The sequence below is a fragment of the Asterias rubens genome, chromosome 5, assembly GCF_902459465.1.
Source record: "Asterias rubens chromosome 5, eAstRub1.3, whole genome shotgun sequence".
Lineage (NCBI taxonomy): Eukaryota > Metazoa > Echinodermata > Asteroidea > Forcipulatida > Asteriidae > Asterias > Asterias rubens.
In genome coordinates, this window is record NC_047066.1 from 489,100 (window position 1) to 615,256 (window position 126,157).

At 39.4% G+C, this 126,157-nt stretch overlaps 1 protein-coding gene across 4 annotated transcripts; it reads right to left on the reverse strand.

Moving 5' to 3' along the window:
- Positions 1 to 10,908: 10,908 nt before the first annotated feature.
- LOC117290324 (LIM/homeobox protein Lhx5-like) lies at positions 10,909 to 59,503 on the reverse strand. 4 transcript variants are annotated; one of them, XR_004519036.1, is made up of 6 exons: positions 53,434 to 54,576; positions 50,054 to 50,253; positions 44,583 to 45,004; positions 21,023 to 21,197; positions 12,529 to 13,517; positions 10,909 to 12,320 (listed from the first exon to the last, which is right to left on the reverse strand). XR_004519036.1 is itself a non-coding variant. In XM_033771648.1 (5 exons), the coding sequence occupies exons 2-5, from the start codon at positions 50,148 to 50,150 to the stop codon at positions 13,138 to 13,140; spliced, it is 1,074 nt and encodes a 357-aa protein (XP_033627539.1). In that variant the 5' UTR covers positions 50,151 to 50,253; positions 59,241 to 59,503; the 3' UTR covers positions 10,909 to 13,137. The 4 variants fall into 4 exon arrangements, 2 of the variants coding, with proteins under 2 accessions (XP_033627539.1, XP_033627538.1); XR_004519037.1 differs by having other exon boundaries at positions 10,909 to 12,174; positions 12,227 to 13,517; XM_033771648.1 differs by lacking the exon at positions 53,434 to 54,576 and adding an exon at positions 59,241 to 59,503 and having other exon boundaries at positions 10,909 to 13,517.
- Positions 59,504 to 126,157: the final 66,654 nt, after the last annotated feature.

Sequence of the window (126,157 nt, forward strand, 5' to 3'; positions counted from 1 at the left end):
CAATGGGAGCGCTCGTTTTTAGCTTCCCTGTGTCGACCCCGGTCGGCCATGGTGCGTTCGAATAACTTTGACATCATTCCATGCAGGGGCTCACCCGGGTCAGCCCCAAGTGCCCTGCTTGTGGACCGGGTCACTTTGGGGTGACCCGTGGTGCATGACGTCACCACGAGAGGGTGAGTGTGATCGTTCGGTTAGCTCTTGTCAGGGGCTCGCCCGAGTGAGCACTGCGGGGTCAACCCAGGGAAGCTAATTGAATGCACCCATTATGATATACACAAATAAATTTTACATAAGTATCCACACACCCCAAACCGTGATACACTTGTCCCCAAAACAGGGATACTGTCGTCCCCAAACAGGGTTACACACGTCCCCAAACAAGGGAAACACTCGTCCCCCCAAATAGGGATACACTCGTCCCCAAACAGGAATACACTCGTTCACCCAAATAGGGGTACACTCGTTCCCCCCCCCCCCCCCCCCCCCAGATAGGGGTACACTCGTTCCTCACACAGGGAGCAACCCACAACAAAAACACAGTGTACGAACGTTTTGGATTTTCGTTGTGTCTGGATTCTGCCGTACCATATCTGCAGACAACTCGAAACCTCGGACTCATAGTGGACGCAGGTGGTTGGTTTAATGATTTCTCCTTCGGCCATTGATTCCCGCCGGGGTAGCCAGTTACCGTCTCCCTTTTATATCTCTCTTTATTTCCACAGGCAGAAATGCTGCATCAACCCGGAACATGGTGTGACGGAGCAAGCGTCACACCTGGCACGGGATGTTGCGTGATGTTTGACGACTGTTTAGAAAGTTGACGGCTGTTTGAAATGTCGAGTGTTTTGATGGATCGCGATGTCATTGTAGTTCGTTGTATTCCTTTGTTTTCTTTTTTTTGCCATTAGCTTTCTTCCCATTTAATTTATATAAATACATTAATAATATAAAGCAACATTTCGGTCTATTGTCGGCAGCCAGCTCAATCAATAAACCAGTTTATATTATTATGCAGAAGCAATAAATAATATTTTGTTTAATAATAATTCCAGACAGTTCTACATTTCCCTCAATCTCAAAACAGTCGTGACTTTTCCACAAAGTTGTCAGAACTCCATTAAACCATCCTCGTGCCATGCACCCAGACCCAATGCATGCCGTAATATTTATCGTTCCCACCGCGTGGCACACAGCTCGAGGCGCGGTCCTGCCGCCTGGTTTCTCGGGCTCAGGGCGCGCGGGAATGTAGAAGTCAAATCAAACAGGAAGAGTACGCCGTGCTCACATAGTGGTATTGTTTCCTGTCTAAATGTCAGGTTTGGAAATTGTCAGACTTTGGTTTTATTCCAGGTGCAGGAACGCACGCATCGTATGATGATGTATGTTCACTTAATCGATGTTAGTTGATAAACTTACGGTTTGGTTGGACTGTACTTTCATGGGGTCATATTGAAGTAAGATAGTTATGTCGGGCGGGCAAAATATAACCGGGTGTTGTACGATGGACCCATCGTCTGCAAATAAGTTTCCAGAAACAAAACGCACCTTCAATAATTTGTAGACGCAACTTTGTTGCGCACCGATTTATGTATGTACGCCTATCGGTGCGCAAAGTTGGATACTCAGGGCAGGCAAGGATGGCCACAAGTCTACAACCCATACCCAGAATGGAAGGTGGGTAAAATGGGGGTTGGGTGGAGGCGGCCTGGAGGCTCAGGGCAAGGGTAGTCTACAACCCAACCCCAATTGAAAACTTCTTAGTCAATATCTAATAGTTGTCGGTAACCATTGATTTTTAGAAGGTCGATCAAGCTGAATCATATTTTCTCAATGTGATATAATAGAATCTTGTTCCAGTATCCATAGGCAATGATAGGTGTAGATAATTCAAGCTGTAATGAACACATAGGACTATGCGTGTGAAACATGACGTTTGAAAATGGCGCCCAACCTTCTAAACAGCGCCACCAACAGACGATTTCCCCGTGCAATAATTTGGCTCTGTTTGTTAGCATCACTAATGGTACAGCTTCTATAAAGGTCATTCAGAGTCATCAGACAACATTTACAAAGTTAATACCTTATAAGTTAATACCTTAATAATAATACTTTAATCAGCATGAATAACTTGCCCTATGGCCGTACTGACATCACCACGTGCCCCCTAAAGAAAAGATGCCCGCGCAGTTAGTGCCGATGAAATAATTACGTCTTAGTGTATTAAGGGATAATGTGAGACCACACTTTGCCTGGGAGGGATTTGAAGAACGCTGCAGTTGGCAGATGACCACCCGAGAAGACCATGTGTCTCCTCATTGAAGTCACAAAGAGGTGATCACCCGGGAGGAAATTGTCTGTCATCTTCAAGCAGTAAGATGAGGATGAACCAAGGCCGTATAGACACGCCGCGTCTCAACCCCTCAACCTTCGCATGCTTGTTGTGTCTTACGCGAACACTGTTTAGCTGATGATAGTAGGACTGGACAATAGAAAGGAGATAAGTCACCAAGGTAACCTACGGCCAGGTCGCGTGGCTACTGCATGTATGGGACACCACCCATGCAGTGCCGTCTATTGTCCGCTAGATTACATACCATTCCATACTATATTGGCCGTAGACTTGTATTATCTTCTCCCACGGTGCTTGTCTCTAGCATCCTCCTTCAATGCTGATATTTTCTCATTTGGACAGCAGCATGCAAACCACCAAATCGGCATGGGAAGTTATTAAAAACGGCAGATTGGAGATGGTTAGATTCGAAGGTCCATTAGATGTGCCTTCAGACTCCTCAAAAGAGACAAAAGTGTTCAAGGATTGTGAAGTGGGACTTGAGAATAGCCAGTCATAGGTATTAGTATAGATGACAGACTGTATTCAGAACCCTTTATAACTCCTTCAGAGTTGCTCTGAGCTGAAAACTGGGATAAATAAAAATCTGAAATGATATTACTAAGATGAAAATCCGGTAAGACGACTCTGTCAAACACTTCAGATTTAGTGACATGTCGATTTATTGTAATCAAGTAAAGTAGTCCAGAGTACAGTTGGATTGATGGTTAAAATGACCAGTGAACTATAAATATGCAACAAGAATACACCCCAATTTAGGCAGTGGACTTCAGAATCAAAGAGGGAACAAACCAAATAAAAAACAAAGAAACTAACGCCACAACACCCCAACAAACAAACACAGAAACAAAAAAATTATTATCAAAACAAAACACAACAAACAAACAAACACCCCAACAAACAATAAACTAACGAACACCCCAACCACAACAAAATAGGGTGCCATTTACTAATAATAACATACATTTTATATAGCGCTCTTACACGAAGTACTACGGCGCTTTACACGAAACTGAACAATAAGCCGTTTGACGAAAACAAATCTACACCCCAAATAATTGTTTTGATAACACAAGTTTATTAATGGATATTTTATTGGTAAAGTTTTAATAAAGACATTATCCGCCAAGAGGTACTACACAATTTGAACCAGAGAAGAATTGGAACTCCATTCTTTCAAAGCTGTTCAGGTACGATAGCTGAGTGCCCTATTGACTGATGTCATACACCGGTTAGAAGCCTTGTAGTTTAGAAAATATAAACAACACTTAACAAACGTAAACAGACTTAACAAGTTTACAGCTATTTAATATTTGTCTCAAATAATGGCAAGTATGGAACAAAGCACCCGAGAAGTGATTGATACCACATTAGGTATAGAGTCGGGGGGGGGGGGGGGCGCTCGGCGCTGATTTTTCGATCCCTAACCCAGACCCTTATCAACACCTAAAGGAACACGCTACCTTGGATCGGACGAGTTGGTCTATAAAAAGCGTTTGTAACCGTTTTTTATAAAATGCAAACGGTTGGAAAGATGTTTTAAAAGTAGAATACAATGATCCACACAAGGTTGCCCTTTTCTGTGCGAACTAACACGGTCGGCCATTAATGGGAGTCAAAAATTTGACTCCCATAAATGGCCGACCGTGTTAGTGGACGAGCTAAAAGGAAAACCGTGCAAGTTCGAGGCATGTTTATGTGGATCATTGTATTCTACTTTTACATCTTTTTACCCATACGCAGTTTATAAAAAACGGTTACAAACGCTTTTTATAGACCAACTCGACCGATCTAAGGCAACGTGTTCCTTTAAAGTCAGTGTATGCCCCATTTTGGTTATATTTCTCAGTCACATTTTGCCATCATTTCCTCCTAATACTGTAGTGAATAATAAATTTGTCTTTTGCTGACAGACACTTGCTGCTGTCATTGACATCACAATGACATCTCTTATACAGATGGACATTGTCTAAAACAGAATGTCATTGGTAGACCCAAACACCACCAAGTCAGCCTAACTATGAAAACTTGGCATGTTCTTTTTTTGTTATTGCACAAAGATCTTACTCTCTGATCATTTCTCTATGGTCTATAGGTGAGGTCTCTTTGGTCCCTTCATTATAATTTAATGAAAACATCAACCGATGGTATCGACTTTTACTTCAGTAATGTGTTTAATTTAACAATGCGAATGAAAAATAGAGCGCAAAATACTTACATTGACGTTTCACCACACTACACTTGTGGCTTCATCAGACTGGCAACTAATCACAGCTGGTTTTTCTCCTTTTTTGACGAACTGCCAGTCTATGGTGAAACGTCACTGACAAATGTAAGTATTTTGTGCTCTATTCATAAATTGGAATTGTTGAAATGAACACTTTTACTTAGGTTTTAAAGGCAGTGGACATTATTGGTAGTTACTCAAAATAATTATTAGCATAAAACCTTTCTTGGTAACGAGTACTGGGGAGAGGTTGATAGTATAAAACATTGCGAGAAACGGCTCCCTCTGAAGGATTGTAGTTTTCAAGAAAGCAGTAATTTTCCACGAATTTGATTTCGAGACCTCAAATTTAGAATTTTAGGTCTCGAAATCAAGCATCTGAAAGCACACAACTTCTTGTGACAAGGGTGTTTTTTCTTTCATTATTATCTCGCAACTTCGAGCTCAAATTTTCACAGGTTTGTTATTTGTTTTTATACATAAATATGTTGAAATACACCTACTGTGAATGCTAGTCTTTGACAGTTACCAATAGTGTCCAATGTCTTTAACAGACATTCCTTATGAATCTATTCAAGAGTGTGAAAGACTTCGTTTGCAGCAAATTCATTTATCGGAGTGACATCCTAATATTCTGATTTTTTTGGAAAAGCCTCAGTTTTTCACAATTAAATATGAACATAATTTTTGTCTTATGAACGAATGGTATTTGTCTGAATGAGAAAGGTGTGGCAAAGCACGGAGGATAAAGTTTCTTTTCCTTTTTCTAACCGCAGTCGTTTCCAAAAGTAAACATTGTGATGAGTCATTTATCACAACGCTAGGCGCATGTCAATCAAGATGGTACCCTCTATAACAAGGAGGTGTGTTACGTTTGGTTACCAACGCCATTGACCGTGACGTCGAATGTAAACATGAGCTTATCGAGTAGTATGTAGGTGGCAGACCCTTATGCCTTAGTATTGTTGGATAACTGTATTTGGTAATTAATCACCCGGGACAAAGTGGTCACTTTATTTTACACTGATGTTACACAGACCCTTGTGGTTTATCGTGAAGCGGGAATAGGGCGTGGGCGGGTTGAGGGCTTGGCTTGAGGCATGAGTTGCCTTCATGAAAACTAATCTCACTAACTACTTAATATCTTACAAATGAGCATTTAAACCTTATTATTCAAATTAAATGCTTGAAACTAAAGTAGGAATACTATCATGCTCGATAATAAGGCAGTACGAGGGAAAATTTTAACGGAACTTAGTATTATGGGGAGGTCAGACAAGAAGCCAAAGCTTGTACAAGGCATTCTGGTCTCTAGTCACAAAGAATGTTATATCATGAGTTTTCAAAATATGTTTCTTTTCTAGTATTTTACTCTGTTTTGGGGTCTTAAACAAGTGTTATCACTTTTAGAATGCATTGTTTTGTTGTAATTTTCTTTTGGAATTTGGCCTCCGGCCACAATTGTAGACAAACAAAAGAGTTGAAATGAAATGAGATAAGAACTAATAAATATATGCTACTGTTATCAATAATTTAATTGAACAAATTCATAACCTGATAGATCAATAATTATAGATATGTAATGTTACTATATTGAACTAGAGGGAGTACCATATAAACGGTAGGCCCTGAACATGATTCTTGGTGTAGCTTTGTACCAACAAGTTACCATAGAATGCGTCTTAGACACAACGTATTGGTTAATACAGCTTCAAAGTCATTCACAAAGAAACCATTATGATGTTATTTTCTTTAAAGGCAGTGGACACTATTGGTAATTGTCAAAGACTAGCCTTCACAGTTGGTGTATCTCAACATATGCATAAAATAACAAACATGTGAAAATTTGAGCTCAATCGGTCACCGAACTTATTATCGAGATAATAATGAAAGAAAAACACCCTTGTCACACGAAGTTCTGTGCTTTTATATGGTTGATTTCGAGACCTCAAGTTCTAAACTTGAGGTCTTGAAATCAAATTCGTGGAAAATTACTTCTTTCTCTAAAACTATGGCACTTCAGAGGGAGCTGTTTCTCACAAGGTTTTATACCTTTAACCTCCCCCCATTACTTGTCACCAAGAAAGGTTTTATGCTAATAATTATTTTGAGTAATTACCAATAGTGTCCACTGCCTTTAAGACAAAAGACAGCCTCCCCCTGACCGACTTTTGCTGACGAGTCCTCAAGCCATAAATCGACAAAACTAGGGCTCTGTAAACATGGACGGGGTAAGGAAGTTGCTACAGCTGAAAAATCACAACCAGCATGGATATGTTTAGATTAAATTCTACCTCAGAGACTCCTGATGTTGATTTGTGTGGCCCGGCCGGAGAGAAATGCCTCCATGCAGCAGCAGAGAGAGAGAGAGAGAGAGAGAGACATGTTTGTTTTTTTCTTCTCCGGTGAAGGAAGAAAGACTGCGAGAAAAGCCACATAATCGAGCTAAAATCCTTACAGCCATTCTCAGACTAGTATACAACATAGCGGCATAATGTGTTTCCCAATTTGTGATAAAAAGGAGTATAACCTGATCAATACAACCAATACAGCATGCTACGGCTAGTTGTACCATAGTCCCTATATCGGCATGATGTGTTTCCATGTTTATTTAAAAGCTGCGAATAGTAAACGAGACCGGGTTAAACTATAAATAATTGTTTGTTTTCAATAAATGCATTTGAATTTTCTAGCTTATAATTATCTTTAAACATCAGTGATACGAAGGCCGTTCATGATGTAGCCTACAAAATGGCCACAAAAAACTGTCCTTGAAATAAAACCGAGAGCCCACCATCGAGTATAGCGCCCCCCTTTACTGCTATGGACCATACAAACCTCTGCGGTATGGAGCACTGATTCGATACCGAAATAGTTTCTCATGAAGTTTCTTTGAAGGAATACTATCAGGCCTAAAACGATTTCTGCTTTTATCTTGTTGCTTAAGATAACAAAGTTCTTTTTTTAATACGCCAATGTTTCACTAAAAACATGTTCCGGCTGTGTCATGCCATGTTGAGCAACATGATTGAATTATTCTTGAATCCTACCTCGGTTTCAGTCCCTGATTTCCTTGGTTTCCCCACCATGGACCGCCCCAAACATATATTAAAACTGAACATTTTTCGTCGTCTTCTCTACTAGGCATAGGGTCACAACGCACCATGAAAATATTTAGGAAAAATGCCTGCCACTACTTGAACTTGTTAACTCAATTTTACCAAAATGCAATTCTGATTTTAGTATAACTTGTTTCGTAAAGAATGCAAAAGTGGTAGCGGGATACGGACTGTTTTCCCAACATTAATGTTCAGCACAACCTCGCCATTGATTCCTGTGAGAAGTATATTGAACAGCATGAGCATACGTTTAATGGCTATCCTTTCCACTTACCATATCCTTCAACAAGAGTTTCAACATCAATCCACTGCTTGCTTCTCGAATTGCATTTTACCATGTTGGAAGTTTAGACCTAAAGATCGTCTTTGCTTCGTTATGAAAGTGTGTCTTTATCTGAAGTTACTGAAAGTTTCACAGTTCTCTAATTGTTTCTCTAGTTCAGTGAAGACTGTCCAGATACACAGCGTGTACTAATCTTATAATGGTGATGTTTTGTTACTTTGCTTTGTTCATGAAATTCCATTCCTGGTGTGTCGACCATCAGGGAATTCTTGTGATTGAAGAAATAGTATTAATTAGACAAAGGCTCAGTGTGTTGGTTTGTTCAGTCAAGAAGAACCTGATCAAGAGAACTCTGCTAAGTCGCAATGTTCACCTCTGATGTGAATCAATCATGGACGTACATCCATTCACAATGTGACAGTGCATTCACAGAGCATTCTTTCAAACCATTTAATTGATGCATATTCCTCGAGATAAATTGTTGTTTTTTTTTCAGTTAAAATGGTTTAGGTATATAGGGGCCTACCAATACTGGTAATGGTAAATACATTTTGCATGCTAAAAATTAATAATGTTGGTCTCCCGAGACGGATATCATTTTGGTGACATTGTTTTACTCTTTTCTCAAAGACTATACAGCACCTCAGCAAGTAATAACTTAAGAGAAGCTTTCAACTATCAATATCTTCAAACGGTGTAGTTTAATGTAAATTTGTGGACATTATGCTCTATGACCTACAAAAAGCACCCAAACCCTCTAAAAGGCAACGGTGTTAATGAATTATTCTAATTTCTGAAGATGATCATCCAAGCGGAAAGTGAGTCTAATTTTGTTAGTCTTTATACATGATGTAATTAATTTGAAGTCAGCATATCATGTTGAGATACTGGTACTACTTCAAATATCTCAATTATATACGAGTTACATCAACCGGGACAGAGTTGCCACAGTTAAATTTACAATCCTAAGTGTCACAAACCGGGCTATTGGTACCAGTAGAAAAACCCTGCAACACAACGCGCGATTGAGCCAATTAAATACACTGGTTAGTTCAAAATAACTCTTTGAAACAATGGCCACGTGTCTTTTAGGTAGTTCTTTTTTTCATTTAACTGTATTTAGTCGGATCGTTAAACTATGCGGCCTAAAATGCAACAATTCCCCTTTGATGAAGTCAATGCAAGACGACATCGTTAGAATAACAATTAGGGTCGGGTTGAAACTAGTCGTATAATGTGAGATCGGATACAGTTATTGTGAGTGATATATTTAAAAAACAAATTCCTTGATGAAACTTCCTTATAAAGTTGTTTCCTTTATCTCAATCAATTCGGGCTTGACAGGGTAAATTAAGAGTTAAAAGGCACTGGACACTCGAAATAGTTTTTTTTTAGTTTTTTGAGAAAGAGGTTGTTTTCACGCAAATATTGTTAAAGACATCAGGCCAGGAGCCGTTTAATATGCATCTGAAAGCACACATATGTGCAACAAGTGTGTTTTTATTTCATTATTCTCTTGCAACTTCCATGACCAATTGATTCAAAATGTTAACAGGTTTTTAATTTTATTAATATGTCGGTATACATCAAGTGAGAAAGAAACTGATTCAAGAAAGACACGAGTCATGGTTTACGTTTGGTACGTTTTACTCGACATAAATAATACCTTTATTTTCTTGCACCAATGGCCACAAATATACAGTTATCCTGTCGCCTAGACAGGTTTACATATTCATATTTTACAACTCATTATTATGATCATCCAACTTAAATTGACCTTATGACACACTTGTTATACAACCGACTGTCAACCAATCACATAAATTGCTGCTTACGTCATCCACAATGAATGACCAATCACGTAGCTGCTGCGTTAAAAAGAAATGCATAATTATGCTAATTAGTCAAATGTGATTGGTCAACTCCGATGCTTAAATTACTGTTCCACAGCCAGTTGGTTGACGTTTATCACATGACTGAAATATATTCCACATACACAAAAGATAGCGTTATGTCTTAGTCTTGACTATTTTCTACATAACACTGAATTCTGAACAATGACCATAAAAATAATGTTCTCTCGTACAGTACAGTGTTTACACTTTGTGACATTTGAAATTACAAACGACAATATCCAATCAAAAAGTACTGCAAAATAGAAGAAGAGATGTAGTTTCAAATGTTTGCAAAAAGTGAAAGCAAAATCTAATTGATGAATCAGTTTTTGATGTGATCATCAACTGTTTTAAAAAGAGAAATGTGCAACTAATGTTGTGACATGGCGGTCATTTTGTCATGTTCTCTGGTTTACCAGTAACATTATACAATGTAAATGAATACAGGTCCGTGTTTTTATCTCCATGATGGCTGTTTCATGAATGCCAGTAACATTATACAATGTAAATGAATACAGGTCCGTGTTTTTATCTCCATGATGGCTGTTTCATGAATGTCATGATCGGCGTTCTCCCCATAGTGGTCGGTGCGGGAAATCCTGTTAGGATTCTCCAACAACCACTAGCAGAATGTTCTAAATTTCAAATAAAAATAAATAAATTGAAATTTCCTAGACCAGTAAAACAAAATGGTACCCAACGCCATAAATCTTGGTTAGAGTCTATTTGTATGACCAAGGGAAAACATATTTCCGCCTTTGTATAAATTTTAGGCAGATCATTGTATGGTTAGAAAGAAGGAATGCAATTACACAACTAATTCCGGACAGTTAAGCCTTTACTCATTTCAAAGAAGGGTTCATCTTAATTTAGTAAGTCCTAGGTTTAAAAACAAACTCTTTCTGAGAACTGTTGCCATTGTTCAGGCTAATAACAATTATAAATATAAATAAAAACAGTTAAAAACTAACAATAATAACAACAAATTCGACCCCCCCAAACCCCCGCCCCCCAAAAAAAAAAAAAAAACCCACACAAATAGATCGCTCTCTCAGAGAAATTGTTTGGCAGCGGTCATGCTCGAAAAGCAAGCGCATGATTTTAATATGAATTTTGTTCTTTCTTAAAAAAACAACAAATGACATGTAATGGAAACTATTTTGTGTCTGAAATGCTGTCATATCCGAGACACCTTTCACTGACATTTAGTTCTTACTTTGACCTAGCTGAATTGAAACACTCATCAATCAACACAAAGCCATTGTTGATTCATAAACCATTATTCGCTATTCTTATTTAAACGAATTAAGAATTAGACTGAATGTCTAAAGACCGTTCGTCCGTTGCACTTTTTGGTAATTGAATTGTGACGAGTCAAAAACGGAATACTCATTTGCATATCCTAATTGCCCCTTTTAAAATACACATGGTAATCACTCATTACCTTTTATAAAAATTCAAGTTATTCCCTAAAGACGACATTAGCTCTTTATGTATCGTGCTCTGATACAGAATGGAGTTGCACCTGGTCTAAAATGTTGCAATAAGTCATGTACCAAACAATCGCATCCGTACAATAGAATGAATGGTTCTGAAAACCACATAACAAAAAGGAATGATTGCATATAGACAACGCAAACGATCTGCTGATTCTTAGTAAAATTTGGTCCAAAATTGGTTCACACTGGAATAATTTATAACAACTTTAAAAAGTTACATTCTCAAAGTAGTGGGAGAGGGGAGGGGCTAGGTGGGGGATGCAACAGGGAAATCAGTGGTCTTGTCATTGAGACGGTAGACATCTTGAAGGTTTAGTTTGCCTGTCTTTGCCTCCCTTCTATACAAATGAGTTGCGTGGTATTTCAAAGAGACAAATATATACAATATTTGGACTATTAAAAAAAGTGAAGTGAGCAACAAGAAAACAAGACAAAATATTGAAACGGTTGTTGTAAATATAAAGTGGCACTGTGCTGAGTGAAAATAGAAGGCATAACGTCAATCAAAGTGATTCTCAAAGAAATAAACGCAAGTTTCTTTGAGACCAACACTAAGTTTTGGCGGGAATGTTTGATACACCACCAAATATTCAGATAAGTTAGACGAAAATAAATAATACATTACAACTTCAAAATGCCGCTGATGGCGAAATATGTCACGAAATAACTTAATGGTGCCTCAAAAACCTTATGATGCCTCACCGTGAGTAAACCTTTTGATGCCTCACCGTGAGTCAACCTTATGATACCTCACCGTGAGTAAACCTTTTGATACCTCACCGTGAGTCAACCTTATGATGCCTCACCGTGAGTAAACCTTAAGGTGCCTCACCGTGAGTCAACCTTATGATACCTCACCGTGAGTAAACCTTAAGGTGCCTCACCGTGAGTCAACCTTATGATACCTCACCGTGAGTAAACCTTAAGGTGCCTCACCGTGAGTAAACCTTTTGATGCCTCACCGTGAGTAAACCTTAAGGTGCCTCACCGTGAGTCAACCTTATGATGCCTCACCGTGAGTAAACCTTTTGATGCCTCACCGTGAGTCAACCTTATGATGCCTCACCGTGAGTAAAATTTTTTGTGCCTCATCGTGAGTCAACCTTATGATACCTCACCGTGAGTAAACCTTAAGGTGCCTCACCGTGAGTAAACCAAACCTTAATGTGCCCCATCTCGAGTTAACGTTAAGGTGTCTCACCGTGAGTAAACCAAACCGTATGATGCCTCACCGTGAGTAAACCTTATTGTGCCTCATTGTGAGTCAACCTTAAGGTGCCTTATTGTGAGTGAGGCTTCCCCGGTGGTACCTCAACTTCCCTTCACGGTTCAATTCAAGATTGCTGCATGTCTCTTAAAGTCACTGGTATCATTCCATGGTAGCCTGTGAAGAGATTCCATACATTAATTAAAACCTTTGGTGTCTGGCTGCAAGCGACTGATAGTTAAGTCGAATATACCTCAGTTTGGATTTCCAATGTGTGAATAATTATAGCTGATGTGAAATGGATCATTCCATTATGACATTGAGGTAAGATTCAAGTTGAACGAGGCAGGATATTCGGGGTTAACATGAGGATCACACAGAGTGCCTCCAGTGGAAATGCATTCAGTTTCAGTGCCTCATGTAGTGATGATGTTTCCTTGAGGTCTCCAATACGGGCTTTCATCTTTGGTACGGTGTTTAGTGTAATAACTCACTGAACCACTGGAACCTCTTAGTTCTATATAATGGCAGTCTATTCTCATGACATGAGGCTATCGTCACCATACCTCACCGACAAGTTCTTGTGTCATACCTCTACCGTACCCATTCAAAGGTCCTCCATGAGGCAATCCTGCTCTAGTGACGATGAATCTACCGTCACTATGCCGGTATCCTTCTCCATTGTGTGTCATTGTCATAGGTGGCTCTGGGCTCGGGCTCATATCCTTAGGGTGTGGAATACCAAACTGCTGGGCTCCCTCTGGCGGTAGGCCAGACATGTTCTGATGAAGGGGTTGCTCCAGGCTTGTAAGTGGGTTGTGCTGTGCGACTTGGGTACCCATGTAGGCCAATGGCTCACCTTGGTGATCTGGTGGCGGCTGGTGACCAGGGAAAAAATCATAATAACCTTGTGTGTAATAGTCGCCTGGTGCCCCGTCTGCAAGAAAACAAAGTTTAAAAAAGATGAATTAAAACTTGACTATTATTTATTATTTGCTTCTAAACAACTCCCCTTAAAGTAAAGAACAAACACAAAACTGTGCAAATATTGATCAAGCATCATTGATCAGTATCGCCTTGGCTTTAACATTTACAACATTGCTAGGAGTCGTTCGTAAATTAGCGCATGTTATAACACTGTAGTGAGATGTAATGCGCGTGTCAAAAGGAGGATTTTAAAAATACTTTTTTGTAAAACGGCTTTACTTCTGAAGACGAACAGAGTAAACCGTTCTAAACGTCAAGGTCAAACTGGCTCTTTTCAGAGCCAACACTCCCCCAAAAGAGAATTACTCCATGGTTGTGCCTGCAAGTTTGCTATTTTTTTGTATGGTTCATTCTTATCCTTTATATGGAAAGCTTCAAACATCACTTCGCTTTTGTTCTAATGAATGTCATTAGCACCTAAAACTTGTTGGGCGTTGAGCGACAAACCAGTCATGTCCAGTCCATGCATCTTTCATGAAACTGCCGCTAGTCCATTATACACTTTCGGTACAGAAAAAAAAATATCACAGATTTACAAATAATTTACAGGGTTTACAGAAGATAATGGTGAAAGACTTCTCTTGAAATATTATTCAATGAAATGCTTTACTTTATTAGAAAACATTAAAACAATATCAATTCTCGTTAGCGAGACTTACGGATTTATTTTATACACATGTCATGACACGGTGAAACGCGCGAAAACAAGAGTGGGTTTTCCCGTTATTTTCTCCCGACTCCGATGACCGATTGAGCCTAAATTTTCACAGGTTTGTTATTTTATATATAAGTTGTGATACACGAAGTGTGGGACTTGGACAACACTGTTTACCGAAAGTGTATAATGGCTTTAACCATCATAAACTGCAAACTTGAATCTACTGCCATTTTTAAGGTATATAATTTTGAGAAAATGTAACTATGAAATTGAAATGACGATGATTTTTTAATGTAATCAACCGTTTGTGGGAGACGGAAATGCACCCTAAGTACAGACTCGCCATGAAGCTATGTACATGTAGTGGGTCACAGATGGACTTGCCAGAACGGCTAGCGGCAGCTCAGTGGAGCTTGACGGGCGAGACTTCCCTTACGCACGGCGGCCTTGTCACCCTCTACTCCCCCTGGAACTGACTCTACCCGGAGTTACCATTACCCCCTTTCGAAAGCAAGCCACGCATCGTGGATCGCGTCCACTGGAATAAAAACGCTCGGGTGGACTGACTCTCCTGGGACACCCTTTGCTATGACTCCAACTAACGGAGACCTGAGCACGGACGCAACCACCCATGTCCCATTCTTAGGCAGGCTCCAAGGGGTACCTGAGGGCCTTCATCCGGCCAAGCTTCCTGAGGGAATTGCCAAGCTTTGCACTGACACTCTTTGGAGCACACGGGTAGGCAGATGCTACGATCACGTACGTTGGCCCAGGCGCACTTGGCCGTAACGGGAAAATCCGCCTGGCTACACGCAACGGGAAACTAATGTATTCTTGCCCGTCATCCTAAAAGTATCAATCATAACAGACTGATGGGTAACTCGGACACGAATGATGACAGAACAACCACAACTTGATCTTTCCTCTAAGAGGAGACGCCTGGATTGCTTTAGGAAATCGAGAGGTTTTGGACGCTCCGGTACAAATTGTTTTTTAAGGTCATGCGTACTTGAGATTCAATGGACCTCTGTGGTCACTTGTCCGAACCAATTGGCGGTAACTAAGACAAGTGAACCATGATTTTGCTAGGATTTATGGGAACAATATCGGATTCCTGTGAAGAAAGTCCCTGCCCGAAGTAAAGTGTTTTTTCCTCGTTGTATCATAGTAAGCTGTATGAAGTGACATCCCCTAAGATGATCCCCTGGCTGCCGCTTCCCATGTTGTATCGTAAGCTTGGGTGTGGTCCCTAGCTACAGTAGCTAACGGCGGTATGGCTTCTGACTGGCATCTTTGAACAAAGTTAAGGTAGAGCGCAAGTTATAGGTAGAGCGCAAACATGGGGCTAGATAGTTGGTAGAGCACCGGCAAGTTAATCCGGATGTATTTGGTTCAAATCCCGCTTCAGTAAACTGTTCAAAAAACATACTATTTTACGTTTCACTCCTAAGCTAGGAGCTTCGTTGTACTGGATGAACCTTCATACGGCTTCGGAATACAAACTCTAACTCAAATGAAACCACACAACATGGGTCACCAAACTATTCAACACACGAGACAACTTTCACAGGTAACTAGGCAACCAACTGCATACAGTGCATACACAGTGCCTCAAAATTCCAAAGAAAAATATGTGGACATTACGTAAATGTATTTTCTTGGTGATGACTGCTTGGAATTGGTTGCCTGTAAATTGCCTTGTTTAACATGGGCCTAAGATGTATCGAAGTCGAGAAATGAGAAAGGAGTTCAATACAATGTAACCAACGGTTACCAACCGTAACGATAAGATGAAAAGTCGAGAACTTTCCCGCCAGAAAAACTAACGACCCAAACCACGACTTGCCGCCATTTCTGAGTCACAATGAGAAGGTGAAAAGACATGACTTTGTACTTAGAAGCACGCACGAGTCCCTCACACCATTCGCATCAAATACTGAAGACGGTGTGAGATAGAGGTGTGAAATGCTTAGGATACAAAGTGTGTTGGAATCGCTGAATAGTGAATAAGGAACGGGAAGCATTGGACAGTTTAAAGGTAAATACAGTAAAGAAATGTACACAACATGAACACAGACAAAGATCAATCTCAGAAATCTGCTCATCATAATTTGTTCACAAATCCAGCAACTTAAGAAAAAACATCCACTGATTTTAAACAATGGCTTCAAATCCTAAGCAGACACATGATGCAATCAAGGACGGAAACCGGTGTAGGGGCGGGGGTTAGTGTGCGGAAAACGAATTCACGTATTTTGTTTTCACGTAGTATTTTTCCCCTCGCTTGAGCCATGTACGAGAGTGGATCTACTGAGAAATTCATAAGTAAAAATTAAATAAGTGGTTCCCAATGTAAACTCAAGGTTCGCCTACTACTTGTCCATTTATTACAGTATGGCAATATGACTGCTAAAATTGTGACATAAAACAAAATGTCAATGAAATTCACTTTCTTACGGAGACGGGTCAAACCAAACTAGACCAACTCTTTCATTTGTCCATCTTATTTCAGGTGAGACTTCCCAGAATTCGCCTCGAGAGTTCAAGAGTAAATTAAACATTTCCGAACGTTCCACACAGGGGGTCTTTCCAATGCCGAATTCTAAACAAAACAAGTAAGAAAAAAAGAGCAACTTGTCAGAAATAACTGTTTCTTTTCTTGAAAGAAACCTTATTCGCAACAGGAAACGAGTGAACTGAAAGTTTTAATGAGCACTGTGCGATTTCTCGAGTTACAAATGACATGCCCTTATTCTAGAAACCACTAATTAGGGCTGATCAGTAACGCGGTTCGATGAGCTACGCACCGTTCAGGACTACACCCTGAGGCCATTTCTAAACTGGGCTATTTTTCTTTTGTGCAACCTGTTACAGTGGAGAAGAAAAGAATCAAATTAAAATCAACTGTTTTAGTTTAGCCCTCTGGGGTTTTCGGCCTTGATAAAAAATATCGACTGGTTGCTACACGGGAAAGCTACACACAATGTCAAGCTCATTATTAAATACAGTTCGTATTTACACAATAATGATCTTTTCTATAATTTGATTTCTTCATCTTGTGTCTGGTGATTGTTTATTCACACCTGGAACAAAAACCAACAAAAGCTAAAAACACTCCAATTATTGCGTTAATTGGAAAAACATCTGTATGTCACGGTTTCAATGAAAAAGCATCTATAGTGACTAGAATCGGACAATTTGAGTTTGAAGTCAACATGTGTTGCGCATTATTTTGAATTTCATTTCGACAATTTCAAAAGCACCGAATCACTTATGCTTAGTTTGTGTAATGACTGGAACGGTGTTTAGCCTTTCAACCTCGATTCCCAAAAGTAACATATTGTGAGGGAGGTGTTAATTAAGGAAGGAGGTAAATTTGGACGGAGAGGTGAGGAGGAGGGAGAAGGGAGGGGTGTCGGCAAGGAATAGGTCTAACTTGAACTTGGGAAGGTGTGGTGATCTATCATTCTTGTACCTTTTTTGGTGTAAAATTGTTTTTGTTTTGCAAGTTCGCCCAAACAAGGCTAAAAGCCACTCTTGGTAAATGGGGCTACACGAAGAACAATTCTTCAATGTAAAGTGGAAAGAACTCAGGTTACTGAAGGTAGGAATTGATGTTCCTCTTACAACAGTCTAGATTGTAGGGTGGAGGGAAACATGCACCAGGCAAGGTGTTCCTAAGATGCAGTTGAGTTTGATGCAGTTTGTGGAATAAAGCTGTTGGAATGGCTCATTGTTGTACATCTCAGCAAATCAAGAGTGTATGTGTGATCACCTAGTGATTGTATTCTTTTTTGAAGCCACCCGGCATTGAATAAAGCCTGAAAACCAGGGAAATGAGGCTCGACCTGACAAGGACATTGATTATCATTAACTTTAACAAGTTATAACACACTCATAAATCATATATTATAGGTCATAATCTTAACCCATGTACCAGATGCTTAGTTGCCGTTTCTTAACAAAACCCCTAATAACCTTCATTACGTATCCTAACACTTGACTGTGCTAGAAAGACGGGGCCTATGGCGGGTTGCAGTACCGGCCAACACATGCACCAAGGACCAAAGGGACTACTCAAACTAGCGGACGATCAAAAGATTACAATGTTAGGGGCGAGGTAAACCTACCTAACCCCCACTGGAGAATCAAGAGTCAATGATTCTACCATCAGTTTGCAAGTCCGTTTATTCAACGACTGTTTTATACACAGCGTTATTGAATCCAAGCCGATTCGCTTCACCCGTCCTTGTCGTAAACATTCAAGAGCCGCTTAATCGGTTGAAGATTTTGCCCGCACAGGAACGTGTTCAATGCTTTTAGAAAACGCTTTGGTATTGGTGTTACAACTACAACCCATAGAGTAGAGGGCAGCAAACTACCACTTTAAGGCACAAGCTGACCCAACCACACGGGTCGTGCACTTTTTTGACTGTTGATCGTATATGAAGCTTGAAACAAGTAATACAATCGTTGCATTCATTTTGCTGTCGAGGCCCTAGCCTATACACTCAATGTGTTTTGTTGTATTTTTAATTTCAATACATTGAAAAGCACACCCAGTAAATGTTCCGTTTTGGGCGTTGTAGCCGGTACGCGGCTGAGGTAGCAAACAGTGTGCCATAGGGCCGACCTGTCACGCGGCTAGCTCTATGATTGATGGCAGATTGAGTTTTCACGGCCTACTGCGCAGATTCATCCCTCACCGAGCACAAATCAAAACCTTTTTGTTTTGTTCTTAAAAAAAACTTGTATAAACTTGCCGAGTTCTTCGGTCAAACTAAACTTTAACAACGTGTCGGTATTCCTTTCATGACGTTATTCTCTAGATTGAGTTAAGCCAGAAACTATTCTTGTCAATAGGGGCTACTCCATGGTTCCTCTAACTTCAGGTTTTGTTCACTCTGGTTTCACTTCAGTTCATTTTCCTTCCCTGTAAGACTGACTCAGTTATTTATGCGTGACTGGTAGTGCATGTCTAGTTCTCCCACAGTAAAGTTAAGCAGACTGCCGTTAGTAAAAGCTAGCCAGAGGTATATTCATGAAGCCTATTGCTCGCCAGCTGTCCAGGTTGGAACGTATCTACAATACACCTACCTCTATGCATCACATAACCCTCACGCGATCAAGCACAACTTTTCTGTTAACACATTAGGAAGCAAAAATCGCCAGAAATTTGGTTGCATTACCGGTCACGCAAGGAGGGGAAATCATTGAAAACTGACACATTTCAAATTGAAAAATAGCCCAAGGCCTTGGTTGAAAATCTTGTTCATCAAAATGTAAGCGCAATTTAAAAAGAAAAATGTGGGAACAATATTGTCAAAAGGTCGTAAAGACTTGGTGTGCGATTGAGCGTGGAATACCGGGTAAGAGAAAGAAGTACGTTCTATCACCATCATACACCAATGACCTCAAATAATTGATGGCAAATGTTTGTGGATTAAAGAAGAACAAAGTAGTCTCTATAAATCACAAGTTAAATCAGCCATGGATGCAATGCTGCAATATAAGCACTCCCGTACTTTGTTATGCAGTTAGAACAAATCATTTGGGAAGTGCGCTTCCTTTTTTTATTCGTATTTGTTATTACAATTTCATTGTGTTTTGTTTCAGTGAAGGTATTTATGCCACGACCTCGAGGGTTAACTAGAAATTAATAAAGCGCGCCATAATTGGTAAATCTAAATTGGTAAACCCGACTGAACATTGAAATCAGACCCCCCCCCCCCCGATGTTATAATAAGGAAAACCTTTCAATTTCTAACTCCACATATATTGAATATATGTTCAAACCATGCCATATGAGTAGCATTTTGCCCGAAGCCTCAAATTCAACCGGACTCTGTTTTATTGTCAGACTGCATTTTTAAATAATCGTTACCGACAAAAAGACACACTTTCGTTGTAAACGAGAATTTTAGATATCAGATAATGTACAACATCTGCCATAATTATCTATGCCATTTTGTCATCATTTCCTTACAATTTTGTATTTTTATTCTGGGAGGAGATTGGGGGGGGGGGTGTTCCTACGTAGGTGTGAACACGAAGCAGTCAGTTGTTAACAATGTGCACTCCAATGTGCAACTTGGTGACTTACAGCGAGCAGTTGAAATGGCGTCAACGTGAAATCCCTGGGGTCGAGGTGATTGTGTTAAGGGGCATGCAGCCTTTATGCGGTACGAGGTGGTATGAGGTGTTAAATGAACTTTGTGTGAGATGAAACGTGCGTGTCTCGCTAAACATAACATTACAGCTTCGGAAAGGTTGGCGAGGAGGTTCACGTTTGCTTGCTCCTCACACTCTCAGAGAGGGTAAATAAATATTGACAAAGCTGTTTGTCTCATTACAATGAAACTGTCTTCAATGGATGTCGGTATAATCAACCAACATAAGGTGTACATTGGTCCATTTGGTACCGAATTCATACAAAACACGTCACAGCTAATACAATAGAAGTTCAACTCAATGATAACAGAATCCCACTTTCAAGTCGAGGAGATACAGGGCGGCCATTTTGTACATGTGCTGGAAACGAGAATAGAATGGTACCATTTCGTAAGATAAATACTATGGTTGCAAATGCATTCTGGAAACACGACCAAGATGGCGGCAGGATAGTGAAGGCCTAATATAGGGCCTTTTCGAATCCACGGTTTCGACTCCAGATTCGGTTCAGGCTAGCATTGCGTACGTGCTCTTGGCTTCAGGCAGAGGACGGAGCCTTAAGCCGAATTCAAAGCCGAAGCCGTAGTTTCGAAAAGGGTCATCAAGTGTCTCTCAATAATTCTTACCGTGGTCGTAATTAAATGGCGGACTCCCCATAACATCCGGGTTATTCTCTACGTCATACGGACCTCGAAGTGGGCGCATGCGCCTTGGGTTTCGAAAGAAGTGATGACGTCTTGCACCTAGCGCGCTGAGTTGTTTCATTCTTCTCTCTTTCGATCTCCGATTTTGAAACCAAACCTGGAGGGATAAAAAGAAGAAAAAGAACAATAAGTAAACCGCATAGAGTTATATAACTACAGAGGGAGCCCTCCGGTCTGTTCCACCATGGGCACAACATAACATAAATGTCCACTTAAAAATGTTTGTTGTGTGAACTGGTGCGTGTTAAACGAAGGGTTATAACACTGCCCTTCAAAACCAGTGATACAATTTACCCATTTCTTTTTTGAAAATGCCTCGGTGCCCTAACCCTTTCGAAAACGGAGCACACAGGCCTGGTTTAAGATGTAAGTCATTTTAAAACTAGTTAATTTTTGATGAACATCTACTTAAAGCTAACCACCTTGTTCAAGGTGTTTCGTGTTCGACAATAGATTTTAGCAATTCTTTTCACAAAACAAATTTGTCAAACCGAAAAACAAAAATTCGCATAATGTGTCACGTCTTTTTGCGATAGAGACGACAGCAGATGCAACCCATCTGGGAACGAGTGTGAAGCCATCTGGGAACGAGTGTGAATCCATTGCAGCCATTTTGAAAACACACACCTCGCAGTTCTTAATACTATCAAGCTCAACAACTCTCAACAATTCACACATATCCAAAAGAAAAAGACCGAGATGGTCAATTATTTGCAGGTTTGATTGCTACGTGTTATCAGCCCAGAGGGGTTGACCGTCTCAAGGAACAAAACAACCGCCGGTATTACCAAGGATTGAACGGGGAGTGAAAATGGCAATCACATATGTCTGGATGGCCTTCTTGAACTAGAGGGCTAAGTTGTGCTGTCGCTTTGAGTCGACGATGTAGTAGATCAACCTCCTACCCACACCAAGACCCGAACACTTGGGTCAGTAGTTGCTTTGGTGTCGAGAGATCGAGTAAGTGAGTCGACTTATTATGGCCTTGCTTTGTAGACGGTTCGGTACAAACAAACACAATAATGTAGAAGAATGTGACTTTATGATATTGAATGGTTGTCATTGTTATGTGGTAGTTGTCACGTAGTGACCCCTGGCACCATTGTGATCAATTGAATAAAGGAAACTGGGTTTCGGGGACACATCGCCATTATTTATTTAGAAACGATAAGAGACTTTCATTACCCCTTTCCCCTTTTCAATTTAAAGGTTTCACGATTTACGCATTGTTTAAAATGTTTTTAAAATTAAAATAAAAACTATGATCGTACACAATTTGTACTCGTTATCGGAAGGTGGTACAATGTAAAGGCACTCCACAGTTGAAAAATACCGTGCTGTACGGAGTTTCGTTGTCTAACGTTGTCTAACGTTGTCTAACAGTTTGTGTGTATAAGAAAACAACAAACTTCCTAGGTTTACTTATTACCTGTACAAAGTTCTAATGGAGGTTCTGTGGGCAGCCTTACACCGATTAAATAACTATTACAAAGATTGCTGGACTGAGATATAGTTAGTTCAAAGCCACACCTCCGAGAATACCGAAGGGTTCACAAACACACAGGGTAAGTTTGCTAGGTCACAATCCCCTAGAGCCCCCTCCCCCCCCCCACTCTTACTCCCCGATGGGAGTTGCTTCTCGTGATGACTGAAGGGCGGTCTATGCTCAAAGGCGATACCAACACACACCGTCCGGGGGCACGGTGGTGACGAAACAAACTCAGTCACCTTTGGGAAGGAGGTGAAACTAGCACCACTTGTGAATGAATGATCGTAAAGAAGGTATGATCAATTTGGGTACGGTTCTCTCTGGGAAAGGCATGCGTGACAGTTGGTTTACAGATTTTTATCGGGTTCTTAAATTTCAAAGGTACGCTGTTTATGTTACAGAGTAAGCTTTCTATCAAATCTCACTCAGTTCTAAAAATAGTGGCATTGGCTCCTAAAAATGCTGCTTTTTGACGAACTGAACTAAAGTTTTCTGTACAATTATTTTTCAAACTTGAAATAACAAAAACAAGTCAGACATCATGTAAATCACAATAAACCTGGTTCAAACAGTTCATATCACACCACAAGAAGTAGTCAAACTCAATGGTCGGATTGAAATGCAGTCAATCATTGAAATATAACATCAAAATAGGAACAAAACATCTGTTTCAATCTTTTGTTGAGTTTGGAACATGTCTTCACTCAGCGATTCATCAAACCTCCATCTGTATTCATGCAATGATGACAACAACGTAGTTCTCTCTTTTTTTACTTCGTAAAACAGGATGCTCTGTGCATCAGCCCCAAAATAACTATACCGTCACCTGCGGGTAAGAACCAGTTCAGGGCCCCCATTAACGCCTGCCTCAATGCTTCTTCTTTTCTCTCATGTCTCTAGACCTAAGAGAACTCCGGAAGACATGATCGACGCCATAGTGACGCCACTGAGAGCCAAGGGGTGGTACGGTACGATAGATCAGGCCCTGTGGGCCTCCGGGCCGGCCATTGTACCGTAGCCTAACGCTATTCACCGGTGCAGTGGTACCGGGGAGAGCCTCCTCTCGAAGCGGAGGAATCATTGATTTTTGGTGGGACGAAGCACCTGCTTAGGACGGTCGTGTTTCACGGGAAGGCGAGCAGACATGAGTCTCTGTCCGTTTGTTACATGCAGGAATCCTACACACTTTATTGGCTACATTATGATGCTCAGGCTGAATATTCTACACCGAATTATCATTTATTAATTCGTGATAAAATATCCCAACAGAGTAACAAACTGAATGTCCATGATGAAAGTTGGAATGCACTAATATTGTTTCAAGTATAATCTCAGATAGGAATGTATGTATGTGTTAATACATTTATTGTTTTATGATATGAAGTATTGCTAAAACAAATTAACAATGATATCTGACGTTCTGGCTGAAAATAAGTTGGGCACATTTTCTTTAAAAGTCAAACAGTACAACTTTAATACAAACATTCAGGTTACATTAGTTTGTGAAATACCGGACTGAGAATAAACAAGCAAAGTTTAATTTCCAACTTGCAAGTGGATCACAAATAATTTCCACACTATAGAGACGACACGTCTTTTTGTGTACAGTGTTCCCACTAAGAAATTCCCTTGAAAAAACGATGCTCAAACTGTTTAAGGAAAACTGTGCGAACATTTCTCCGAGTTTTGGTATATGAAACATATTTTAAGAGAGAATACCGACCGTTTTTGCGAATAAAATGCCTAGATTTACTACGGAATTGTTTGGATTGTGGGAGAAACAATTGATACCAATCTTTAGATTATTAATTCTGAATTTGCAAATGATCGACGCTATTGTGTCTTTAAGTATTCTTTATGCAGCTAAGTTGAGTTGAGAAGCCAATGGAGTAGGTCATTGACACGAAGCTAATGAAATCAATATTTCATCTTGTCGTAGTCTTCACCTCCAGCTGAAATACATGCATTAGACCCTGGCCAACAGCGGGTCAGCATAAAGATTGGTGGTTAAATGCACTGATTTACAATCAACCTCACTAGAGAGACATAAACATGTAATCACTGGTCCTAATAACTAAATCAAAGAATCCGATACATGTTAAGATCCACCTACCTAGAGGATAATGACCTAGCTAGACATACTATTCAATTATTCTCTCGACATGAGTGGAAGTAAAGCTACCCTTCCCAACTCCGGGGACTCCCAGGTAACCCGTGCAGAGCGCGGCATAGACCGGTACCGTTTGAACAGCTCTCTTCCCACCGTCGTATATCCGTCGTCTCGCGTCCTTAAGTCCCGGTCGCAATGCTGAATTTATAGCCCGGCTGAGTTACCGCGAAGGTACAAATAACGTACTAATCCCTCCCAACGGGATCGTTACCAGGGGACGGTGTTTTTTTTTTGAAGTAGGTGCCGCGGCCATGCGGGGTCAAGCACTTGGCTATAGGTTCATCGCCAGTCTACAATCGTTTAGCTGTTAAACTTTGGTTTTATTTATAACTTCTAAACTCACAGACTGGTATAAACTTCTAAGTTGTTGTCCCCTTTAGGGAGTCAGGGCCAACACGTTTGAGGTTTGGGGTTGAATGTGGTTGGTTTGGGTGTATGGATACACCATCTGGTCAAAGGATAAAGTGAATTAGTAGACTTTTATTGATCGTGTTTTCACTGATTTGAGCTAAAGTGGAATATAAATGCCTTTATTAGCGATTGTAATTTATGACTGCCTGTTGGCGGAAACAGACTACAAGGGAATGTGTGGTGAACGACGCAAAATCTAGCCACGTTTTTAAAACAGACCTGCTTCGCAAAAGAAACCGAGTCTGACATTATAATGATTTATTTAAAAAACCAAATTGACTCCTGTTGGGGTTATACACTTGTAAGATAATCTCTTACTTCTATCAAAGATTCCTGATCAAACAATACAGCAAAATACTCGCTCGATGCTTGTACCGTGGAGGAAGGAAAGCTTGTACAAACCCGACCAGAAACTCCCTTGGGATCACACATGGTAAAGTATGGTGTTCCATATGTGCCACCTTTATTCCGATTTTTATTTACCGTCGCATTTTTTTTTTCCGTCGCATTTTTTTTTTCCGTCGCATTTTTTTTTTCCGTCGCATTTTTTTTTTCCGTCGCATTTTTTTTGTATTTTTTGTTCCACGTGACTCCCACGTAATGAACTTTGAGCTTTCTAGAACATGTATACGTTGAGATTTCTTAAAGGCCGGTTTATAGTCGGTCGCGCGATGGTTGTGCGATGGAAATCTTGCGCGCGATCCTAAGACTGAGGCCTAAAAACAGTGTCTTTTTATGATCGCGCGTCAAGATTTCCGACCCCCGACCATCGCGCGACCGACTATAACTCGGCCTTAAGTGAGTTCCCCCGACGTTTAGTTTATTCAAGCGTCCATTTTTACCGGTTATAGGGATCTGCAGCTTCATTACTTCATCAGCCAGCGCAAGGCCAGACAATACGACAGATCCCTATAACCGGGAAAGCTCAAAGTTCATCACGTGGGAGTCACGTGGAACAAAAAATACAAAAAAAATGCGACGGAAAAAAAAAATGCGACGGGAAAAAAAAAATGCGACGGAAAAAAAAAATGCGACGGGAAAAAAAAAAATGCGACGGAAAAAAAAATGCGACGGTAAATAAAAATCGGAATAAAGGTGGCACATATGGAACACCATAGTAAAGGGACATAAAAAAACAATCTTGAAAAATGACATGTTTATGATTTATACCAGCCTTAACTAGGCGGTATGTTGATGGCATCCACCACGTTACGATAAATTGAGTATAAACCAATGAGAGAGTTTGAAATAGTACAACATCCAAAACCCAGCCCGGGTCAGAGGGCGATGTTACAACTTGTTTAGAGAGTGTTGATATGTCCACGCTGATGTTTAGGTAAGGATTTATAGAGGTGGTGAAGATCCGTACAGCGCATGCGCAGCACTCTTGGGTTCATTTGTGTTTTGGGAAGCCATTGGCAACAATGTAAAGCGCTATGCAATAATGCAAACCTGCAAGGCAAAAGATAAATAAACAAATAAATAAATAAAATAATTTTGCCCTGGACACAAAGCACTTCACACTGGCTATTCACAGTAGAAAGTTAAAGAAAATCTTAAATATTATCAAGGTAGACATACACCTTGTTCATGTGTCAACATGTACTGTTCATTTATTATATTTTATTATAAGTAGAGATCCCATCAATATCTTAAAAAATAAAAAACACCCAAAAGCACCAAAGGTGGGAACTATGGTAACCTAGAGAGATTATTTCCAAGCTATTCCCTTCCAGCGACCTGACATCGACCCAAACCGGAGGGCGAGAATTACAAAGTTTAGTTCAACTCCAGAAAACTGGAGCCTCGTCTTTTGTTACAACTAGTCCGATTATACACCGATTGTTACTAAACCTGTAACGGGATATTTAAATCTCAAATGCAAACACAACAGACCAATAAATAAACTCCATTTATTATACCAAAAGGTGGAGTTCAACACGGCAAGTTATATGTGATATTGTGTTGTGAATACTTCACATCTATTCTTGGTTTAGGTATGCAATAAGGCAAGGCGCACAATACGGTCTGATGTTAAATACAAGGTGTAGGTATGTCTAATTGGATATAGAGTAGAGCCGTTAATGGGACGCGCAGCTTTTGGATTTTGGCGCTTTGGGCTATTAAAAAAAAGCGTTTCGAAATGAACATTATTGGAAAGACATTGAAAAAATAGAATATGAATCACACATTTATATAGCCCTACCAGTTATCTTTTATTTGTAATTTCTTGACAGAACACCCTCCCCTATTATAGAACTAAAGTTTTTAAACTACTCACTCACTGATTACAAAGCACTATTGATGGGTTTTGTGCATGCATAGCAACACTTAAGGAGCAATTCCAAGCAGCAATATCTAAAAGATTTGGAACAATGTGCCCCTTTAATATCAAAGGTGCACGTCCACCGTGCTCCGAACTGCTTTCTCCGAAATGTCACTTGATACACTAACATAAAAGAGAGTTCGTCTGGTGGTAAATATTCAAACAACAGACGTTTTGCAAACGTTGCCGTCTTGTACACTATCTTGACTCAAAGGAGGCGTATTCATGTACCGGCAGCAGTTGGTAAACGTAAATTCTAGCTCGGTAAAATTACGATTGACGTAATTTACTTTCATTTATAAGAGAATAAACATGGATGAGGGTCAGTAGGTTGACTCTAAAAGTCTAGTATCCAAACTCCAACCAGAAAGCTGCAACAACAGAAGTAAACGGTCACAGTTTTACAACATTACACGCTATCCGCTCTGATTAACACAGGCATACATTCACTTTTTAAGATCTGTCCACAGTTGACTGAACTTTCGGAGAGAATAAAAAGACGACAAGAAAGTTCAATGAGCCATTACTTTCCGATCATGAAGATTCAAGGTTTTATCATGAATACTTGTTCACAAAGTGGGACTGGGATCAACAATTCATGCGTCACACCAGACATCCGGATTAGACTATGACTAGCTGATATTCTGTTGATTCCATGACCTGAATAAACTAGAGACTTGCTGATAGTAGACTAGCTGTACACATCTCTTTGGATTAGCTGACAGATATGCTGTTGCTCCCTTTGATTAGACAAAGTCTAGCTGATACACACTTTGTAGACTAGCTGATACACACTCTGCAGATTAGCTGATATATATTCTGTTAATCCACCGGACTAGACTAAAGACTAGCTGATACACACTCGGTAGACTAGCTGATTAATGGAGTACGTTAAAGACTAGCTGATACACACTCTGTAGACTAGCTAATAATTATCCTGCTGATTCCCGGATTAGACAAGAGACTAGCTGATATACACACTCTGTGCACTAGCTGATATTAATACGCTGTCGTTTCCCAGATGGGACTTAAGATATTATGTTATGTATTAGCTGATATTGATAACTGTGTTGTTTGTGACCCGGATTGTTAGAGTGAGAGATTAGCTGATGTTGTTGATAATTAGCTGATACGTGATCTGCTTTTAAGTCGTTGGAGCTTGGACATTCCTATAACACCATCTACTCGTTTCGTACTCAGACCTGCCATTGATGTTTTTCTCAACGATTTTCTGACCAGTTTCGTTGACCTGCAGGCGCGATGCTTCAGGCACTCTCGAGAATCCTCCGTCACAAGAAGACAAAACGGTATTCCTACAAATATTGCCAACTATTTCATATGCAATGTCACAAAGTCTGGAACTAACGCAAAAACCTGGAGATTTTGTGGCATAAAACAAGTATCATAAGAATTTGAGTGCGGATACTATTTGAAATAATTCACATACTAATTACCACTCTTATGCATTATTAATAACATGTGGGTTACATGCGAGTCGGCAAGCTTTGATTTATGTATATCAGACGACTGTTTCATGTCCACCAAAAAAGAAACTCTGCTCACGAGGTCCTGTATTGGTAAATCCGTGGTAAATCAGTGTTCAAGTAATTTAAGTGAAATTGACCGACCAATCATATACAGAAAGATATCTTAATTATGTCATCTGAACCAACGAAACCAAACCGGGTGGTATGTAAACAGTCAGGTACCCCACGAGTGAAGATCACAGGAGTTTATTATTGTGACATGAGATAGCAACCATACCACTGGAAGGAGGATCTCGTAGAACCACGTGTATATTTGAACAAAAAAGCAAAGTTTGAAATGTACCACGTGATCAAAGTGAATCCAGGACGCAAAGCCACAATGCAAAGACTGCTCTCACTCAATACAATGCACCAGTACAAACAAACGATGAAAGCATCTTAGTTGCTGACGCTCAGCTCATCTGTTAAGTAATTCATTGAATCCAAATTCATCCAGCAAAACAAAAAATCACATAAAATATCCAAATGGTTATAACGGGAGACAATTTTGGCTTTATTGCGAAATCTAGAGACACGAAACAGAAGTCACGACTTGGTGGCATTTTGCCGCCCGTGGTGGCCGTGGTCACGAGGCGCTAGACCCATATCCGTGACTACACCGACACGGTACGAATCCCCGGAGACCGGTCCAGCCCGCTCAATGTACAAATAAATATAACTCCGTTAAATCTCTGCAGCTGAGTAGCATGGAAAATTATATGCACAATGAATATCATGCATATTATAAGGCATAGATCTTAATCCAACTCGCTTGTCGCGCTCCACTCTTTCTTTGTGTACAGTATTGATTCTAGACTTGACACAATGGAGGAACCACACTATTTCCACTTATAGACTCGACCTGGTCGTGTGGATTATATTAATACGCAAAATCCAAGATGGCGGCCAATGAAAAGGTTAACGCTCTACAGTACTTGACAGAAGTGAAAGTTTTTATCAGATTCAGTTAGACATTGCACGAAAACTTAAGCCAACTGAGAAAATATGTCAAAAAAATGAACAGTCATTTAAAGGTTTTTACAATACCAAGGCATGTGCCATTTTGTGCCCTTAATTTTGTATCCACTTTTAAAGTACGGTGCAACCATGAAGAAGGCAACAGTAAATCAACCAAAGTACAGACCACAAAATGGCACAAATCATTGACACCATAGACTTGTTACAGGTCGAATTTGTTTCGTTGTCGGTGGATGTTTGAGCAATGTCATATCATCTTTACAACGTCAACTTGACAGAAGAACTGATTTCCATCTCTATGTTATAAATGTTGTATACCACCCAAAGGCCAGGGACCTATCTTCACATTTGACCATAGTTATGCTATTCAGTGAAACGAGTCAAATCTAGCTATAGAGCCATGCAGCTAGCTAGGCATACATTCATGGACCGGCGGTGTCGCCTGTACTTTTAGCGGGCCAGCACCAGGTGTGTTTACGGGGCTAAGATTCGATGTGACAGGCCCGGGTGCCGATCGCAGCTTGCTCACCATGGCTGGCACTAGACCAAGGGCGGCAGGGGGAGGGGTCGTGTAGAGGTCGCACCCCACGAAGCCCAAAAGGAAAGCCAGAAAAACTTCCAAGTTAGAAATCAAACATTCGTCTGGATTGGAGATTATGTTTACAGACACAGGGTCAAGTTTAACTATCTACTATCCACACAGAGTCCACAAAAATACAAGACTCTCGATATACGCTAAAAGTGCAAGGAAGCTGAAGGGACGGGACATATTTTGGTGCAACTTCGCCGCATGCCGATCGCTATGTTTGTTTGCTTTATATACAACGACAGTCATTAGTCAATGTCAAGAACGCCTCTTAAATTGGTCTCTTTGTTTAAGCGATGACGTGAAAATAAATATACCTGAAAACACCTTCAAAGACTTTTGCAGTGAATGACAGTGAAATATTTGGGTCTGTTCTCACAGGTAACGGAGAGGCCACCTGGGTTTACGCATTTAAAATACTTGAGGAGGGTTTGACTAAAACAATGTTTCGTCAGAACATGACAAGGGTCATTCTGAATATGAACAACAAAAAATCAAAACATCAATATACTTGACAATAATACATAGAATAAATATACATGTGCGAACCTTAATTTTGATAAGTTAGTGTGGCATAATCAAAATGATAGGTGGTCCATCCATTCTTTGTACCGTTCTTGAACTATGATTCACTTCATTAAACCTTTACGAAGTAAAAAGTTTGCTAAATTTCATCTCATTACAAAATATTCCCTTGATCTTAAAGGTATATTCGAAGTGGCTTCTGAGGAAGCCTTACAGATCATCGTCAAAGAAGACAAGGGTATGTTTGTTGATCAGTGAAAGCATTGAAGTATTTCCAAAAATAACCGCTTCGTTGTGACTCCAGGCGTTTGTCTTGCTCAATTACAGAATCATAAGATTTATTCAAAGACGGTAATAATTATAATACAACACCGTGAATGCATCCAAAGAAACGTCATTTCATGTTAACTTTAATTGGCATTGTTAACAAATTACCCGGCCCATTATATCGCAATGACGTAATTGATTCGCTATAATCATTTCATCTAGGACCTACAAAATATCGAATTATATTAATCATCAATATTGTTTGTTCTCAAACTAATTCACGATGAACATGAGCATGATATTTAAAGAAATTGTAAAGCAAATAAATGATTCGTGAAAAAGAAAAATGTTGATGTTAGTCTCAATCATTATGACGAGGAAACTTCAACATTTTTAAAGCTGTTATGTCCAAAGCTAAATATTTGTGTGGCCAATTTGTCAGGTTACCGATAGGTGTTTTGTTTTTATAGCTTTATAATCTAACCCATATGGCGCACATTTATATTCCAAAAACACACACCTTTCATTTCAAACCCTTGGTGGTTCTAGAACGTGAAAGGGGCGGCAAGCTTTCTTTTATCTACGACTTGGATTGCGACCACAGAGGTTTTTTCTTTCTTGCAAGCTCACATAAGATCACAGCGAGGAATCCCAGCGAGGTTTCCCAACGAGGTATTTTAGGTATCGCAGCGAGGTAGTACTCTTGGATCATGACCGGATCAAAGGGCTCGAAAGACCCGGTACACCATGGGGTGTCTGGACCTCCGAAATAAAGAGGGAAACTTGTTGAATAATATGTGACTTGACATGATGAACCTGTTTTCAATATACACTTAACAAAGTGTTAAAGTTTTCCCGGATCTTTGTTGATTTGACAACTTTAGTCCGTTATTTGAAGTAAGGGCCTACAACAAACTTAACTGGCATAAAAATAACATGTTTAAATAAGGTTTTTATCACATTCCAAAATGGGCGTCATGTCGGCCATCTTGTTTTGCTCTTATTCAAATCTACGTATTAAATCGAGGCTTGAAAGCAAACTTGCGGCTGTATAGCGTGGTTCCGAACTGTTGTTATTGTACACCAATGGTGGAATGATAGTTGATTCATGTCACCATGACGATGTTTGGGATGATTTATGACGTCACCAGCTCTACAGTTTGTGTATTTGTCATGATGTTTTGAAGAGACACGATTGATGACGTCACACGAACCACCAGTGGGTGTGTTTACTTGCAACACATAACCTCTTAATTACATATAAGGTGAATGTAAAACGACACTATTTCAGAGAAAGAAACATCTGAAAAATCTCATAACTGGATATATTGGTATCTTCGTGATTTACTAGATGTATTTATTTTCATATATCATTCATACATCAACACAATCATTAATGGTTATGAATGGGTTGCTTTTGGTGGTGTGATAACTATCCCCGCCCAATGATAACAACAATATTTGTGACTAATGCAAATGATGAGGTCTGATCAACAGACATTCCTCAAAATGACAATAATATGAAATGGTTTCAGATCTCTAGAATCGGTAAGTGTGGTTATAAACCTATAACCTTGGCCCAGGATTTAGCTCTGACAAGTTGGCATGATTGTTACACGACCAGTGAATATTTTCACAATACCATATGAGTTCCAATTTCCATATCGCTGGCGTTAAAATGAAATATGGTAGTCTTTGTATTGGACTTAAACGGATTAAACCGAAGTGATAGAGTATCGTATTGGAATCAATCAAAGAACGAGTCGCTTGCTGGGCTTTTTGTGATCACAGGACGAGTGAAATGACCGGAAACTAATTTTCTTTTCAGAAAAACTTGTTGGAGGGATCAGTGATTTATGAGCGTCCATAAAAACAAAGTGTTTTTGAAGTGAATGAATATTCCGCGTCAACTCCTGTGCAGTGTCGTCCAACAATAGAAAGCCTTGGACTAAGGGCAGTTTGTTGTATGGTTCCCTTTGCTGCTTAAATGTTTGAATAGAGTTGCTTTAAGTCACTATTTATGCAGACTCAATTTCAATAGATTGTGTTGACGGTGCTGTATTTGGGTATGGGACCCTGCTGTGGGTACTTTAACAAAACATACATCAATTCCCACAAAATACTAAGTAAGTGTTATCCATCATTTGGTTGAAAAGGGCGGGGTGTAAATATTACAGCAAATGTATTTATCTAGACCTTACATGAAGTTGTTGATGCACATGAAAAAGTCATTTAGCAAACAAAGCTACAGTAATGTACCCTGTAACCCCGTGACTATTCCATCATCTTTATTCAGAAGCAGTTGGGTTATAGTGAAACAGGGACCAGTCTTTTTCGATTGGGTAGAATTCTACTGAGGCAACAGTAACATGTGTTAACACATGACGTCATCATTGATTTTGCCTATCACGTCATTCACACGTGATTATTTTCCACCAGGCACTTATGATATCAACCTTATTAATTGTGTTGTACGCAAACGCATTATTTGGACGTGTATGGCATACTGTTAAGAAAAAAAGGCCTTAATACACAACCATAACATTTAAGGTACTCCTTAGCATCTTCATTTTATAACATCAACATCTTTTCCTCAATTATAATTTGGAAAAACACACTGACTATTTCCAATTTGAGATTTTTAAGAGGCTTTTAGGCGGATATTATTGATGAAATCTGGGCGTAAAAGAGTTGGTATACAGAAAACAAATAAGTTTCACTGAAAAAGAATGTTATTAAGTGCTTAATGAGCAGAACACAGTCTCACGCTGTTTTATTGAGAAACATACGATGCCACTTTTTACAAGAAAAACTCGACCATTTCGGACAGGGGTTGTCAGAACTGATTTGTAGGCCGGGTACCAACAACTACGGGGCATGGTGTATTGTTTTAACGCCCCTGGCATTACTTCCTATCAGTGTGGCTTTAGAATTGTCCTGATGGGTACCAGTCATGACGGGAACGCCACACGGGGCCCCAGAACGCCCTGAAAGTTTAGCCCGGGAAAACTTCACGTCGACCCCCGTAGATTTGGGGCCTTTGTAGACCCCCGAGCCGATGTTTTTGTTTCAATTCTCGCAAATTTAGCTGAAAAGTGTTGGTTTTTAAAATAATATGAGCGGCACCGGAGTTCAACAGTGTACAGGTTGAAACATTTATACCCGCGGCCACCTGACTTGTTAAGACAGTTCAAGCTATATGAAGTTAATGATTTATACTATAGTTATCTTCAGATTTCATGTATCCGTTTAAATCAGCAAACTTGGAAGATTTCAGGAGTTGCTATGGCTTTTACAATAAGTACCAATGCGCATGTGGCAACCTTCATTCACCTTTGTTTTTGTATTTGCAAAATCTTTTTCTTCATCTACAGAAGACAACCAATAGTACACTTTCAAATGCACTCAACTGAAGTGTGTTTGACTTTTTTTCACGAACGATTAGCCAATTTCAAAACCGATAAAAAAACCTCTCGCCACCAGAAAGTGAACAGAAAGTTTTCCCAACAAATTTGGCCTCAGCGGGGATGGTATTATGGTACGTGTGACCTTACAAACAAAGAGTTACTCGTGTACTTAGTACGTGGCTTAGGCTTCACGCCGCAACACAAAGCACTCGGTGCGTGATGCCAGGCATGTCTAGCTTTATCACCCGTTGGGTTTCTCCTCAAGCACTGCAGAGTCTGAGACATAGACGGGGAAAAAGTGCAAGTGCACCAGGAGGAAAGAGACACAGAGTGCCCCGCTGGTGACGCAGTAGCCACAAGGAGTTAAGATATAAAGCTGCTCTTGCTTGGGGCGTTTACACAACAACACGTTGAAATGAAGAAGAGTTGTTCAATAGAGGAGTTTTGTTGGATATTGAGTTTTTGTCGTGATTCCTGGCGGCGGCCTTGCTCTGCTCTTTAGCCTAAAGCAATCCAAGACACCCTTGCTAATTTATTGTACTGAAAACTGGTAACTCTGCTCACGGCATCGAAAACTTTATGTTTTCGTTGTATCATGGTTGTACTGTGTTGTGTTGCGTTACAGGCGAACAAAGTCCAACTTCATCATTTCCCTCGCAAAAGCACAGAGAGTTATGTTGTTTTATTATCTAATGACATTAAGTTATACTTCAATCAGTGTGTTTGATGTTCCCAACCCATCATTATATTATTCTATCGTCTATTTTTGTCCGAGGTAATTACTGAGCAAGCGACGTTAGGATGAAATGTAATTCGCCAGATCCAAAGTTGCTTTGCCTCCGGGCAAGTCGCTGCGAGCTATTTTCAACGTAACGTCCGCAGCTAAACAATCAGTAGGGATGAAAACGCACCTTGTCGTAGCTGGTATTTCTTGTGGACGATTCAAGCTTTTTGAGTCCTGACAATCATAATAATTTCCCCCAATTTCCTGCGAGAACAGACACTACCATCAAAAAGGATAATTATTAATCACTAACTGAATGCCGACTGTCAAAAATGAAGAGTCAAAAATAAATCATCTAAAAAAAAAAACAATGGTGTTAAAATCTCGCAATAATAAGACATGCATTCTGAATAAATTACAATTCGTCATTAATTATCTCAGTTTAAATGTATACAAATGACTAATAGAAATAAATCTCGATCTTAATTAGAAATCAGACATGTTGATATGTTAAAGAAAACGATGTAATTGTACCATTGGGTCTAAAGTGTAATTAGGCCACGAGTTTTGTCTCAAGTCGCATAAAAGTATACGGCTCTTTGCTGTCAGAGCAGTACATCGCAAAGTGTCCTTTCGCAGTTACAGTTGTGTAATACACACATGTTTCATGTCTGGCATTTCCTGTTCCTCTTTTTGGGTCATGAAACAGCCGTTGGTTAATTAAAAATCATAAGGGCCCAAATGGAAACAAAGTAGTCATATGACGTTTTGATATCTCCGAGAGTTACATCTGCCGAGGAAATTAGTAAGTGAAGGCACGCGGTAGATCGATGCGATGCACCGGTGCTCTGTTCATCCGAAACACGCTGTTACAGCTGCTCCTGCCGTGGCGCACACGACCCGTAATTTCCCCCAATTTCTCCTCTGTTTTCTGCCGATCTTGTCATATCCTGGTCAAAAAGAAGACCTAAATATAAACATTCGGTCTTATCTCAATGATTCCATCCCACATTTGGGTCTACTTTGCGCAAAGTGTCTCAGAGATGGAGAAGTTCGAAGTTGATTTGTTGCGATGCATGTAACCAGAAGAGACATACTTGCATGCATTTCAGAAACTATCTACATCATTTGAATACCATCGATAAAGGACCTTCTTTCTTTTTATGTGATTATACATAACGTAATAGATATCATACACACACTAAAAGTATCGTAAATCACACCAGATAAGGTAATATACACCTTGGGTTTGGCAATTGGTATTACTTGCAATGCAAAGACACGCAATCATACCATCATTCACTAGTGGAAGGTTTGAAACAAACTGTCTCTAATTCTGGCACAAATGACTGACTAATCATTTACAGAAAGATCATAAATAACGTGACAAGTATTCGGCCATCAGTAAGGCTCGAAGCTGCTTCTCGCTTAGTACATCTCTTAGCAATAAGCCATTTTCAAGAACTCTCTTAAAACTTATATGTTATAGCTCCATTGGTTTGCTAACTTCATAGCACTTTGTTCTTGTCCAAATGGTGCAATGCTTTGGTGTATGTTATATCATAATACAGTAATCGTGTTTTTGTAACGTGGCATAGCAGAAGAGCACTACCAACACTAAACATTCCCAATGAAGATTATTAGCAAGATTTTCTTACATAGGTACACATCAAACACGAAATTGTCGTTAGCTTTTTACCTCGCGGGTTGTCTGAAAGCACTCATGCACGGACGATGAAGAAATTAACAAAATACATTCTGGTTTCCGTTCTAACTAGCGAACATGAACATGAATTAGGAATATACAGTACGACATCATGTATGATATAACAACAAGATGAAGTAAATTGGCTACTTCGGAAATACAAAGCAACGTACCGTACAACCATCATTAAATTTAGCTTCAACCCTTGAAACATAATACAATGTATTCTTTATCCCGATCAAAAACTAACATCTTTTAAAACAAAACTATACATTTTTCTCAAAAAGAACCAGACGGTTTCCTTGCAGCCTCGGTTTGGTTGTGTTGGTTGGAATGGAGGTTAGAAAATGGCTGCATCAGGGTGAAGTTGTAGTAGAGGCGTGTATATTTTAGTTCTAACTCCCATCAGGGACACGTCCACTACCGCAGACAAGCTGGCCATGACAACTCGATCTAATTCCCCAAACCAATGGTCAGACAGTATTGTAATCTTTGTTAGCTTTTCACCAATCATACCCTCATTTACCATCTATTAAGACACAACAGGAGACGAAAGCTGACCATTCATACCCCATCATTCATCCAATATGTCTGCCAATCGCCGACCCGCCTAAAATCCAGCCCGAAATAATTGCCCAATTACTTTTAATTTTCTCCGCCATTTTATGAAAATTGCCCGACTGGGACTGAACAATGCCCGGCGGAGTTCGCCAATGATGGGGAGGCATCAATAATTGAGAACCCCTTAAGCTTTGTCGGTCCTCCTCAAAGAGTTTATAAGGCTGGTTTGGAGCTGTGTTTTTGTTGTAAGAAGAAACACCCGTTGAAATGGAGGGGCATACAAAAACAGTCACAGTGTAGCACTTCGATCCAGTGTGCGAGGCTGGTTGAGGCAAGCATGGATCATGGAGGATTATGTCGACCGGAGATAGAGGGTGTTATAAGTATGTAGTATCATTGAGAAGTAGTGGCTGGCAAGTCTTAGTATCAAGACACACTGAGAAACCTACGACAAGGAATCATGAATAGACCCTATAGTCTCCTCTTCTTTTCTTTCCTTGAGGTTTTGACGGTTGTGATGAGGTGAAAGAACCCTAGCTCTGAATAGACTTAGTAAATCTGCCGGGACATGAAAGATACCGGGTATCTATTTAATTAAAGTTTCAAAAGGTCTTTGTGGCCAGTCGGGTCTGTTGTGTAAAAATCGCTAAACTTTTAGGGCTTAAACGGTTTGCCTTCGCTAGCTATCCCTTTCAATTAAGCCTGTTAAATGTGATGTGAGTTGGTAATGATGAGGGACATGCTTTTCAGAGCACTAGGCACGCCCAGTTTTCTTGATGTGGCCTAATACGTTTTGGTTTTTTTAACATGAAGGGTGTTTTGCAAACATTGACTACTTGAAATGTATCTCAACCACGTTGATCAATAGTACTATTATTGAAACTTTACTTTTATAAACCGTACATTATTTCTTGCAAATAACTAACACATTGAATGGAACCATTTTGGCAACTTTTTAGTTTGAGAAACTGCTTCAATAATGTCATTCTTTGTATTATTGATAAAATAAAACACAAGTTGATAACATTGCGAGTTAAAGAAAAGTGAGAGCTATTGAACATCCCACATGAAACAGTTGTAGACCTGCAATAATTTATTGCATTAATCTAAACTGGAAATGGCACATCCATTCCACACATACATAAATTTCAGATTTAAAATAAATCTTCCATCGTGTTGAAAATGATACGTCTGGAATAAAGCTGAGGACATCAACTTATTCCAAAATCCGAGGCAAGATGTGAAAAAGACGGGTTGGTTAGTGTGCCAACTGTGAACAGTATGACAAATTAGCATCAACCAAAACCTATAGTGCTTTATATTGAACAGATGGTAACACCATGGTAATACCGTATGGTTGCACCATGTTAGAAAGTCAAAACATATTGAATATTTAATATACCAAAGCTAAAATATTAACGACTTTAGCTGAACGTGGCATTTACTTGTGCATCTCCTGTTGAAGTTAAATCACTGATCTTTACGTGATCTTCACTTTCAACACAATGAATGTCTTGGTGTATGTTGCGACTGATGCACTTTTATGCAGTATGGATTTTGTATTGAGATGATTGGTAATAATGAGTTCTACATTAGCCCTCAATGTTGATGTGTAATGATTCATTTTACGCTAAGATGCACCCGTAATGTGCCACCCCGTTCTCCTTCTCCGTAATGGGCTTAGTAGGAGCTCCCCAGGGTCATCATGTTAACCGTACAAAGCCCCGTCCAACCCCGGTGTCGATGCCCAGTTGATTAACTCAGTCTCGTTTTAAAGGGATTTAGATGTATACGCCTTTTTATTGATTAAGTAACAGGATGATATGCGGATAAGTAAACTGGAGTGTGATTCTGCAGTTGCTCTGATCATCGTTAACAATAACCCTAACCCTCCATGGACACAGCGAGAGAGTCTAAACCGATTGTTGGTAAAATGTTACAAGGTCGCAAACTAGTGATCGCATATTCAAAATGGCGCCCATCAACGAATACCACGCAATCATGCTACAGTAAACATTTTGTTACCAGTTGTAATATCATGCTTTGAATTTGGTTCTTAAAGAGGGCACAGGAATTTGGTTCTTAAAGAGGGCACAGGAATTTCGTTCTTAAAGAGGGCACAGGAATTTCGTTCTTAAAGAGGGCACAGGAATTTCCATCTGGTCAGGGGCACTTGTATGAGGAAAATTTAATTTGTTATTGAAACTTTGCAGAGGGCACCACAGCAAAAACACAGGGCACCACGGCAAAAACGCAGGGCACCACAGCAAAAACACAGGGTACCACAGCAAAAACACAGGGCACCACGGCAATTGTTGTGAGTGCCATGGTTAATACCAAGGCCTGCAATATGCCGAGTTGCAAAAAAAGTAGTTAGCGGTTTGTTTTCGACTGCTATCAAGCTGCTATAAATTAATTGTGTTGAAAGTTCACGTGTATCTCTACTAAACCAAATACAAATGTAATTCTTCGCATTACTTCGTCCAAGGAAAGTTGCCCACTTAACGATCTTATAAGCCACCGCAAGCTGACCTAGATACAAACAGAATCGCATGATCGCGGTCATTTAAACCCGAACCGGACCAAAATCTCGTGCTAAGCTTTCCAATGCGAGTTCTAAATGCAAATAACCATTAACACGAAGCAAATAAACTTATCCACCAGAAATGGTAACAATATCAAGTCAAAAAGTAATTTTGAATAATCTTTGACAAACCGGAGGACACCAACAAGCTAAGAATATCCATAAATACCGATACCATGTATGTTTTAGTTTGACACAAGACACAATTCCGATGAACAACAAGTCAACGAGTTAAAGGCAATCGAATCATGGGGAAGAAAAGACACACTTGACGGCGCACGGAGGGTTGAAATGCTCGCTGAACCGTTCTCTGTGAGTGGGTGATTGAAATTTCTTCATCTGTTTGTGACATCAAGATATCTTATCATAAACAAGACTTTACCAATTTGTACAAACACTGGTGAAGGTATTTTAGGTTGAACAGTAATCGTTTGTTATAGAAACTGTAAAAGAGTCTTCTATAAATATGTAAACAAGAAAGAAGAAATTTACATGTTGGCAGACTTTGTATAGCGGAGTTAGTCTCGTTACAAGATGTAGCAGATTTGTTAAATTATCTGAAATTTTGTTTAGAACGCATGTTAAAGCAAGATAATAATATAAACATTCTGATACAAGTTTTGTATCCTGTGATTCTGAAACGAAGATGGCACTTGCTTCGCAACAGAAACAAATCAAATCAGATTCCACGCAGATGTATCAGATAAGTTAACAAGTATGGCCATGCATGGATTGGTATACCGAGTGAAGGTGAATATCGCCAACGGTCAACTACCTCTGGCGATTGAAAATGTTGCAAAAAAGTTGCCTGAACTCGGAGAGATCGTTTGCTAAATTAAATTAATGGCAAACATCCACGAAGATCAAGCGGTGACATTGGCTGTGTACGGCGGGTGCAGACACGCGCGATTACAGTTAAATCAAAGGAATTACAATTATGCGTTGATAGCTGACAGTGACTCGAGCTTGCACTAGCCAGGCAACTTTGAGACTACGATGATCAAAGCTCACAGTTTCTGCTTACCAGGGAATAACAACCCTGAAATTGCTAAGCAGGGTTACCCTGCTTAGCAATTTCAGTTGGCTTCACACTGCGGCTACAATGGTGTTTCATGTGTATTTAACCGGATATCGTTTTAAGCGTAAATACGAACAAACGTAACCAGGACTATAATAATTATTGTCACTTGAAACAAAACTAAAATTAATCCTAAAAGACAGAGCATCATCATTCATAGTAGCTGACGTCACGATGACGTAAAGCCCAATTTTTCGTGTGTGGTCTTTCATCAGGTGTAGCTAGAAATCCACACTCGTTGAAACTTATTATACAACAATGTAAGCGCATCACTTCAAGGCCGAAAAGTGTGTATTTACGACAGGGAAAATATTTGCAGTTAGAGCAGCGTGAGTTGTTTTGGCCATGGATGAATTTTTTAGAATTAAAACGTGATATGTGACATCGAACAGCCTTGGTTGCCGAACATTATCTACATTTCATTGACTGATTGTCACTATATGTATCAATACACACATGTGCTGACTATACCACATGGGTGCATTGGTATTCACGTCAGAAATAGCCTGGTTTCGGATACAATTCATATGCAGAATTAATATAGTTGAAATAGTCAGTTTAAATTATGAGGCAAAACCTTACTTAAAAAAACCAGCAACCCCTATAGAAAAATTAAAGTGAGAAACACCATGCAGCTAAACCGTTTTTCAAAAGTACACGTCGGGCTGTTTTACATACAGTATTTATTGCGGTGAGGCCTTTTTATATGAAATCCAAGGGGCGACAAAACACAAAGGTTCGTAAGCCAGCCTGCATGCACAACATTTGCCTTCTTTGTGTCAATAGTAACTCATATCATTATGCAATCAATTATTTTGCTTTTGCAGAGCTTAGTTGTCAATATTGGTCGAGAGTTTTAAATTATCTGTCCACTCAGCAGGGAGTGTCGGAGCCTGGGGTTGATGCTGACTTACTCCCATGTCGACATGGCCTGCTTCCAATTCTACAAAGACAACCTTCCCATCAGCAAACTCAACAAAAACAACAACACAGAAGAAACACATATGGTTCAGTGAGCTTCCACTGTTTTAAATTCGAAAAAGGGAAACTGACAGACAGAAAAAAATAACTTTCCAAAAGCGGGACCGCAGGCTCTTTATTTGTTGCGAACCTCCACAAAAACATCAACACAGAAGAAACACATATGGTTCAGTGAGCTTCCACTGTTTTAACTTCCAAAAGGAAAAACTGACAGACAGAAGTTTCCGAAAGCGGGACCGCAGGCCTTTTTATTTGTTGCAAGAGTACAACTCGACAAGTTTGGTGTGTTCGGCAGCTGGGACCGGGCTGAGCTCAGATGTGAATGCTAGCCGGCGACCCCTACGGGTAGGACGCGCACTACTTGTCAGTCGGAATGTCGAGTCCGTATGGGTAGAACCAAACGCCTTTGATGTTACCGTTACCCTAGGGAGCCTGAACTGAGCTACCTCCGGGGGTTGAAGCATACACAGAGACAAGAGCAACCACAACTTCTCAAGTCTACGCCAATTCCAGGCATCCCTACAATCTTAGGATTAGGCAGTAAGGTCAGATCAGGGCCATACTTAACACAGACACCGGTAGAGATTTGAAAGACTTGGTTGTGGATAAAGAAGCAATAAACTTGGAAATATTCAACATACCTCGATTTGAGGTGATGAGATGTAGTTAATCCAACGGATTGAATATTGTGTATACACATTTTGCCACAGTCTGGAGTATATTTCAAATATTTGGTCGGTGTTGAATGTATTTGATACGAATAAGAAAACAAATGCAAAACGAAATGTTTCCATTGGGGTTCCCGCCTTCAGGCCTTCCGACGTGAATGAAACTCAAAACAAAATATAAACTCAACAATAAACAATAAAGGTCAATCAGCAAATATTTGACCTTCTGAAATGATAAAAAAATTGCAATCAAATGTCGCATCTCGATCCAATGCGCAAAACACCACAATTAAATGTCAAATAATCAAAACACAATTGGTTTCGCATACCATACACGAAGCCGCCATTTTGATTACCCTTCCAAATTGGTGTAACAAAAACGAGCCGCAAGAAAACACAATCTGGTGCATTGTCTTAAACTTTAAGATACCACACTATCCTTTGTATAAGTAAAACCATTACATTAATATGAGCCAGTTTGAAATAAATATCTCAGTTCCTTCCACCATGATTTTACATAACCTCAGTTTTGCAGCATTCATAGAATACTAGATTAGTGAATAGTGCACAAATTGAGGGCAACCAAGGTTGGCATGATGTTCTTTATGTGGCAGTTATCCCTGAAACCAGTACACCTGGCTAGAATGGATTCGGCCCTCTATAGTTATCTCAAGTGGTATCATTGAATGTTTGTCCCGCCCATAAACTTTCCCCTCACCTGAGTAATTAAAACCTAATCCATCCAGGTGACGATAAACGTTTTCATCATGTGGAGTCTAGCGAGACGAGTCCGGGCCTAGACGTAGACCCTCCCGCCGTAGGATCAATGGTAGGAGTGTTATCACAGGCATGAGACCGTTGCAAAAGCTTGCACAAGTTATTGTTTGGATGGTAAGATGCTATATAACAACACCACTAGGCTTCGTTTACACAACCCTAAAATCAAATGTTCATTTTACTTTACTCTCTCCCATTCTAGACACGTGTATGGGTATAAATGCCAGCCTCCACACTGCAACCCAATACACTTCGACATGTGTTGCAAGCATGGCAGTTGATACCCTATAATACCTGATTTGTCAGTGACTTGGATAAATGATTGCTTCGTTATAGTCACAGATTGGTTTTGATTTGAATCTGGGCGAGCTCCTGTTATTATGTTATTGCCAGAGTGTGGTGTGTCGCAAGTGGCTAATAAAGAATCATTCAAATAATAATCAGATGCAGAGTGGACAAATTACTGCCAATCAAAAGTAACAACTGAACATACAACGACATCGTTGAATTACTATGGCGGCAAAATTGTCGGCAAGTTTCGAAAATTGGTTTCCATTTAGGTTCCGTGGGGAGTATTGCTCCATTATACATAAGTATTCATCATTAAGGGCTTAAATTAAAAGATTCTCGCGTCACATTTCCCGTTAAAGTTGTACCTTAAAGTTGATTACCTAACTATTTTAAAAACAATTTCTAAGAAACAAAAGAACGCGTCTTACCTGAATGACTCTCATGTTAAGGCCCGTCTCCTGAGCGAGTTGTTCTCGTATGTGTCTTGTGGGCTTGGGTGTGGCCGCAAAGGCAGCCTTTAAAGTCTCAAGCTGCTTAGCTTTAATGGTGGTCCTTGGACCCCTCCTCTTAGCACCAGACACCCCTCCTGTTGAACCCCCTGTCCCACCTTCACTATCTCGGTCTCTTTCGATCTTAATACCGTCATTATTGTTTGATTCTTTGGTCCTCTCACCATCCTCTGTAGGGGCGTTGGATGGGGCCGGTGAGGGTTCCGGCATGTCGGCATCCATAAGGTCTTCACTACCGGAAATGTCCCCCGTAGAACAATCGTCCTGGCTACCCGTCAAACTGGTGTCACACGGTGTAAGTCCGCCGTATGAATCCATAATATCAGGCACTGGACCTTTACCTACATTTTCAGAAAATAAAAACACATATTTTAAGTAAATAACAGAGTTCGGATATATACATAATTCGGTTTTTAATAATTACTAATCTAATAGCCAACTTGGAATTCAATTGATAATTTTCTTTGACATTCTTGAAATTTGCTGCAACGCAATTTCTCTTTTTCATCTGATAAAATAATTATATTTGCGAGTGAACACAGTTTCAAGAGAGACAATATTTGCACTGTAAAATCAATTAACTGGCCTACTGTAGCCAAGTACATATTGAATTATCCATCAATGTAGCAGTAAACAACTGATATGCAATCTACTTGTAGCTTTACGCATGTTAGCAAACACAAGCCAAGTCATGTGATAAGATATGCAAATTGCTAAGGATTTAATTTACACGTACATTCAGAAGTCTCCACTTACATTATTGGCGCCCTTTTCACAAGACGTATAAATAACAAAACGCTTGGTTAGCGCAAATGACTCAATTGAATCAAACTATTGAGCAGAAGGATTGTTTAAACTCTCAACCAAACTCAAGCAAACTCACTCAAAATCACAAGCCACGTTTTTGATCAAACAGTACTAACTGAGTTTCCATTTTGAAACTAATAGCCCTTTGGCAACGACAACCCGAGGCAAAGGACACGAGTTGTTAGAAAATCAGCAAATCATTCGAATACAACTAAAAAGCAATGGGAAACAGTGTCGATAATAAAAGGCAAATTGCTTTATCCGTCGGACTTAATCTATTTTGAGAGTTCGATTCAATGACAAGGTTTGTTGCCGTAGTTGTGTTTTATAAACGCGGCAAATTCTAGCGCGAATTACTCGCCAAGTCAAACTATCACCGACTGCTAAATCAAAATGTGGAAAAACAACAACCCATGTAGCAAACTACCCCGGGCTGTTTTATATCTGCTTTGTGGATTGCACTTTTCTACGATCACGGGATCTTCAAATAGTACATTGGTCTACCGTTGCAACTTACTGACAAGAAAATCCGAAAATCTTCTCCGCGGTAGTAGAATATAAAACGACAGTTCTCTCAAGAACAAACTCTACCCAGCAAGATAGATACAGACCTGGTGTTGCGCAAACCAAATATATATTGATACCTCACCATGCAATGCCTCCAATCACATTTACTGACAAGACTTGTCGAAATGAAGCAGGGTTCAGAAATGTGCCCAATAATGTCATAAAATACTGCTAAGCAGGACACCGGTGGCAACTAATAACCGTAACCAACACTGCTAAGCAGATTTAACAGCTTATTTATACAAACGACAATCTCATTTGTCACGTTCCAAAATATGAATGAATGGTTTCTTGTTCTGTATTAATCTAGCGGGTGAGAATAGCATCATAATGGCAATGGGAAACAGACATGAACACGGTGCCGAGGAATGTAATATGCTATAACGCCCACTAATGGAAAGATAACATATTGTGAAAATTGCCTTCCCGACGTATCTAAAAGTGAAAGGCACAATAAACTAAAAGTCGCTAATGTATGTTTAAATTAAATCAATTTAAAACTGAATGCTTCGTCACTAGTTTCAACGAAGTGTGTACCTTCCTTTAGAGCATTTTTAGTAATCGAAAACAATACAGAGACAACTTGACGTTTTGACACCAACTTTGGGGCAAACAATAATATGTCCAATTGCTGAATTGAAGAACAATGTGACATCCCGGTTTCTTTGACACCAACTTTGGGGCAAACAATATGTCCAATTGAGGAAATTGAAAAACAACGTGATATCCCGGTTTCTTTGCCAAAAAAACTATGATTTTTAAAAGTCACATTTGATAGGTTCAATCAAATTCTAACTTTGGCAACACGAACTTTGGCAACACGATATCAGATGAAGCAAACTTCATTCTTACTGTTGGATACCTATGCAGAATTCACGCCAGGCATCATTGGATACAACAACACATGCTCATTCTAAAGGTCACCAAATTGACTAGTTGTTACGCTCATGAATAATTCATAAATGTAAAAACTCATCTACTCGTGTGCAATTATGCGTCACGCTTGGTTCCCATCGGTAACCCATCCTTGCTTCAAGATACATCAACAGCTACTTGAACTTCAATCTACAGTTTCTAAAGCCATCTCATAGATCTTGGCTCTATGATGAAACGTTGTCCTCTTTATGGTAGTCAGTTTGATAGCATAACTGGTACTGCTGACTTCTGATTATCGCTGGTAATCATGTATCATAACGTGATGCCGTTATAAGAGAAGGGTGACTCGAACGCAAAAATAATAGAACCAACCAACCGTTGTTTTCGTGTTTCAGAATGACGTAACAAACAGTAGTAGGGTGACATTGTGTTAGAAACGCCCTCTATTGGCACAGTCAGAGTCTGATAATACGACAACGCCCAAATACGATGGCGGGAATAATCACGTACCTTTTGATTTAAAGTCTCACAAAAGACAAATATTTCTTTATTTTATAAGTATGCAGTCACAGTGTGGTAGGCCAACTGATATTCTTACGATGTCATATAACAGTCGTTGTATGACGGGTACCCCGTTCAGATTCCTTGCTAAGTCATTAAAGTTGGTGTAAATGCGCTATAAAGATACATCGGCAACAAACCGACAAACGATACAAAGGTGTGTTCGACCATGAGTCGAACAACGTGTCGACAGACGAACAAGGTGATAATTGCATTGACCAAAACAGGGCACACACGTGATCTCAAAATATTCGTGCACTTTAACCCCGTTCGCATCTGACTTGGGCCCAACTTCATAGAGCTGCTTAAGTAGATAATATTGCTTGACACTTTCTGTTATTACCGAAAAGTAGCAGGATACCAGTGGCAAATTATACACGTGGCACGGTAGTTTTTGCTGGTAACCTCATTTTGGTAAGCATGGTTTTGTCGTGCTTAGCTGTTTTTTGCGCAGCATTGAATCCTGGACGTAAGAAGAAAGTTACCGGTTCGATCGAATTTTCAGTTTTACTCATACAATAGGACAATTCATTAAGATGGTTCTGAAAATATAATGACCTTTTAGTGAAATGTCCGCAATATTGCAATCACAGAAAGTGCCATACGGCCATTTAAACATAGCAAACGGCCGTAGGATTCGTTACAAATGGTTGTAAACAATTTAAACAAAATAATTAAAATATCCAACAAAATTAATCATTGTAAAATCCTCTTCAGGACAGTGTCTCCTAAATAATCTATGCAAAGGTTATCCTGGAAACGTTTTGCCCTTCCTGAATTTAGCTGCCAGAAGAAAATATAAAACCCGGGTTTGTCCATAAAAACACAGAGTTCCACCCGCTACCGTATTTAGTTGCTCACCAATCTGACACAGAAATATCTCTACCCCCACAAATAAAACAATAAATTTAGTAATTAAAATTCATAATTAACTTTCGTTCAGACAGCATTTAAGCCTAGACGAAAATTGATTTTACGATTTAAATTTAGTTGTATATACGGGTAGAACTTTGTCTTCATTGGTTTAACCACGTCTTTAAAATTGATTAACTCCTAATTATTGATTGAGTTACCGAGCCCAAACTACCAGGAGAAATTTACATGACAAGGCCACGCCACAGTAGGACGGGGGAAAACAAAGGAAACCATTCAGTGAACCTTTGTTTCTGATGTCGTTTTTAAAATTATGGTTTCCATTATGGGGCCCTTGGAAAACAGGTCGGATAATCTCTACTGAGTTTAAGAGCTGGCCTGAAATTCCGTATTGTAAAGGCTTTATAGACTATGCATACTTTTTATTAAAAAAGTTTGCTGATTTTGCTGAGTGACCCCCCCCCCCCCACAAAACACCAACATAAACAATATTAATGCATCTGCCAACGCACACCCTCGTCAAAATGAATTGTCCTCGTCCAAAAACCGAAAAGAAGCAAAAGTAGCAGATAAATGGTTCCTAAGGCTTTGAAAATGTACTGCATCATAAAGAAACAATAAATATTCAATTCGTCAGTTCCATGACTTTGGTTCCGCCCAACTGGATTAGAAGTGGAAATTTCAAACGTTATTTTCCACGCAATTCTTAGCTTCTCCTGCAATCTACCGACAGTAGGCCTGTCTGAGCTTCTCCTGCAATCTACCGACAGTAGGCCTGTCTGAGCTTCTCCTGCAATATACCGACAGTAGGCCTGTCTGTAGTTAACCTTAAAGTAATGAATTTGTCCTGGAACATATATTTACACACTCCCCAATCCTGGAGCTGTCCTCAGGCTATAGAAACAGACTCTTATGTATAAAGGCGAAAGTACAATTTAAGCAGAAAAGTGGAAATTTATCCGAATGATTTTATCTGCATGTTATTGCACGAATAATTACTCTTTTAGGCACACAGTCCCTTTCCCGAACTATTGAGATTGTCCTAAACATATCGACAGTGGGCCCATCATATAGTTCCTCCAACTGTTTAAGCGTTTCTTGCAACATAAATCTTGACTCTCCTAAAGGAACCCATGCATATTCACCCACGCATCGTTCTATGGTAGCTTTTCAACTCCATCAGAGAAAGAAATAGTTTTTATTTTGTAAAAGCCTACCAGTGCTGGTACCATGGAAGGTGGTCAATAAGAACTCATTTGCATAATAAGGGGTCACACATACACAATGAAATCGACCTACTTTGTTAGTATGCAACTTTTTTGAAACGGCAACAAATAACAAAATCTACACTTTGAATGAGAGTTGGGCGTGATAGTTCGAAAGCTAATTTATTCCAATTCATTTATTTTTATTGACGTCTTTTTTCCGACCGACTGAGGTTTTGCTGCCAATGAAGGTATGCATTTTCCTTATCAACACACTCGGGCTGTTTATTTAAGATTCATCGAAACAGCATCGGTTACAACTTGAAGACGGACAATTGAAGATACCAAAGAAAAGTTATTAAGTCCTTTCATTTTGAAGAATAAATACTAAGACCCCATGCTCCCAAACTGTATCGATTTTAAGCAACGCATGATATTCAGCCAAACCACATAAAAAAACAAATTGATCTTTGAAAAGCAAATAACTGGGGAGTAACTTACCGTATGTTTTATTCATGTAATCTTCTTTACAAATGAACTGGTTTTCGTCGACTACATAAAGTTCTTCACCAGTTGAGAGCTGTTTCCGACAGATCATACATGTGAAGCAGTTAAGATGGAATACTTTATTGCGAGCTCGACGCACCAAATCACTGGGTAGAATTCCTAATGAACACCCCGCACACTTTGTGCCATACGTTCTGGTCAGAAAAAAAGAAAACAAAAAGAGAAAGAATAGTTGCATTGACAAACAAGTTATGTGTGAATTGGTTATTGATATTTGCTCGGTAAAAAGACATGTACACCAAGGTACACGTTGCTTCATACAATTACAAACAACCCACGAATAAATATTAAGCAATCCTTTACTTTACTTGAAAATTAATTTAACAATGATAACATAACAATAACATCAACTTTGATTCTTGATTTATTTTGTTAGAGAAAGTTCAACACATTGCGATTCCGCGCTGGGCAAAACTTCACTCCATACTGTCTCTTCTATGTTATAAGCCGTACTTAGTGTTTACGATTCGACATTCAATGCTTGTCTTATTGAAAGTATGAATGAGAGATGGGTTGGCAACTTATACTCGTTGATGACTTCATTCAACAACCTGTTTCCCATCCGCGCCAAATGAAGATTCTAACAATTTTAAAGACAAGCTCGCATTTTTGTAAGATTGACAACGAATCGATACAACTTAAAAAGAAAGGATCGACACTTTACATTGAGGACTTCATGAACGGACAAAAATTGTTGTTGAAGAGAAAGTTTTGTTGAGAAAGTTTTGTTGAAGGCAGTGGACACTATTGGTAATTACTCAAAATAATTATTCGCATAAATCCTTACTTGGTAACGAGTAATTCAATTCATTCATTAATGGGGAGAGGTTTGTGGTATAAAACATTGTTAGAAACGGCTCCCTTTGAAGTGGAGTAGTTTTCGAGAAAGAAGTAATTTTCCACGAATTTGATTTCGAGACCTCAGATTTAGAATTTGAGATCTCGAAATCAAGCATCTAAAAGCACACAACTCCGTGTGACAAGGGTGTTTTTTATTTCATTATTATCTCGCAATTTCGACGACCGATTGAGCTCAAATTTTCACAGGTTTGTTATTTTATGCATATGTTGAGATACACCAACTGTGAAGACTAGTCTTTGACAATTACCAATAGTGTCCACTGTCTTTAACACAAGTAATTATAGTGTCATGGTTTGCAGTATAAGAAAATTGCAACCTTTTTTCAACGGTTACAATTAGAGGCTTCCAAAGGTTATTAAGCGAACTTCATCATTCTTATTAATCGCAGACTTTATAAACGAATTCGTCCATCTCATCATTAGAAGAAACTTGTTCCTTAAAGTGATTACGTATCACTGACATCATTGACAGCTGAAAATGAGTATAATCTTCTAAGCATCTTAAGATCTTTAATCGTTTAGAGATTAAACCTAGAGTTAGCCTGTAATTAACCTACATGATGCGTTGTTTTAACCAGCTCTATTAGTATTAGTGTTGCTGTTATGCGAACTGGGTATGGGTCGACTAAACTACCTTATGGTTTCATCCGTGTTGTTTTTCTTTCTCTGTTAGCTTTATATAATCGCTGTGTTGATGACGTTAGTCATTTCCCCCCTGGTCATGAACTAGTAAATGGTAATGCAGGTTTGCAAGGACAGTTTATTAACTCTAGTAGTTGTAGTCTCTCTGGATAAAAAACGAACTGTAGAAGCAAATAATTTCTATGTAAATTGTCTTTATTTCTGTACTTTCTCGCATTATCTATTATCTTGTATTACTGTTGTATTATAACTATATTCTTATTATACCGCTTTAGTTATATTCCTAATTGCAAATATCATTGAATACAAATAAAACACTATCAGAGGGTAACAAAACTATTAAAAGGAAGTTTACAGGTTCATTGCATTTTTTTAAAAACGAAGGTTTGGGACAATTTATTTTGGAAATAGGCCCCAATATATGAAATCCAGACCATTATGTTTTCAAATAACCGCAAACTGAGTCCCCAAACTGAACATAAACAATAATAACTCCTGTAGTATTACCGTCTCACTATTTTTGTTCTGAGAGACGAGAAATGTTTTGAAGATGAGGGGCTTCAGATGTTGAGTAACATCACTAATGATGAGCAAAGAACCTCAACGAGAATTCTTACAAGTTTAAAAGATGTTTCACTGATGTATCATTATTTTTTATCAATTACCCCATAAATTAAACAAAATCACGATGTCATGATGACGTAAATACCGTGATATTGTAAACAACAATCGTGGCAACAATTTTCATGAGTAACTTTAACAATAGACTACTTGAATTTCATTATAGCTATATATCATCTACAACGTTAAATGACATTAATGTAAAAGTAGTTTACAAAACATTTGAAAAAAGTAATTAAAGTTACTTGTTGGTCCCGATTCCATTATTTGTTTTCAACTAGTTCTCTGGTTCTCGACTGGCTTTGATTTGATCAATTGTTGTAATTGTTTCTTTTTCTTTCTTTGATTTTTGGTGTTGAACAAAGAATTGACTAGAGTGGGATTCGAACCAACGACCTCCGGAATAATGTCTTTCTATCAAGGAAATGAATATCGAATTGAATTAACTTGTTCCGAGTCCCCAGTTTTAGGACGTTTTTTTTGGCAATGCTTTTCCTGCTTTCCCTTTCTGTTTATGGAAATGTATATTGGAAGTGTGTGCTGGTTCAAGTTACATAACAAATAAATATAAATCAATCTGGAAGTAAGATAAGACGTGACACTGATGATAGCAATTGACCGGTACCCCAATTAACTGGGTTCCAAGTTCAGTCACCCAAGGTTCCCCTCACAGCAGTCAGTACTAAATATATTATCACACGTGTTCATTATTACAGATTTTTGAATACTTTACAATTAACCTGTTGATGTGAATTGGACAATCCTGGAAAAACATGCCAGAATTTGACCACCAATTTCTTATTCAATTTGAATGAATTTAAAACGAGATTACATAAATAGTAAGATTTGTTTTCCGGTCAAAGACTAAAAGAGTGGCAATCGGATTCAGTATACACATTTAATCCAATGGTGAATTTACTAAGACTCAACATATTATTCAATTTTTAAATGCACATAACCAGTGCTTGGATGTTACTGTATACAAGCTTAAAATCAAAATAAAGTTTGCAAAAGATGAATAAAGTTTATGTGTATAGGCCTGTTTTTCACAGCAAATCTCTGGAAACAGGAGCATTTTGATTTAAGATAATATGAAAATAAATATTTCACAATAAATTTATGCTGTTACTCAGGTAAGCTTCCTAACTTTATGATTTGGGGATGGGCCCTATGAAGTTCCGGTAACTTACCTAAAGAAATCAGCTTTACAGAAGAGTTTTCCTTCTCTTGAGAAACATTTCTCCGACAGTCTAGATTTGCATTCACAGCAATGTACGCACTTGACGTGCCATGGTCTGTCCAACACATTGAGGAGAAATCTATCAAGGATAGGACCTTTACAGCCGGCGCACATCTGCACCATGCTGACGGCGACCGTGCTGCGCGTCGTTTGTGCCGGTGGAGCCGTGGTCAAAGCACGGTGGTCTAGCCCGTCCACGGGCACAATAGTACGGTGTACGGTGAGCGTTGATTCACAACACGGCCTGCTGTGGCAGTGAGTGGGTGGTTCTTAATACTGGCGTGGAATACAAACATACAGCAGTCTAAGGATTTGATGAAAGAGTTGCAGATACCACAACTGGGAATGGTTAGAGTTGCAGAGAAGAACGTTGATTCTCGGCAGCTAACTGACAGACATTCCTGTGTAAACAGTTTGCCTTGTACCCCGCGTGGTCTGTGCTTGGTGCGTTTACAGCATACGCAAGTTAGTTGACTCTATCCGTTGAACAATACACATTGTTGTCCAATGATGCTGAGGTAGGCCGTCTATGCACTCTAACTTCGAAATATGATTTCCTCAAAGCACTCCTGTGCTTAGTTTGTCCTGAGAATAGGAGGTCTTAAAGTTATTCTTGCCTCAGCGTAACTTCAAGTCCAAAGTTCTGGGTTGGGACACTAAAAAATATATTGTTTAACAACTTGTAGACACACACGTGACTTTACGAAAGTGCCCGAACTCTCTTCTCCAATAATTTCAGTAATTTCCACCCAAAGTTGTAAATCAGGCAATGATTTGTTTAGACACGTGCGTATGTTTATTTGAGCACACGTTCCAAAGAAATGAAATCTGTGGCTCAGAAAGGAAACTGCTTACGTACTGGTGTCGATAAAAGCTCACTGTGAAATGGACCCGTGTTATTTCACAAGAGCCCGGGAAAATACCACAAAAATGCAGCGGCAGCCAACACTGGTGACTACTGTATCGAGCACCCAAGTGGAAACAAGTACCGTATAGTATCTTGCACCGTGTCAAGTGACTTCCAGACTGCACATACACTACATTACGTCAAAAACCCACTGTGAAGTCAATAGTTTTGTGCAGCTACCATATATCCTCCATTCGCTTGGCTCGCCTATTATTTTACATCACTTGGGTCGCAGCTCAGCGAACTTATGAATGTCAATGTACGTCACGGAGTGTGTGAGAGAGTAGTAGCCAATCAGGGACGGCGTATGACCGTAGTGCGGTTGAGGCCCGTGTTCTACACGCTCTACATGTAGCCAATAAGAGAACACGATGTAGTTGACTCCGCCTTCTTTCGTGAAAGTGCTGTATATTTTGATGCAGTGGGCCTATGTACTGTGTACAGTACAATAACCGCAGTACAAAGTATGGGCCTGTTCGTATACCCATACATTCGAAGCGGTACGGTGTACTGTACATGTACATATCAAGTAAGCCTACATCATGTAGCACTACATGATGTGTTTCTTGGGTGGCTAGTCCAGTGATTTTTGTGGAAATTTGACAGTAAAAAGTTATCAGGATGTCACTGAGTTATTATTTTTAATTTCAGTCAATTAGTTTTTTTGTTAAACCCAAATAAATATTATTTTTCTTACCAATTACATGTATTATATTATCAGTATTCAGTGATTACTTTTGATGCTGTTTGAAAAAGATATGAGTTAAAAAAAGATAGACATTCATGGGCCACCTTAAGTTGTTAATATTTTATGTTTGAAAAATATCGAGTGTGATTGAATAATAATAATTAAAAAAAAACACTAGAAGTATTAAACCCGCATTTTGTTCAACATTATAAGATCTAATGCAGGAAATTGTACATGGTACGAGTAGTACAGTTAGTCTATTACTGGTTGTTACATCTAAAGTCAAAGACGAAAACAGTCAAAACAAATGTCCTTTGATTGGTTGTTTTGATCGTTGGTTTAAAACAAAAAACCTTACTTATTACATCTGACGTAAACGTTCATGTTCATTAGTTATTGTTTTTAAACTGACCAGGACCAACACTAAGCAGAGAACGATTTCTTACAGCCCCCAACAATGTGCACATAGAATGCCAATATTGAGTAGCGAAGGATTATTTTTAATTAGCAACAACTGACTTTGTGTAGCATTTTGCTCTTTACAAGGAAAATCGTTCGCTGCTGAGGTTAGCTGCCCAGTCGATGTATATTCTGTAAAGACTCGTACTATTTTAGAAGCGAGTACCTATGTCACAGATGGGACGAAGCGACTCAAGCTATCAAAGCTTCCGAGTCACAGTTACTCCGTTAACTTTTTAAAATTACAGGCATGTGCCATTGGCTTATTGTCCTTGCTGTTTTGTTGTTGTGCATTTTGTATTGTTCTTTGAGTTATGCCTAAAACAAAGGCATTATGATATTTTTATTCTTTGCCGATTTCCTATTTTGGGGGCATTTTGATGTCTTTGGTGTTGTTTTTAACCTGAAAGATTCATTGAACTCATAAAGACATTAGACCATCTGCCCTTAAATACTAATGTCCTTATTGTTTCCAAGGGCAAACAATCATGCATATTCTACAGAAACTTTCAACGCTAATTATACACATTAAGCATAAATAACCCGCAAATTAGTTCAAGTTCTCCGTGAATTTCTCGTTTTATTGACGCAGTTTTTAATGCAGATCCTGACGCCAAAACTCAAACCCGGATCGAAACCATTTACATAATAATGTATTTATTTTATTGCATTTGAAAACGGAGTCGAAATGCTGGTAACTGAGTCTGCCCATTACAACAATAAACACACATTGTTGAAAGCATACTGCCGAAACAATAAGTTGTCAAACACCGGTTATTGTCAGAACTATACTCAAAAGAGAACTACATATGGTGCTACCGCAAACCTCAACCATCATGACCTCACCACGTTATACACATACCATATACAGTTTTCAAATCCTACTTAAAAAAGACACAACTATCTTTTTTTTTTCTTCTGGCTAACACCGCAGACGATTTTATACAGAAAAGGGCGATAGAAACAATGGACATAAATATGTTTATTGAACGGCGAGTCGAACCAGATGACAATGATGAAACAATGAGGGCGTGTGTCAAGTGCAACCGCTGCATGCTCAGACAAATACATTATGGTTCGACATCTTCATAACAATGCACCACGTGGACCTGAAGATGACGTTATCACATTTACATATTAAAAGTGTTTTGTGGTTAGTTTGTCGATCGTTAAACCAGTTTGAATAATTTGAATCGTAATGTTCATTTAATTTTCTGGTTTAGAATTGCAGTTTATAACAGTGTTTAAAGCCATTGGACCCTTTCGGTAAACAGTGTTGTCCAAGGCCCACACTTTGTGTATCACAACTTATATATAAAATAACAAACCTGTGAAATCTTAGGCTCAATCGGTCGTCGGAACGGGAAAACCCATCCTCGTTTCCACACGTTTCGTCGTGTCATGACATGTGTTTAAAATAAATCCGTAATTCTCGACAACGAGAATTGATAATTGTTTTAATGTTTTCTCAAAAGGTAAAGCATTTCATGGAACAATATTTCAAGAGAAGTCTTTCACCATGACATTCTGTTAACCCTATAAGTCTTTTATTTATTTGTTTGTTCCGAAAGTGTATAATGGCTTTAAAGATTTCTGCCTTCTTTACATTAATTTTTTGTTTGATATCTGCTGATGTCTGATGTCAACTTCAATTGAATTGTTGTCTTCCTATGTTTTCATAATATGATGAACAAATATATTGAATTGAATTAATTTCAAAACAAAGAACAGGCTTGAAATCATGCAGTCGAATATAATATAAACCCACATATAATAATAATGTGCTAAATTTAGCAGGTATCGATCGTTTAATTCCTATTCACTTCAAACACTGGGATCGATGAAAACAAAGAACAGGGCTGGAAATCATGCAGTCGAATATAATATAAACCCACATATAATAAAAATGTGCTATATCTAGCAGGTATCGATCCTTTAATTCCTATTCACTTCAAACACTGGGATCGATGAAAACAAAGAACAGGGCTGGAAATCATGCAGTCGAATATAATATAAACCCACATATAATAAAAATGTGCTATATCTAGCAGGTATCGATCCTTTAATTCCTATTCACTTCAAACACTGGGATCGATGAAAACTCAGAATCTAACTCTAAACCTCGACTTGAAACTATCATTTTTGTAGAATGTATTATAAATAGCAAAACTTGCAATAATACTAATTCAATTGACAGACTACGAAGGGGACGTTTACCCTATAGACAAAACGCCAACGCGATCTTAATGGGTGTATGCTGGGGAGGGCATCCGGGTTGGGGGGGGGGGGGGGTTCTCCTCCTTAGTGAAGGTACCAAACATGGGATAATCTAATCTGATCCCATTAAACAGAGACTTGATGAGTCTATCTAATAATTCAATTAAGCCCCATCAGTGTTTGTGCATTTGCGGTAAAGTGTCGGGTCTTCTATTCACACCTTATCATCGCCACATACAAGGTGGTAAGTGGGTTTAAACATCAGCACTAAAAGACGTGATATGACTCCCAGGTGGTGGGCTTGGTCAAGTTTGCTCTCGGTGTCTTTGATCTACAGGTAACACCCCCCCCCCCCCAATCCCATACCCTCCGAATCAATGCACAGCTTTCAACCCATAGGTGCAACAAGACCTCACTTTCTACTGAATGGGTAGCTGGGGATTGAATCAAGTGGCTTTTTAACGGATTAAGTTGACTGGGATGTTATAGAATTCGGCATCCTGTTTGTGTTGATATCGGCAATACATGCTGGTACGTAGTGCTTGGTACATTCGCCTACCCATGTGATATCATTGCTCTATGAGCTACCCAAGCCCTGGGGGGAAAGAATAGCTCTATTTCTAGGAAGTCAGCGTCTGGTCAATGCCAGGAGCAACAACTACATTTTGTATGTATAAAACATGTTGTAACTCGTGCACTTAGTTTGCATTCCGACAAAATAGTTAGGCGTTTTGGAAACCTAGATAATTCCACTCCCACTTTTCATTCCATAACATACGTTCAAGTAACTTCTTTCATTCAAGCAGTAATCCCAGATCAAAACACTCATAGTTATCAATCTTAATTAATGAATACATACAATTCAGTGTCAAACGGAAAATAAATCACAACTTATCAAAAGTATCATGAATAATCCAAGCTCAGAACGCTGAGTGACAGATCTGTAGCCCAATGTTAGCAATGAAAAGTTGAAAGGTGGTACATGTGTATGTCGATTCGTTGTCAGATATTGATAATGCATATATACCCCACTTCTTACAAGATTGTATAAGGAATTTGACTTAAATTACCCAGAACGGTTTGAACAATATAGGCTTCCCTCTTTGTTTAACCTTTTGGGATTTGACGAAGAAAAGTACACTCACAAATTATCACAAATAATTAACGACCATATTTTGTTCAAGTTAGATTATAATAAATTGGATAAGAGTTGAACGGAGAGACTACAGCAGAACGAAATTGGTATTAATTCTGTTACCATAGAAACGAAATAACAAGCAGTGAGAGAATACATTCCGAACACCCACAAACATATCTCAAATAACTCTCTACCATTTTCCCTGCAATTCAGACCAAGAGACATTTAAGCTCTTCTAGAAAGCAGTTTCAACTCTTCATTATTAAGCCCCAAACCAAGAAACTTCAACAATGCAAAAATCCTCTATGAATGCTCGTCATCATAATGCCATGATAGGATGGGTTGTACCTGAACCAACCCTCCGGAGGGGGATTGCTTTAGATGAGCTGTCTTTCCAAACTTCGACATTTCAGCTAACTTGATTTGGCAGTCTCAAATCCCATGCGTGACACTGCTTTAAATTGCCCAGCACAACACCCTAAACGCTCTCTAATCACACACTAATGATTCCCCATTTTCGAAACTCACTTCTCCTGAAAATAAGGCATTCCCAAGACACCAAAGAGGCAGGAGTTTCCCCAGGTGATCTGAATCCTGCATCTTTTCATCAACTCTACAAAGAATAGAGCGAGTCCAGAGGAATTTCCCCCCGGAGGAAAGCCTTGAAAGAACGGGGTGAGACCGCCGTCCAATAGCCAGAGCAATGGGATCGAAAACACCTTTGTCCCCAAATTGTACATTGAAAGGTCCACTTTGGTGAAGTTATTATATCGATACGGGGTAAAGCGGCTTATCTAGGGGTTGGAGTAGGGGGATGTGTCTTATCTAGTATTCAACTATTGGTTTGAATGGGTGAGTTGAGCCATGGTCTCTTCAAAGCTAACCATCTTTGACTGTTGCTTTCAATGGGGGGGTTTGTGTTGTTGTAAGAGCACAAAGTAGGGTTAAGTAGCTGAACACCCCTATGTAGTGAATTAGTGTTGTTTTAGATGACACAATAGATGGTTCTGGAATGGCTTTACCTCCCAGATGCAGCCCAGTGGGTTTGTGGTTAGAGGAAGTATATAGATGACGATGCGTGGATGCACTCAGAAAGCAGAGACATACATCTATTGTGTAAAGTCTAAACCACTGTGTTCATTGAATAAAGACTACCAATAGAGAACCAACCTTGTTTTGAATGTTGTTTAAAAGAAGACGCTTTCTTGACGAGCAATGAAAGGAATGAAGATGGTCCAAACAGAAAGCCTTGCCATAAAGACCCGCCGTTGTTAAGTGATCACATTACACAAATAGCCCCGTCCAGCCTGCTAGATACGAGTGCAGTAAACATGTTTTTATGCAAACACACCTACGCTTCCCGAATAACGATCTTTTGCAGTTCAGGAAACAGACCAGTCATCATTCAAAAATGAAAATGACAGCAAACTGGTTTACACCAATCACAAAGAAAGGAAATCTTTTAATGATCTAAAATACTCGAATATTTGGAGCGGTTTAAAAGATTGCGTTTATAAATACACTTTTTCCGTAAAAGTGTTTGAAACACAGTTGGTATTGCCTTAAAAGCTATTGTGTCAATATGCAGAACGTAATATATTATTAGTTATATATCCAGTAAGATGTGTTACTTCACTTCGACATGTAAATCTCTTATGATTTGTAGTGGTTCTGAAAATAACCGGTGGTGCAACAACTCTACGTTTCATTCAGTATGCCCTATGGTCTTCAGAAGAACTACGAAAGCAAATACAAAAGTTATAAACGAAGATTTGTGAGAACTTAAGATACTGTTTCCTAATACACTTCAGAAGGTAATCTTTGATCGGTACTCCTGATGTAATCTAGAAATCGCTACAGCTTGCAAAATTAATATTACTCGAGAGGGGGACTACTTATCAATCATGATTGTGCGATCTCAAAGTCTTCCACGTTATTGTGATTCCTTATTGATTTATTACGTTTTTATATTGATATATAATCATAAATCAATTACTGATTTATAGACGATTTGGTTTATGATATATTTCTTTGAGTGACAGCCATCGATATTATTTACGTCTAGGAGAATCGAGTCCCTTCAAAGAAAGAAAATTAATTTGTAAACTTTTAAGGAGACTCTATTATCAGAGATGCAACTCCTAGATGTCACAACCATAACGAATACACTGATATAATAACTTAAAGAAACTTAAAACAAATGGTTTGAACAAACTCGTCTATGATCACAGATTTACATAAAGCTTTCACGGTAATGATGATGTTAGTAAAAAACATCCAATGATATATTTCTGTCTGAAATGTCATACTTAATGGGAAATAAATAAAATTAATTTCCCGTTTGGAGTCTATCGCTCAGTGAGCGTTGTATTACATTTTTTTAATCGACGCCATGCAACATGTGTAATAGTTTTTTTGAGTATTTTCTACCCAGACGTCCGATCGGTCTCAAACTTCTACAGGTTTGTCAGTTTATGTGTATGGTGGATAACATCAAGTGCTTACACTGTCAGCAACTGTGATAGCAAAAACAATTATGTAATGTTCCCTTAAATTCGATAAACACAACTAATGACAACAGACAATCAGAAATGTTTTGTTCAACTTCCCAAACCCGAACTCAGCATCAATGCAATAGAAACCATTTCCTTGGAATAACCAGTACAACATCAATCCTAAGGGATGGAATCATTCCTGGCAAAAACAACTTCCTCGGACACAAACTCAGCCTTCCTGTAAATTTGCGGAAAAAGAAAAAAACCTGGTGCTCGGGGGCTCGGTAACTGGTCGCCAGGGTGCGCCGGACACCTGCCTGCCCATGAGCGCTGTGCACGGTAGCACCGTCTTCCTCCGGAAGGGGCCGGAGAGACCAAGTCCGTAGAATGACGACGTTTGATTCGATGAATCACAATTTGCTTAGAGGTGGAGCTTAAGACAATTCTAGCGAAAGAAGAGCACTAAGAATATAAGGGACTTGGCTACATGGAAATGAAAAATCAATTCTGAACTCACTTCAGTGTAATTCAGCATCTTACACAGAGCAAATAGACGATGACAACTACTAATCGAAACGTTGAGCCAATACCTCATCATACAATAATACTGAATAGTGTACCTTTAACAATACAATATCAAATAAAGAATTGAAACAAGAACTAAACAATCATGTTTAGTCGCAGTTATATTCATTTTATTAATTTTCAGCAAACATCGACGCAATTTTCTAACCTAATCTGTATGCACAGAGGATGGCCATCGGTGTATAGTAAACGAATGGTCGTGTCTTTTCGCTCCTAAACAACAGGCCTCCATCTCACAAAACAACAGTCAAGTTTATTTTGGTTTTACATACACACCGATGTGTGTTAACACTGAATACTCAGTACTTTACATGAGCTCTATGGAAAAAGTCAATTTTGTCCTCCAGTCCGGGAGAGTACTGAGTAAACAGTGCTAATAACACACATCGGTGTGTATGAGTAACCAAAATTAATATAATTTCTTTATTCCCGATGTAAATGTCCGTTAATTAAAACAGTCAATTTACCCCAACCAACTCATATTACTAGCAATGAACCATTCTTTTATTGATAGCTGTATTTGTCTCCCACCTGGTGAAACTATGTCATACCAACTAAACAGGATACCACAGCAAGTGCACTTTTTGGTTGTTCGAAACAATGCTTGTAGCAGACAGTAGGCGCTACTTCTGAACGCGCCCATGCGTGATGAAAACAAGACACCACATTAAACCATAGAGAAAGCTCCATGATTAAACAGACCAATCACCAGTGGTTATTGTTCTCTAATGTACATATTGGGGTTGATAGACCTTATCCTACGTACGGTATAGCTGAGCTTTTATGTTCTTTTATTGAGGGCAAATTGGTTGCGTTTGGTGGCTGTTTTACTCGCTGTTGTTTACACCACGGTGCCACACTTTGCAAACATCTGTAGTTTAACATACCTGCATAATGCTAACTACATTATCATTACATTCTCAGTTTCAAAACAATACACAATGTAGGAGTTCATAGTACCATCAAAATCATCACCATTTATGCTATTCATAGCATCAATTTTGGTCATAAATCTTCAAATTATGTTAAATTTCCAGGAGCACATTTGTAAGTTGATTTGAATGCTAAATGGGGAATGAAGCTGGTATCATACGTTGTCATTGTTTGTAAATCACAAATATGTTTGCAATACGTCTGTTTTCAAATCACACGTATTAAAGGCAGTGGACACTATTGGTAATTGTCAAAGACTAGCCTTCACAGTTGGTGTATCTCAACATATGCATAAAATAACAAACCTGTGAAAATTTGAGCTCAATCGGTCATCGAAGTTGCGAGATAATACTGAAAGAAAAAAACAACCTTGTCACACGAAGTTGTGTGCGTTTAGATGGTTGATTTCGAGACCTCAAGTTCTAAATTTGAGGTACAAAATTTGTACAAAATCAAGTTCAACCATTTATAACGAGTAATTGAACCGGATAACACTTTATCTTGTATTGTAGAATAAAGACAGTGGACACTATTGGTAATTGTCAAAGACCAGTATTCTCACTTGGTGTATCTCAACATATGCATAAAATATCAAACCTGTGAAAATTTTAGCTCAATCGGTCGTCGAGTTTGCGAGATAATAATGAAAGAAAAAACACCCTTGTCGCACGATGTTGTATGCTTTCTGATGCTTGATTTCGAGACCTCACATTCTAAACTTGAGTTCCCGAAATCAAATTAGTGAAAAATTACTTCTTTCTCGAAAACTACGTCACTTCAGAGGGAGCTGTTTCTCACAATGTTTTATACCATCAACACCTCCCCATTACTCGTAATCAAGAAAGGTTTTATGATGATAATTATTATTGATCAGAAACAGAAGTCCCACGAAAGTAAACCACAACGTGCATTAAAAACCAAATAAGTGGGTGTCCGAAACAATGGTATAATTATAAACAATAAAATTAAAACATTGACTAAGCGCCCCCCCCCAAAAAAAAAAAAAATAAAATAAAAAATATTAGAAAATAATAATAATAATAACAACGTCGTGGCGTGTTAACACGCAATTAAGACCTTTATTTCCACTCATTACTCCGTTGTTTATCAAGCCTAAATCTATTTTCGAATGACAAGATTAAACTCAGAGAAGAAAATCAGCCCGAGTTCTACATTATAAAGTGTGGTTCGAATCCTGACTATAGGACAAAGTATTATTCGTTCAAAAATTTCAAACAAGATCTAAACATTGTTTAAGTTTTTTTGTTTTTATCAATGGTTGTTAAAAGTGCAATCCAGATCACTAGGCACGGTAGCTCGACAATTTTTCAAATATAATACCCGCAACATAATCAAAGCATTTAAAAGTCGGAACACCCGGACTGGATCCGGGTTTTGTTGCAAAGTTCTGAACAAACAAAGGGAATGACAACCTACAAATATTCCGGATTTATTCATATTTGAATATGCACAATCGCTGTTCCTGTTTATAGAGCGAGATCAAATTAAAGATATTAAAACTACCGAATAATTCCAGTTTATTTTTATGTTGTAATTTTTGTGAATGTGATTATCATTTATCATAGCTATGATACAATAAGAAATGGGTAGCTTTATTGCAGGAGCAGTTATTTGTCAACAGGCAATCAAACTATTGTGTTGTTAAAATGCATAAATTGTGAAATGTAAGGGCAGGAGTGAAGAACCTGCTGTGAACATTAGCTTCATTAAACAAAAAATTATTAACCAGTCATTAAAGGAAATACAGAATTGGTTTTGCAAACAAAACTGTTGCTGGTAGTGTAACCACTTTATGTATACATGAACTGACAAACCTGTAGAAGTTTGAGGTCGATCGGTTATAATTATGGGTCACAATAGTGAAAAACTGATAACACATTCTTCACGCCATCGAAGCAAAACAAAAAAATCATAAAATGCTCATTGAGCCACAGACTCCAAACGCAAAATTAGATTATTTGTTTCTCATCAAACGTAACATTTCAGAAAGAAATATTTCAAGGGATGTTTAATGTTTTTTTCACGAGTTTTATCTTTTTCGTATTAATTATTTGTAGTTTTGTAATTTTATGTGAACTATGAAATAAATAACAATAATAATCATTATCATTAGACCGTGTAAGTTTTATAAGAGTCTGTCATCTTCACGATTTTGTTCCTGCCGATGTTGTAATGTTCCTTTAAAGTTAATTATGTCATTCTGTTTCTCCTCACATTAAACTAAAAACAAGAATATTGAATATAAAAGCATCGTTCGATAATGCGGGAAGGTAGATAATTTTACGTCAGAAGAACAACAAACATGGACAACTTTCGAACTCGTCGGGCGCGCAGAGTGTTATTGTAGGGAATCGCTTTAAAAAGCCAAACCATTCACTATGTTGCACGTTTTCATCAAATACATTGGGGACTTGGACCGGACGTATCCACTCCCCCCCCCCCCGAAGGCTTTGTTCGAAACCCAGCTAAGTTTAGAGAACAAATAATACATGAACTACCGGGACATATTGAGCAAGACATGTTTTAGTTTGTCATTAAAAAGGAAAGCTTAGCTTCATAAAACAACGGCACTCAGCGACAGCTGTCAAAGAATTCCTTTAAATAAAACTGAGGATATAACAAACAAATAATGTTCATGCAAGATGTTTAGCTGTCGGGTCATGAAATAAACTTGAGAAGTTTAACAAATGGACTCGGTGCGCCTAAGGTTAAATGGAGTCAATCGTGCCAAGAATTCACGGTGACCCTTCGATGTCTGAATCATAAATACCACCGATATTATATTATAGAGCCATGAATGGGAAACAGTGGGGAACTGGGGAGCAGTTAGCCAAAAATTGTTCCAATTTGTGCGAATGCATTATGCTGTCAATGTATGACCCGCCTACTAGCAGCTCCAGGCGGTGTTGTGGCTACAGACTCACCGGGGTAAAGGCGGTCGGCGCCTGGTATCACTAGCCGAGCGTTCCGGCCCGTCAATTTCTCTCATTGCTGGAAGATATTCGCACACTTCACAACAAGTAGTATGTGAAGAAAGGACACGAAAACAAAGAAAAGGAACCGAGTTGAAGCCTCATCAGACCGATTTAATAAATAATTCATCACTTTCTTATTTTGACATACCAGTCAACTTTAAACTCAAAGAGGCGACTGAAAGAGCAAAACAACAACAATAGGACTGCTCCATCACATTTGCTTTTCATATTACAGTAATTTTAAACAGACGCTCTAAATAATTCCATTGACTTTCTATTGAGGAAACCAAAACAAACCTAGACAAAATAGAACTACTCACAAGTTCAACTTGATCTTAATAGTGCTTGATTATTAAGATTGAAATCTGAAACCCCAAACAGACTAATCATTGTGATAATTGAACAACAACATTCTTGCTGATTGTTTAGCAACAGAAAGGCTCGAGTTAAATAGTCCAACTGAACTCCCAAAACACCCTTGACCATTTAGACACAAATCCAATCATTTTAGACCAAGGACGATCAAATTTTGATGTGCATGCCACGGACACCGTCCAAGATTTACATGTCTAATACTGCATGATGTTCATGTTGGTTTGTGACATAACTATTTGACACCTTGTGTGACCTTTATATAGCAAAGTTCCCCCATTATTAATGCTAATCTTTCAGTTTAAACATCCTTATAAACATCAATCCCCCAATCGGAAAAACAATATTCCATATTCTTAAAGCAACAATCATTTTTCAAAGAGCTTGGGATGGTACTGAGTACACAGTGCTAGCACGATGCAAGTGTGAAACCAAAATTAGTATTATTTATCCCCGACGCTATTCCAATATCAAAGCAACCATCTTGTTTTCCATGGACAAAATCCCCAAACCTATTAATTGAGGCTCAAAGTAAAAGTCTTAATAGTTCTTTTTGGTCCCTTTATGCCAAATTCAAAAAGATCAATTGAAACCGTACATCATTTATCCAAAATAGGTCACACAACCAAATATTTCCACCGTGAAGAAGACTCTTTACATGCACTGTAGAAAATCCAGGAATACCTCTAAAGCAACACTTTTGTAATAATATAACAAGACCACCGACACTCATTGGAAGTCGGCGAACTCTTTGATGGTCGTGTTATCGTCTGGTTGCCGACTGTGTTGTTTTTCTTGTATTGGATACCATGAGCCGAAAGGTGGAGGCGTTACAGCAAGCTACACACGGAGAAAAACAAACACCACTGGCGGTAGATAGCTGGATCTCACGTAAACAGTTTCACATAATACATAGTGGGATGAACGACGTCCAACGTGGTGATTTGGGAAATAAAGAAATGAATGGAAAACATAAAACTTTCATTCTTAAGGACAAAATACTGGACAATTAACATTACTGTATGCTAGACTGCCAAAACCACAGCGTTCAAAACATCAGATTTATACCACTTTAACAATGATTATCAACTATTTTAAGTTTAGTATAAGAATTGTATACCTGATGTTGGCAGACAAGCAACTTCCATTGACTTATATAGGAAAACTATAGATTACTCTCTTCCTTCATGAACTAGAGAAAGAATAAGTCACCAACAAAAGCATCTTCTGATGAAGACATGCTGATGATAGTTCATTTACAAAGTCAAACATTCCATAAAAAACAGTTCCTCGGAACGAAGATCTGGAGACACATTTTCCTGAGAGTGGGGCACGAAGAAAGTAATGCCCCGACGTAAAGCAGGACAGTTAGCCGGGGAGCATTAACACAACATGGATTGGAGACGAGGATGATCTCTTAAGAAAGAGCTCATCGACTTCTTTTCATGCTAAGTGGGTTTGCAAAGACTCTGAGAAAAGCTCTCCTCTGGAAATTTAGATTGAAACGCTCTGTTGTGTAGGGGAAGCCATTTTTTAGCCATAGCCGATATACCAAACTCACACCGGTCATAAATACCAAACTCAACCAGCCATTCACGGAGATACCAAACTCACACCAGCCATTCACGGAGATACCAAACTCACACCAGCCATTCACGGAGATACCAAACTCACACCAGCCAGTCACGGAGATACCAGACTCACACCAGCCATTCACGGAGGTACCAAACTCACACCGGCCATTCATGGATATACCAAACTCACACCAGCCATTCACGGAGATACCAAACTCACACCAGCCATTCACGGATATACCAAACTCACACCAGCCATTCACGGAGATACCAAACTTATACCGGCCATTCACGGAGATACCAAACTCACACCAGCCATTTACGGAGGTACCAAACTCACACCAGCCATTCACAGATTTACCAAACTCACACCAGCCATTCACGGATATACCAAACTCACACCAGCCATTCACGGAGATACCAAACTCACACCAGCCATTCACGGAGATACCAAACTCACACCAGCCATTCACGGAGATACCAAACTCACACCAGCCATTCATGGAGATACCAAACTCACATCAGCCATTCACGGAGATACCAAACTCATACGGCGTAATGGAACAATCAACAACTGACTCATTTATTTGTCATTTAATTAGTGTGCAGCCGCTCATTCAAGTCCTGTTAGCTGAAACAGCATCCTAGGCGATATTTAGTTGTGTGCCGTTACTTTTGTAAGCGCGATTTATCAAAGTTGCTTAATGCATGTTAATCTACAAGCCTTCAGGTATTCTAGAATCACAACGTACCGTTGCCGTAATACAATCCACGGCTTAAAAAAAACCCTAAAATCATGGGTGGCAGTCGTTTCTTTCTTTTCTTTCTGGCGAATGACCGACAATTTGGGGTAAATTCCCCTCAGAGCTACGAATCAGACGCCGCGATTTGCCAAAATACGATGTAAATTTGGGGACCTTTATACATCTCAGTAGAGTTGTGGTCGATATGGGGGTACGACGGGGACCAGATGGTTGTAACATTACACCCATTAAATCTTACCTCTAAGTCTAAGATCGTTTTGTTAGCTCTACAATGCCTTGTAGTGAGAGGAGTGTTCGTGATGGTTATTGTATATGCAACGTATAAAGTCCCATAGGCCGTCAGATTTCCCATAATGCGTACACACGACCGCTGCAGGAATTCGTCTGATCATATCGATCGAATCACCGCCGTTGCAAACGGTTATTGTAACACTAGAAATTGGACACTGTGAAAATATAACCACAGACAGAAAAAAGGTTGGAGGAAAAAAGAACGAGAATAGAAAAAGTAACAAGAACTGCTTGCCAGATTGATGGGTGGTTAGTTATTAGAGTTTTGAATTGCTGCTGGGCGCGCAATTAGTGCGAATCGAGGGACTGTGCGAGTTGTCCCCCGACGAATCACTACAGTCAGTCGCAGTGGGGTCGAGCGATCGCTCGCTAGCTAGCGTGTCAACTTTCTCAAGGCCCCGGGGGTTAGAGCTCCGAACAGCCCGGGTGGGGGACTCACATTAAGTGGTCCAGTAGTAGTAGTTCTAGCATAGATTACCTACTCCTTGGTTTTTATCCAGCGCTATGCCGACTTTTCTGACAAATAAACCAAACAGCCCGAAGAGTTGTAGATCAAAATCAAACATGAGAACGACAGAACAATCATTAGCTAGTCAAGGTATCCATTGTAGTCAGTGCACATTGATGGGTGGAAAATGTTTCTAGTTGGATTTAGGGGGACATGTTTGTGACAGCCGAGTTCTGTGAAAGTTTTGTTTTGTTTTGTGCACGAGTAACTAAAAGCAATAGCCCAAGTGTTCACCGCAAGGTCGCCTGTTTTCAAATAGATCTAGGTCAAGCTGGGAGTTGTAAATGAAATCAATCATTTTGACTCATTGAAATATAATCTACATCCAACAATTATTCAATTCAAAAGTTAACTGCCAATTCATTCTCAATATTTCAAAAGGCCTTGGTGATGTGGGCCAATTAATCCATGCAGGATGCACATGTCACGTGATGTCACATTTCAGGCCAGTGCATTGTAGTTTTACTTCTCGATGCAAATGTAAGTTTTCTGCAAAGATTATGTTTTTATTTTCTTAAATAAATTTCACACAAAGTTTGGGACGACTACAGCTGGGATACACCTTGGAAAAATAAAGGCAAAACTTAGAGATAACAAAGAATAAACTCGGTATACTTGCGGGTGTAATCATGTAATACATCTCTTTTGGGGGAGTGCTGGCTCTGAAAAGACCCGGTTTAGTCTCGACGTTTCGAACAGTATTCTCTGCTCGTCTTCAGGAGAGAAGAAAGAAAAGATAACTGTCGTAATCTAGCCTCCCTCTACAAGTCTATTTTTTGAAATGTGAAATCCCCTCACTGGAAAGTTATCATTTGAGGCAATTTTACAGGCAACTTTGAGACAATTATTGCACTGCATGCATAAGGAATATTTTGGTAAACGGAAACATTTTCAGTAATGTCTCAAAACTTTGCTAAGCATAAGGGTTTTTTCTGATCAGCTATATGAAGTGCCCCCAAAGCTGATCCCAAACCACGAACTGGAAACATCTTGAAAATCAGCATCAATTTCTCCCCCACTCGCCCACGAACCACTCAAACAAACAACCGTCATTCACGCAAATAAACACGGCGTAGTTCGCCGATGGGCAGTGGAATTAGACCCGGTCTGCACGGTGGGATACCATCTCAGTATCACGATCTGCAGGAAGCCAAATGACTATCGCAATGTTTCAATGTTTCCGCTTTCTAGCCGTAACTGACACAAGCAAATGATATTCTCTTTATCTTCATTATAAGAAGATACATTGCGTGTTCTTGTTGATAAAAACACCGGAAGAAAGATGACCGTAACTACATTGATACGAATGTTAATTTGATTGAGGAGGAATTGGTGGATGGGTAATTTAGTCATCCCTGTAATATAGAGTAGGTGTTTCTGTGTAAATTATGGGTGTATGGCTTCCACATTGGATACTGGTAACACAAGAGGATACATTGAATAAGTAGAGATGTTGCCAGTCTCTTGTTTTTGTAGTGACGTCACAGTAACTACTTCTTTAAGAAGACGAGAAACAATAACACGTCTGTGTCGTTGCCGCCAAGTATAATATGACGTCATGAGAGGCACTTTGAATGTCAATATGTCGTTTTATAAGAAATGATATACATGAGTTGCTTTGTCCCTGAGTTTGCGACTCAAATCATCCCAGTGACGTCATGAAAGAATAACCAAACTTCGAACATGAAGTGAATATTCTTTTTTCATTATAAAGCGGAATGAATGCGTACAAAGAGAATTAGCCACATGTTTCCAATGATATATATTCTCATTTAAATAATGACGGGTTAAGGAATATTGATATTTATTTATTTATTAAAAAGTGGTTTTATTCTGTTAGATTCACGACCACAATGAAAGGTTTTATTGTATATTGACGATTTAGGATGGCAAACGAGCAGCTATGCCGGGGTAGTTGTAGGGCAATGACGGTAGCTCTATGTTTGGGCCAGTTGTAGGGTCATGACGGTAGAGGTAGAGGTAGAGTCAGGAATGAAGTCTTTGATAAATAAATGTTGCGTGACAGTCACTGATCTTCAACACAATAGAATATATATATAGGAAATCAAAATGACATTAATAATAATAGACATTTCTGAATCCATTTAAAATGATGGATGTGTGCCGGTTAAATATCTGTATACAATGCTTTAAAAGCAACCACCAACCATAAATCGTGGTTAATAGACACCCTTTATACTCCAAGAGATTAGAAAGAGTTTTCTAGATGGTAAAAACATCTTCTTTTGGTTGAGTGACCGTGCGGTCAATGACTTCTCGACACCACCCTGGGTGTTGCTGACACATTGGCCCCGAGAAACACGTCCAGTCCCCCTTCAACTCGCTACATCTAAGATGAAGGAGTAAACCTTTCTTAACACCCCTGTCACACTCTCTTCACAGCCTCGGATCGTGTGCCTGGCTGCTTTTTACCTGCTCTGTCACCTCCTTCGAGTGTGAGATATTTGCCACATTTGACCACGTTTGAGCGCGCCCCCAACCCGCGAAAGCGACCCCGAGCGAGGGGCAAGCGTGTCTCGGTAGACATTCTAGGCGTGTGTCGCCGAGCGTTGGACCGGCGGGGATACTGGTAGCGTATGGTATAGTTGAGGGCTATTGGATCAAAGGTTGAGGGCAAAATTGAAGGCGATGTGAACCGCAGACTTTGGCTGACAGAAGCGGTCAGTTTCAACTGAGTGCGAGGCCAAAGGCAAGAATTTCTGAGAAGTTTTCAAGGCTTTATTTTTGAGTAAACAAAAATTGATTGACACTCTCCTTGATCCCGAAGACAAATTCCAAAATATGTTCCCCCTTTTTTAGAATACTGGAATCAAGCTTTTTTTTTGTTATAATTACGCAAATTCCCATTACAAAATGACCATGTTATTTACAATAAAGTAAAGTGTTCACAGCTGTTAGTCACACTCATACTTCTTGCGTGTTTACACTCTTTGAAACAAGACAACATAAAACATTCGTCACATCATGGAGGAAGTCTTCCTCCATACGGTCACAATCCCATGCACGAAGTTATTGCTACTATGGCATGCTTACATCTCGTCGACAAAAATCACTTCACAACCCAACCTGTGAAAGTAAACAATTTTTTTGAACATGTCATTTTTTGTCTTCTCTTTGATACGATTATATAAGTACAGTATATTAGCCCTGGCGGCCTTACACTTTCGTATTTTATCTGTTTACAGAGGAAGAGTTCTACATAGGGCTAAGTATATATAAACTTGAAAAAGTTTGAACAAACTGGGAAAATAATGGTTCATTTGAAAGGTATTGCATATACGTTTCACGTTGAAATTTACGAACTACTTTTGGGAAGTGCAAATACAAGAATGTATTTCCAATCTTAGATAATCTAGGCCTATATTATGATTAGATTTGTGGGAACAACATGCTTGCTAAAAAATATAGCAAACGAGTGTTGCGGAGACAACCAATAGTGTACTGCTATTAACAAGTCGACGTTTCGATCACTAAGCTATGGTCATCTTCAGTAATTTGCTTTCCAATATGCAAAGTTTCCAACTATGCAAAGTTTCAATTCCTACTTGAGATATCCACACGGTACCAGAAGAGTTTTTAACATTGGATCATGAAGCAATCATAGACTGGTACAGGTAGTATACTGGCTCGTCAAATTAGTAACCAAAGATGAATATTAAGGGAGTAAAACCAACCAGGCAACATTTCACCATCGAGTCTCCGAACTGCGCATGCTCCCGTTGATACATCGCTCCGGGGGACGATGTTGCAGACACACGGATCGTGCTCAACGCTTCGTTCATTGAATTATCCATCAAGGGTCCAACATGGCGGCGAGATCGTCACCAAAGGACCCTAGGTTCATGGATACCCCATATCGTCAACACACGTTTATTGTTGTGTTTGTTGTCTGTGTATACATACTGCGAGAAGTCCAGGGCGGGCTGTCCAGCACCTTGAGGAACATATAAGCGCTCTGTAATTGTTTAATTCGCCTGCCCTGCTGTGGGGGCGACACCACACCGGTAGGGTGTTTGTTTGGGTAGGGTCCTTGGACCGAGGAGGACCGCCAGAGTTGGGATGGAGGGGGAGATGGTGGTGGCACAGAGAAGAAAACTCACTTTGAACTGACCACACAGACACTGTCTTGAATCTTGAACTGTTATACTCTCCTGAAAGCATTGCTGCTGTCCTGGGTAGGTTGCAAAATCCATTGGTGCGTTGTGCTTGTCCTGTCAATATTTATTTGTTTATTTTTATTTATTTAATTTCTCGGGAATAAAAATTGAAAAATACACTGCAGAGAATATTGTGCTTATCAGTTGTGGTATTGTCAGTTTGTCCTGAGAGAGGTTGGAAGCTCCAATGGCTGCAGTGACTGCATCCATTGGTCGCCTGTCTAGCCACGGTAGGACCACCACAGACTGACCATGTCCTGACCATCCCACGCATGAAGCAAGGACAAGGAAGTTACAACACTAAAACAAACACGAACCCCAAAATGTACCCCCATTGTTCTGCAAGACTTTCTCATCTGTAGCATCTCCACTAAACTGTCCATTACCATTAATTGATATAATTGTAAAAAAAAACTTTTCGTATGAATAATTAATTAATGCTTACGTCATGAATGCTTTGTAGCATGAGAGAGCTATGTGATTATTCGCCTTCTGATGTTCACACGAGAAAGCCATATTTGGAGTTATGTATTGATCCGATCTTTTGCCTGAAACTTCTAAACCATCGAACGCAACTCCAAACGGCACGATCACGAATGAGAATAATGGCAACTAAAACAACACTATCATTTCAAAATATGAATTGAATAAACATATTTACCTCCTGTATCAATATCACACACGCTACTATCTGCCACGCCCGCCATTTTGGCAGTCAATGGCAACTGTTCGCTACACTACGTGGACAATTCGTGGACATTGATTCACAAAATGGCACAACGTAGATTATTGTGATGATGACGTCATATTTGGGTGATAGACAAAGATATCCAGAAATGTTTACATTTTCGCCTCGCTTCTTAGAACGAGAATTATTATGTCAAATATTACTTTTTATGATTCAGTTGAAATCATCACCTAAATATCTCGGATACACAGAGTTGACCCGGATCCGTGTCACGTGCTGGGGGCTTGACCTATGTCTGAGTCAGTGTCACCGGAATCTGTGTCAAACTGGTGCAGAATCTGAGTCAATGTCCGATTGGTTTAACACTGGACTTCTGGAACAGCCTAACCCAGAATTAGGTCAGGTCCCATGAAACCCGGGTCAACTCTGACCCGGGAGTGTTCAAAGTGTACCTTACGATATCTACGTTGAAGGCGATCTTGGCCCAATCATGGCTCTGCTTCTTACCTCAAAAATATGTGCCTACATCCTGTCTATGATCCCATATAATAGAGTTATGTGCTTTGCAGGACTCGGTGAGCAAAGAATCTCGCGATAAGCAGAGCCACGAAATTAGTCCTGCTTACTGTGGGATAGTTTGATTGTCACTGTATCACTCAAGGGTAGACTTGTTAATATCCCAAATAGGACACATGAGTTCCAATCAGGGTAAAACTACCCCAATCAGAGTAGTATTCTGTTATTGTCCTCTAGGGAGTTTTCAGATTAATTAAAACATACGAAGAGGAGGTTCTCACATTTGGTTATAAATAATGTCACCAGTCGGGTAAGTTAAGTAGGTACCAATTCGTTTCATAACCTGAGATATACCCCCATTGATATATCAGAGATCCCATCACGTTTTCAACACTGAACAAGATCAAGATAAAACCTGAACTATTTCCAGCCTTCAGAAGTAAAAAAAAAACATGAGTTGATATTTTGGTGTCAGCGACCTTGAGAGGAGTCTAGTCATGATGTCTATGTAGATGGCTTTATGCTTCTCTGCCTTCTCATGTCAAGGAACGGTAACCATTGTCTGGTATAAAACCTGGTAGCACTGAGGAGTAATCCGCGCCTCTGGGCTCGAGCTTTGTTCAACCATGGGTTCCAAAGAGAGAACCGGTAAGTTTGGTGTTAAGGTCGGCTTCTCAACGAACATAAAGGGGAGGTTGAGTTGAATGTGTCCCGCCCAACTGATGATACGGTCCCATGTTGGTAAGGGAACTACTTTAATATCAAAGCACAAACTCCATGCGGATTATCAATGGAAATATGGCTCCGGTCCATCCAGAAGTTAAAAAGAAAACTACCATCAAATGAATGTGTCTTACATATTTTTTACAAAAACCATCAGTTTGTAAGTCGCCCCAATTAATGAAAAGTGTCACAGGACACGATGAAGTCAAATATCGAAATTAAAAACACATAGGGGCCCACAATAGTTGTGTGTGTGAAACTCTTGCAAAAAATTGTGTTTTATCAATATGGTGCTGAACATTTACTTGACCAGATAGCATATCTTCACTTAGACGCCGAAAAGATACAACAATGGGGGCTACACTCAAATGCGACGCTTCAATATGCTGTACACATGGTATCATTTTTCAAAACGCATTTTCTTTTAACCACAATTTCAGAATTTTTAAACAAGCGATTTTAAGATAACGTAATGACAACAAGTATGTAACATTTTGGCGTTAGTTGTAGACAGACGGACTACAAAATATGGCTTTAGTTATTACAAATTATGTTTTGAAACTACAAACACCCATTTTAACCGCATTTTGAGGCCACTAGCTCAACAAAGAATATCAATATAGTTGCTGCTGTTGCTACAACAATGGTCTGCTTTATTAACAACACAATCGTAGCTTTATTCTTGACAACCAGATAATGAAAAAGGAAAAGCGACGTGGCAAAGGTCATCCGACCACACAGATTAATTCTCAACTTACAAAAAAGCATAAAATAAGATACTTATATTTGTCAATTCATAACGAGTATTTGAAGGTAAGGATCGAAATCATGGTACCTTAAAGGCTTTTAATTGCTAGATTTCACACATCAGAATCGAAATAACTCCTAACACCATCGACTATTCTCTCTATATATACAGATCAAAGGCCAAGCCGCTGGTTGGAGGTTCAACAAAAAAAACATTACAATGAAAGAACAGGGGCTAAGAATCCGACGTCCCCCAACCCATCCAAAGATCCATTACCAACGATAGGGCAAGGTATTGCTAACACTTCAGGAGACCGTGGAGGTGTCAGGACCGACACCTCCCCTCGATACCCCGGGATTTCGATCTATAAGACGGCAGGATCATCTTCCTGCGGCACGCTGAAAGAGAAGTCTGTGGCTATTCATTCTCTTGCTGATTGAATACTTGCTGTCTGTTGATAGAGCCAAGGGAAGAGAGGGTTGGGCGGGGTTAAGATTTGGCCTTTGGGGGCGTGGAGAGGAACACGCGGTACACCGGTCTTCCTTTTTAAATAAAGCCATTAACCAAAAGGCAACGACGGCGATTGCCTCCATGCCCCCTGTATGGTCATTGCCTCGGTGCCCTTGAAATGTTCCAGTATAGAAATTTACAATATCATCATAGGGTGCCCTTTACCAAGGAGAAAATGCCTTGGTGCCCTTGCCACAACGAAACACACAGGCCTGAACAGGGAAGGAAGACTCAATGTCTGCGACCACGAGAAGTCTTTCACAAACCACTCTTATATATTTAACTCCCTCAAAGTACATTTCTACACCATGGTCGATTGCTGATGATATTTCGACTTATTACCCGTCCGTCATGGTGTGATTGTTCTTTCGTTAATAGTCGATAATGACTGTGTAATGTTAAAGCAAAATAAATAGGACCTAAACTATCAGTTACATTACATTGCCCATACATCATAATGTTAGAAACAATTTATTCTCAACTACTTCGGTTTGTGTCCATGACAGAAAGTTGCACATATTGCGCTTCGGGTTGCCTCGGCGCGCCGCGGAGGGTCAACCGAAGCGTCCTGCCCGTTCAATTGAGGGGGTATGCACGGTGTCTAGCAGACCCTCTTGTTTATGCACATTGAACACTCACAGCCAAGCATAGGATTTCAATTTAGGTTGGTGTTTTACTTGTTCATGAGAGATTTTACCCCCAACTCACGGCCGGCTTTTGTAGTCGAGGGAAAGAGAGAGATCCCCTAGAGGGAGGCACCCAAAGCCTCTTTTGTCCATGGTGTTACAAGAAGGTAACGGAGAACTGGTTGTTAAACCTTGGGGGTACAGGGGTCGCATTTCACCAAACACAGACGTGTTACTCTCCCCACTTGCAACTTATTTAGCGTCTCCAGTTTTTCAGTTCAACTTTTTGTGAAAGAAAAGACACTTGGAGCTGTCTATTGTTGGTATGAAATCCTGAGTGTATAAAAGCATGTCTAAAGCCAGCACTAGGGTCGATTTATCACGACGCTATGACAAGTGAGTGTGAGCTGAATTGTCGTCTATCGCCCATAAACGACGGTAATATATCGCAACCCCGGGGGGCTAAGTTAATAAGTCAAACGAAACATCACTAAACAACACAAAAGTACAGTATGAATGACTGGCCCCGAAAAACATATAGCACTGGGGACTAGACTTTGACTTAGTCGTTGGGCGAGTTATTGCTCAGGTCGTGTTTGATGACGAACGACTTGAGCAAGTTTATGGGAATGCAAACTTGTGAACTTTATTGTTTCAGTGTTTAACACGAATGTGGTAAATCCATAGGCCATACGCACTTGACACAAACTACGTATACGTTAAGCACAGGTGCCGACATTTCGTCAATTAATTTGCAATTTAAATTGATGTATTTTGTCTAAAAGACGATATGATAACCGGATAAGTCAATAAAGCAAATTATTTGGAACGTCATGTTAAGTATGTTTTGTAATAAGAACAAAGTACTCTATATAAAATAAGTTAACTCGCTGCAATGATAATATAGTGTCATAAGGAAACAAATCACACCGTTATCGTTAAACTATTCCTTAATTATGACGTAACTTCATGAGTATACGATTATACTACAGCATTAGCTGACATCTGGATCGACTAGGATGAAGTCTAGTCAGCTCTGGCTATACGCATCAACCTCTCATTAGTCGACACACTTCCCATCATACTGCCGCCATGTTGGTATTGTTCCTTGTTTGTTAATACTGGTAATCAATGCTCATTCTAATCAGGGACAGACTACTATCCCTTAATGAGAAGCCCAATCTCTATTTAGTAGAACACACTCTATTTGTGGAGGTGTCTAGAAAGTCTAGTTAAAATGGCAGCTTCTGGTAACTGATGCCCGCAAAGAGCTTTTGAATGTATACTTTGTATCGTGAAAAATAAAACAGATATTGCAAACTGCTCACAACTGAAATGAGCAGTGTGGTGGTAACATATAAATAATGGTATCACTTTTCCAGTAAAAAAATAGTCATTTCTAACACAACTTTTGCTCAAATTGATCTCACAGTATGATAGCCTTGGTATCATCCGAAGAACTACCCGTCAACCCAAAGCCTCATTAACTTGTAATTCAAATAAAACACGAGGATAGCGACACCCGGATATCATACTCTAATTCAAGTTAATGTCAATATCCTCATGTTTGATTTCATGTCCAGCCTAAAGAGTCAATAAAAGAAATGAAAAATCATCACTAAAAAATATGTATCTTTTATTTGCATTTATTATCTAGCTCTTTACATGTGTAATAGGGTTAGAGTCAATAACCTAGCTTTCCCTTACGGGTTGAAACATGACCATAAATACAGTATTGTCAAATTTGGGCAATAAGTGTCATTGCACCTTCCAATGTGAATAGCCCCTAGAAATGCAAAGAGCTTCCTTGTCCACGGTTAAACCTTACCACAATCTATTTATGGATGTACGTGAACGGTTACATGTAGTTTGGCTTCTCTCTAAAAGGCTCTGAAATTGTAAGCTTTTGTAAGTAGGATTTGCAAGGGGTTCAACACTTGAACTGTTGAAACACTCAACACAAGAGAGAACAAGCTATGTAATGTCATATCATATCACGGAGGAACTCAAGCATGGGAAAGCTAGGCTAGCGCTCATACAAACCAACCAACCGTCGATCACTGTTTCCCTTTATATGGTATCGTTTTCACTGCTTGCCAAAAACCACTGATTAGTAACACCTGAGTTTGAAAGCCAAACTTATTAAAGCATCAAATTGTGCAGGTACTTTCCATTCAGTTCTTATATTGCGGGAATTCAAGCCGGATTTCTATAGATATGTTGCCTAGTCGCAAGAATGACTGCATCGGCCGTCTGGAAGTGTTCCGTTTGTCATTAAATACGACTTCGTGCACAGATTTCCACGTCATTCAAATACAGACAAGAAAATATCTTTGGCATTTGGTTATGTTTTTAAACTATCTGTATGCATCGATCGTTTTGTTAACCGACGACTACTTCATGTATGACATTAGTTAGTCACGCGACCGTACTTTCTTTTTTTTTTTAAACATTGCACAGTTTTGTTTCACAGTGATTTTTGTCTCTTTTTGTTTTTACAGTGATTCCTTTAATTATAAAACAACGGAAATTAGAAAACCACTCTACAATAACTCTGATACAACGAGTGAAAAATAAATGTAAAAGCCACAAGACAACATATTGATATGTGAGCATAACCAACTCGTAAACCAATTCACTTTTTGGCAAGATATCCAATGTTATAGACGTAAAATTAAAAAGTTTACAATGTATGACAAAATTGTTTGTTGTCGGGGACCGCACCTCACATCATCCAGGTGACGAAAAGGGTATCCTTACTGCTCATGAACATTAACACAACTCCCTCCCAGGCCAATACCGTACCATGACCTGGTCTAGATTCCCCCTGTGCCCCCCCCCCCCTCCATACAGGTACGCCAACGGATATTGTATAACAAAACCCGCTTTTTATAATAGATCTCCTCATTTTTTGGCTGTATTCTTAACATGATGAACATTTGAATGAGTGAAATTCCATCCCGTGGTTCCCTATCCCCGTCATCAAACATCGATGTTAAATTAAGAGCCTCTCACGTCCATCTTAAAGATGCAGAAGACATCAGCCCATCAGTCTGCACAGGCTAGACGTTTGCGAAAGACTTTGCTAGGGTTGAAACGTCAGGCCATAATAACTATTATTGCACTACCATAGGTCCTTTTGGTTGATAAAAATAAGCAGTTTTTAACGTTTCATTTTTTTATTTCCGCAAATACTTCCCACATCGTATTTGAGAACTATAGGGACATAGGCTTCATCAGTTTGTACGGGCAATATCTAAAAGTTGTGGTTAATGACGAGTTCTCTTCATCCACAAATACTCAATGGGAACCCCCTCCCCGTTCTGAGCCCTTGTGCCCAGTTGAGATTTGAAAGTGTACAAACACATAGCCCAACGTGACGTCATTGTCCGCTTGCCCCCCGTCCTACATGAACATGTCTAGTTACCCCCATCGAACCTCCTGGTATTGATGCAATGTTACTGAACATGTCTAGTTACCCCCATTCAACCTCCTGGTATTGATGCAATGTTACTGAACATGTCTAGTTACCCCCATCGAACCTCCAGGTATTGATGCAATGTTACTGAACATGTCTAGTTACCCCCAACCAACCTCCTGGTATTGGTGCAATGTTACTGAACATGTCTAGTTACCCCCATCGAACCTCCAGGTATTGATGCAATGTTACTGAACATGTCTAGTTACCCCCATCGAACCTCCTGGTATTGATGCAATGTTACTGAACATGTCTAGTTACCCCCATCAAACCTCCTGGTATTGATGCAATGTTACTGAACATGTCTAGTTACCCCCATCGAACCTCCAGGTATTGATGCAATGTTACTGAACATGTCTAGTTACCCCCATCGAACCTCCTGGTATTGATGCAATGTTACTGAACATGTCTAGTTACCCCCATCGAACCTCCTGGTATTGATGCAATGTTACTGAACATGTCTAGTTACCCCCATCGAACCTCCTGGTATTGATGCAATGTTACTGAACATGTCTAGTTACCCCCATCAAACCTCCTGGTATTGATGCAATGTTACTGAACATGTCTAGTTACCCCCATCAAACCTCCAGGTATTGATGCAATGTTACTGAACATGTCTAGTTACCCCCATCAAACCTCCAGGTATTGATGCAATGTTACTGAACATGTCTAGTTACCCCCATCGAACCTCCTGGTATTGATGCAATGTTACTGAACATGTCTAGTTACCCCCATCAAACCTCCTTGTATTGATGCAATGTTACTGAACATGTCTAGTTACCCCCATCAAACCTCCAGGTATTGATGCAATGTTACTGAACATGTCTAGTTACCCCCATCAAACCTCCAGGTATTGATGCAATGTTACTGAACATGTCTAGTTACCCCCATCCAACCTCCTGGTATTGATGCAATGTTACTGAACATGTCTAGTTACCCCCATCGAACCTCCTGGTATTGATGCAATGTTACTGAACATGTCTAGTTACCCCCATCCAACCTCCTGGTATTGATGCAATGTTACTGAACATGTCTAGTTACCCCCATCGAACCTCCTGGTATTGATGCAATGTTACTGAACATGTCTAGTTACCCCCATCGAACCTGAATTACTGAATTCGTAGTCAAGTGCGAGGTATTAATGTCATCAAACAGTCTCGCTATCAATGGGAGTATAATAGAGGGTTCCAATCAAGGTATCAATGGGGGTAGTTTATGACCTCCACCTCAGATTCAGAGAAGATACAAAAAGCCCCAAAACAGCAGACTATTTATACCAGACACAACCAGTTTTTTACGTGTTAACATTGCGTCCATATTTGCATTGATACAAATAAATCACACTATAGCTGGAGCATTTCATTTCTCTTATCAGCGATGGCGAGCAAAAACGCCCTCAATCGGCTGTTCTAAAGTATCTGCGACGTTATGGTTCTTTTCGAAACCACTGTTTTAGCTTATGCACCGGCTTGAGGCTTTGACAGTTATTTTGAAACTTGTACTTTGATACTGGGTTTCAACCAGGCTGACGGATCCTAAGCAAGAAGCCTGGAACCAATCCGTGGTTTCGAGAAGGCTCCGTATTGTAACATACAGCTGCTCTACCAATTGGATTGAATACATCAGCAGGTGGCTTACAATAATGTCAACCTCCCCCATAACTAAAATAATAAATATATAAATAACTCCAAAAAGGAAAACGGAAAAGGTTGTCCGTATCAGTTCACGGTTAAGAAGAAAGACACTTGGCAGTTTACCTTAAAGTTGCCGCGGTAACTACGAGGCGTAGCCCCGCTGAGTGCTAGCACGTGGCGCGCCCCATCAGCTGTTCACCGAGCCAATTTCACGGCTAAGTGATCATCTTCGGGTATCCGACTTTTCAATTTTGACACATGATGCGGAGTATTTGATCTTTTAAAAGGGCCATTTATACAATTTTGAATAATATTGTTTACATTTCTAGATAGAAGTGAAGATTGAAGGTCATAGGGTTATTGATGTGTAATCAGTGGATAGCTAAACTGAATCTATAATGTGGATCTCTGACTGAACTCTGTATCAAATTAATGATTTATTTGCATCGTTCTTATACAGTCAATAATTAAAAACATATTCCAAAACACTGAATATTATTCAGTATCGGGGAAGTTCAAGGTTTACAGACTTCCCTAAATAGAGCATAACCATAGAGCTATTTTATGAGCTCTATGGGCACAACCACAGAGCTATATTATAGCTCTATGAGCATGAACCATAGAGCTATATTATAGCTCTATGAGCATGAACCATAGAGCTATATTATAGCTCAATGAGCATAACTCATGTTCTCTTGTAAAATAAACAATAACACATTTTCTAACGATGTATGTGAAACATTCCACCTGAAGTAAAGTGCTGCTTCCCTTACGTTAAATACAAAATAACAACGGGGGAAGACATAAATGGCCCGATCCTTAAAGACACTGGACACTATTGGTTATTGTCAATCTTCTCACCCTGTGTTTCTCAACATATGCATAAAATAACAAACCTGTGAAAATTTGAACTCAATCGGTCGTCGAAGTTGCGAGATAATAGTGAAAGAAAAAAAACACCCTTGTCACACGAAGTTGTGTGCTTTCATATGCTTGATTTCGAGACCTCAAATTCTAAATCTGAGGTCTCGAAATCAAGTTCGTGGAAATTACTTCTTTTCTCGAAAACTACGTTACTTCAGAGGGAGCCATTTCTCACATGTTTTATACTATCAACAGCTCTCCATTACTCGTTACCAAGTAAGGTTTCATGCTACTGGTTATTTTGAGAAATGACCAATAGTGTCCAGAGCCTTTACTACCGTCAAAGCAACCATAGTTACCCACCCTACATGCATCTAGTGTTGGGCAGAATGTAATAACTGGTTTGCCTGTAGAGGACGGCATCCTCCCATAAAGTTGTTACATTTGTACAAATCTTTTTACGAACGATGAACTCACAAAGCCAGTGGCGTATAAGGGGAGGGGGGGGGGGACCTACCACCCCCTCTCCGATGCGTATAATTTGAAATCTGGACTTTTACAAGAGTCATTAACAGAGTAAAATGTTACATTTTATATAAACTTAGTGATAACTTCAATGCTTTTATAACCATTTCTCCATTTGGACAAATGTATGTGTGTTTACACTCAATTCAGGTTATCTTTTTAAACACAATTAGTAGACGGCACAACAATGGCATTATACCGAGTTTTCTATTGGTCAGCCCCCACAGAACAAGGAATTCTGCCCGTGTATCCCTAAAATATTACGTTGCTCTAGTTTGGGTGCTGCTCACACACGAAACAATAACGTGTAATTATCATGACAACTGTGAATATAACTAAGGGAAAATAGTATCAATTTGGATTCCGGCGATAAAACATGGCATAAAATATGTAAAACCTTGCGCAGAATGAGAGAGGCGGGGGCTATGACTAAACTAGGTCTGGTACCACAGCTGGTACATCAAAGCATAGCCTAGCGAAGCAAGGTGAAGTAACAACAACACACTGTGTACAAAAGAAAGTAATTTATGTAGGCCTCGACAAAGATGTGAAAGACAACAAGAAATTGGAGGAAAAACAAGAAAACAGGAGAAAAACGGGGTTAAACTTTCAATTGACCAAAATGGCCTAGAAGGAAATGTACCGGGGCTTTACTCCGTGAAACCTCAATTAGCATATAGATGAGAATGAGTCGTCGTCCGTGTGCGAGTCGAAGGGGGTAGGCCAATGGGGCTCAAAGTGACTTACCTACGGTATGAGAAAACACAGCAGGTAGCCAAACATCACCCTCTCCCCATAACGGGAATTATTAAGCAGGTTTCTACGGCAAGGTCACTAAAGATCCACTTGTTCCATCATATTTTTATGAATGTGAAATACAACAGTATTGAATATTGGATATTGAATATTGAGATGTGTTCCACTCAGCGTATTTCGTTTCTATTTGAGTGATCCTAATTTTAGCTATAAAACAGCTCTATCATGAACCAATCAGGATCTCTGTGCTGCCCAATTAATAAACAAATAATTAACCAACCAGCTTGTTTTTCTTCTATGAGGGTTCAGACATCTCATCTGTGTTTGTGCTTGTTGGACGTCTTGGCTGTAAGAAACCGAGAAGCTGCACTGATCCATGCCACAGCCGATAAACCAAAGTCATTGTTTCAATAACGGTTTTATGAATGGCTAAATATATCACACCGTCAGCTTCCAGTACACATTTATGATCATTACTCCTTATTGGTCAGGGCTCCAGTTTCATCAACTTTGCAAATCGCAACCCTCAAAATACGGAAAATTCTTTGCGTATTTTAGGCATCGCATTTATTTTAATCAGATGTCATGTTCTTCCAATTGAACCTAATTCTTTACAACTTCACCCTATTTCCATCCTTGTTGTGTAGATATACGCTATCTCCCACCTCGACTGACCCTTTGTGCCTTGTATGCAATCGCGACTTCCATACAATAAATATATCAACAATGAATTACAAAACTATAAAATAGACATTTGCAGGATCTTTGGTCGATCATTTATTTTACTTTAAATTACCCAAAACAGCACAGTTCTTTAACCTATTTAGTCCAGGAAGTTCAATGCACTCGATTTAGTTTTGTGCTAAAAATAACACTCAGGCACAGTCATTGTCAAGATGACAATAGAAGATGTAACTAGACTCCCAAAGCTGTTTGTTTGAAAGAAGTGATAAGTACACAATAGGGATGTATACTGCTATTCACAGTATCATAACAATAACATCGCTGTAAAAATATATATGTAAAGGATGATAGCGTGAAAGGCTACAATGTTTGGGTTTTGAGAGCGGGGAGAAATACAACGGAGCGGTACCACCACGGTGTCACGCGCCGGGGATTACGAGCATTCGCTCGGGCAGTTTTTGCCCACTGCGCCCTGTGAAACGTAAACACACCGGAGATCAGTAACTGGCCTAAAACCTCCATAGATAGCTAATAGTGCGTTCAGCGCACTAGAGTCTTGCCTCGCGCAAACTACATGGATAAAAACAATACAATCGCCGGCTAATGGAAGAAATCAAGTTCCCCATGAACAAGTCTACATCGGTCATGAATGGGGAATCATCCCCGAGTCTATTGTCGTCGTAAAAAAAGGCATTTTCCCCTTGCTGTCATTCTCAGTGGGATAAAGCACATGATTTCACGCAGTGAGTACAGATGGTAGATCTACTCTATGCATAGTGAAATTCACCACTACACTGCCGCCGGCTTGCCTGCGGGACGTGAAGATAGGACCGAGAACTAACCGAAGTAAAAGACAGGTTTTTTTTTCATGAAACGTAAAATGTCCCATTACCGATTACCATCACATCTACATGGGGGCATTTACATACATAAAGGGTATAAATGCAGTGTGGTTTATACGCATAGAAATCTTCAGTCCGGAGAGAATTGTGGCAAAGCCGGCCGGCCCACTGCTCCGCAGTTAACGGCTTAGGGTCTCGCTACGTTAATGGAACGCGGTCTGGGAGAGCCGCGGGGCCAGCGCGGCGTCTGTCCGTATCCTCGTCGACCCGTCGCATCCAAGCAGCTATACCCATGATAACGTCATTGATAGGCCAATCCCAAAACCTCTTGATGCATTATCCAAGAATAACTCATCTTTGCGAAAGATCAAGCGTTTATACAAACTCAATAATACAAAACATCTCCTCAAACATGTCACTGTAAAACCATCTTGTAACAAACTTAGATAGATTCACTGATGTGAGGGAGCTAAGGAGGCTGCATTGCTGATAACACAACCTCTTTTTGGTAACAGTGATGCCGGTAGCGCCCCCGCCCCCCATAAGAAAAAAAATACGAGATTGCTTCGCCGTTGTGAACGAATATGAAGAGTTCAAAATAAGACTAGTGACCCATCGTCTTACACAGTTTGAAAGAGATAAATGGCCAGCCACTAGCCGCACAACGAGACTGTAATAAACAATCAGCCGGTTTCACCGGCCACTCCTGCTATACGGTCAGCCAATCACCGCCCAGCAAACTTTCTATGCCAAGGAAGGGCCAAAATCCATGCCACATGATAGCACACAGCCATAGCTCTAGAGACTAATCCATCTAGCCAGCCAAAGCCTAGACGATCATTCCAGCTAGCCAGCGATATACTAAATGACCAGTCCAGCTGAGAGAAAGCCTAGGTGACCAGTCAAGCTAGCCAGCCGTAGACTAGATGATAAGTCACCTTAGCCAGCCATGGACTAGATAGATGACCATTTCAGCCAGCCAGCCATAGACTAGCCAGTCAAGCCAGCCATAGCCTAGATCAGCAGTCCATCTAGCCAGTCATAGTCAAGATGACTAGTCCAGATAGCAATACATTACAACGACTACTAAGCCAGCCAGCCAGCCATAGACTGGATTACCAGTTCAGCCAGCAAGCTATTATGACCAGTCCCGCTAGCCAGCCATATACTATATGATCAGTCCAGCTAGCCGGCCATGGACTAAATGACCAGTCCAGCTAGCCAGCTATTCCCAAGACGACAAGGCCAACTAGCCGGCCATGGACTAGATGAACAATCCAGCCAGCGAGCCATAGCCAAGATGACCAGTCCATATAGCCAGCCATAGCCTAGATGGCCAATCCAGCTGTAAGCCAGCCACATACTAGATGACCAGTCCAGCTAGCCAGCCATAAACAAGATGACCAGTCCAGCTAGCTAGCATCGCCTAGATTATCAGTCCATCTAGCCAACCATATCCAAGGCCCACCAGCCAGTCATTGACCAGCTGACCAGCCATCAATAGCCTGGGTGACCAGTCCAGCTAATCAGCCATAGCCTATATGACCAGTCCCGCTAGCCAGCCATGTACTAGATTTCCAGTCAATCCAGCCGGCCATAGCCTAGATGACCAATCCACGCTAGCCAGACTATATAACCAGTCCAGCTAGCCAGCCGTAGCATGGATGACCAGTCCAACTAGCCAGCCATGGTCTAGATGACCAGTCCAGCTAGCCAGCCATAGCCTATAGATGACCAGTCCATCTAGCAAGCCATAGGGTAGATGACCAGTCTAGCTAGCCAGCTATAGCCTAGATGACCAGTCTAGCTAGCCAGCCGTAGCATGGATATCCAGTCCAACTAGCCAGCCATGGTCTAGATGACCAGTCCAGCTAGCCAGCCATAGTCTAGATGACCAGTCCAACTAGCCAGGCATGGAGTAGATGACCAGTCCAGCTAGTCAGCCATAACCTAGATGACAAGTCCTGTAGCCAGCTATAGAGTAGATGACCAGTCCAGCTAGCCAGCTATAATAGACTAGATGACCAGTCCAGCTAGCCAGCTATAGAGTAGATGACCAGTCCAGCTAGCAAGCCATAGCCTAGTTGACCAGTCCAGTTAGTCAGCCATAGCCTAGATGACCAGTCCAGCTAGCCAGCCATAGTCTAGATGACCAGTCCAACTAGCCAGGCATGGAGTAGATGACCAGTCCAGCTAGCCAGCCATAACCTAGATGACAAGTCCTGTAGCCAGCTATAGAGTAGATGACCAGTCCAGCTCGCCAGCTGTAATAGACTAGATGACCAGTCCAGCTAGCCAGCTATAGAGTAGATGACCAGTCCAGCTAGCAAGTCATAGCCTAGTTGACCAGTCCAGTTAGTCAGCCATAGCCTAGATCATCTAGATCACCAGTCCATCTAGCCAGCCATAGAGTAGATGACCAGTCCAGCTAGCCAGCCATAGAGTAGATAACCAGTCCAGTTAGCCAGCCATAGCCTAGCTGACCAGTCCAGTTAGCCAGCCATAGACTATATGACCAGTCCAGCTAGCCAGCTATAGAGTAGATGACCAGTCCAGCTAGTCAGCTATAGAGTAGATGACCAGTCCAGCTAGCCAGCCATAGAGTAGATGACCAGTCCAGCTAGCCAGCCATAGCCTAGATGACCAGTCCAGCTAGCAAGCCATAGACTAGATGACCAGTCCAGCTAGCCAGCCATAGCCTAGATGACCAGTCCAGCTAGTCAAGCATAGACTAGATGACCAGTCCAGCTAGCCAGCCATAGAGTAGATGACCAGTCCAGCTAGCAAGCCATAGCCTAGATGACTAGTCCAGCTAGCCAGCCATAGCCTAGATGACCAGTCCAGCTAGTCAAGCATAGATTAGATGACCAGTCCAGCTAGCCAGCCATAGAGTAGATGACCAGTCCAGCTAGCAAGCCCTAGACTAGATGACCAGTCCAGCTAGCCAGCCATAGCCTAGATGACCAGTCCAGCTAGTCAAGCATAGACTAGATGACCAGTCCAGCTAGCCAGCTATAATAGACTAGATGACCAGTCCAGCTAGCCAGCTAAAGAGTAGATGACCAGTCCAGCTAGCAAGCCATAGCCTAGTTGACCAGTCCAGTTAGTCAGCCATAGCCTAGATGACCAGTCCATCTAGCCAGCCATAGAGTAGATGACCAGTCCAGCTAGCCAGCCATAGAGTAGATAACCAGTCCAGTTAGCCAGCCATAGCCTAGCTGACCAGTCCAGTTAGCCAGCCATAGACTATATGACCAGTCCAGCTAGCCAGCTATAGAGTAGATGACCAGTCCAGCTAGTCAGCTATAGAGTAGATGACCAGTCCAGCTAGCCAGCCATAGACTAGATGACCAGTCCAGCTAGCCAGCCATAGCCTAGATGACCAGTCCAGCTAGCAAGCCATAGACTAGATGACCAGTCCAGCTAGCCAGCCATAGCCTAGATGACCAGTCCAGCTAGTCAAGCATAGACTAGATGACCAGTCCAGCTAGCCAGCCATAGAGTAGATGACCAGTCCAGCTAGCAAGCCATAGACTAGATGACTAGTCCAGCTAGCCAGCCATAGCCTAGATGACCAGTCCAGCTAGTCAAGCATAGATTAGATGACCAGTCCAGCTAGCCAGCCATAGAGTAGATGACCAGTCCAGCTAGCAAGCCCTAGACTAGATGACCAGTCTAGCTAGCCAGCCATAGAGTAGATGACCAGTCCAGCTAGCCAGCCATAGTATAGATGACCAGTCCAGCTAGCCAGCCATAGTATATATGACCAGTCCAGCTAGCCAGCCATAGAGTAGATGACCAGTCCATCTAGCCAGCTATAGAGTAGATGACCAGTCCAGCTAGCCAGCCATAGAGTATAGATGACCAGTCCAGCTAGCCAGCCATAGAGTAGATGACCAGTCCAGCTAGCCAGCTATAGAGTAGATGACCAGTCCATCTATCCAGCCATAGAGTATAGATGACCAGTCCAGCTAGCAAGCCATAGACTAGATGACCAGTCCAGCTAGCCAGCCATAGCCTAGATGACCAGTCCAGCTAGTCAAGCATAGACTAGATGACCAGTCCAGCTGGCCAGCCATAGAGTAGATGACCAGTCCAGCTAGCAAGCCATAGACTAGATGACCAGTCCAGCTAGCCAGCCATAGATTAGATGACCAGTCCAGCTAGCCAGCCATAGCCTAGATGACCAGTCCAGCTAGCAAGCCATAGTATAGATGACCAGTCCAGCTAGCCAGCCATAGTATAGATGACTAGTCCAGATAGTCAGCCATAACCTAGTAGACCAGTCCAGCTAGCCAGCCATAGAGTATAGATGACCAGTCCATCTAGCCAGCTATAGAGTAGATGACCAGTCCAGCTAGCCAGCCATAGAGTATAGATGACCAGTCCAGCTAGCCAACCATAGAGTAGATGACCAGTCCATCTAGCCAGCTATAGAGTAGATGACCAGTCCATCTAGCCAGCTATAGAGTAGATGACCAGTCCAGCTAGCCAGCCATAGAGTAGATGACCAGTCCATCTAGACAGCCACAAACTGAATGACTACTCCAGCTAGCCAGCTAGGTAACCAGACCAGCCAGCCTGTCATAGGATTTCGACCAGTTCAGCTGGCAAGCCATACGCTGTACTTTGAATTCAGGGGGACACCCATAAGTGACCAGTCCAAAAGAAATACACAAAACTGTATCTAAAAAGATAAAAACCTACAAACAAAAACATTTCAGACGAAATAAACAAAAACAAATCTTCAAATGCTATGGTTTATTCATCAATTCAAAGTAAAACTGATTTTGTAAAAATCGAAATTTGTTCGAAATCTTTCATAGAAATTTACATTGTTGTCGAATCTCATTGAGATTCGTTAATTTGACACACGACACATGCTTTGACCTGTAGATGCAAAATCGTTCGTTAATCAAGAAAGATTTAAAAAAATAACGCGAAACCCCAAAACTCCAGTTATGTTTTCTCAACAAAATGACAATCCAATAATCCAATAATCCAAAACTTCGGTTACTTCACAAAATGTGAAACAGTCTGTCACAGTCTTCCATAAATTAAAAATCTGCAAATGTCTACTGCAGCCCACCCCCTTGGTTTCTCTACAGAAAGTATAAGTACTGAATTCACATCTGGGCGTTTCATTCTCAGTCACTTTGTTCCGTTCATTCTAAACCGTTAACTAGACTCCATCTATGTCATTCCATTCGATTTATGACTTTTCCAGCTCATGCGTTAAATGAAATCCTTTCTAGTTCTGAATAATGGGTAGTTTGTGAAACAATGCAAACGCTCACTTCAAATAACTACATTATTGTTAAAATAGGGTGGATTTTGAAGGGACGGTTTCTAGCTAATTAATGTCCTTTATGTAGTTTACGATAACTGCACATTTAACATAACCATCAAAGCGCTTAACGAGTGTACATATAATATTCGTTGATTAGATTTTTGTATTTTAGGGGTGTATGCTAGACATCGCTCTAAAATAGGAAAACCTGTTCCCCTCTGAAAATGCTCCTGAAATAAATTTAAAATGATATTGAAGGTCTGTCATCTAAGCTTCCGTGAATGATGGTATGCTGAACTGTAAAATGAGTCCAGTAAGTGTTTATGTTTGGATTCCAGGGTGACTAATCAATCCGTAGTAGACAAGGGAATGTCAACGAGAGAGGACACGAGAGCGGACTGCCCTTCGAAGGTGTTACCGTTGCTTGCGCCGCGGCCCCCGGTTAACAAGTTCCCCCCTGAGTGTTGAAGCCGACAGAACTAACCCGTTAAATTCTCCACAATGTAGTATTACTGAACCATACAAATGAAGGACGCCCCATAACAATACAAATTATAAATTAAGAATACAGATCTTTAAAAATCGAAGGATGTTTTGAGGTTTTGTCCTCAGGGCACTGAGTTTACAAAAAATGACTTGAAAGGGACTAGTCAAGTAAAGCAATTTAGCAAGACAACTCGTCAAAAACATGATTTATTGACTGTTTTGTCGGTGTGACATTTGATTGAACCTCCCTTCAAACCATTTTTAAACCAACGGTCGGTGTTTTGTCAGAAGTTCTTAAAAACTGAGGCATTTAAAATAGTTAATCTGTAAAAAGGTGAAAAGTAATGATGGGATGAAATGTCTCTGATGTGAAACCGCAGAGGTTATCATATTATAGACTCGTATCGAGAGGTCGCCATCTTGCTTTTTCCATTTCAACTATTAAGATCAAACCATAAGGTTCCTTTAAATGAAACAGGGTTCTGTATTGTAGTTTTTACTGGTTCCTTTAAATGAAACAGGGTTCTGTATTGTAGTTATTACTGGTTCCTTTAAATTAAATAGGGTTCTCCATTGTAGTTATTACTGGTTCCTTTAAATGAAACAGGGTTCTGTATTGTAGTTATTACTGGTTCCTTTAAATGAAACAGGGTTCTGTATTGTAGTTATTACTGGGTCCTTTAAATGAAACAGGGTTCTGTATTGTAGTTATTACCGGTTCCTTTAAATGAAACAGGGTTCTGTATTGTAGTTATTACTGGTTCCTTTAAATGAAACAGGGTTCTGTATTGTAGTTATTACTGGTTCCTTTAAATGAAACAGGGTTCTGTATTGTAGTTATTACTGGTTCCTTTAAATGAAACAGGGTTCTGTATTGTAAATATCACTGCCAATTTAAAGAACCTAACAAAGAGTAGGCCTACCGTAATTCGATAGTTTAAGATTTTAGTAACATTTCCTCATCTTTTCATAAAATGTTACGCCCCAATGTGATATTAAGCAAAATCATTTGGAAACACTTTTTAATAACATGTTTTCGAAAAAAATATGAATATTTTGAGATTTTGGGTTATTGATCTTAGTTTTGCTCTCCTAAATGGAGGAACATACATCACTCTATGCTTTACCGAGTACAACAATAAGACCAGAATTTACAAAGAAAGAAAAACACATGACCGCTAGCCCCATTCACTGATCCTTTGGACTGGGGTAGCAAAGACACCCATTACTAATAGGCAATTCGTATACATCATCTAAACAACACCTACACATTCTAGTCACCATCATTAAATCTGATATTTTACATATCTTACTTTACATGGTACATATTTGTTTGGTTGTGATGGAATAACCTGTTTTGATTATTCCTCGGTGTGGTTTAGTGTGACACAGAGACGCCATTCCTCACTGTTTGTTCGGATCATGTCAACGCATACTAATCAAACTTGGTATTCATAACAAGAATTCACGCTAGCAAAATGTAAACATGTTGTGGAATGAATTACATTCGTCATAAGGAGCGTCAGGTGAGATTCAGGCGATCTGCCCCCCCCCTCCTCCACCAACCGCCATGATGGCGAAGAAGGACGGACACTGGAAACCACGACCAGTGTTTCGCATTATCAACTCTACTCGCTATCGCAAACATCTTCTGGTTATACTCCCATCATGTAAAGTTGTAAATCTTACTTATTATTAACTTGACTCTTTCTGCGGATTGGCAACAGGTTCTTTAGTTGTCAAACAACTCATTACTCCATCAGAGTTTACAATAATTAACCGTGCATATTATATGGAGCTATTATAAATAAAACCGCGCCGATGTGGTTCAAATATTTGCGGGTGCACAAGGGGTGCAACGTTTCTTGTTTAGGGGCACTTATGAACAAATGCAACTAAAACCAGCTTTACCAGTGCCCTTGTTATGCCATTGACATTTCTTTCCCCTTAGTTAAGCCACTGACCACACATATAGATTTGTCTACTATTTCATAGAAATTAAGTAAAATATGTAAATTCCGCACCTTGAACGCAATTTCTACCCGACTGAGGTCACGAAAACGACGAATATAGACCAAACAAGAACCCAAAATATTATACCAGCGGCGGCACCGCCTTGCCGGCACCTCCTAGCCGGCGTTCAAGAGAACAATCACGGGTTCCAGCTCGGTATGTAACAGGAGCTATTTCTAAGGTAGTTATGTCTTTTTCCTCGTGGTTCAGTGGGAGATGTTGACGGTGTTTTTGTCAGTGATTCAAAGCACACATGACCTCCCTCCAGGCTAAAGAATAGCTGACTTCTAGACAGTTTCTCGTTCCAGAGTTATGTTTGTTTCCACCTTGTTATGAGGACTGTTTTATTTGTTATTCGCCAACTTTTTGCCAGGATTTTTCTTTGGTACACCGGCTCTAGACAAAACACCGTCAGGAATTCATTTCTCTGCCGTGAGTCAGAGCATCTTGCGTGTATTCCGTGTCCAGTAAACATGCATGTGGGTGGTTCCAGGATCAAAACAATATCACTAAGCCCACTAGAGGGCGCTTGCCAGTCACATCTGGAGCTATTCGATAATAAGGTTCGTGCCTGCGAATAAATGAGAAAGCAGAACTCATTAATAACAACAGATATCTTTCACAATGTAAGCAAGCTGTTTGTAGAAATAACACAGAGAGGAAAAGTACATTCACCAGTGAAACGTGTGCTGCCAGCAGTGCCGACAGCACACCATTTTTACATATTTTTACGACCATTACTATCACAGAATAACAGTAGGCCCTTTACAAATTAACAGCTGAGGGAGATGGGCGGTAATTTACAACATAACATATTCACAAGGTCTTTGTGTATTATAAGGTATCCCCTAGGTACATGTTAATCGTAACAGTTTCATAACAAGAGAGCGACATCACCGCCGAGCCATGCTCCAAAAGAACCGTTTCCACCTGACCAAAACTTCGATGACATCTTATCTTTGCCGCCATTCCCGTCTTTTTAAATCCCATAGCAATCTCGGCTAACATCCTGGGCAGATTGTTCATTGTTTGCCACTCCAGCATAGATTACATCTTCAATTATTTCCACTTTGTATAACTAAAGAAATGAGAGCGCCACAAGATAATTCCCTCATTGCCGATATTAACCCGTTCAGTAATCCTCACAGCGAGTTTCTGCTTGATCTACGCCCTATAGCTCATTAAAACTATCTGGAACAATTAACAAACACAATGGCCCACACAGACACTAATTACAGCGCTGCTACTTTCTAGGCTACTGTAGTCTGAAAATGATGTCATCAAAAAGAAGCTTGTCCCAAGCGGTTTAAGTCAACGAGACCAGATTTCCTGTTTGAAATAACGGATTTTCAGCTCGTGAGCGAGTCGGTGTTGAAGTGAGATCAGTCGACGTAAATGCGATGTAATCCTAGTAATATACATGCACCACCTGTTACTACAAGTTGCTTGTTGTCTTCTCCATTCCATGAAAAACTCTGATTATCATATGTGTTTATGCAAATTAACTCTTGATTGCTTATCACACGTGCGGATTAAATATTTCTTTCTTCAACAAATCTAACTCTGTGGAAGTCGCAAACCAATGTGAAACTTGTTTCCCACGGTTGAAAAATGAACTTGTTATATTATGACTTTTTACATTCTCATCTATTGAGTTATGTAATGTACAGCATACACAGACTAATCATGGTACAAAGCGTAGAGTTGGTTATAATTAGGGGAAAAGCGGAGTCAATTGATGGTAACTCTTTACCTTGTAAAGTTCCCACCAAGATCAACGAATCCCCAGAGGAACATACACATCCAAAAGACTGGCAGAGCCTACATTGAAATACCTATCAATTGTAAATGTTGTTTTTGTAGATTGCCGCCATTGAAATAAGCCTGCAATTACTAAGCGCAAAAAAAGTAACACAAAACATACAAACTTGTTCTTTGCTTTCTCTACAATGAGATCGTCAAACTTCGACAAACTTTAACTTTGTTGAATTTTAAGTGTAGTTTAAAATAGTTTGACGAGATGCTTGAGACGAACAATGAATACGCCATATTGAAGTGTTGGCTTCGGTATCTGACTCGAGTCCGCAATTTTGAATCGCAGTGACCAACGTTTATAGCACTTTATTCAAAATAGCCGATGGAACTTGGGACCTCAATAAATAGTGCCATAAAGTACGGGTTAATTCCCGTTTTCTCTTACCCTTCACTGTCAAGGCATTTATTATCATAATATCTTTAGTTACTATAAGACTCCATAACGTCCAGTAGTCTCCGTGTCTTAATCTCTCATGCCAGATGTTCCTATTACATCCAGTCGCATTGAGAATCTCTAATAACTAAAGGGGATTGTGAGGATTAAACTTCCAGACTGTTTAAGACCATTCATAAAGCTGACTAAGCTGGCAGAGATCCTATGCCGTTAGAAGGTGTTACAAGCCGGTATACCAGTCACAATGAACCCGTCGAACCACCGGTCGGGATGTCTACGGCAAAGTTCACACAGCAACAAGGCACTTTGACATCAGTCAGATACAGCGGAATATTGTGCCTTGTCAAAGCGTGACAATGGTTTTATTTCTATAAGGGTACATTCATTTAGTCCTTAGGATTTTAAGAAACTTTTCATATAGCACCCGATTGGTGTCAGTTTCACGTGTGCACGTTTTGAGGGAACTGTTTTATAAATATATTGCATGTGTCGCTTATTCTTTGTTTCAAAACGTATCGTGAATATGGCAATAGATAAAAGCATTCGTTTTGTGTTTGTACCCTGTACCCTCGTTTTCTGATGTTTTTAATGTGTTAGATAGATACAATACCAACGTTTTCATATCAACTTTATTTATGGTGTTTCATATTATATATTCCAAGCGAAATGCTAATCAACATAGGTTCAGTAATCAACTTTCTCCTTTCCTCTCGATCTGAAAATCAAGTGACGATTTCATATTTGTATTAAATTCAGCTTCCAGCTGCTTTTCCAATAGCTGTAAATGACTAAGTTATTATCTTATTACAGCATAAAGAGTATCAAATACTGCCTTAATATAAGAATGACTTATGCCAAGCTAGTGTATCTAACAAGAAGCACACTCGAATCATCAGTCTTTTTTCAATCAAAGCGCTCTGTGCAGAGTCAAGCGCAACAACCTCCGGTAATATTAGGCGAATGTAACACCTCCAAGCCCCTTCATAGCTGTTTTCTCATCAATAATTCACGGCAGTGACGTGGTGAAGATACGCTTCAGTGATTCAGCTTCAAATTATGGTGCTCAGATTTATTTCAAGCAGACTATACTGTGCCTGTTTGTTTATGTTATCATTTTGGATGGGAAACCACATTATAAGAGACCATTACGAATTTGACATTTTATAAACACAAGTAGGTTTAATAAATATCATTAGTTACTGCTTATTTAACAATTATCTGTTATTGATCAAGGAAGAAATATAATAAAAGAAACTTTTACATTTCTTTAGGCCTACTCACTGTTTATAATATATCTGTGATTAACTTAACATAGGCCTACACGCTTTTAACATGTCTTAAAACAACTCTCACGACAACATATCTTCGTGGCCAAAAATCATAAAAAAGTCTTCGAGAATATTATGCAGTCAGCCTGCGGGTAAAATAAAAGGACAAAACAAAACACAAGTTCCCTGCAAAAACAAGCCTCTCTGATAACCGACACAAAGATCGGACATTATAAATAATGTATGGACTGAATAACCTTATATGAAAACAAGCGACAAAACGGGAAAAATAGAACTAAAATAACAAACCTTCATGGAAACAACATCTGGTGAAGACATTACGAAACATCATATGTTTCTAGAATTGCATCTTCGTCAGTCTCCTGACCAAATCTTATTCAACACAAACATATAAAGCAATAGTTGATAATAACACAAATATTGTTAAAACAATAAGGTATGAGAAAGACAACATGGTTATCATTATTTTGAAAAATGACATTTTACATCCAAACCATCAATAATGTTTCTAGAAAAACAATATTACCCAATGAGCTCTGATTATAACACTGGTGTGGTAAACCAATTTTTTTCTGAAACTAAATGTCAAAATTCAATGCTAAAAATGACATAAGTGCATTGTTAGATTAGGGACGGCTACATACAGACCTATCACGAAGCCTCTAGGTTTAACGATAGCAACTTAAACTCACGACAATACAATTATATAAATCAATTATATAAAGAAGGACTGGCCAAACTGGTTAAAATTGACATTTCGTAATGAAAGGCGTCATCGTACCTATGCTCTTTCATTCAATGAAAGGATCTACAAGAACAAAAAATTAAACAGTTTTGAGCAGAATACAACAATTTAAAACCTAGCAAAGCATTGATCGAACATAGCTTCATGAAAAAAAGAATGATTCCCAATGTACATTTCATAATGATAAGTCGGTTACACCACAGTCAATTTAACGAGACAGTCAATGAGATGAACTTTCACTTGAAACAAGTTCATTACAGGATATAATCATTATCTTTGCCATTGATAACATGCGATGTTGTAGTTCCTGCTTGTTTGACCAAACCACAATAGACTCGTACAGTAATATCTCTCCACATTTCTTTGTCCACTAGTTTTCTTTTCGAGGCAGCTTGCCAAGCTCTGCATCTTTCTGCTTGATGCAGAGATTACTTCATGTTTTTAAAAAGTAATGAATTATTTTAAGTAAGCTACATTATAGTACAAAGAGCCCCCCCCCCCCACCGATCAACAACACTAATTAACAAATGTAAATACATATTACCATTGTAAACATATTTTCTTTGACGTGTATTTATACCAAAACAACATTCTAAATTCTACCGCAATACTGATGGAATATTATTATGTTTATGAATTGTACTAAAAGGCAGTGGACACTATTGGTAATTACTCAAAATAATTTTTAGCATAAACCTTTCTTGGTGACGAGTAATGGGGAGAGGTTGATGGTATAAAACATTGTGAGAAATGGCTCCCTCCGAAGGGCCATAGTTTTCGAGAAAGAAGTAATTTTCCACGAATTTGATTTCGAGACCTCAGACTTAGAACTTGTGGTCTCGAAATCAACCATCTAAACGCACACAACTTCGTGTAACATGGGTGTTTTTTTTCTTTCATTATTATCTCGCAAGTTCGAAGACCGATTGAGCTAAAATTTCACAGGTTTGTTATTTTATGCAATATGTTGAGATACACCAATTTTGAAGGCTAGTCTTTGACAATTACCCACAGTGTCCAGTGCCTTTAAAACCAGGTACCTTCACCTTGTCTATCGTATAATCTTAAATCTATAGTTCCTAGACGTCACAGTGATTTATTATTTGGTAAGAAGTGCTTCATTTTAGTCAGAGTCTGCCGAAAGGTGATTGATATTGAGACTTGATAGTGCTACTGTAGTAAAAGCTAATCAATCAAAATACATAAGCACTCAACCATGACCAAAAGTCACCATCAATCTATACAGATGGTCATCTTGAGATGTGCACCAAACCATGACGGTCACATTCAAGAGCCACTTTCCCGTAAACAAACACTCCAAAATAGTCCACGAAACAAAAACAATTATGTAAAACAACAAAGCACTACATTGACTTACAGGGAAGACAAAATGAATACAAACAACGCGGGTAAACAACAACATAATTTTGATTAATAACTGCAATAACGACAAAGTACGATGTGGTGCTATCAGAATGGTTATTTCAAACTGAAAACGCTTAAACATTCGGTCAACATGTCTTTAGTACAAACAAGTTACACTTTGGGTGATATCATGTGTGTGTTTTGTCTTTAAAAGTCAATTATTTTGCTTGACAGTCCATGGATTGTGTTTAAACCTTACGTGATGTTATTTTATACCATAAGAAATGTTACCACAGGGAAATATATCACCTTCGACATTCTCTGACTGGAAAGAAGGCAAAAAGCAAGCTTGTGTGTTTGAATTAGATGAGCAGATTATCTCATTTGGTCTCTTGTAGACGATGAAGAATATTAAACAATCACGGCATAAAACGCATCTTCAAGCCCTCAGAGATGCTAGATTGACTTAGAGGTGTGTGTGAGATTTACATGGACAGATGGAAAATTAGCTTCTTGAGGTTCGGACAATGTAAGTGTAGAAAGGACGAAGCAGTCCAGCTGAGCCTAGCAGGTCGGTCTTCCCTCTATACCCCGTCAAAGCCCCGGGCAGTGTAACAAGTCAGTGGGTAGATTGTGGGGTAGAAACAGAAGGGTTTAGACCGGGGGTATCAGAGTGAATCACGCTACGGTCTGATGACGGCATGCTGGAGTACGACAGGGACGGCACGAGGATTAGCGAAGGGGCTGGCTTGAGGAGGATGCCAGAATGATGAAGGCTACAACTCTCTGGCTGTCACTATGTGTTAATGGTAGCGCAATAGGAGTGGCTTTGGCTACGACTCTGGCTTTAGGCATCGTGGCTGTCCCTCGATGTTAACGTAAGCACAGTGTCTTTGGACACGACTCTGGCTTAAACAGATATATTGGAGTGTAGTGACACAACCAAAGTTGCAATGTATCCACAAATCTTGCTATGCAAATGTCATTTTTTTTAGTTTGGCTGCAAGAATATTGTTTGCGACACAGGATTTATATTTGTTGCAACACATCAACATTATTAAAACCTCTAGAAAACGATCAGAACATACTGATTGAAATGTGGAGTTGAAACCAACGGTTCTTTTCAGAACCACCCAAACTCGTTTAGAGATTATAACTACACTGTACATATACCGCATTACTATATATTTCCTCCATGCAAAGTTCCACATCTGATCAACAGATATTGAAGCAGAGCTGCAATAGAGTTGAGATGAGGTACAATAAAATGTTTGATGTTCACCATTATTAGAGGTTGACAATTTGAAAAAATAAAAAACGAAAACCATAATTTGTTTTTAGTTTTTGCCCCAATTACGAAAAAAATGGTTTATACACACCAGAAATTTGTGATAGTATTATGATCTGATAATGAAGCCACGAATCAAACCGTGGATTTTATGATGCGTACCAAGACAAGATAATTGATTTTCAAAATATGTAGGTTTGAGAAATTGGAGGAAAACCTCAACTTGCGGAAGGGAAAACCACACAGTCAGGTAAGGACTGAAAAGCGCTGTATATTGGTGCATTTATATTGCCTATTTAAACTGCAAGTAAACGTGATTTAAAATGTAATAAATCTCAATAAGTTAACATTTGTTGTACAATGTCAAGGGTAAAACAAAGAATAGATACAACAAACTTTATATGATTAAAAAACAATATAACAAAATATACAAATGAATAAATAGGAAATTAAAAGAAAACACTCTTATTATACAGTGCGGCAGAAGAAGACTGTTATTCTTTTCTCAAAGGGTTTTATATACAATGAATTCCAATCAAATTTATCAAAACCATAATTTTTGAATCAGAATTAGTTCAAATGTAACATACAGAGCCCGATGAAGCTTAAAAGTATTTTCAAATTTCAAGAACAACTTATACAACAAAAAATATATGTTTATGTTGTAAAGGTGACTATTTACAGAATATCCAGGCAGTATTTCAAATACGACTACATTAAAGCCATTGGACAATTTCGGTAAACAGTATTGTCCAAGGCCCACACTCCATGTATCACAACTTAATAACAAACCTGTGGAAATTTAGGCTCAATCGGTCATCGGAGTCGGCAGAAAATAACGAAAAAACCCACCCGCACGTTTCGCCGTGTCATGACATGTGGTTAAAATAAATCCGTAAATCTAGATATTAATTGATATTCTTTTAATGTTTACTCAAAAAGTAAAGCATTTCATGGAATAATATTTCAAGAGAAGTCTTTCACCATTACCTTCCGTAAACCGTGTAAGTGAACTTTTAGATTTTTGTTCTGTTCCGAAAGTGTTAAATGGCTTTAAAATAGAATTGAACATGCCTCCATCAGACAGGTATTTTTGCTCAGCATGATTTGAGCTCCAGTTAGACATTTCCATCAAAATTCAACATTGATCAATACATTGGAAATGACAGAACCTTCAATAAGAGACTGACCACATTGCAATCATGGCAAACTCAAAGTTCAAGTTCGACATAAATCTCAAAGTTTGACGACGAATGTTCGAGAATGGTATCCCCTAAAATGAAGATTCATCTTGCAACATTCAAAATAAAATCAAAATTGTTCACGCAAAATGATTGTTTATAATGTTTTCCATCTAATAAGTACTCCATTTGATGATTGTTTTTCACAGGTTTGTTGTACCGGTATGAGGTTTAGTGAAAACAAGAACTTAAATAGATGCACTATTTACAAAAAAAAAGAAGAAAAACAAAACAAAGAAGAAAAGATGAAGAAGATGTATCACTTCAAATTATGAATGACCTTTCCTGGTTGACTCATTCCATGAAGGAAAACCCCACAAAAACCCGGACTGGATACAAGTAAACTAAAAGAAGTCAAAATGAGTCGAAATATTCGGATCTGACATAAATAAGTAATTAAGTATAAACGACAAAAACAAATCTCTACAAACACATCACTAGAAAATAAATGGAATTAAGGTGTATTTTGTCTCGATCATTATTCATGTTAAAGATTGATCTGGGTCCACGGGAGACAAAACATAATCTAGTTGAGATAGATATTTCTCAGGAATTGTGATAATCCCGTCCAACTTGCCAGTAATCTGCAGTTTCCTGTACCATAACGAACGCTTTACATGTATAAATATCTTACAATAATAAATACAAATGCCATTTTCTCTGTGCAAATAAGCAATGACAGCTATTGAATTAAGGGAAGAAGCCTAAATTAAAGTTGACTTCAAGTCCCGGGAGATTCTCTACCATCGAGGTGTCAACGATCGCGCTAATTTGCGGCCAGGAAATGCTCTGAAAACGCAGGGAGGCAGAAGCAAAGCAGATACAACCAAAGAGGGAGTTAAAAGGGAAACCATAGCAACCATACTAGGGAATGCCGTTATTTTTCTTTCTCCTGCCGAGTGATCCCGAGGGATTTGCCGATTTCAGATGCAATCAGAAAAGCAAGTGAATTCCCAAGAGTTCTTCCCCTTATTTCTCTTTGTCGTGTAAACACCGCTCAGTGGGCTGCCGGCAATGGCATGATGCATTATTCAACAATCTCGCACCCAGTGATGGTTTGAATAATAGATGAAGGCAAGAGCTGTGGAGAGACGGATGCTAGTCCCAGGGGGTGAGCCTTACCCAGGCTACCCGGGCTGGAAATAGCGTCTTCTGACTGTAAATTACCCCCACTTTCAAAACCCAATGAGGGGTAAATGTTGTAGGAGATTGCGGGGTTATTATCAGTGAGTGACGGTAACTGTGCTTGATCGTAGCCACAGTATACGAGGGACATAGAACTAGGAGATAAGGGATCCAGACTAAAGGAAGCAAGGACGGGGGAAAAAAGAACACCAGTCCCAGATGGGACACAGGAATTCTACGCCAGATGTTATCGGTTCACTGTCACTTTATCTTCAGTTTTTTTCTCTACTCTTATCTGGTCACTCTTCGTGGTATTTAGAGCTAAATCTTGTTTAGATGTTGGTTACACTACTTAAATGGTTTAGAGGGATATGATCTATTATTAAAATGGATCATCAGTTATCTTTGCCAAGTACGCCTGGACTGACTGATCATGGAAAAGCTCTTAGATTTTAAGCACATGTTAATTCTCGTGTGTATAGCAAATCAAAACATCTGCAATCATAATTTAAGACTGCCATTTTTGACAAGCATATGAAAATATAAAAATAACATCATAGTAATAACATTTTAAAAGGTAGGCCGAAACCAAAATAAGTAAACTATAAAATGGAGACCCCCCAAAAAAAATAAAAAAAAATAAATAAGACCTAATTAAATTAAAAAAGAAAACAAATACTTAAATAAAACTAAACCAGACTAAAACAATAGACCCATAAATAAAATAAGTTTAGCAGCCCATACAAACATTTTCACACCATCTTGAACCATCAATTAGTAAATATAATGATGGGCCACAGGAGCCTTTAAAAAAAAAAAATTACGTAAATTAAAATGTAAAAGATGTTGGGTCTAGATGACTCTCGGTCCTCTACAAAATATTTTCTATTTTTATTTTATTTTTTGAAAGCTACAACCTCAAAATTCGATTAGTAAGTTGCACAGCAAATCGAAATTATGAAATAACCGCTTAGTTCGGATTTTGTCTATAGCTGTCTATACTGATGACGTCAGGATGGAAAATAGAAAGGACTTATTCGATAAACATGAAAGACGCAGTGTGCGACTCGGAACTGCTATTTATTTAAACAGACAACAAATTTCATTCCATACTTGAATGGAAATTTATTTAGTGGCCATCTCTTCTAACTTGATAACAAACTGTCGATTCATCTCTTTCTGAGTAGTCTTGGTTCTGGTCACCAGTTTTTCAGAACCAGCACTAGTCACAAAGAGATTTTCACACGGTGCTACCGCAGACCTCTCTTACCTTCACCACGCAAAGTTTCAAAACCTATCGGTCGACTTCTTGTAAAATACTTGATAAAACAACGAAATCAAACTTGATTAGTTCAAACCTCTTAGGATTCCCTGCATAACCGATGGACTCTTATAGTTGTATTTCCAGCAATCCTTGATATATCCTAATTAGGATCCTTGGCGAGTCTCATATTTTACATGCCGGAGTCTAACACTAAGAATTCACAAGAAGACATCCTTGGATTCCGACACGGAACCCCGGATCGGAACCCGGATAAATTCTACTACTATCTGTCCCTAGGAAGGGCAGACGATGTTATCTTTTTTAATTAGAGGCGTGCTGGGGTGATGTGGAGTCATGTCACAATACAAATGTCTATCAAAGTTTGATGATTGACTTAATTGGATATGGTATGGTAAATATAGGTATGTGTTGGCTACATGCTGATGCTGTAGGATGAAATGGCAACCATTGGAAGCCAGTAGCCACACCCCATAGGGTCCTTCTAGGTCAGGGTGTAATCGGCTGACCATGTCCTAAAGACAAGCAGGATTCCAATATCGGTTCGTGTGTTCGTGTCAATAATGGAAGCTTACCATCTCCTAAAGACGAGTAGGATTTCAATATTGAGTTGTTACACCAACATCTCCTTCCATAAACCACCGCAACAAGATCTTTCCATTACAACATTTACAATCCCACAAACCTTTCTAGTTTGTAAAAAATCTCAATTTTAGGACAAACTGCAGAATTTGTATCTATTGAACAAAATAGTTCGTTTCAAACAGAAAACTCACTGACTATATACGTCCATACCAGTACATATCTCTGAACTACTGTCAACATTAAAAATACTTGCACTGGCAGAGCCTGTAAAGCGGTGTTACTCATTTTGGATACCAGTCCAGAACTGAAATAAAACAAATTCCTTATATAAACTGCAGTTACAGGCAGTGGACACTAATGGTAATTACTCAACATAATTATTAGCATAAAACCTTACTTGGTGACGAGTAATGGGGAGAGGTCGATGGTATAAAACATTATGAGAAACGGCTCCCTCTGAAGTGCCATAGTTTTCGAGAAAGAAGTAATTTTCCATGAATTTGATTTCGAGACCTCAGATTTAGAACTTGAGGTCTCGAAATCAACCATCTAATTACACACAACTTTGCGTGACAAGGGTGTTTTTTCTTTCATTATTATCTCGCAACTTTGATGACCAATTGAGTTCAAATTTTCACAGGTTAGTTATTTTATGCATATGTTGAGATACACCAACTGTGGAGTTTAGTCTTTGACAATTACCAATAGTGTCCACTGCCTTTAACTGGTTATCACCATGTCATGCTAAAGTGTAACGAAAGTCTCGTTTGTCAATATTCCACAAGGGAAACTGACTGGGTATATTTTGGTTTGCGAAACTACAATTTACCATTTGAGGGCCATTCCCTGTGAATTTACCACATCATCAGGAGAGGTCAAAGGGCAAAAGCATATACAAAAAGTTCAGCTTTAAATTATTTGAAAATGATACAACACAAACACAAACAAACAGTACAAGATTACAAGTTATGATCTAAATCTTTTATTTCAAAACAAAAAATTGTTTATTTAAAAAATAGTATGATTATAGCAATTATAAATAGGAAGCTGTTGTACTTGATGTCCAAAAATATTTAAAGATAATCAGAAACATAAATGGTAAACACTTTAGTAGTTTTTGTTTCTGGAATTATCATTTGTCCTGGGTCCTCAGTAATATTACAATGGGGGGGGGGGGGCAAACATGCCTTACAAAACTGCTTAAAGGGTGTAAAATTGATCATTGAAACATAAATGTTGACAGATTTGCTCATAAATTATACATGGTTTAAAGATGCTTATGATGGAAAACTTCCAAACCTTGTGTTTAAAGGTACTGAAAACTGTTTTTTTCTTCCCTATGATTTTAGTTTCTTGTGGCTACAATTCCTGACAGAACTGAAATATCCACAGTCATTCATGTCATGTTTATGTTGGGTCACACAATGTCCGGATACTGAATCTTGTCAATATTACCAATATTTCCTGTTGTTTTAAGAACAACAATTAGCCAAGTATAAAACATATCCTGTCATGTGAATTGTTGATCTCTTGTTTCCTCTACTCCTCATCTTTAGAATATAGAAGTTAGTTGGTTCGAATCCCACTGGTGTTGCCCATGGATTTGAGTTGTTCAATATAAGGCCAGAAAGAGCTAAGGATACAGTTCATCATCTATAACACAGGTGTGAGACAACTTCCCAATACAGCTGTTATTTATTCCCTACTCTTGAATGCAGCAGTTGGTGGGTTCGAATCACACCAGTGTTGCAAAAGGATATGAATTGTTCAATGAGACTCTGAAGAACTGAGAAAACATTACTTCATCTAATACACAGAAGTGAGGCAAAATCTAGTGCCACATTTCTTTATTCCCTACTCTTGAATGCAGCAGTTGGTGGGTTCGAATCCCACTGGTGTTGCATAAAGAAAGCACAGAGTTTACAACGATAAAGTGCAAAACAAAAAAGCATTGTTTTTAATGATTCCCAAAATTACTTCACATCAAATCAAACCATGTATTAACAAATAAGGGTTTTCAATAAAATACTTAACAACTTTAAACTTTGGGCTCTTAAGAATTTGGAGAAAGTTTTGAATAAGATTGATTTAACCTAATTTGAAACAGAAGTTGGATTAAGTTGTGAGTGTATATGCATTTGACATGTCAATCATTTGAAAGATTTTCCAGTTGCCATGAAACAGTATGCAGAAACTGAAGTAACCATCGCTGTAATAAGTAGTAAAAGTTGAAGATTTACTGATAGCAAAATATGAGATAGTCTAAAAAGGCTTTTAGAGTAAATGCTACTGGGAGACTAGCATTGTGTAGATTCTGTTTTTACCATAACACATTAGCGGCCAGAGCAGTGTGTATTCTGACTCCATGCACTGCGCTTTCACTTTATACTGCCATGTACTGTATATGGAAGCCATTGCAGTGACAGATGGTATAGAGCAAACACATGCAATCCTGTGCTAACAGAACATCCCCTGGAAAAGAGCTGCAATTCGTGGCCAAGCTACGAGGAATCACTCCGGAGACTCTGACGGACACATAACGACAGCCCAAATCGCTTAAGCGTCAGTTGGACTGGCATCGAATGACAGGGACGACGGATTACCAACGTGTAATTACCATTATCGTGTTACTGTGGACCCAGATTGCTGCTCTTCTCTTTCCATCAGGACCCCCCCCCCCCCGGAATAACAAGTGGCCAACATCTCACGGTGATCTGCAAAGAGTCAATAGTTTGAGTAGCAATTACTAGGAGGTAGAGAGATGTGGGTTTGAGAGTAAAAACCAGGCTGAACGTCACAAGACAAAAGCTACTTGCAGATTAATGTTACAATTAACATTTCAAGCTTCGGTGCTGCTTCTACAAAATCAAATTCAATCAACAAAGAAATTACAAACAGGTTCTTATCAAGTTAAATTCAGCGCTACATCAAAAGAATCTAATTTGTTTATACGCCCTATGTAGACCCCTTGTATATTATTGTTGGCTTGAGATAATCAAGTCTAATGAATGACCACATACTCCTTATTAGAGAGTAACGAAGAGCCGGTATCATTCGCAGGAAATCTTAACATCTTAATGAATATTTATCAGTATTTTAACAATTGTAAAGTTGAATCAATTTGTTGGGACTGTGCGATGAAAAATCAATGAAATTACTATGCAGTGATACAGTGGTTCTCATTTTAATTGCAAAGCGAAGGATTAATTTATTCATTCAATGACTGGATTCTGCTTAGAATTATTCTAAGGTGGTTTCTACAGGAGGTGGGCAACCTTTAAGATAATGTCTCCTAATAAATCAAGACCAATGTTGAGAAAAGCAATTTGTGGGTGATTGGTGAGGGACACAAATAGAGAACGAGGTAGCACCACTTCTACCAAATGCAAATCATTATTAAGGAAACAACAGAGCTCATGGCAGCACAAAGAACTAGACTGACAATCTGTAACATTTAAGGATGTTAACTCGCAATTAACGACTTGAGTAAAGACAAGCCTAGCTATTTTTCTAGTAGGACCAGCCCAAATTACTCCCTTTGTACTTTTGAATGAGCATTTGGATCAGTTTTTTTATATGGTAGTAAATCATGAATGTTTCATGTAAAAAAAAAACCTTTTTCTGAACAGCTAAAGATTAGAAGTATCCTGATGGTACAACACCATTGTGTGCAATGCACCTAGTATTTGTTGCATGTAGGGTTTTCTCTCTTTCCAGCTTCTGACATTTCTCTCTTATTTTACCAATGAAAATAACAATACAAGACATACAAATAGAACATAATGCAGGAGCCTATAAGCGCTAAACACTAACTCCATCAAAGACATTTCTTACGACACAACAGAAACTTATATTTCTGATCAGACATTGAGTCTGTGCATGACATGTGCCTGGGCGGTCCAAATTGTTCATACATAGGCCTCAAGAAAGACAGAAAGGTGTATTGCAACCCATTGTGCCAGACTGCATAAAGTGTGCAAGGCTTACTCACTCTCATTTAATAACATTTGAGCTGATGTTGAAAACAAGGGCCAAAATTCTGTGCTTACCGCGCTCTGTATAAAGCTGCTAACCATAAAATTGTGTGCTAAGCGCACTCTGCAAAGCTGCTTACTACAGACTTCTGACTTGGCATTGTCTAAATTCAATTGTGGCTATGGCTAGGTTTGGTTACTGTAGCCAATAATTCAGCATTGCCAAAATCCACTCCATCTGGACATGGTACATACTTGACACAATGCTAGCCAAACACAGGACACAAGAGTCAAATCAAGTGGTACTTGAGACCACTCTGTCAAGCATGTACTAAAGTGAAGTCATCCCCCTCTCAAATGTCAAGTGTTTCTTGAGGGGTGTGAAGCCCACTTAAGCAAAAAGAAGAGGTAAATGTAGTTAAGACTACATTAATCATGTGAAAGATATTTCTCATCCTATTTCCATATCCTTTATGAATACCTTGAATCACCTTGAAACCCCTGTGGTCTTGATGAAATGGCGGTATATAAAACATTTTTGTATGTATGTAATCAAAATAGTCTCACAAGGAGCAGGCGTGAGCTTTCTCAGGATTTTCTCAAAATCCCTCTAAGCTTTCAAATTTTCTTGGAACAAGTAAAGCAGTCACCAAAGGGAGAAAGAAATAATGCACATTGTGTCCAAACCTGTAGTTTTTATATTTCCGGTGATGCACGTAGTTTGTAAACCTCCTGAATTGTAACATCTGGGAGGTTCCGGGTCTAGAATAAGGGCAAGTCCGGGCCAAGGAGGATTTTTCAGGACTTTTCTCATTTATAAAATCACATTCTTGGGTCAGTCAGACTCAGAGTTCAACAAAATTTTAACTCAGTTAGACCTTATATAAACCAGAGTTTTCCCCAAGATTCAACCCTTAGTTACCACTCTTTGGTTTAAAGCCATTGGACCCTTTCGGTACAGGAACAAAAAAAGTTCACAGATTTACAAATAACTTACAGGGTTTACAGAAGGTAGTGGTGAAAGACTTCCCTTGAAATATTATTCCATGAAATGCTTTACTTTTTGAGAAAACAGTAAACAATATCAATTTTCGTTAGCGAGAATTACGGATTTATTTTAAACACATGTCAGACTCCGATGACCGATTGAGCCTAAATTTTCACAGGTTGGTTATTTATATATAAGTTGTGATACACGAAGTGTGGGCCTTGGCACTTCTGTTTACCAAAAGGGTCCAATGGCTTTAATCTTAGATTCCTCCCATCTTGTTTGTAATGTCACTAGTTCCCTTCTGATTTTGGTTGCAATTGGCCAATCAAAGCTTTCCACTCACCACACTGGGGCCTGGGCACCATGTGAGTGTTTGTGTAAGTTTTTCAAACATTAACTCATTATTATGAATGACAGTGAGATGCAACTGAACAATGGACTCACACTCTGATGTTATACATTTGGGTTAGTTTTCATCAAAGGACGATCACCTCATAACTTAAAACGAAAAGCATTAGTTTTCCTTCACCCATGGATGAAAGTTAAGCAAGCATCACCAAGCATTACCAAGTAACGATTTCTCTTCCAGTGTCATTCCCCTAAGACTACATTCCTTATCAAGTAACAACTCCCATCGACCTTGCCTTCCCCACCATGCCCCTGCCAGGCAACACTGGGCCACAAACAAGGTCTAAAGCTGTGCTAATTTGTGCCAGGGTAAACACACAGCATGATGGCCACAGCTAGGGCTGTCCATCATGCCCCATTAATAACGCTGCCCGCTACAATCTGATATCAAGCCAGCACTAGAGACACCTTATCTGACAGGGACTCCAGAAGTCATCGGAAACTTTAATTGTCTCAAGTCCTTCATTTTTTGTCTCCTTCTTCTTTTACTACAGACAGGCGGTCAGAGTTTGATATTTGATTACCGCCCTGATAACATCTAGATAATGATAAGGTGTGATTCTAAACCATACCATGGGCAGTTCTTCAGTACAACTCTGTATGCGAATTCATGTACATGTAATATATATATCCTTGGATCTCTACAGAGATGAAGCACGGAGATACATTCATTCTTAGTACAAGAAAAAAGTACATGTGCTTGGGTCACCCACACTAAAGGAGTATATTGTCCAGTGTGTGTAACAAACCCCAAATAAAGCACCACATCAACATGACAAGGGTATCCACTCCTGTTTAGGCTTCAGTCATTTTGACGACTACAAATCTTGATTCTTCATGAAGCACACACATTGGTTTGTACACAAATGGGGTTTCTTGCTGTCTTTGCTCATCTTTCTTGAAATAGTGGGGACACATTATCTTCCGTACACACAACCAACTCAAATACCAATTGCTACCACATTGTATCATTATAACTTATTAAGGGAATCAATGTGTGGTCAAGAGGTTTTCCACTAGTGGTTTAATCCCAACGAGGCCTGGTTCTTGATAATTTTACCGAGACGAAGTCGAGGTAAAGTATCAAGAACCAGGCCTTGGGCGGGTTTAAACCACGAGTTGAAAACAGATTCAACACACTTTGATTCCCATTCATAAATACCTTTTTGGTCAAAAACATCATCACTTTTTGGTTAAAAAGTAAAATAAATGCAAAAATCATATTGTTAAATGATTTCTTTCAACACAACACCCCTCCAGCTATGAAATGGTAAAGCCCTCTGCCGCCCTCGGGTAAACAACTCCTTATAAGGGAATGCTGTGCGCATCGCGCGTATCGCGTGATGTGGCGCAACTGTTTCAGCCGTTGCTCTCGACCAATAGGAATGAAGAAACTGTCACATGTCACGCCCATGAATTAACACTTTTTACCGGTCATTAACAAAAGGTTTATGCACACCCATGTGACGCGCTCTCCACCAATAGGAATAGCGAACCTGAATTATTGGTTACACATCCAACATCACAGTTTGTGCCTAAGGCAGGATGTATTCCAAATAGGAAGAAATGTTCAGGGGAACAACCAAGTCATTCAGGTAGAAAGTGAAAACCCAACCCACATGAAAGACTTCAAGTCTGAGGCGGGATTCAACCCAGGGTCTACAGAGCTGAAAGGCAGGGAAAGAACCCAGCGAGCCAACCTGATCGACAATGTCAGTTTCAGCTAACCTTCCAAGTAAAACATCAATAAATGTACAATTTGAGATGGTCTGACGATAATGTGATTTTCCTGGCAGAAAGAGCAGCCTGCCAAACCCATCGGCCAGCCACAGTCCCCTGTGATTGGTACTAATTATTCAACTACCACAGCGCAACTAATGTGCTCCTGCTCTAAATGTTCCGTCCTGTCTCTGTAATAGAGTCATGAACAAAAAAAACAGCAGCTTCCAGCCTGGACTTTTATGGCATCGGGAGAATTCCTCTCTCGATATTGTTGCACTTTTTATGACTGTAATGAATAATAATGGCTCCATCTTTGAAATGTAGACTAATTAAAATCTTCAAGGATAACGTGCTAACAATCATCACAACAAAATGGGCAATGAATTTGAACAACCATCAATGAGTATGATGAGCTCAAGTTAAGATTCAATCAACATTAGTTAACCATCTTTGCTATTATTATTGTCTTTAGGTAGAAATAACTTGACTGAATGAATAATCTGATTGGTCCTCATCCTGGACATGAGGAACATTCTCCCTAGCTGACAATTTACAACTTGAAAACAAAGAATGTGAACAAGACTCTGGTAATTAAATTTCAGAAAATAGAAAGTTGTTAGACCGTTCATTGTTTTTATTGTTTTGTTCTTTTGATTTGCCCAATTTGAGTGTAAATGTTTACAATCAACAACAATCCCCAATTTTACTTTTTAAATGTTTTGTTCGTTTGAGTTTTCTACTATCTCAACAAATAACATTTCATGTTTAAGTAGAACATTGTTAAAACAAAACCATTTGTGTAAATCTTGAAACATACTTCCAAGACCATATGGAGAAATACAAAATCTTTTCCAGCTAACCATCCAACCTGATTCTTCCAGGGTTGCTCAAAAGCCAACGCTATGCCCTAGATAGTCCAAGGATCTCACTAATTCTATTTCTCTTATCGGAACGGATACCCCACATGGGACAACAAACGGTAAATGAACTCCTGTCACAAAACAGTTTGATAAACTACCAAGACGACATCCCCAAAAAGTGTTCCCAATTACTCCATATGTGCACGGAAGGCTGGCCGGCAATTTCATCCTGATATAGACAAGAGCGTAAATTAATGCCTGGAGAGTAGTTAACAGCGATGGAGAATTGTGTTGGAAGCACATGCACACAGCCCTATGGGACAGTCTCTCACGACTGATGATGATGGGATGCATCTATGGAAAGACAAAATGATAGCTGGTGGACGGCCGCCCCTATCCAAGACTTACATCTCGATAACGGATTGGATTGCCGCCAATTGTAAATTGGATTTGTTCTATCTGTGGCTTAATCGGTAGTCTGGGTGCTATTCCAAGCACTGGGGGTAAGGTATTTAGGAGCTTGGGAATCACACAACTAATCAAAGGGGTCTTGATATAATTCATAGCTTCGTGTAATGTCTACTCAATGCAACCATTAGCGGATATTACAATACCACAATGCCATCCACATCATTCTGTTAGCATTGGCCGGTTTGCAATACAAACTAGCGGACAAATGCCATCCACATCATTCTAGTAATCAATGTTTAACATTAATAATAATAGTAAGACTTGTAATGCGTACATATCCACCCTGCTGGGTGTTCAAGGCGCAGAAACATTGGCTTGCTTGCATTTCAAAGTAGAATATCTAATTCCCTTTTTGTGCAGATCAATCCAATTTCAAATGAGCTTTACACTAATTCAGCCTTTGACAACAGCTAAACTCAAGTCAAATCAAGAGGCCATTAACCATGGATTCACATCGTTATAATCATAGAGATTGGATATTTAACAGATGTAAATAATGCAAAGGGTAAGGAACATTTGGGTTTATTGTTTAATCCCAACATCGATGTGTGATAAGGGAATCAATGTGTGGTGAAGAAGTTTTCAGCTAGTGCTTTAAACCCGCGCCGAGGCCTGGACTTGATAATTTTACTGAGACGAAGTCGAGGTAAATTATCAAGAACCAGGCCTCGGTGGGTTTAAACCACTAGTTGAAAACCGATTCAACACACTTTGATTCCCATTCATAAATACCTTTTCGGTCAAAAAACATCAACCCTTTTTGGTCAAAAGGTAAAATAAATGAAAAAATTATAATTCTTCAATGATTTCTTTCAACACAACCCCCTCTAGCTTTGAAATGGTAAAGCCTTCCGCTGCCCTCGGGTAAACAACTCCTTATAAGGGAATGTTGTGCGCGTCGCATGTATTGCGTGATGTGGCCACCTGTTTCAGCCGTTGCTCTCGACCAACAGGAATGAAGAAACTGTCTTATACGCACAGGTGCAAGCGCGCGTGTCACGCCCATGTTATAACACTTTTTACTGGTGTTATATCATCCGTTTAAACAACCCCTCGTGATGCCCTCTCGACCAATCAGAATGGATAAACTGTTTTAGGTATTTATGAATAAGAGATGTACAAATACTGTGCCTCTTTATCTATAGAGGAAAACCTCCCAAGGCACAGGGTAGGATTTGAACCCAAGACCTTACCCAACTGCAGATGTTTTAATGCCTGTATTTACGAGCGAGCCAGTTTAAAGCCATTGGACCCTTTTGGTAAACTGTTGTCCAAGGCCCACACTTTGTGTATCACAACTTCTATATCAAATAACAAACCTGTGAAAGTTTAGGCTCAATCGGTCATCGGAGTCGGGAGAAAACAACGGAAAAACCCACCCTTGTTTTCGCGCGTTTCGCCGTGTCATGACATGTGTTTCAAATAAATCCGTAATTCTCGTTAACGAGAATTTATATTGTTTTGCTGTTTTCTCAAAAAGTAAAGCATTTCATGGAATAATATTTCAAGAGAAGTCTTTCACCATTGCCTTCTGTAAACCCTGTAAGTTATTTGTAAATCTGTGAACTTTTTTTTTTTTTTCTGAACCGAAAGGGTCCAATGGCTTTAAATCCTGTAATTAGTAACATGTACAGCAAGGAATAATAGTTGCAAGAATCCCATTGGTGGTCAAGTTGGCAATGTGCTGCCTTTCCTTATGTTCCACATTGGTGGTCAAGTTGGCAATGTGCTGCCTTTCCTTATGTTCCACATTGGTGGTCAAGTTGGCAATGTGCTGCCTTTCCCTATCTTCCACATTGGTCAAGTTGGCAATGTGCTGCCTTTCCTTATGTTCCACATTGGTGGTCAAGTTGGCAATGTGCTGCCTTTCCCTATCTTCCACATTGGTGGTCAAGTTGGCAATGTGCTGCCTTTCCTTATCTTCCACATTGGTGGTCAAGTTGGCAATGTGCTGCCTTTCCTTATCTTCCACATTGGTGGTCAAGTTGGCAATGTGCTGCCTTTCCCTATCTTCCACATTGGTGGTCAAGTTGGCAATGTGCTGCCTTTCCTTATCTTCCACATTGGTGGTCAAGTTGGCAATGTGCTGCCTTTCCTTATCTTCCACATTGGTGGTCAAGTTTGCAATGTGCTGCCTTTCCCTCTCTTCCACATTGGTGGTCAAGTTGGCAATGTGCTGCCTTTCCTTATCTTCCACATTGGTGGTCAAGTTGGCAATGTGCTGCCTTTCCTTATGTTCCACATTGTTGGTCAAGTTGGCAATGTGCTGCCTTTCCCTATCTTCCACATTGGTGGTCAAGTTGGCAATGTGCTGCCTTTCCCTATCTTCCACATTGGTCAAGTTGGCAATGTGCTGCCTTTCCTTATCTTCCACATTGGTGGTCAAGTTGGCAATGTGCTGCCTTTCCCTATCTTCCACATTGGTGGTCAAGTTGGCAATGTGCTGCCTTTCCTTATCTTCCACATTGGTGGTCAAGTTGGCAATGTGCTGCCTTTCCTTATCTTCCACATTGGTGGTCAAGTTGGCAATGTGCTGCCTTTCCCTATCTTCCACATTGGTGGTCAAGTTGGTAATGTGCTGCCTTTCCTTATCTTCCACATTGGTGGTCAAGTTGGCAATGTGCTGCCTTTCCTTATCTTCCACATTGGTGGTCAAGTTGGCAATGTGCTGCCTTTCCCTATCTTCCACATTGGTGGTCAAGTTGGCAATGTGCTGCCTTTCCTTATCTTCCACATTGGTGGTCAAGTTGGCAATGTGCTGCCTTTCCCTATCTTCCACATTGGTGGTCAAGTTGGCAATGTGCTGCCTTTCCTTATCTTCCACATTGGTGGTCAAGTTGGCAATGTGCTGCCTTTCCCTATCTTCCACATTGGTGGTCAAGTTGGCAATGTGCTGCCTTTCCTTATCTTCCACATTGGTGGTCAAGTTGGCAATGTGCTGCCTTTCCCTATCTTCCACATTGGTGGTCAAGTTGGCAATGTGCTGCCTTTCCCTATCTTCCACATTGGTCAAGTTGGCAATGTGCTGCCTTTCCTTATCTTCCACATTGGTGGTCAAGTTGGCAATGTGCTGCCTTTCCCTATCTTCCACATTGGTGGTCAAGTTGGCAATGTGCTGCCTTTCCTTATCTTCCACATTGGTGGTCAAGTTGGTAATGTGCTGCCTTTCCTTATCTTCCACATTGGTGGTCAAGTTGGCAATGTGCTGCCTTTCCTTATCTTCCACATTGGTGGTCAAGTTGGCAATGTGCTGCCTTTCCCTATCTTCCACATTGGTGGTCAAGTTGGCAATGTGCTGCCTTTCCTTATCTTCCACATTGGTGGTCAAGTTGGCAATGTGCTGCCTTTCCCTATCTTCCACATTGGTGGTCAAGTTGGCAATGTGCTGCCTTTCCTTATCTTCCACATTGGTGGTCAAGTTGGCAATGTGCTGCCTTTCCCTATCTTCCACATTGGTGGTCAAGTTGGCAATGTGCTGCCTTTCCTTATCTTCCACATTGGTGGTCAAGTTGGCAATGTGCTGCCTTTCCTTATCTTCCACATCTGGGACCTTGAATCACATTGTTGGTCAAGTTGGCAATGTGCTGCCTTTCCTTATCTTCCACATTGGTGGTCAAGTTTGCAATGTGCTGCCTTTCCTTATCTTCCACATTGGTGGTCAAGTTGGCAATGTGCTGCCTTTCCCTATCTTCCACATTGGTGGTCAAGTTGGCAATGTGCTGCCTTTCCTTATCTTCCACATTGGTGGTCAAGTTGGCAATGTGCTGCCTTTCCTTATCTTCCACATCTGGGACCTCGGTTTGAATCCCACCAGGGGCACTTTGCAGATTAAGGTTTAGAATAAGTCAGTGGGATTTTCCTCCGACATATAAAACTAAAACTTTCTTCGTTGTCCTCTGTCCATGGGGGTTTTGGCTAGTGGGTGAATAAATTCGCTTTTCTGAGAACCCTCAGCTTCGCATGGAGAAGTTATAAATAACTAAATAACTAAATAAACAAATTTGTTATTTTGTTTTTTTCTTACATCGGTGTTTACATAGTTTACTCATTTCTCAAAAACTACATCACCTCAGCAACTAATATTTTGAGGTACACTTTCTACTATCATTCATTATCTTCAGTTTAATGCAAATCTGTGCACATTTTGTTGTAAGCAGCTATGTGAAATTTTGCCCAGATGTCTTAACTATACATACCATCTAGTGAGTTGAAATGGTATTCAGTGTGTAAAGCAATCATTGCACAAGATGTAATTATGGCTCCAGGGTCAAAGAAGAAATTAAGATGTACATGTATCTTGCAAGCCGAGACTTCACAGAGGCAATCAAGATAATGCTTGAGTAGAAATTGACAATATCCTCATAGGGCCCTCTGCACCAAGGAGAACATGCCTTGGTGCCCTTGCCCTTTAACAATTCTTATATTGTTCTTTCCAACCAGAGTATGGAAGAAATGTCTCATTGAATTGAATTGCATTGTCTGCATTACTCAGTGGAATTGTTGGTTCCTCACAGATCACAAAGTAAGGTAGTTAAAAGCTTAAGAGAAAATTCAAATTCTTCTTAAAGATTCCCTAAATGTACAATCTAAATCAACTAATCATGAGATATGAAACCAACTAAAATTTCATGATTTCATTCCCTTCATGAGAGACAAATAAATTTGTCTTCAGTAAACTCTTTCAAAGAATCTGGAACTGTTAGTGTGGACTTGTATACGTACTAATGCGTACATGTATGTAATGTGTATCTCCAAGTTAACTATTTTAAAACGTATATCTGTGGGGTATTCTTCTTTTAAATTTGAGAATTTTGCTGCATACCGATTTCATCATTGCTTCAACTTATGATGAATAAGAAGTTGTGATATTATTGACATTCAAGGAACTTTAGATGAGCTCTAAGACAAAAGGAAGCCAGCCACCTTTCCCTCCGTCCCTGGATTTCTTGGTATTGTTCAGAAACAAGACGACTCCACCTTGATAAGAAAGTCTATTGCTGTCTCAATGTTTTCTTAAGACTTCAATCCAATCCTCATTCAAATGCCCCGCAGGCAACACAACATCGCCAGCAACTCGGTGAATAAAACAGAAACTAAGACCGAATGTGAGTCGGATTGCAGAGATGACCGGCTCTCAGAGACGCAATCCTTTTCTCCATCATTCCTCTTTGACAACATCCTTCTATGTCATCATCGGATTGCAACGATGACGGCTTAGCTTAAGCCCTCCTTCTGCTTAGCGAGGGTAAAGCAGTTTCAGCTTTCTCCTACCCGACCCTAATTTGGGCAAGCAGGAACACCCATGGGAGGACCACATTACAAGTTTGGGTTACCGGTTGCCGGGAGCCAGCTCTCCACGGCAAAGAACTTTAGAAGATGTCATAATAGTTACTACATCCGATTCTCCTCCTACTGGCGTGATAAGACAGTTTGTAATGTTGCTAAGTAGCAACATTTCAAATCACGATGAAGATACTAACAAACACGTTGTAACCAACATACAGTTGATGTAATTAACTGAAAGTGTCACTGATACATGTTATAACAAATGCATTTTAACAAAAATATATTTTGTTATCAACATACAGCACGTGATTATGCAAAACCATTTTTCTTTCATTCCTATTTGTTCCAAATCTTGATCTTTGCCTTGTTCCATAAACCCAAATAAATCAACATTTGTATTTATTGTAAACTTTGCCAATTTGCATCTTGTTTTAACAACTAAAACACCGTGACCTACATCTCAAACTCCCTCTAGTCCCAGATAACAAACACAGAAACCTACATCCAATATGGACATGACAAAACAAAATGTCTGCTCTCTCCAACTGCAAAGAATCAACTTGGACAAGAAGGCAAAACAAAAATCCTCTCCGGACATAAGAAATGCATGACTTGTTCTCCCTTCTCTGTTGTTCAGACATGAAACACAACTCCAATGACCTACATGCTGTAATATTTTTGCAACAGCGATCAGCGGGCTCTTATTGCAGGCTTTTCGGAGATAAGTCAACATGAGATCTGAAATCACATCCCTAGCCTAAGCTCGCTGTGCGATGTAGTTGCAGACTCATGGGACATGCCAAATCTCATATTGGTTTGCTTTTCTCGCTGCGCCCCGGAACGAGACACCCTTATTAGAATACTTGGTAGCCAAGCATCGGCAAAATTCACACGTTTTGAGGTGTAAACCAAAATGGTACAGAAGAGTATGGTTTAAAGGTAACAACGTGATGAATTTCTTTGTGGTAAGATGACTAATGATAGAGGAATAGTCACTAGAAGCGATCAGGAAACAAAATGTACTTACATGTACTTAAGGAAATCAACGGAAAAAAAAGTGCTAATTTATTTGTATTAATTATTAAATTTCCTAGCATGGTTCATCTGTTATAGGCCTATTTCTTTTGGAAATCTCACTGTTTTAACTAAAGTTCACAACATGGTTTACCACAAACCCTACAATCACACTGGTTAACTAGAGGTTACGACTACTATTATTATTATTATTATTACGGATTACCACAAACCATCACATTAGCACAACTAACACGGTTTACCACAAACCCTACAACCACACTGGTTAACTAGAGGTTATGACTATTATTATTATTAGGGACTTTTCGTTTTCGACGACGGATGGTTCTGCGACGGTAAAGATGACATTTGGCGTCATCTGCGCATGCGTCGGCTTTGAGGACGGTCGTCCCTCAATTTCTACGACAGTACTTGGGATGAATCTTCGTTGTGCTGAAAACGACAACGTTTAGCTGAATAACCGTCGCAGAACCATCCGTCGTCGAAAACGAAAAGTCCCTATTATTATTTTTACGGATTACCACAAACCATCACAGAAGCACAACCAACATGGATTACTATAAAGACCTGTTTACTAGACTTTACCAACATGGATTACTACAAACCCTGTTTACTAGACTTGACCAATATGGATTACCACAAACCCTAAAATAAATCACATGGTTAACAAGAAAAGTTACCAATGTGGTAAAATAAATCACATGGTTAACAAGAAAAGTTACCAATGTGGTTTACCTATAACCCTTGATTGGAAAATAATTTTGGTTAAATGATGCAGCAAAACTTATCCTCACCAGATATTTTCCCCTTAATATTTCTTCTTTTTTCCTGCAGTGTTTTTCTACAGGTTTTTTAAAGTTTTAAATAGAGCAGTTATGTCCACGCCAAAAAATAAACTGTGTAATTGAAATACACAATCTGAGAAAGGTTTCATGCGTGAACATTTTCTCAAATTTGTTGAATACATGATAAGGTATCTTGGAAACCTGGAATTCAATGATAAGGTATCTTGGAAACTCGGAATTCAATGATAAGGTTAACTTTCACTAAAACCACATTCATTAGAAGGGAATTGTTTCTCAACAGCTGCAGTGCTTCTTAACAAGTCAGTGTTTTTTACGCTCATAAAGTTTTGGAGTATTTACCAAAGGTATGACCTCCCTTAAAGTTTCCCAAATGGCAACAAATGTTTTCCTCAAATTTCATATCAAAGCAAATAATAACTGGTTTGTCACAAGCTGTTTGTATTGCTAGTTAGTACAATGAATAACAAACAATGAGTCTTCCGTTATTCAAGGTTCTTTAGTGAACTAATGAAGGAAAAAAGATCTTATCAAAGTGCAGCCAAGACTTTTATGAAACACAACTGAGATTAAGTGAAAGCGGCTAATCACTAATACACCTATATATAGTTGTTATTCATGTGACCTTTCATTTGACCGCAATATGGGAAATTGTGTCAGGACTTTATGTAACACAACGCCACTGATAAAGGATTCACGTCCAAGTCAGAACACAAATAGTTTTTAACCCTTCGGAAAGTAAAAACCACAACTAACACAAGTTGGATTAGATTTAAAATCCCATCTTGGTTGGTTATACCCCCCATCACACCAAACTCGTTCTAACTACCCCGGTATGTTCTAAAAACTGGAGTCTTGTTGCAAGATGATATAGTAAGGTGCACGGCGAGTTAGAGTATAACAACATCTTGCACCAAGACTACATTTTACAGAAAGGAAGTGAGAATGAGTTTGGTGTGATGGGGGTATTTTAAAGCAAGCAGCACAGAATTATTTTAAAAATAAGACTTCTTGCCTTGGTTAGTTATCAGTTTTTAACAGCAAATAAGAGCGCTTAGAGACTTTCTTTTGGAGGTGTAAGGCGCTATAGAGATGCCGTTCTAATTATTAATTTCCCAATTTTTCTAAATTTGATTTATTTTGCCAGAAAAGCAGAGATTCCCTAGTCATCAAAGAACTCAGTATGTTCTTGATTTTTTTTTTATGAGGGTATAAACTTTAAAATCCCAAAAACGATTAAACACACTTTGATTCCCATTCATAAATACCTTTGCGGTCAAAAAACATCAACACTTTTTGGTCAAAAAGTAAAATAAATGCAATTGTTCAATGATTCTTTCAACACAACACCCCTCCAGCTATGAAATGGTAAAGCCCTCCGCTGCCCCCGGGTAAACAACTCCTTATAAGGGAATGCTGTGCGCGTCGCAGGTATCGCGTGATGAGGCACAACAGTTGCTCTTGACCAATAGGAATGAAGAAACTGTCTTTTAGAACAGGTGCAAGCTCGCGTGTCACGCCCATGTTTCAACACTTTTTACTGGTCATAAACAAAGGTTTATACACACCCCTGTGACGCGCTGTCCACCAATAGGAATAGCGAAACTGTCTGAGGTATTTATGAATGTGTTTTCAAACACTCTACTGTTGTTTCTATTTTTGTGAAGCATAAATCAGTACATTTGTGTCTACCTACTACAACAAAGGACTTTACAGAGGGAGAGTTTACTTTTTTTGCAAAGTCAGGATAACATTTTGTTTGTGTATGCAACCAACGAGGACATCGTTAAAATAATGCAAACTAATGAGAGACAAAAGAGAAGTCTTGGAGTTACATGACCTAGCCATTTCTGTTAACTACTTTGATACATGCCTCAATCACTACTAACCATTTCTGTTAATTACTTTGATACATGCCTCAATCACTACTAACCATTTCTGTTAATTACTTTGATACATGCCTCAATCACTACTAGAATTTAGTAAATGGAATGCTTTAAGAGCAAAGTATATCTTTGTAGATGTATACTATTAGACTAACTTGAAAAAGTTTAGTTTCAAAAGGTGATTGTGTTTTAGAGATCGCTGAAAGTCCGACGTCGGAGTGATTTCGTCTACACAGGAAGAATACTCCGTGTTGGAGAATCTGAGAAAGGTTTCAGACAGTAACACTTTTCATAAAAACCGATATCTTTTCAAATAACCACATTACTTCGAAGTAAAATGATTATCAAAATGATTACCAAACGAATACCTTCCCTTTAAATGATCTTATTCAGAAGTATTTTAATTTTAACAGCTGAATCTATTTGTATCAAATTTCATTCTGAGTTGGGCAGACACTGCATAATATTTCTCATCATACAATTTGCAAGTGTGCAAACAAAACATTTCATTATGAATGTAAAGTAATGTACACTTGATTCCACAGTTTATGTTCAATGTAGTTGTCACATACCATTTTTTTTTTGTGTAGGCGCCTAGGCATCCCTGTTTTCACAAAAACAAACTTGGATTTAAAAGAAGTAGTTCTAATATTTCATTGCTTACTACTCCATAATAGATGTCTGTGGAAAAAAAATCACAGGCATTATTACTCAAATTGGATTTGAACCAACGCCCTAAGCAATTCCAGAGCAGTGTAATACCATCTAGAATGGTTTGACAATCATTTGTCTCATAGATTTTATGTCATCCCCAATCATTTTTGTCATAATCACTTTTTTTGCTCTTTACATAACATTCTCAATATCCTCAGCAAGCACCACATCTTAAAGGCAGTGGACACTATTGGTAATTACTCACAATAATTATCAGCATAAAATCTCATTTAGTAACGAGTAATGGGGAGCTGTTGATAGTATAAAACATTGTGAGAAACGGCTCCCTCTGAAGTGACGTAGTTTTCGAGAAAGAAGTAATTTTCCACGAATTTGACTTTGAACCTCAAATTGTATAAAAATTGAGGTCTCAAAATCAAGCATCTGAAAGCACACAACTTCGTGTGACAATGGTGTTTTTTCTTTCATAGTTATCTCGCAACTTCGCTGACCAATTGAGCTCAAATTTTCACAGGTTTGTTATTTTATGCATATGTCGAGATACACCAAGTGAGAAGACTGGTCTTTGACAATTACCAATAGTGTCCCCTGTCTTTAAAGGCATCGATTCTGTTTCTAACTAACTAAGAGAGGTTTGTGGTAATACCATGTGAATATTTCTTTTGAGTAGGTGAATATTTCTTTTAAATAATGTTGGCTCTAAAAAGAACCGGTGGTAAAATACTCATCTAATTCTGTCTGTCTTTGCAACTGCTCATGTATATGTATCAGACCATGATGAGATAATTGGAAAACAAGAGCAATTATGAACAGGAACTTCAGTTTTAATAAAATGTTCTCGGATAAGTAGGATTTGAAACTCTGCATGGTGGAAATACGATATGGAAAGGTTTGCGGTACGCCATTATTTATGTTGTTATTATAAGAGATGTTAAATTTGCATCCTAGCTACCAGGCAACATCGGTAGTCTAGTTGGTAAGACACTGCTCTAGAATTGCAAGGGTCGTGGGTTCGAATCCCACCCGAGTAACATGCCTGTGATATTGTTTTTGACAGGACTCGGGAAAGTACTGAGTATTATACAAATAATGAATGTTTATGAGTGCAATGGTGCGAATATGTTCATGAGTTGAAAGATGGAATGTTCTATTCAACGAGGCGGAGCCGAGTTGAATGGAACATTTCATCTTTCAACGAATGAACATATTTGCACTATTGCACGAATGAAAAACACTCATTATTTGTTTTATATAACATCCAAGTAGATCTTTGTCATTTTGATTGGAGTAAACAACTTTCAAAATCAAAAAAGCGTAGGCCTACAATTTCTAATTGTAAAATTACACCCGTTTCTTTTGGGTCGCGTGTTTGACAATGTGCGTTCTGTACAGCTATTTTGAGACACGCAGTTGCCGGATCCTAGTATGTGCCTTGTAGTAACCCTGCTGCGTTTACCAAAGACACGCGCACGCAGTGATGTTTTTTGCTCAGCGTGCGATAGTACTTTTCGGATGGAACGAAAAATCATAGCATGCAATAATACTTTTATTTGCTAACACGTGACGGACAATCCTCCAATCAAATGGCAAGGATCTGCTTGGGTGTTATATAAACAGTGCTAACACACATCGGTGTATGGGTAAAAACCAAAATTATTATTTTATTATTGTAACCATGTAATGACTATCTCTAATGAGTTGGGGTGGTTCTGAAAAGAACCGTTGGTTTCAAAGAACCGTTGGTTTCAAAGAACCGTTGGTTTCAACTCTGATGAGTTGGGGTGGTTCTGAAAAGAACCGTTGGTTTCAAAGAACCGTTGGTTTCAAAGAACCGTTGGTTTCAACTCTGATGTTGGGGTGGTTCTGAAAAGAACCGTTGGTTTCAACTCTAATGAGTTGGGGTGGTTCTGAAAAGAACGGTTGGTTTCAAAGAACCGTTGGTTTCAACTCTAATGAGTTGGGGTGGTTCTGAAAAGAACCGTTGGTTTCAACTCTAATGAGTTGGGGTGGTTCTGAAAAGAACCGTTGGTTTCAACTCTAATGAGTTGGGGTGGTTCTGAAAAGAACCGTTGGTTTCAACTCTAATGAGTTGGGGTGGTTCTGAAAAGAACCGTTGGTTTCAACTCTAATGAGTTGGGGTGGTTCTGAAAAGAATGGTTGGTTTCAAAGAACCGTTGGTTTCAACTCTAATGAGTTGGGGTGGTTCTGAAAAGAACCGTTGGTTTCAACTCTAATGAGTTGGGGTGGTTCTGAAAAGAACCGTTGGTTTCAACTCTAATGAGTTGGGGTGGTTCTGAAAAGAATGGTTGGTTTCAAAGAACTGTTGGTTTCAACTCTAATGAGTTGGGGTGGTTCTGAAAAGAACCGTTGGTTTCAACTCTAATGAGTTGGGGTGGTTCTGAAAAGAACCGTTGGTTTCAACTCTAATGAGTTGGGGTGGTTCTGAAAAGAACCGTTGGTTTCAACTCTAATGAGTTGGGGTGGTTCTGAAAAGAACCGTTGGTTTCAACTCTAATGAGTTGGGGTGGTTCTGAAAAGAACCGTTGGTTTCAACTCTAATGAGTTGGGGTGGTTCTGAAAAGAACCGTTGGTTTCAACTCTGATGAGTTGGGGTGGTTCTGAAAAGAACCGTTGGTTTCAACTCTGATGTTTTCAAATTCTCAAGGCTCTTCACTCATGGCAGGACACAATTTAGCCGTGCACGATGCTCACATTTTCTTTTTAGAAGAAGACAAATTTGATGATCAATTGTTCCTCATTCTTTAAAATGATGTTTTCATTCTCAGTCTGTTCTGTTTGTGATGGAGACCATTGTTTATTATGTTTTGTTTTCATAATTTTTATCCTCACTATTCTTCATTTTCATCCTCACTATTCTTCAGAAAATACAGCCAAGGCCCTGTTTCATTTCCCTGAGTAAAAAATCTTTCTTGAGATTATGGCTTT

Bases quoted from the DNA above. Each gene is read 5' to 3' on its own strand.
- LOC117290324 (XM_033771647.1), bottom strand. From the start codon at position 53,606: ATGGTGCAGATGTGCGCCGGCTGTAAAGGTCCTATCCTTGATAGATTT. The intron at 50,254-53,433 runs GTAAGTTACCGG...TTTTCTGACCAG, and splicing joins TGTAAAGCTGATTTCTTTAG to AACGTATGGCACAAAGTGTG. The intron at 21,198-44,582 runs GTAAGACGCGTT...TTATCCCTCCAG, and splicing joins TTAACATGAGAGTCATTCAG to GTTTGGTTTCAAAATCGGAG.